At 43.0% G+C, this 130,198-nt stretch overlaps 7 protein-coding genes across 18 annotated transcripts; 5 read left to right on the top strand and 2 right to left on the bottom strand.

Moving 5' to 3' along the window:
• The first annotated feature begins 847 nt into the window (after positions 1-847).
• sowahca (sosondowah ankyrin repeat domain family Ca) lies at positions 848-6,996 on the top strand. Of its 4 annotated transcripts, none has more exons than XM_034286697.1 (4): positions 848-931; positions 1,354-1,475; positions 4,390-4,776; positions 5,139-6,996. In XM_034286697.1, the coding sequence occupies exons 2-4, from the start codon at positions 1,404-1,406 to the stop codon at positions 5,586-5,588; spliced, it is 909 nt and encodes a 302-aa protein (XP_034142588.1). In that variant the 5' UTR covers positions 848-931; positions 1,354-1,403; the 3' UTR covers positions 5,589-6,996. The 4 variants fall into 4 exon arrangements, with proteins under 4 accessions (XP_034142588.1, XP_019910176.2, XP_034142587.1 ...); XM_020054617.2 differs by having other exon boundaries at positions 856-1,101; XM_034286696.1 differs by having other exon boundaries at positions 856-1,475.
• Positions 6,997-8,415: 1,419 nt separating this feature from the next.
• Positions 8,416-15,654, top strand: akap17a (A kinase (PRKA) anchor protein 17A). The gene is made up of 9 exons (XM_010880136.4): positions 8,416-8,556; positions 9,091-9,189; positions 9,921-10,030; positions 10,666-10,795; positions 11,145-11,348; positions 11,454-11,678; positions 12,828-12,976; positions 13,381-13,621; positions 13,720-15,654. The coding sequence occupies exons 2-9, from the start codon at positions 9,100-9,102 to the stop codon at positions 14,698-14,700; spliced, it is 2,130 nt and encodes a 709-aa protein (XP_010878438.2). The 5' UTR covers positions 8,416-8,556; positions 9,091-9,099; the 3' UTR covers positions 14,701-15,654.
• A 1,612-nt stretch (positions 15,655-17,266) lies between these two features.
• Positions 17,267-25,534, top strand: asmt (acetylserotonin O-methyltransferase). The gene is made up of 8 exons (XM_010880135.4): positions 17,267-17,682; positions 17,768-17,942; positions 18,412-18,541; positions 18,675-18,743; positions 19,407-19,525; positions 23,778-23,918; positions 24,388-24,510; positions 25,186-25,534. The coding sequence occupies exons 1-8, from the start codon at positions 17,557-17,559 to the stop codon at positions 25,395-25,397; spliced, it is 1,095 nt and encodes a 364-aa protein (XP_010878437.2). The 5' UTR covers positions 17,267-17,556; the 3' UTR covers positions 25,398-25,534.
• Positions 25,535-37,944: 12,410 nt separating this feature from the next.
• Positions 37,945-60,777, bottom strand: LOC105016359 (dehydrogenase/reductase SDR family member on chromosome X). 4 transcript variants are annotated; one of them, XM_020055094.3, is made up of 8 exons: positions 60,737-60,777; positions 58,969-59,139; positions 47,333-47,440; positions 46,828-46,896; positions 43,750-43,851; positions 43,430-43,637; positions 43,063-43,270; positions 37,945-40,557 (listed from the first exon to the last, which is right to left on the bottom strand). In XM_020055094.3, exons 3-8 carry the CDS (start codon positions 47,361-47,363, stop codon positions 40,366-40,368), a joined length of 810 nt encoding a protein of 269 aa, XP_019910653.1. In that variant the 5' UTR covers positions 47,364-47,440; positions 58,969-59,139; positions 60,737-60,777; the 3' UTR covers positions 37,945-40,365. The 4 variants fall into 4 exon arrangements, with proteins under 4 accessions (XP_019910653.1, XP_010878436.1, XP_012993455.1 ...); XM_010880134.4 differs by lacking the exon at positions 58,969-59,139 and having other exon boundaries at positions 60,737-60,759; XM_013138001.4 differs by lacking the exon at positions 60,737-60,777 and having other exon boundaries at positions 58,969-59,660.
• A 3,369-nt stretch (positions 60,778-64,146) lies between these two features.
• Positions 64,147-82,924, top strand: si:ch211-39i22.1 (CD99 antigen-like protein 2). The gene is made up of 8 exons (XM_010880129.4): positions 64,147-64,422; positions 76,542-77,120; positions 78,878-78,940; positions 79,915-79,935; positions 80,050-80,067; positions 80,718-80,834; positions 80,932-80,985; positions 81,078-82,924. Exons 1-8 carry the CDS (start codon positions 64,362-64,364, stop codon positions 81,107-81,109), a joined length of 945 nt encoding a protein of 314 aa, XP_010878431.3. The 5' UTR covers positions 64,147-64,361; the 3' UTR covers positions 81,110-82,924.
• A 2,268-nt stretch (positions 82,925-85,192) lies between these two features.
• Positions 85,193-99,268, top strand: arsh (arylsulfatase H). Of its 5 annotated transcripts, none has more exons than XM_010880126.4 (12): positions 85,193-85,415; positions 85,920-86,044; positions 91,330-91,470; positions 91,585-91,706; positions 91,956-92,078; positions 95,817-96,019; positions 96,425-96,645; positions 96,802-96,938; positions 97,238-97,372; positions 97,466-97,625; positions 98,261-98,382; positions 98,482-99,268. In XM_010880126.4, exons 2-12 carry the CDS (start codon positions 86,007-86,009, stop codon positions 98,880-98,882), a joined length of 1,803 nt encoding a protein of 600 aa, XP_010878428.1. In that variant the 5' UTR covers positions 85,193-85,415; positions 85,920-86,006; the 3' UTR covers positions 98,883-99,268. The 5 variants fall into 5 exon arrangements, with proteins under 5 accessions (XP_010878428.1, XP_010878429.1, XP_019910624.1 ...); XM_010880127.5 differs by lacking the exon at positions 85,193-85,415 and adding an exon at positions 85,452-85,669; XM_020055065.3 differs by lacking the exon at positions 85,193-85,415 and adding an exon at positions 88,366-89,069 and having other exon boundaries at positions 85,752-86,044.
• A 12,474-nt stretch (positions 99,269-111,742) lies between these two features.
• On the bottom strand, positions 111,743-123,460 carry mxra5b (matrix-remodelling associated 5b). Of its 2 annotated transcripts, none has more exons than XM_029113642.2 (9): positions 123,039-123,460; positions 122,167-122,372; positions 121,448-121,577; positions 121,070-121,308; positions 120,729-120,880; positions 120,169-120,622; positions 116,314-120,074; positions 115,172-116,207; positions 111,743-115,055 (listed from the first exon to the last, which is right to left on the bottom strand). In XM_029113642.2, the coding sequence occupies exons 2-9, from the start codon at positions 122,346-122,348 to the stop codon at positions 112,568-112,570; spliced, it is 8,442 nt and encodes a 2,813-aa protein (XP_028969475.2). In that variant the 5' UTR covers positions 122,349-122,372; positions 123,039-123,460; the 3' UTR covers positions 111,743-112,567. The 2 variants fall into 2 exon arrangements, with proteins under 2 accessions (XP_028969475.2, XP_028969476.2); XM_029113643.2 differs by having other exon boundaries at positions 122,167-122,369.
• Between the last annotated feature and the right edge of the window lie 6,738 nt (positions 123,461-130,198).

Here is a 130,198-nt window from a genome sequence, read left to right as displayed (position 1 = left end):
GGGCATTGTGAAAGTCACCCAGATTCCCCTTCCTACACATAGAGACCCCAGCCCAGCTGCCCACGCACATACTTCAGTTATCGCCTACACACACACCTGGTCCTGCACAAGGGAGACTTGACCTCGTTCTGTCCCTTATTTGTCACAAAACCTCTTCACACAAACACACAGCTGCAACTACAATACTGTATTGATCTAGATTCCACAGCATCACTTGGCTGTGTTCCAAACCTGCGTGTGGCAATGTGCCAGGTTCACAGGCAGACATGCAGCACAGCAGGCTGACAGGAGAAGGTGAAGGGCATCAAGCTTCATGAAGAGAATAGATCATCTCAGTAGGGCGGAAAAACGAACTTTTAATAGTCTACTGGCACACCTGAAACTCTTGAAAAGACAAAGCAGTCAGTATGGACCTGATAAGAGGTTCATTAATATACCTAGTTTCCTTTGTTGTTATTTTGAGTGTACTGTTAAGTGGTGGTTAAGCAGAACTGGTAGGACTCCACAGCTAGCGCTGACATTGCTGATAGCTACTTAAGTACAGTGCTTTCAGAAAGTATTCAGACCCTTCCCCTTTTACATATTTTGATATGTTAGCCTTATTCTCAAATGGACCAAATATTCCAAATCATGGTCTTTCAGGTGTATTGTGTGTAATTGATGAGGGGAAAAAATCTATTTAATCTAAAGTTAGTTATCTTGTGATTTGTAATTCACGTACCGAAAATCGCTGCGGATAAGAGTTCTGCTAAATGAAAAATCTATATGTAAATAACCTAAATCTAATTTACATAATTGATTGAATGATGACATCCTGTAGTTCAGAAGCAGCGGTGGATTTAGTTTTGGGCGACATGGGCAGCAGACAGGATGGCGTCTTGCCGAGGGCAGTACGAGGCACCTGTACAAAAACATTCTGAATGGTGAAATGGTCGGTTGCATAGTCGGTTTTTGTATCGCTCCTTTGCATGTCGCGTAAATTATATTATGTCACCGTGTGGGACTATGGGTCAGTTAACGTTGTGGGAGTAGGTGCCCTGAATCTAGTCTGTGTGCGAGGCAGATGACTGGCAGGGAAGGTCTCCCCAATGGAAACATGAGGTAGGGTGATCGGGGGAATCTATCAAATAGCGCACCTCTAACTCTGTGCAGTACTAATGCAATTAGTAAAATCAGTCAAACTATGAAATGCTAACAAATAAACCAAGATGAATTCATAATACAGTGACTACACAGTTTCACAGACATATTGTTAAATTTTTTTCTGGTTTGTGAAAAGTCGTTAAGAATAATATAAAACCAGTCTGCACACCACCAAAATGAATTGGTTTAGTCTTGACTCTTGGTTGACAGTGCTTGGGGATGGGTAATGTATTGATGCTCGGAGTGCCAAATCAACACAAATGGATAAGAAAAGGTCTAAGCCATCAGGTGCCCAGTTTAGGAAAGAAGAGGACAAACATGCAAAGATAAAGGTAGGCAGCTATGTCATCTCTTTATGGATATATTATTATGCAAGTAATGAAATAGGCTAGTATAACACTTATGTTTGTTAGCCTGTGTTTCTTGCTACGCTAGGCTATTATGCACAGGTCGACAATATACAATTTTCTGTCCAACTAGCTTACCTAACATTGGATATAATTTCAAACAGTATCATCATGATAATGTGAATAGCTTGCAACAAAACTATTACAACCTAACTAGCACATTATTGATTTGGTTAACTTTCATTGAGGTGACATAATAAAGGTTTTCTCTGATCGTATTGACTAGGTCCTGAGCTGTAAGGGGAATTTCCAATGCTGTAGGCAAACTTAAAAGATGTCCATATCATGCAAATACTTTGTGATATAATGACTCTTTTGGGGTGTCTTATGCCCAGAATTAGCCAAGGAGGTTGTATGGTTCATTTGGTTCCTATTCTGAAAGTTTCATAAATTGTGTATAATGACATAATGACGTATATTTAATTGTGCAACAAATGTATTTAGGGTATCAGATTTGTATACTGTATTTCAATGCAAATTCAGGGGCACTTCTGAAAGATTCTGGAGCCCCCTCTGGCACAGGCCAGGATGAAGAGCCATCTAGGCCTTGTGCAGTTTAGTTTTGTGTATTTTATGTTAGCAATAGGGGGATAGTGTTTGAATTTGGTTATTTTTTATTTCTATTTATATACTACAATTGGTTTCTATTTGTCTTTGTTACATCCTTTTGATATTTATGAGTCTTATTTTATATATATTCTTATAGCGCCATGGAGCCATATACAAGCTAGAACCGCCGCTGTAAATCAGAGAACAGAACTGCATAATGGAAGATCAGATTCTCTATATTTTAAAGCAGTTACTTAACGCCCTCTAGTGCCTCAGTGCCATACTGCAGCCTCAGCCAGACTTCCATCAATTCGCAGCGACTAGAAAAATATAACCGTTAATTTGTAACACCGTATGGTAAATCGTTTGTGTAATGAATGAAACTTTCAACGACTTGCCGTGAAAAAAGAAGACAACTGATCAATAATAGTAGTTTTCCTTACACTAGCAGTGCACTTACAAAATGTTTTCACGGGTATTTTATCTAATCAAATCAAAACCTGCCACTACTACTATCATGATGGCTTTTTCAAATTGAATCCCTTATTTTAAATGGAACGTTGGGTCTAAAATGGCCAACCAATGATACCAGTTTCACGTTGCTAGGGGGCGTGGACAAATGTTTTCATGCTACAGCGACCCCTACCTGTCACACACGATGGTTCTCTTGGAGTAAACTACAGAATCCGATTGCAAGGAGGAGGGTAATGATGCTGTCAACGGCTTATTTCCAAGAGCTATCAATTCTGCACGAATTAAACGATGTAGCGCCGGAGAGTAACATTTCAAATCATTGTCTTATTGCATATTACTACCACTGTAGCCTATTCTAAATGGCGACCGATTTGACAGAACAAGCCGTGCTCGAGTTCATAGCAAAGAGAGGAGGGGTGGTCAAACATATGGACCTTATTGATCATTTTGAATCAGTATGGGAAATTGATCCGTCAAAGAAAACACTGTTCCGTGACCGGTTGAATCATCATGTCGACAACCTTGCTTTTGTGAAGATGGAGGGTAGATTGAAGCTCGTGTGCTTGAATGAGAGCAGCACTAAGGGCTCAGTGGTGCGCACAGAACCTGGCGACGAAGATGGAGAGTGTAACCGCAACTGCGTGTGTGACGGGAACAGCACGGGACAACGGGATGAGAACGGCGGTGTTCACCGAGACGATAACGGAATTTCTAGTGCTAAATGTGATTTATCTGAAAAAGACTCAAAAACACCTGATACCATATCTAGTTTTAAAAATGTCTCTGAATCAAACAGTAATAGTCATGACCCATGCAGGCCAGTTGAAGCTGCCCTTACTCACGATAAAGCGAGTGATAGCTTTTCAGGTGGAGAGGTGAAGCTGAGAGACCGGAGGAGGAGAGAGTCAGCACCAGCGCTAGGGACTGACTCAGTTATTTTAGCTGGCCATATTCAAGTAAGGGGAAGTAGGAGGACCTCTCGGGGATCCCAGAGGGCTCTGTTGTCCAGCGCTCTGTCTGAGGACGCAGGGTGGGAGGGGTTGGACCTAGACGCAAATACCCCGAAGGGCAGCCGCAGGAACTTCATAGAGCTGATGATGAGCAGCTCCCCACAGGTAGGCCACTCACATACAACCTAACCCCAATAGTTAACCTTAACAATATCTTTAAACGTAATATTTAACCCAACTTGTCTAACCCTAAATATTAGCCTGATCGTAATTATAATGTTAATCCGAAACCAAACGCCTAAGCCTAAAATAGTCAATCAACCAAATGTATTTATAAAGCCCTTTTTACATCAGCAGTTGTCACAAAGTGCTTTTACAAAAAACCCAGCCTGAAACCCCAAGGAGCAAGCATCAACAATGTTGAAGCGCAGTGGCTAGGAAAAACTCTCTAAGAGGGGCCGAAATTTAGGGATAAACCTACAGAGGAACCATGCTCAGTGGAGTGACCAGTCCTCTTCTGGCTGTGAAAAAAACCGCAAAACCTTTCCCTTTTTCTTGGTTTACTATGCTTATGAGGACTTTTGATGACTTGTGTGTGGTTGCATTTCTTCTGGCGCGTAAGGATTCTGGATTATGTTAAGCAAGCAGCATAATAAGAACCTACGGCAGTGTAGCATAGTGATGAAGAGCATTGAGCTAGTAAGCAAAAGAGGTTTGGTTCTAATCCCTGAGTTGACAAAACAGTTCCAGAGCAAGACAGCTAATACTAATTGACACAACTAGTAGCTGGAAATAACAATGTGTTCATGGCATACTTAACTGATAAAACAACAATAAAAAAAATATATGTAATTTTTTTTATACAGGTACGCCGTTCTCTTATAAACCGCGGCTCTCGTCCCAGAGACTCTGTGAGGAGCGATGGTGACTCCACTTCCCTAGTGTCATCAGCCGATGGGGACTGTGTCTCGATAGCACTGGACCCCCTGGAACATGAGTGGATGCTGTGTGCCTCAGAAGGCCAGTGGGACAGACTGTATCCCCTGCTAATCCTGGAGCCCAGTCTACTGGTGAAGAGGGACTTTGTGACAGGCTTCTCCTGCCTTCACTGGGCTGCCAAGCAGGGGAAGGAGGAGCTGCTGACACAGCTACTGGAGCACGCCAAGCAGACCAACATTCCTGTGGATGTTAACGTGCGCTCCAGTGCGGGGTACACACCCCTTCACCTTGCTGCTATGCATAGACACACACAGGTAGGTCCTGCCTTGCACCCCTGTCCTGCCCTTTTGCATCCATCCCCGTCCTGCTGCTCTGTCCTGTCCCCTTGTTTTATCCTGTCCCCTTGTTTTATCCTGTCCCCTTGTTTTATCCTGTCCTATCCTGCCCTGTCCCCTTGTCCTATCCTGCTTTGTCCTATCCTGCCCTGTCCCCTTGTCCCAACCTGCCTTGTCCTATCCTGCCCTGTCCCCTTGTCCCAACCTGCCCTGTCCTATCCTGCCCTGTCCCCTTGTCCTATCCTGCCTTGTCCTATCCTGCCCTGTCCCCTTGTCCTATCCTGGTCTGTCCTCCTCTGTCCACTGAAACTGTTTCTTGCTGCGTACCTGTGGTGTGTCAGGTGGTGAATGTGCTGGTAGAGGAGTGGTCTGCAGACCCCGAGGCCAGAGACTACAGTGGGAGGAGAGCTGTCCAGTACCTCCCTCCAGGGTTCTCCATTACTGCAGCTCTGGAGCAAGGGGGTGGGTCCAGCCCTATAGGAGGAGGAGACTCAGACACAGAGAACGCCAACAGCAGGGCGCAAGGGGGGCGTTGGAGATTACCCAGAGTTCTTCAGTCCAACCTGAACCCTCTGAAGCTGCTGAACGGACCGGAAGAGCCGGGTGAGAGAGGCGCGGCAGGAAGCAGCAAAGCTTTTCAGAGGAAGTCGTCTTTGAGTCGGATTAATGCACGGCTCAGTCGAGGACGCCACAAGACCCAGATTATCCACAGCACATCCTTCAGAGGAACAGGGGAGGAAGGGGAGGTCAGCCCCGTCAAACCCAGACCAATGTCTAATTTATTTGGATAACTCACTACCCTGATAGAATCCCAGCACATTTGCCCTAGTCCCAACGTAACCGGGTCATCCGGTTACCAGTTATCCTCAACATAGTTTCTCCTTAAAAGCAGATGCTGGAATTCCAATCAGATGTCCCATGAAGAAAAAAAATGTTAATATAGTTTTGGGATGTATTTGACATGTGATATATATATTTTTGCAAAGGATGTACCTTTTTATTAATTTAGAACTGAATAAAAAAAATTGTTTATTAGGAATGCATACATTACATACATAACATTATTTGTCCAATTTTCTATATTTCACATGTATTTTACATATTTTCTCCCAATGGTCTTTCTTTTAGACTATTATGTGAAGAACAATTTCATAAGTGAAGTATGGATTAAGGGCATCATTTGCTAAATCCTGAACCATCCCTTTAATGGTGCTACTTACAATAATGACCTCTGCAATAAGCTAACAATGTGAATACTTTCCTTTTGTATTTACCAATTATTGAATATATTTAATAGAATTATTTATCATCTGATATTATTTAAAGGTAATTTAAACTAACCTCTGAACTTCAACAATTTTGATTGTAACTGCTATTGTCACTTTTAAGGTTCAACTATAAATTATATTTTTATTACATGGAAATATAAAATAGGTAAATGTTTTACATGCAGTAACCTATGAACATTAAAAATGACATTCTATAGATGTGTATAGAACTAAAATGCTCAGGAGTTCAAAAAAGGTAATAGATTCCATAATATAGAAAAAATAGGTCCACTGGTTTTTCTCCGAATGTAAAAAATCCATACCTGCAGTTCTGTAGTTAATGAACAAGGCATATGTCTGCTGCCCGTTCCACAGCCCCTTGTTAATAAAGACACAAATTGTTTCACAACAATACAATCAAGGAAAATCTGTTTGTTTTGACGACCAGCACTCTTAAGTTAATTTACTCACAATAAACTTGTATGACTGTTAAAGTTTCAATAATTTTTTGACACATCCTCAAATTCTCCGGGGGTTGATCATGGTGTTGCACAAAAAGTTCTTCCTTTTTTGCCTTCTCAGATTGATATCCATGCCATTGTTTACCACTGTGCAGTGTATTGTACTGACTAACCTGTTGCTAGACTCTAGCTGTCTGACTTCTGGTCCCCTAATGTCCCTCTTCTTGATTGTAGGGTGAATTTAAAGACGCTGTGCTGTGCACCTCCTGTTTGTTGTTCTCCCTTTTGGTCTATTTTGGTTTTCTCTGTCTGTTACTCTTTTTCTGTTATGGTCTGATGCCACTCCAGTTATGAGTTACTGTATTATACACTTGAATGTTTCTTCTTTCTTGACAGTCTTTTGTGCCTTTCATATTGACCCTCTATCTGATTTTGAATCTTTGGGAAATAAAACATTAACTGTTTTCATATACCGTTTCTGGCGTGTGAATTTATTTCTAATGAGCACTTTACACAGCGGTGTTGCAATATGCAGTGAGCTGAACGCAAATATGAGTCCGATGATGAAACCTAATGATCGGTCTTCTGTGGTGAGGTTAAATTATTGATGCTCTCTGATCGGCTTAGTTGAGCTTCATCTAGAATTCATGACAGCAGGTCTGCATGCTGTTGGATCAAACATCTATACCTGCAACAGTTTTACGGTCAACTCCCAGTTTGCACCTGTTGACATGGATTCATTGTTGAAAGATCCCTCACTCTCTTCTCTTTCCTTATTTCCCATCTCATACCTAACATGTCATATCAGTGCTACACAGAACTGACCAATAAAGGCATCCATGCTCTGAAAACACTAGCTAGGCCTTAATTTACAGTAATCAGGCCTGATGTTGGACCCGCTAGCTGAAGCAAGTACTGGGGGGATTTATTTGCCCTTGCAAATAGGTTTTATCTATTTATTTCGTAAAGAAATCACTGGTGTTCAGTTTATCTGCGGTAATGGCAGAGAGGGCGCAGAGCAGATCACATCGACCAGGGTGAACGCTTCTCTGCCAGGGCCTCATAGCTGTCCGCCTGACCTACATAGACACTGAGGGAAATAATGCCTATTATGTAAATTCCTCCACATCTTTTCAGGGAATCTGTGCCAACATTGCTGCCCGGGGCCCTAGCTCTCTACAGCACCACTGAATCAATGAGAGGGATGCAAAGGGGGGGCACTACCAGGGTGTTTGCTCTTCGCAATGCTCTCACGGCAACTGCAGCAGTAAGTTTCCATTTGCAGATATCTTAGACATGTAAACGTAGTTAATTTGCAGTATTATATTTTGGCAAAATATAATGTTAGGCCTATATTTTGGCAAAGGCTGCTGTCTACACAAATCTGGCACCAGGGCAGGGGGGGTCTTACTCCCTCAGGTTAAGTTTTAGCCCCCTCAGTTAGAGTTTGATGTCCCGATATACACATTGTGAATTTGTTCAAATGATAGTTGCCGCAAGATCTGTTAACACAGTTGAAGGAGCACGCCTTGGGAGTGTGTGTGAGTAGGGGTGCTAGGTATTGACATTTTGGGATTTCCATAAATTTTTTTAAGTGATGTGCAAATTTCAAATGGGGTGATTTTTACTGTTTCACTCAATTCTCTCACGTGTACCACTAAATAGTTAATAGTTAACTTTTGTTAACAATTGTTAGTAAATTGTCATAGCCTGTAAACTAGCTCAAACCAGATTATTTGCCTCAACGGTAAGGACTCTAGCAGTAATTGTACGTATAAATTCAAAATATTTCCATGCAAATTGTCTAAAATCATCGAAAGGGGGCGCTAAATAATATTTTTTCCTTGCAAAATTACATTCGGAATGTCTATGGTAAGTTCAAAGTTCATTCAACTCGGAAGTTTATGCCAGTAACTAGCTAGCTTCATTTGCGGTGTCGAAAACGCCAGTTAACTGACTTTTTTGGATTAAACTGTTGTTTGTACCTATGCAAACAGTTTAGTGAATACATTTAGCAGCTGTTGAAACAGGTTAGTGTATTAGCATCACTTGCTGTAAGTGATTTCAGTGTTTGTTTCAGTGTTTCGGCCGCATTGGTTACCGTCAGCCAGCTAGCTAGCCACCTTTAGCTATCTGGAACCTTTCAGTCGTAGCAGTTTACGTCATTAGTCGGCTAGTTAGATACATTTTGGGTTTTGTTTGTGTGCTTAAGTTAATTCTCGTATGTTTGCCAAAGTTAATTTGCTTGCAGTTGTGTAACATTGTGATGTCCTAGTATTAGAGACTCAAAAATGTACCAAGTCAGAGATATCTAGCTAACTTGCTACTGTAATGTAACTAATCGCCAAATACTGTACTGTGCTGTTTAATCTACAAAAAAAACAACAACTATCGCTAGCGTTAGCTAGATAGCTAGCAAACGTTAGAAAAGACAAATGTATTCATTGGCAGTTTCTGGATGCATGAATTTTCAAGTACTATATGAAAGTCACAGTAGATGTACAAATATTTTGCACACCCACGTATTTCTTATGCCCCCGGTCGTTTACTGTCTGCTGCTCTAGCGCTCTGTCATGATGACTACCATAGTCCATGACACCACTGAGGCAGTGTGCCTGTGTCAGGAGTACAACTTGTTCCTGAAACCCATCGCTAAGGTGACGGTAAGTGATCCATTACCTGGTGACCCAGACTTTGGTCTGGATCTTGCCACACACCGAGACATATTTTCAAATATCAGTCATTTATATTCCATCCTGAACCCCTCTTGAAGGTGAACACAGTTTAATTGATCCGAAAACTTGGTCCACTGCCAAAACACACAAGGTTAAAGCAACAATTTAATTGACAATGATTCAATCACTGATGATTTTGTTTTAACCACAAAGTCTTCCAAGCAACAACTTGACCTGAAGTTTTAGAATGGGCATTTTCAACGCACTCTGTTCATTTTGAACAGTATCATAAGTAAATATTAATCCGTTGCAGAACAGAAATACAGTGTTTACATTGACTCTTTAGCTGTTTTCACAGTCATTATGCAACAAGATCTTGATAAGAATCAATGAATGAGTGAAGTGAAAACAAGTGTTAAGTCCCTGCATCCTGGCAAAAATAAATAAAAAAGGATTAATGCTATAGCTGGTCCTTTTTGTTGTGATCTTTGTTGTTTCCCATGTATTTTTTTCTGACGTTATCAAACCACACAGCTGTCTCCGATGGTAATAACATCGCTCTTTATCATCTTGTTGGTACTCACTGACGTTTACAATGAATTTACAACCATTGTTCAAGTTAAATGCACATATTTGCTTGATGTGTAATGAGTGTAATGATGAGTTATTAGTAGGGACAAGCGGCTGTAAACTAGCTGGTGATTCTAATGGTTTTCCAGGTGAGTGTGGCACTGCCCCAGCTGAAGCTTCCTGGGAAGAGCATATCTAACTGGGAAGTGATGGAGAGGGTAAAAGCCATGGTGGCTCCTGAACAGTTCTCTGCCCTCAGGTATGCCTTGGACCTGTACATAGCAATGTATATATGCATTTTATTATGGTATAAATATACATGCTGTAATAGTATAGATATGAGCATACTCATGCTGTTATAGTGTAGATATGAGCATACTCATGCTGTTATAGTGTAGATATGTACATATTCATGCTGTTATAGTGTAGATGTGTGCATATTTATGCTGTCATAGTGTAGATGTGTGCATATTTATGCTGTCATAGTGTAGATGTGTGCATATTTATGCTGTCATAGTGTAGATGTGTGCATATTTATGCTGTCATAGTTTAGATGTGTGCATATTTATGCTGTCATAGTGTAGATGTGTGCACATTTATGCTGTCATAGTGTAGATGTGTGCATATTTATCCTGTTATAGTGTAGATGTGTGCACATTTATGCTGTCATAGTGTAGATGTGTGCACATTTATGCTGTCATAGTGTAGATGTGTGCACATTTATGCTGTCATAGTGTAGATGTGTGCACATTTATGCTGTCATAGTGTAGATGTGTGCACATTTATGCTGTCATAGTGTAGATGTGTGCACATTCATGCTGTTCCATTTTCTCCTATTGGTATTCTGATAGTGTATGGGAAGTTTAATGTTTAGTATGTCCCACTTTATCCCAGGATCTCTAAGAGCACCATGGACTTCATCCGCTTCGAGGGGGAGGTGGAGAACAAAGGAGTGGTGAAGATCCTGTTGGCCAAACTTGACGGGAAGAGCATCAAGCTCAGTGGCTTCACTGATATACTGAAGGTAGCTGATCTTCAGTTATGTATTACCATTTTGACAAATCTGGGCAATGCAGCCTCCAAAGCACTTTGCTTACCACACAGTTGGTTGTCTTTAAGGGATCACTACAACTTTTTTAAATGCAGAGATGACTAAGATATTTAGTAGAATCAAAACATATAGCACATCAATAAGCAACGTTTATAGTTGTCAGGAAAACAGTACTGAATATTCTATGCCGGAGTAGAATCCACTATCCCTGGTTCTTACTAAACAGAACTCTGTTTCTCCAGACCACGAGAGCTGGTAACCTAGAAGGAAATAATACATATGTAACTGCTAACAATTTGTTCCTGGTCTGTGTTATGTCCAGGTTCGTGCGCTGGAGAATAAAATGGACTTCCCCACACGTTACGACTGGGATTCATTTTTCCGTGATGCGAAGGACATGAATGACACGGTTCCAGGGGAGAGACCAGACACCATCCACCTGGAGGGTCTGCCCTGCCGCTGGTTTACCCAGCCCGAAGGGCCCCCCGACCGGCCCTCCGAAACCGCCCTGCGCGCTGTCTTTCAGGTAGGAAGGGATGCACCAGACGCCATTTTTGTCATGAATCACTCTTCCCCCTGCAGACACAAATTAGCCCTAACACACACACCTTAAACCTGTACCCCCTGCCAGGGCTTTGGGCCAGTGCGTCACGTAGACATTCCAATGCTGGATCCATACAGAGAGGAGACTCTGGATAAGAACTTCAACACCTTCACCTTTGGCGGCCATCTTAACTTTGAGGCGTACGTCCAGTACCAGGAATACGATGGCTTTGCCAAGGCCATGGACACACTGAGAGGCATGAAGCTCATGTACAAAGGAGAGGATGGCAAGGCTGTGGCCTGCAACATTAAGGTAAACAACCACATATGCTCTCCAGGCTAGGGCGCTGTCCACGTTTCCACACATCTACATACACTGTCCAGGCTAGGGCGCTGTCCACGTTTCCACACACCTACATACACTGTCCAGGCTAGGGCGCTGTCCACGTTTCCACACACCTACATACACTGTCCAGGCTAGGGCGCTGTCCACGTTTCCACACACCTACATACACTGTCCAGGCTAGGGTGCTACTGAATTCCCATAGGCGATACCAGAAAAATGCTAATAAGTGCAGTTCAACAAATGTAAATTCTGAAAAAAACTACTTATATAGTTATAGAAGGATCCTAGAGGCGACAACTGATCTATTTTTTAACCAAGAAGCTTTAACTTGTCTTGCAAGCGAGCCCCTATATAGCTAGCGAGCTGGCAAACTAAATGCATAAGTGGAGTGACCTTTTTGTAACTTGCGCCTTTAGATTATTTTGAGTTTTACTTTGAGGGTATTGCAAATTCCACTGTCTGTATTTCAACCCAAGGCCTATTCACATCACAGGCAACACACACGAGGGGGCCAAGGCTTTATTAGATTTGGCTGAGGGGATGGTCCAGCAGTGTTTTAGGTAACTAGAAGCTACATAGAGGGGATGTTAGTGTCAGGACAGGAGGACTTGTATAGTGGGATGTTAGTGTCAGGACAGGAGGACTTGTATAGTGGGATGGTGAGAGTCAGGACAGGAGGACTTGTATAGTGGGATGGTCAGAGTCAGGACAGGAGGACTTGTATAGTGGGATGTTAGTGTCAGGACAGGAGGGATTGTATATGGCTGAAGGTTTAAGGCCTTTTAATGAAATGAAAGTCAGGGCTGTGTTATCATTCCAAGGATCACTGGGCCTAAACAGGGAGTCTGGTCCCTAATCCACAACTAAGCCATTCCAGAGGGGTGGGGGGGGGGGGGGATTGGGAGAGAGAGCTGAGTCTCTAATCCAGAGGTGAAAGCCTCTCAGCCCAAATGAAGAAGGGAGGGGATGAGGAGAGGTTTGGGGGAGATGAGAGCAGTAGTCTTTCTTTTTTTTGGTCATGTGACCTTTGACCTCAAACACCTTTATGTCAGTAGTGCAGCCTGCCGTCCTGCCTTCACTCTAATCAGGTGACCCCCCCCCCCTACTGTCTGTCAGGTGACCTTTGACACCAGTAAGCACCTGAGTGATGTGGCTGTGAAGAAACGCCAGCAGGAACGACTGAAACTCCAGGAGCTGGAGAGACAGAGGGAGGAGCAGAAACGCAAAGAGAAGGAGGAGGAGGAAAAACGCAAGGAGGAAGAGAGGTATACTGGTCTGATAACAACGGTCCCTGCCTGGCTAGTACCTTCGTCTTTACTGTCTGTACCCAGGTCTTAATATGGCTGCCAGTGCATGAACAGCATCCACCTGGGAGAAGTTATGGTTAACTGGCCTGTCAGCTTGGTCTGGCAAACCTTCAGCTATTGCTGAAAGGCTAGTCTGCCTCCCTAAATGTTGTTGATGTGGTTCTGAATCTTATATATATTTTTTGAAATGTATGTTTGTATTTTGATGCTGTTAAATTGCTGTCCTTGAGGTGGGAATGGCAACGAGACCCCAGTCTCAGAGGATTCCTGTGAATAAATCAAGGTTCAAAAAATGGATTACAAATTAATAAAAATGCATGGATTTGACTAGATCGTGAACCATTCTCCTGCTGTGGTTGTAGGAAACAGAAGGAGGCAGAGGAGGAGGAAAAAGAGAGGAAGAGGGAGGAGAGGATACGGAAACGTGAGCAGAAGCTGAGAGAGCGGGAGGAGAGGCGGACTCTGAAGAAGGTGAAGAAGAGGCAGGAGGAAGAGCAGAAGAAGCTGCAGATGAAGATTGCATCAGAGGAGAGAAGGCTGTTGTTGGCTCAGAGAAACCTGGAGTCTATACGTCTAATGGCTGAACTACTGGGCCGGGCCAAGGTAAGCACAGGGCCGCACCCAGCACTCCACGGATCCACTAATACAGTCACATAGACAGGCACTACAACAGTCTCTTTTCTCTCCCTCCCCTTCCTCAGGCTCAGAAACAGCAGCAGCAGGAGAAGGAGAGAGCGGAGAGAGAGAAGCAGGAGAAGGAGGAGTTAGCCAGGCAAAAGGAGGAGTTGGCTCGACTGGAGCGGCTTGAGGCCTGCAGACGGGAGCAGGAGGCGGAGCTGCGACGTGTGGAGTTGGAGAAGGGGCGTGCCTTGGATCTGCAGCGTCGAGAGAGAGAGCTGCGGGAGAGACTGGTTGGTAACCTGCTGAAGAAGGCTGGGGGTGAGGGGGAGAGCCTGACCACCACCACCCAGCCCCCGGCCCCGACGATGCCCAGGGGAGACTGCTCTGACCCGGGAAAGACGGGCAGGGCCCTGGAGGTGAACGGCGTCAGAGAGAGGGGGGAGGAGAGACCCAGAAGTTCCATACGACCGCACGTCGCTGAGATGGGGGAGAGGGAGGAGAGGCGACTAGGCAGGGAAGACAGGAGAAGTGGCATGGAGGAGGTGCGAGGGTACAGGGAGAGAAGCAGAGAGGTGAGGGAGAGGCGTAGAGAGAGGGAGAGGAGTCGTTCCCACAGCCGGGGCACGAGGAGGAACGACCATAGCAGGAGAAGAAGCTCTAGCAGAAGGAGGAGTGAAAGTCGGAGGAGAAGAAGCGAAAGCAGACAGAAGAGAACTTCTAGTTCAAAGAGGAGAGGGAGAAGTGATAGCAGGAGGAGGAGTGGTAGTCGTAGCCACAGGAGACGCAGTCCCAGTGGACGGGGCCACACAAGCAGGAGCTCCAGCCTTGATTGGAGCAGAAGCTCTAGTGGGAGGAGCCACAGCAGAGGAAGGGGGAGGCATAGATATAGTCGACATAGAGACAGCGGGAGCAGATCTGGTAGCAGCAGTTCTAGGAGCAGGAGTGGAGAGAGGAGCAGGGAGAAAGACAAGAGTAGACCCAGGAGTAAAGACTGTAGTAGAGACAGAAACAGGGAGTCCAGGAAGCGTAGCAGCAGTCGTTCTCATTCCAGACGGCACTGAACTGGGAACAGCCAGGTGATGCAGCAGGACCTGGTGACTGTTACTGATGACCAGTCAGGGAGGGCATGATGTCCACTGGTTCTCTGGACCTTTTCTGCTTCCCCCAATTCTCTTCGTTAATCTGCAGTCAGTTGATTCAATGACTATAAGGTTAAATAATGCTTTACTTCTATTAGGTTCTATTTGACCTGTAGTGTCAAATCCATATTTACTGTTGACTGAAAAATGTTTTCCCATGTAAAAAGATGCCCAAAAGAATGTGTGGTTTAATGATCACACTGAATTGCCTGGTTTGTGTTTCAGTACAGTGTTTTTTTCCCGGGAGCAGGTGGGGGAGTGGAATTGGGGTGGGGGGGGGGGGGGGGTTCTGGGTACTGTAGTTCAGTGTTGCTGGGATGCAGGGATCTGTAGTCCTATGTAGACCATAGAGTGGGGTGCAGTAACTGGACAGCTGTAGTTCAAGTTTGTTTTTAACCCAAATACGAAGACCACCGAGCCAAAGACCACCACCAATGAGTTGCCCGGACACATGAATCTGACCAGAAGAGACGGTTTTAGTTTTAACTTAGTTATTATAGAGGTCACTGTAGTTTAAAGACGATTCTGTACGTTTTTTTAAGATGGGTGTTTTGATGACAGAGTTGTTGGGGGATCAGTGAGTTAAACCCACCCCCCACCCCCACGACAGGAGCCTATTTTCAGAGTGTTCGTTAATTGTATGCTGTTTTTTTCAGTTAAATCCAGGAGCCTGTTTGTCTGTGTATGAGACAAATGTCATTGCCTTACTGATATATGCAGAGCGGAGTGTGTGGTACGTTGTATATTATGAGTAGTTTAAACGTTAGGGTTCCAGGAGGCTGTATTGTATATATTCTCATTCTTCTGCTCTGCCGGGCATCTGCATGTCCTCAACACTGTCGTTTTGTTTGTTGAAATAAAGAATCTGAAAAATTATATCTTTTTTTTTTAACTGACAGTATATCTGAATGGGTAGATCACCTGATCTATGTGATTCTTACATTCTCTACATATCCTGATAAAGATGTGGAAGAAGTATGTTGAAAATAAACGCCAATTATGAGGTTGTAGTTTTCCAAAAATATATTGTAAGTTCCATGACAATCAACAGTAAGTGCATGTTTCTGTAGTTATACATTTCCCCAAATTGTGTGAATGACTGGCACCCGGCCCACCTGACTGACCTATAACCCCACCCAGTCCACCTGACAAGACCTACAACCCCACCCAGCCCACCTGACTGACCTGTTGGACACATCTACGACAAGGAAGTTATCTTTTTCTGCTGCCTTACACCTCGTTATTGTTTTTTGGTTTGCCCTGTGAGAACGAGAAGTCCGCAATTCCAAATGTACTAAATCAAGAAAACTCATCTAATTAGACCCATAGAGAGTGTTACGGAGGCTTCCATTTTAAATTCAGCATTTTCTTAGCTGCAATTAAACTAGCTACCCGCATAGTTTTTGTTGTAATGATATTAATGTCATTTGACTATCACAGAACTGTGAAGTGGTAATCCGGGCTAAGTGCTTGCAACAGAGACGCTAATTATTTCCCCAAATGAATTAACCTGAAGCCAGTGACATGCCTAACAGAGACTATTTAGTGAACAGAGAGAGCAATGCAGGGGAACGTGCTAAGAACATTTGATATATTTTGTGTGGAGTAGTCTTAAGTACTATGTATGAAGTTAAACAATTTAGGTTCCATGATGCTCTGAAGATATTATTCCACGCCTATCCCAGTGAATTTCTCCCTGTAAAGCAGGCAAATCATCCAGTTTTCACAGATGTTTCCGTTAATGCCATTTTCATTATACGTTTACTTTTACCCACACAGTAAATAGAAGTTTGCCTTAAACTCCAAGGTATGAAGGGTTTAAAAGCAGCACATAGAAGAAAGTAGAGGGAAAAAAACATGTATGTTCCATTTATTGTGGAGTTCCAAAATTAATGCTTTTTCATTGATCGCCCTCAAAAAAGGTTTTTCTTCAGCAAACCGTTCAAATAGGCTGTTGGGGGGATGTAGTCTAACTGTTGATTTGGAAAATGTGACCCCAGGATGCTAGGAATTTGTAATACTCCCCAGTTTCATGCTTTATCTGACAGTGGGTACACAGCTGACAAAGAAGTGTGCCGGATTTAAAGCCATGTTGGAACATTACACGTGCCCTGAAAGCAACGTCTCAGACTTCCAGACCACCGCGGGACAGACTTGTTACCCGTGGAGTTCATTTCAAACAGTCTTTTTTGCTCAGCCTTGCTAAGGGTGCCAATCATTTTGGTGTTGACTGGTTGTTCTTGCTAAATTCCTGAACAAATCTGTGGTTTCATGACAGATTTAGGTATGGTTGTATATAGTTACTGTGGTATTACAGTGCTGCGGGTCTGAGGCAGAATGAGGTGAGCGTGTGGCATCTGGGGTGCAAGTTGAGGTAATTTAAACAAGGCCCCAGTGTACTGAGATCTCAGCCCCTGGCTGTCAACTGTAATCTGGGTTATCTGACTAATCTGATTAACACTGACTGACTAGGTCTGTACTCTACCACACACACACACACACACACACACACATACAAGACCTAAAGGCTATCCTATTAAACACTGGTGCTCAAACTGAGACGGACAACGGTGGTCTTTTAACATTACTCCCTCTGTCAGTCGACCAAACTATCACACACGAGCGCTATTGGCTGTTAGCAGCACCAGGGACCAACTCACACCGGACTCATTCCTAAAGGACTCGTACAGAACCTTGCAGAAGACTTGCAGTAACTCTGCCATACGCCGCAGACAGATCCACACACGTTGTTCCAGCAGTGGTGTCAGGTTAGAGGCCATGGCAGGGGGACCAGAGAAGAGTTTTCCAATGGAGCCGTCTAGGACTACTGCTGATGCTGCTGCTGCTGTAGTCGCCTACCCCCGTAGGATTCTGGACTACATGGAAGGCTTCCTGGTCTCCAAGGTATCACGCACGCCCAAAAGCACACGCTCTCTGTCACGGTGGGCTGTAAATGTTTGTGTTGGACCCTGTCCCTTCTCTCCAACAGACCCTGTTCACGGCGTGTGAGCTGGGTGTGTTTGACCTGTTGGCTTCGTCACAGCGCCCCCTGTCCCTGGAGGAGGTAGCGCAGGGCATTGGAGCCAGCCGGGACGGCACTGAGAGGCTGCTGGCGGCTTGCACTGGACTGGACCTTCTCAACACACACACACTGGCGGGACAAGGTAACGCGCACACACGCACACGAACGCACACGCACGCACACACACGCGCACGCCGTCCAGTGAAGGTTGGATCAACAAGGATGTTTCATAATAATGTAACGCGATGAATGGATTTGTGTCAAACACACGGAGACTTTGTTTTTGATGTGTTTTACACCATTCTGTGAATTCCTTTTGAGCCATTACTATTAGCCCCCCCTCCCCAGTTAAGGTGCCAGCCACCTCTCTCACCCCCCCCCCCCCCCCCCCCCCCACACACACACACCACACTTCTTTCTATCCTTGTGGGGAATATCCTAAACCTTAACCTCAGTCACCTAATCCTTAACCAGACATGAACTTAACCTTACCCAAATGCCTAAACCTTAACCTCTTGCCCTAATTGGAAGTTTGACCCTAAACCTAACAAGCCAAAATATTTGTTCCCTACATGCCCACACAGACACATATTCCTCTCTGTTTCCCCCAGTGTTGTACAGTAACACAGAACAGTCCAGTGTATATCTGACCCGGTCCAGTCCGGTCTCCCTGACCCAGTCCATCCACTACAGCTCCAGGACCATCTACCTCTGCTGGCACTACTTGACTGATGCTGTAAGGTCAGTCCGCTTACGTCTGGGTGTGTTCAGCACGGAGGAGATGTTGGAATGTCAGGTGAAACAGGGACCTGAATTTGTCCAGTAAGGTTGTGGTTGTTTGTTCGTGTATTGATGTGTCATTAATCCTCCTCAGGGAGGGCAGGAACCAGTATGAGAAGGCATTTGGTGTCAAGTCTCAAGATCTATTTGAAGCCCTGTACAGGTGAGACTTAACTCCTCTCCCCTGTCTCTCTCCCCCGTCTCGGCTGCCTCACCCTTCTCTCTGCCCATCTCACCCCTCCCTCATTCTCTCCCTCTCTGCTCCTCAATCACACTTCTGTCCCCTCCCTCTCTCTCCTCTCCTCTTTCCGTCTCCCCCCTTCTGTTCTCAAGTGAAAAATATCAGGAATTGGGAAGTAGGCTCTGGAAAGGCCTTGAGCTTCACAGTCACAATTTAATGACAGCTCAAGGGTTTCTTTCAGGAAAAAAAACACATTATGTTCCTTATTCTCCCCCATTCCCTGTCAGTCAATCGATAATGTTTATTTCATGAAGCCCTTCTCAGTTGTCACGGAGTGCAGTATTGGCTGCGTGAGAGGAGGGTACAGACGAAAAGGAGAAGGAATCAGACTTGGGCTGTTATTCAGAGAGCAGTTGAGGTCTTTTGGCCCCAGCTGGCTGCTACTGTATGTGTGAAAAGAGGTGCCATGTGTGTAGGGGATGACTGAGGGAAACAGGAGAGACAGACCCAGGCTGCTTGACAGCTGACTGGAGTTCTGCCTTCGTGATGTGTGGCCCCGCAGCACTGTCTTCAAACTGTGTGTGCATGCACGTGCGTGCGCGAATCTGAACATGTGCATGCGTGCGTGTGTGCGTGCGTGTGTAGGTCTGAGGAGGAGATGGTGAAGTTCATGCAGCTGATGAACTCCATCTGGAACATCTGTGGTCGGGATGTGGTGACGGCTTTCAACCTCTCCCCGTTCACCACCATCTACGACCTTGGGGGTAAGGAGGTGTGTGTGTCAGGAGATCGGAATGATTCAAACCTGAATCGCCTCCATTTGCTAAGTTAAAACATATCCATTTTATTTGGTGTAACGGTGCTTCTGGTGGTAGACCAAATATAGGAACAGAATACATACTGTAACATCTACACAAAGTTGAAATCCATTATATCTAATGGGCTGTGAGCCTATAATATTATGGGCCATGAGAAGTGAGTTTATCCTATATATTAATTTACAGTTAATGTACACACATACATTCCCAGTATATGCTTCCGTTTATCTAGATACAGGAAGATGAGATTTAGTTTTATAGCGCAGCTGTTTATTGAACCGTTAGGAGTTGGGTTCATGTGGTGGGCGTAGTCCTGTTGTTCTCTGGGGACAGATGAGGACCACAGCTCAGGGAAAGAAACTGCTCAGGTGGCATGTTTTATTTTGGGGGGGGGGGGGTCCAGATTGTCTTGTACTGTCTTCTCTCTGGAGAACTCTCTGTGGAACGATGGGATGGGAGGGGTCAGCGATGACCTTGGCTGCACGCTTCATTGCCCTGGAGACATGTAGGACCTGGATCCATCGGGCAGGTGGCAGTAGATGACCCTTACAGAGGGACTGTAACATCCTCAGCCGTTTACCTCGGCAGCGGTTCATCCCAACCCAGACAGGGATGGAGGAGGTGACGAGGGACTCTATGATTGGTGTTTAGGGCTGAGGTCAGGGCTGTTCAACTGCCAATGAGGTTGTTTTGACTGTACCAGACCGTCAGATGGTTGACTTCCCGGAGGTACATGGACTCATTGCCTTCAGCAATGAGACCTGCCAGGATGGTGTCACCTGCTAACTTAACTCGTCTGACAGATTCATTGTAGAGGGATCCCTTGTTGGGGCAGTGTGTGTGTAGAGAGGTGAGAGGACCCCGTCACTGTAATTCTTCGGTGCTGAGGGACAAACTGAGAGCAGCAGACAACAAACTGAGAATTCTTTAGAGGTTTTTTGTCCAATACGAACAGATAGAGATGTCTGATTGTCACCTTGATAGAAGGGATCCTGTTTAAAACAAGTGTTTTGCTTTGATCTGTGTCAGGTGTGAGGCAACCTCGGATGTGCGCTCGGTTATTGGGACATAAAAAGGAGACAATGGGGTATCTGTGTGAGCGCTGACAGGCAGGATGAATGCGCTACCTCAGCTAAATTCAAATGTTCAATTTTTTATTAAATAAAAAAAGTCATAGTATGTCCTTATAGAGAGTAAGCTATGTTTATTCCCTTTAAAGCTATTTTGTTATTTTACTTTACTTTTCTCTCCAGCTATCCACTATTTTAACTGTTTTAGGTTGTGTGTGTGGTGTGTGTGTGTGTGGTGTGTGTTTGGTGTGTGTGTGGTGTGTGTTTAAATTGCTTACTTTTCCCCAAAAATATTTGTTTTATTAATCGAATAACTTTTAATCAGTATATAAAATATACAGGATGAACAATAATGACAGCTATGAGACATATAGGGAATAACATTCCAGACTGCCATCCAGTTACTGTTTATTTTGCTTTAGGTAGTAGGGGGTAGCAGACAAAGGATATTAAACAGTAGCAGTGTTTGTGATGAGTGTGATGGGTGAAGTGTGTGTGTATGTATGGCGCTGGTTTGTCTGTAATGCATTGGTATAGAGAATAGGCTGTGGCTTGGATGGCTAGGGTCATTGACTATTTTTAGGGCTTTCCTCTGACACGTGTGGAGGCCATGTGTTGAAGTATTAGATGACAGGAAGCTGTGCCTCTCCACTTCAGCAGTGTCAGCATGGATGGGGAGTTTTTGTCCTTCCATTCCTGTAGTCTACGACCCGATCAATTGAATAAGTTAAGCTAAACCTCACCCAACCTCAGGGCCAGGAACAGATGCAGTGCATCGGTGGTGTGCAGAATGCCATCTTGGAATGCGTGAGTCATTGGTCCGTGTTGCCGCTGTGCTGTTAAAGCCAAATCCAAAAACGATGTCAGAAAGCATGTAATTTCTCAGAAAAGTTCCAGGAACATGACAGTGAGTTCAACTTACTTAAGTAGCATTGCACAGACTCTAGACATAAACACAATAGATCATGTTTTCAAATCCATGTCCTGAACAATATACAGCTAGGTTCAAAATTAATTGAACAAGGACAAGTTTTGTTATTTTGTCTGTTAAAGTGCAGCTTTAATTTGAGGGTATTCACATCCAAATTGGAGGTATGGTTCAGGAATTACAGCTCTTTAATATGTAGCTCCCTCTTTTTCATGGGACCAAATGTAATTGGACAATTTACTCAAAATCTGTTACATGGACATATGTGGGCTATTCCTTTTGTTGTTTCTTCATCAATCAAGCAGGTGAAAGGTCTGGAGTTGATTCCAGGTGTCATTCACATTTGGAAGCCGTTGCTGTGAACTCACAACATGCGATCAAAGGAGTTCTCAGAGTAAGTGAAACAGGCCAAACTTATGCTGCAAAAATAAAGAAACCCATTAGAGAGATAGCAGGAACATTAGGAGTGGCCAAATCAACAGTTGGGTACATTCTGAGAAAAAAAGAACACACTGGTGAGCTCTGCAACACAAAAAGACCTGGATGTCCACGGATGACAACATTGGCGGATAATTGTAGGAACCTTTCCATGGTAAAGAAAATCCCCTTCACATCATCAAATGAATGATATGCCTACCTCCAAGAGGTAGGTATATCATTATCCAAGTCTACCGTAAAGTGAAGACTTCACGAGAGAAAATACAGAAGGTTCACCACAAGGTGCAAACCATTCATAAGTCTCAAGAATAGCAAGGCCACGTTAAATTTAGATTAGATTCTTTGGACAGATGAAACTAAGATCAACCTGTACCAGAATGAAGGGAAGAAAAAGGTATAGAGAAGGCTTGGAATGGCTCATGATCCTAAGCATACCACATCATTTGTAAAACACGGTGGAGGCAGTGTGATGGCATGGGAATGCATGGCTTCCAATAGCATTGGGTCACTAGTGTTTATTAATGATGTGACAGAAGACAGAACCAGCCAGATGAATTCTGAAGTGTATAGGGATATATTGTCTTCACTTTACAGATGGACAATGATCCAAAACATACTACGAAAGCAACCCAGGAGTTTTTTAAGGCAAAGAAGTGGATTATTCTTCAATGGCAGAATCAATCACCTGATCTCAACTCGATTGAGCATGCATTTCATTTGCTGAAGAACAAACTTAAGGCAGAAAGACCCACAAACAAACAACAACTGAAGACAGCTGCAGTAAAGGCAAAGCATCACAAAGGAGGAAACCCAACGTTTGGTGATGTCCATGCGTTCCAGACTTCAAGAAGTCACTGTTTTCAAAGGATTCTCGATAAAGTATAAAAAAAAAAATCTATACTTGTTTTATTTTTTAATAAATGTTATTTATGATTGCGTTAATTTGTGTAAATACATTTGAGCCCCTGAAATAAGGGGACTGTGTATGAAAATGGTTGCAATTCCTGAATGTTTCATACAATGTTTTTCTTCAACCCCTTGAATTAAAGCTGAAAGTCTGCACTTCAACTGCAACTCGGTTGTTTCATTTCAAATCCATTGTGGTGCGTTACAGAGACAAAATTATAAAAATTGTGTCAGTGTCCAAATATTTCTGGACCTAACTACTAAATGTTGTTCTGAAAAAAAGGTGGTGTGAGGTATCCAAAACAGTACTAACCAGTCCAGTAGGGTCATATAGACAGTACTATGTGTTGGAGGTTATGTTGTGGTACTAACCAGTCCAGCAGGGTCATATAGATAGTACAATGTGTTGGAGGTTATGTTGTGGTACTACCCAGTCCTGCAGGGTCATATAGACAGTACTATGTGTTGGAGGTTGTGTTGTGGTACTAACAAGTCCAGCAGGGTGATATAGACAGTACTATGTGTTGGAGGTTATATTGTGGTACTAACCAGTCCAGCAGGGTCATATAGACAGTACTATATGTTGGGTTTATAGTGTGGTACTTACCAGTCCAGCAGGGTCATATAGACAATACTATGTGTTGGGTTTATAGTGTGGTACTTACCAGTCCAGCAGGGTCATATAGACAGTACTATGCGTTGGGTTTATAGTGTGGTACTAACCAGCCCAGCAGTTAATAGAGACTGAGAAATTGTGATGCACCTTCAGGAAACTAACATGTAGTATTATACTAGACAAAATACAACACATATTTACAAGGTGCACTGTAATGTAAATACATTTCTCTTTCTCTAGGTTGTAGTGGAGCATTAGCCAAGCAGTGTGTGTTGGCGTACCCAGAATGCTCTGTGACAATCTTTGACCTGCCAAAGGTGGTGAAGACGTCCAGAGAACACTTTGTATCCAATGATAACCAGAGGATCAACTTCCATGAAGGTACTGTAGACAACGTTCCCACTGGGAGCCAATCATGGCCTCAGAGTGATGGGTAGAGCCTGAAACAGTTACTGGTTCTCAACTGGTGGGTTTTGAATGGGTCACAAAATTATACTGGAGCAAAACAAGTTAACGTCCCGTGCCAGTTATCTTTGCCTGACGGTATTGTGTGTGCCCATGTTTAACTAACCCTGTGGACTACAAATCTCTACAAGGGTAGTGAAACAAGGGAAACGTAATTGTTGGCCTGGACTTAATCCCTTGTTCCCTCAAGGAAAATGTATTTTTGGGGGCAGAAACACACAACAGGGGTTTTTGTTAGAGTTTAGATTTGAGGTAGTTTAGGTATATGGGTTGTTTTTTAAGGGTTATGGTTACGAGTAAGTGTTGAAGAAGATTATAGTGAATGGGAATATCTTTGTGTCCCCACAAGGATATAGGTTCCTGAAATGTGTGTCTGTTTGTGTAGGGGATTTTTTCAAAGATCCACTGCCAGAAGCTGACCTGTACATTCTGGCTAGAATACTTCATGACTGGACAGACGAGCGCAGCGTAGAGCTACTGACCAAAGCCTATAAGGCCTGCAGACCAGGTACCCACATGTACCCACATATCCTCCTTTGACCTCCTCAATTCCCCTCTCTCTCTCTCTTGTTCAATCATTCTCTCTGGTAAGAAAGATCAGATGTGACTTGGCTGTATTTGTGAGTGTGGGACTTTGACTCTATGTGTGTGTGTGTGTGTGTGTGTGTGTGTCTGTCCACAAGCTGCACTGTCTCAAATACCACCCCTCTCCTTTGTCTTCTGCCCCCTGTTTCTTTGCCTCCAGTGACCTGTGTCAACAACAGCATCCTGTCAGACAAGCTCACAAGCAGCTATACACACACACACCCGCACCCATACACACACACACACACACACACACACACACACACTCTTACACAAACACACTCTCTCTCTCTTTGAACTTTCCTAGCTTAATAGATGCCAGAGGCTTGTTACATAACACACACAAACACTTGCAAATATAACACACACACATTGTGCAGAGCTGTAAATAAGATATTGTTTAACCTTGAGCTCAACCTGCTAATAGAAACCAAACGAGCAGCAGCAGTCTGTATCAAACGACAGAGACAGAAACACATTGGCTGACATCATATCACAGCCAGGCCATCTTAGCCCAGAGCCAAAGAACACAATCAACCACTCAGTTCCTTTCTGTGTTTGGTCATGTGTGTGTGTGTGTGTGTGTGTGTGTGTGTAGGAGGAGGTGTGTTAGTGATAGAGGCGTTGCTGTGTGAAGACGGGTCAGGGCCTCTGACAGCCCAGCTGTACTCTCTGAACATGCTGGTTCAGACGGAGGGGAAGGAGCGGACCGGAGCAGAGTACACCACCCTTCTGACAGCCTCAGGCTTTCAAAACATACAGGTGCAGAAGACAGGCAAGATCTATGATGCTGTCCTGGGACGCAAGTAGACGGTATTCTTCATGTTACAAGGATGTACAGTAGACTATTTTCAGCCCTGTGTGTCTTGCAATATAGTCTCTGTATCTTTTCTTGGTTAATTAATACATATTTAATACAAATGAAATAAAACACAAATGTTTGTTCAGTGTTGGTAGCCTGTGTAGTAAATCTGACATTGTTAAAGAATGACTGGTATGACAAACCTTGTTTCTCCTGACTTCTGGATGATAGCATACACTGTACACAGCTTCACCCTTTCTGATTGGGTTTTTTAATAGTTCTCTGCAGAGCTCAAGGGAGAGAGGTGATGATGAGATTGAAGGGGGTTCAGGCTGTCAAGAACATTTATCTTCTTCTTCCCCTCCTCCTTTTCCCCCCTCCTCGTCCTCTTCACCCACTCCACCTCCTTCCCCTGTCTACTACTTCAGCCACCTCCTCCTCATGCCCCCTCCTCTTTCTGCCATTTCTTCCTCCTCTTTCCCTGTCCTCTTCCTCTTTCCCCCTCCTCCTTCTTCTTCTTCCCCCTCTACCACCTCCACCTCTTCCTCCTCTTCACCCTTCTCCTACACTTACCCCTCCTCCTGTTCCTAACACCACCTCCTCTTCCTACATCCACCTCCTCCCCCCCTCCTCTTCCTAACACCTCCTTCTCCTTTTCCTACATCCATCGCCTCCTCTTTCCCTTTCTCCTCCTCCTAACACCTCCTCCTCTTCCCCCCTCTTCCCAACACCTTCATCCTCTTCCTAAATACCTCTCCTCCTCTTTACCCTTATCCTCCTCCTCCTCTTCCTAACAACTCCTTCTCCTCTTCCAACCTACTTCCCCTCCACCAGACTAATTAAGCCTCAGGCTGATTCACACCCCACTAAGTAATGTCGTCACTCTTCTTTACCTAGAGGCCTTTGCATGACGCTGTAGGACAACAGCCCCAAAGCATTCTGGGAGCCCACTCACAGCCACAGACTATGTGAATGTAAGTCTTGGCAACTCTTGAAAAGGAAAATACTTATTGTAGAGGTTATAGCAAGGTGTTACTAATGTTGTTTTTTCTGGAGGCATATTCATGAAAGAATTCACAAGACCTCTGATCAAAAAAAGGCAGCGTTTGATGAGAAGATGATGGTACAATACATGATGGTATTGTAGATGATGGTACAATATGTGATTCTAGTCATTGCAGGTGAGAGCAGAGAGAAATGAGATGATTTGAGCAGATGAAAGAGAGATGAAAGGATGAGAGGGAGGGATGAGACTCACAGCTCAGAGGTCTTTTTATTGCAGCTGCTTCTTGAGCATGCACACACGCATACACATGCACACGCACGCGCACGCAAACACACGCGTGCACTCCCTTCTCACAATTCAATAATACCCATTCTCTGGTGTAAGCCTCCTTTTGTCCTATATAAACATTCCATTCCTGCTGAAGGCTCTGTGACATTTTGTGCTGAGGATAATGCCTTTCTACCCTGTATTCAAGACACATACCCTTATTTTAAGTAGCTGGTTAGGTAGTGGAGTGGAGCTGTGCTGTGGGGTTGGAGTAGATTGTCTTTATTTAAAGTAGTGCTGTGGGGTTGGAGTAGATTGTCTTTATTTAAAGTAGTGCTGTGGGGTTGGAGTAGATTGTCTTTATTTAGAGTAGTGCTGTGGAGTTGGAGTAGATTGTCTTTATTTAGAGTAGTGCTGTGGAGTTGGAGTAGATTGTCTTTATTTAGAGTAGTGCTATGGAGTTGGAGTAGATTGTCTTTATTTAGAGTAGTACTGTGGAGTTGGAGTAGATTGTCTCCAGTTAGAGTAGTGTTGCGGGGTTAAGAAGTTAAAACTGTGGAAGGATGTTTCAGTGAGTCTGATATATTATATCTGTGTTTCTAAGGGCTTATCTTACTAAGTACTAATTCAGGGCTGGGTCTGTCTGTCTCTGTGGACCATCTATCTCAGCCCTGGTAATCCCTAATCCCTTACTCACTTGCTGAGCCTAACCCTTCATGAGCATCTATAATAATAACATAAATTAGACTCTGAGCAACAAGACAGTGAGCAGTGAGACAGTGGTGTTTATAATGTAACATGTCAGTGAGACAGGTATTGACTGGTGAACAGTGAGCAGTGAGACAGTGGTGTTTATAATGAAACATGTCAGTGAGACAGGTAATGACTGGTAAACCGTGAGCAGTGAGACAGTGAGACGGTGGTGTTTATTATATTTAAGGGTAAACGGATGCAGTTGCTGTGAGTGAGTGCTGCCAGGGGAAGTTGGCCTTTAAAAACATTCAACCACAGTTCAACTCATGATAGTTTTCATTAAAGTGGAAATGCCAGGATTCTCCATCTGTCTCTCACTGCATCAAATCATACATACAAGTGCACACGCGCACACGCACATGCACGCACGCACACACACACACACACACACACACATACACACATACAGAAAAACACAATAATGATCAGTTCTGGCATTGGTGATTAAGATGAAGTCATACTGGAGTTATTCAGCGGTGTGTGGTCATGTCTGTCAGGGTAGAATGCTTTTTACTCATTAGATGATGTGGATAATTAGCCAGCTCTACTCTCATTAAGTCTACATGGCCTCATGATGAGCTGAAGCAAGGATGGCAGATATCATTTCAGCCTGTCTGTCTGTCTGTGACATTAATATAAACGTCTGAATATCTCAGCATTGCTGTGTGTTCCTTTACATACTTTCATTATTAAGACATAGATACATTTTAAAATGCAATACATGCATAGGGACCTACTCACCATTTTTAAATGACTGTAGGCTAAATTAAATGTTCTGTAAAAACTTTAGCAGAGAAAGTAATTTCAAAAGACTGCTCGATTAAATTATGCCAAGCTGTCACAGACTCATTATAAGTTATATGGACATGAATGGGTGAAACAAGTTCCAAAGATAATTATAGATTTTAAATGTGTAAAGTTTCTATTTGGATAATATAAATGTGTAATAGATTCAGTATTCTTCTCTCCCGTCACCATCAGTCCTGAGTTATTCAGCCTTTCCGTAGACTGCAGCTATCCAGACTCTGCCTTTTTCCCTGTAATCACGCTGAGACACTTGCAACGCTGCCTTTCTGTCTCTGTAATCTCTTCCAAATTAGCATTAAAGAAAATTCTATCCTCATGCCCATGACTCATGTGAGCTGGATTCAATACGTCCCGCTGAAGTTGTACCGTCAGCCCGCGGAAGAAATGTCATCCTAGGAGTGTGTCATGGATTCATCTTATTCCAGTGCATTAGCAATCAATGGTAAGATGAGTGTCAACTGACACTTCTTGCAATACATTGCCATTAATGGGAAAAGAGGACTGTCAATAATCTGATGCATATGTCCATGCATCAGCAAGAACAAAGTCACATAGTTGTAACTGTAAGTCAATGCATCTAGAAGTAAATGTGGAAAGATGAGTGTCAACCAATCAACAATGTAGTATCAATATGTGGCTTTTAATGGAAATAGATGCTTGTTTTTTGATACATTGCAGGTATTGAAAAAGATGAGCAATTAGTATTATTCATACAGACAGGAAGACAGAACAAAAGGAAGACGGACAGATAGACATACAGACAGGAAGACTATTGGGTAGATATACAGACAGGAAGTCAGAACAACAGGAAGAACAGTTGGGTAGATATACAGACAGGAAGTCAGAACAACAGGAAGAACAGTTGGGTAGATATACAGACAGGAAGTCAGAACAACAGGAAGAACAGTTGGGTAGATATACAGACAGGAAGTCAGAACAACAGGAAGAACAGTTGGTTAGATATACAGACAGGAAGTCAGAACAACAGGAAGAACAGTTGGTTAGATATACAGACAAGAAGTCAGAACAACAGGAAGAACAGTTGGGTAGACATACAGACAGAAAGTCAGAACTACAGGAAGACAGTTGGGTAGACATACAGACAGGAAGTCAGAACTACAGGAAGACAGTTGGGTAGATGTACAGACAGGAAGTCAGAACTACAGGAAGACAGTTGGGTAGACATACAGACAGGAAGTCAGAACTACAGGAAGACAGTTGGGTAGACATACAGACAGGAAGTCAGAACTACAGGAAGACAGTTGGGTAGACATACAGACAGGAAGTCAGAACTTTTAGGATGACAAACGGATAGACATACAGACAAACTATTTACCTTAATTTGGAGAGACTCATGCAGACAGAAGGACAAACAAACATACTGTATACACATAGAATTTACAGAAAAACAGTAACTTTGTGAGACTCATCTTTTCCCATTTAATGCAATGCATTTAGTAAAAACAAAAACCACAATTATGTCTTTTTCTATGATATACTGTTTGTGCTACCAGCTGATTGCGGTGTTAAACTGCTTAGTTTAAATGCTGCACATGTTAGCTTAATATTTTTATTTCCATTGCTAATGCCGAACTCCAGCAGTATGGATTGAATCCATCCCTAAGATGTGTTTTCAACAACAGAGCCGCTGCGCATATGCTCTCAGGCACACACACTCTCACACACTCTTGTGTCAGAATAAGCAGGAGATTATTAGCATGCAGGCACAGCAGCAGGAATGCCCATCTGATAGGTGTCTCATGAATTACCATGATGATTGGTTCTCTCTCTGCTCCATACAGGAAACACCGTCTGAAACATAGAATACTAAGCAGGACTGTCTGTATTACTAAGTCAGGGCCTATGCAGACGTTAGCTCAGAGTCAAGGCTGCTTCTCAAGTCCCAGGCAAGGTTCCTACTCAGCTGACACTAAGTACCTCCATTTGGTACCACTGGTAACAGAAATAACTGTGAGTGGGCAGTGAGGCAGGAAAAGACATGTTTTATGGTAATGCTGTTCGTAGTATTATGGAAGGTGTGAATAGCCTGCTGTAATATATGATATAATATATGATCTGTATTGACCTCAGGCTAACACTCTCCCTCATATCAGATAGACCTTTTTTCCAACACTTTGTCTTTGAGAACCCAAAGGCCATCGAGCACTGAAACACAAGCGCCCGTATATACACACAAGCACGCACACGCACACACACACACACACACACACACACGTGGGCACACCCACGCATATTCACACACTGTCCTGTCTACTCCTTTCCTCTCATCCTCTCATCATCTGCTCTCTTCCTATTTAATCCTCTCCTCTCGCACTCTGCTCTCATCTGCTCGTCTCCTCTTATCCACTCCCCTCGTCTTGTCCTCTTTTTTTCTTACCCTTATTTTACCAGGTGTGTTGACTGGGAGTCTCATTTACAGCAGCAACCTCTCCTCTCATCCTTTCCTCTCAACATGTCCTATCACACTGTCCTCTTATCCTGTCCTCTTCTATATGGTGTTAAATTGAGGGGGGCCCTCCACCCATTATAGTCCAAACGAGAGACAATTACACTGTACCTTTGGTTATGCACATTCCGGCAACAAAAATTTTAATATTTGATGAAAGTCAAATCTGCTAATAAAGAAATGTTAGACGGCATTCTAGATTTTCTCATTAGCGTGTAGTAGGAGACAAATCTGTACGTTTAGTCTTAATCAACAATGCAACTGACAACATGCATAACAAATGTCCAGAAAATTGTAGAACTGCAAATTCAACCTCTTACTTGAGCAAATGACATCCTTAGAACATTCACGGAGCAGATCTACTGTGAAGTATATACCACATGGACAAATACACATGGATATAGTCTTAAATCAATGAAGACATCTCTACGCCTTTATACACATCACCAAAAACTGAAACATGGACACATGACTCTGTAAGTTTTAAGTTGTACACTGGGCTGACTATTCATACGCCGTGGGTCAATATTCCCATCTAGTCTTTCTCCAATGTCTTATTGACATATAGCCAAATAATAAGGCAGATAGACCAATCTGTCTTTAGAGACCCAGTTACTGAAACAGAACTGAAAACAGCATCCCTTGGTGTATGTCAATTCTTCTCTGAACAATTTCAAAATGTGAATAAAATATTGAAAAATCTAAATGGCTGCCTCAAACAAGACCTCTTGAGAAATCCACAGATCACAAGTTGAGATTTTTATCAGCCTCCTTCCTCTCGGGCACAAAGTCATTTCCTGTGGTCAGCAGGCCATTCCTCAAAACCTGTCAAATGATCAGTGAGGGGATGCCTAGGGTTTGTCCATAGCCTTTACAGATCGGTGCATCTGCTGTTTTGTTGTCGGCACATTCACAGATCGTGGGGACTCAATGACTTACTGGGCATCTCTGAATAATTACCTGAAAGTACAGCGTAATAAACTTTTTGATAAATTAATTTGTTTTTGTTTATGAAGTGTAAAATAATTTTTTCTATGCATTTCAACTCTATATCTGACACGGTACAGTTGTCTTCTTCAGTTAAATCCTGTATTCATGTCTGAGAGGGTGTTTACTTTCAGCCTTTTGAAGTGTTTGACTGGAAGATTAAATCATAATGGCTGGTTGTGTTTGAATATGATAAAAGTTATTTGAGTGTTCTTTTGTACTACTACACACAGAGATCACAGACAAATATTTTGACACACAGCCATGGGTCATCCATGACTTCAACTGAATATCATTATCAATGTGCAAGTAAGTGCCTAGAGCCTAGGCCAGTCAAATTAGAGACCTGATGATAGGTTGATTATTTCAATCAAGTGTGTAAGCGGTAGGGGAACATTTGAAACACGTGCGTGAATGCTAGAACCAAAACGTGCACATCTTTGCGTCCCAAGGACCAGGGGAACACCGACCTTGGCTATTGGTCGCATTAACGATGCGTTTATTCTAGTTGGTTCTTTTTTTTTTTTTTCAGGAGCCTGCCCAATTCTGATCCACTAATTGGTCTTACAGCCAATCAGATCCTGTACTTCAAAACACTACGAGGGCCGGACAATGCTGGTTTTCTCTTCTACCTCATTGTTAACTGCACCCATCTGGTGACCCATGTCTAAATAAGTCTCTGATCAGGGGATTGCAATGAAAGAAATGAAGTGGAACTGGCTCCAGGATATCCTTGCTGAATATCCCTGCTGTACTGGCAAAAGAAATTGTAATTAAATCACACACATCATAACAGATAAATCAATCAATTCTACTGCACACACACACACACACACATACACATGCTCCAACACACCTTTCATTCTCTGAAGCCCTGTTCTTTCCCCCAGGTAAACTGTTCTTTCCCCCAGGTCAGGCTGTCTGTCTGCCTTTTGGATCTGACTCATTACTGTGCTACAGGAGGCTGGACACAAACATACAGCTCTCACATCCATCAGGGTGGCAGCTCATGGGCCAGCAGGCTAAAAAGAGCAAAGGCCCAGCCTCTGGGATAAACAGGCTCTTGTTTATCTGAGCTCCTGTGTGTGCGTGTGTTTGTGTGTGTATGTGTGTGCGTGTGTTTGTGTGTGTGTTTGTGCGTGTGTGTGTGTGTGTGTTTGTGTGTCGGGGGGGAGTGTGTCTGAGAGCAGCAGATCCACTGATCCATAGTGACAGTGGAGGGACAGTGGAGCCAGATATAACACAGTAGTGTCACGATGACACATCCATGCTGTTCCTCTAAACCATCTACGGCTTCATAGACTGACATCCATGCGCACGTGTGGGCTTTATTTGTGCGTCCGTAGTGACACGGTGTAGTGCGACGTGACACAAGCCTTATGGGTGAGAAAGACATGAATCGCTCAGCGTTCCAGCAGATACCGCAGACATGTCTGAAGACAATGTAATGGAGGCTTCAATGTAGTGGAGACAGATTACTTTTAAATCCTGAATAGTTAAACTTAGCCGTGTGTAGCTTGTGATACTAACAGGACTGATATGCGATTTTTGAAATTATTCTTTTTCTCCCCAGAAAGATGGAAAGTTCATGGCATTGAATAAACTGGCATCGATCAAACAGAAATATTACATTCTGTTGTACAGATGATGGCCATCTGAAGAGCAAGGACAGTAACAGGCAGGTGCAGTCATCCCTGAATCTATGAGGCAACGACCAGCCTTAGGGCCAAGTCTCTACTCAGACTGTGTTTGCATAGTTCACAAATGGTGTTCTCCATCTTGTGTTGGTATGTTGGCCTTAAGCAGAGGGACTGATAGTGGGGAGTGCTGCATGGAGGACTCTGAGTGTGTGTGTGTCTTTGTGTGTGTGCGTGTGTGTGTGTGTGTGTGTGCATGTGAGCGTGCATGCGAACACGTGTGCATATGTATGCATTTGAGTAGTCTCTTATCTGACCTTTTACTCTCCCAGTCCACTACAAACCCATTACATATCTCCAAGCCCTGCCCCCCACCCGACACACACACACACACACACTCCTCCTCAGCAAGAGTGCCTCTCCATTAGATCTGAAATAGAGTGTTTTGACGGTGTCACAGATGAAAAAAGGTGACGTGTGTGCATGTGTGTATTTGTGCCTCTTCAGGGAGGATGTTTTTGCTCACTGATGTGTTGTAGAGGCTTTGCAGGTATTCCTCTCTGCCACAGGTCTAAATATAGATTTAAAGTCATCACTCTGTAGAAGTGGTGGATGGTGAACAAGTCAGACAAACTAGACACTCTCAGCCATGTCAGATTCTACTCAGTGTTGTCAGCTCCACCTCAGTCACGTCAACTATACCTGTTACCTTAGCTCCACCTCAGTCACCTCAGCTCCACCTCAGTGTTGTGTGTGTGTCTGTGTGTGTGTGTGTGTGTGTGTGTGTGTGTGTGGAGCTGATAACCTCAGTGTTATCAGCTACACCTCAGTGTTATCAGCTCCACATTCAGTGTTATCAGCTCCACCTCAGTGTTATCAGCTACACCTCAGTGTTATCAGCTCCACAATCAGTGTTATCAGCTCCACAATCAGTGTTATCAGCTCCACCTCAGTGTTATCAGCTCCACCTCAGTGTTATCAGCTCCACATTCAGTGTTATCAGCTCCACCTCAGTGTTATCAGCTCCACATTCAGTGTTATCAGCTCCACCTCAGTGTTATCAGCTCCACCTCAGTCGCCTCAGCTCAATCACATTTCAGGGTATGGACAGCAAGTGGATAACCACAGAGTTCCCTTGGCACAACGCCAAATTTGCTCCCTGGACTGACTGTTTTCGACTACGTGGTGACATATTACCACGCCGACTGCAATTCCTCCTGTGATTGGCCTAAAACAACAGCACCACTGCAGAAATGGAAAATATGTCTATTTTCTCTGCCTCACTTCAGCCTAGCTGAGTGGCCTTCACGTGTACCAGCATGCGCCACCCGACTGTGCCGTCCGGATTGAGCTCCGCCCCCCAGCCTAGGCTTCATTGAAAATGAATGGGCTTCCTCATGTGTTGCACCCTTTCTGTGAGCATCAGAAGACTATGGCAGGTGGAAAGGGACTTTGATAAGCTGTTTAAACGACCTAATGTGTTTTCTATACGCATTTCTGTGTTTTTCAATGTAACTTCTCATCTGAAAATTGGATTGGAGTGCAATGATTCCTTGAATCTATTATTATTTTACAAACTAATTTCAGCGCAATGTTCAGAACGCATTTTGTTAATATTTGAGCAATGGTGCATTTTGGAATCCTGTATTGAGAATGTGCAAGGATTCATTGAATCTCCTATACAGATTCAATGAATTGAGCACAATCTTACAGACTACAAAAGATATCTGTGGTGGATGACAGAATAATTATTTCCCAGGTCAATAAAAACACCTTCTTGGGCAGATCAATAAACCCTCCGGGATTTAAAAGAAAGATGGGAAGGGAGGAGTAATGAGAAGGTGAGCAACTGCTTATGATCCAAAGCATACCACCTCTTCTGTGAAGCATGGTTGAGGAAGTGTTATGGCACCTCTTCCAGACTCTACTTCATTTTGTATTTTTGTGCTCTGTTTACTCTGTGTGTAACTGTATGTTGTCCTGCACGTTTGCACTTTGTCTTGGCCAGGTCGCCATTGCAAATGAGAATCTGTCTCAGTCGGCCTACCTGGTTAAATAAATGTTAAACAAAAAATACAAATAAACTCTTCTGTGAAGGAAGTGTTATGGCACGGGCAAGTATGGCTGCCAATGATGTGATTGTAGAAAAAAGCACATGTCAATCATCTGACCTGCATGGACGTTAGGTTGTTTAAATAGCTTATTAAACTTTTCACCTGCCATAATATGACTCTTATAGAGGCAGGTGTGTGTGCGTGTGCGCATAAGCGTTTCTGTGGATGTGTCATTGACAGAGTTTAAGAACTCAGGAGTCATTTCAGCAGGTCTTAAAGATGAGCTAAAGCCCACAGGATCACAGTGCTGGTGAAAGAGAGGATGGAAAGAAAGCTTTGGGAAGGATGTAGAGGATGGTAAGTAAGGAGGAATGTTTGGGAGAGAGGCTGGAGGTATTTAAGGTGGAGTGGTAGGAAAAGAGGATGGAAATATGACAAAGCAGCAATGAGTGGGCAGAAGGAAATGATGTGCCTTTGAGGCTGTCAAGCCTTGTACCTTCTTTTGCGATAACTCTTAGGGCATGTGTGTATAAAATAAAAAGCAGGCATCAACCTTTATTTAAAGGTAATCAAAAATGTGAATGCACTGTACTATTTGAACTTCAAATACATCATTAATTGAAAGTATTTGAAATGCATTATTTTAATAAATATTTTAATTGTTTCACATGTATTTAGAAATCATATGTATAGGTCTAATTTCTTAAATGACAATATGCAGTGTATAATCTACATAAATACATATCAAAGAGGACAAGTTGCCATGTTACATTACAAAAAGACATCAGGGTTTTAAAAAAGGTCCATTAGACATTAGCAATGAGGTCTAAACATACATTCATCAATGCTGAAATGCACAGCTGGGTAAGATGTTTATTTGTCCTGTGTAAGTGATTTCCCTTTTAAAGTCACTGATTGAACATTTGCTTGGAATATCTATTCATAGAATTTTATATAAAGATTTGGCCGTAAAAGCAGCTTATTTTAGGGAATTACATTATTGGGTGAAAATATGTGAAAAGGGTTTAATGGCATTTCAGTTAGGTTTTTTAAAATACATGTACAAGTTGTACTAGTGTATACTTTAGTCTATACTGTACATACTGTGCAGAAGTCATAGGTCATCTGATAATTTGGAGAATTGTTTTTAAAATGACACCATATAGTGTTGAAATTTACACTAAGACATATTCGTACATTGTAGTGTGGCCAAAAATACTTAATATTTTTTGTGGCCTCCCTTTGAATGCCTAACTGAAGAAATCACTTAGGCAGAATGTCATGTATTTCCTTAGGTTAATTCTTCCAAGCATTTTGCAGGATTTGCCATAATCCTTCTTTTGACATGGCTGCTTTTTTTGTTCCCTGCCTAAGTGACCCCATACTTACTGTATGTTGAAGACAGGGCTCCTGAGTTGGCTGATCTATACTGATAGTTTCCCATCTGCAAACTTCAGATCCAAGTGGGTTTTGATCATCTTTGCAGTGTTTCTGGTTTTCTCCATTGAACATGTTCTTTAGTGGACTCTGACAGATGCTAAGTAGGTAGATTTCATTATCCCTCAATGAAGTGACGTTTAAAAACTGTTCATCAGTTGCAGACTGCTTTTGGGTCTTTTTCTTTAAAGCCATCTCACGTGTGTACGCGTGAATCTTTTAATATCTGTCTCCCATTGCTCTGGTGGAATAGCAAAGTCTGATATTGCTCACGTCACTGATGCCCTCAACAACGTATAGCTTGTTCCTTCTCTGCTAAGTATCATTGAGAACCAGAAGGAGTCCCATTGAGAATGAGCAGCTCTTTTGATCCTGAATGAGTTTTGTTTTGTCTCTAACAGCAGAAGGGGAATTGCTGTTAATTACAGCGGATAAGGTAATGACTGTGTGTGCCTGAATTACTAATGTAAATGTAGGGTAATGGCTGCTTTTGCTGCAATACACTGATATGAGAGCAACTCAGGAGATTAACTGTGTGGAAATGAATTCAACTAAAAGCTCTCAATAAGCAGCGAAGTCAGTGAAGATTCTGCTGTTTAGTGCTTCTAGGGCACTTCATCGGTGCTGTCAAAACAGAACTTGAGCAAACTCAGAGTTTTGGGCTCCAGAAAGAGAGTAGTGTAGCCTGATCAGAAACAATAGCAACAAATTATCTGAATAAAACCTGCGACCTACTAGGTTAATTGGATCTGATACCATGGTATTGTTGAATACTTTTGCCAATTGGCTAGAATGAGTTCTAGAATACATACAATTCCTGATATCGTACATAATTTTTTTTGATATAGGGGACACCTAATCATGATGCAAAATGATAAAAAAAATCAATATATTTAGCAATGGTTTATCGAGTAGTTCATCCTGCTAACATCGCAGATGCCAACGAACAACAAGTTGTTTTTGTTCCTCGAGGACCTTTTGACCAGAACATGTCAGTGTGGACATTTTTAGAACCCCGAAACATTCTCTAATGGATCTAGTATTCCTATTCTCTCTTAAGCTATGTATGTTTTTCCATTGTGACACATCAGACATTAGGACAAACATCCAAACACACACACACAGCAGTAAAGAGCTGGCTTGATAGCAGAGTGGCACAACGATATGTTTATTGAGGTTTTGGATGAAAGGGGAGGAGTAGGACAGAATCACAACCACATAAACTCACTTCATATTGACACACACTTAAAACCACACAAACATCAACCACGAGACTCTAGTCAGTCGGGGTGGAGGAGATTCAGCGTTACGGCGTGAATTCAATTTAAAGGCACGGTTCCCGAATTAGTGGAATGGGCATTCCCGTAAAACGCTGAAAATGTGGACTCGCTTGGAAATGACCTTCACATTTTGACTGTGCAATCCGTAAAGCTTCAGCGATACAAATGGAATGAAACGAGTAGTCTCCATATGACTTCATAGTGAACACATCTCTCCTCCTGAGGTATAGGCTCTAGATGTCTTCATATTGCTCAGACAGACAACCATCTCAGTTTATCAAAGGTTTGTACAGAAACGTGACCATAACAAGACAAAACAGTTCACAGTTTTACTAAAGATCAACTCTGTCTGGAAATGTACAGTCATATTACACAACAGAGGTGGTTCAGGCACAGCAAGAGATCACTTTTCAACCAGTTCCATCTCCAGGAACCCTCTATGTTTGGCAGGCTGGTATTCAATCAAACCCATCATAGCAATGTTTGCATCATGTCTTTGTTTACAAACTACTGCCAACACACAATTTATATTGTGACATGTGGGAACTCCACTGCACGCGCACCTGGGAAGGAAGGCTCGATGAAGGGAGTGAGGGTATATTTCCAGAAACCAAAAGCACCTGATTGGACCATGGGAGGTAAAGCTACTGTGTAGGCTAGATGCTGCAAAGTGGGTTTGATTACATTGAGCTTAGTGTGTTCCCTGCAGAACCATTTCATAACCATGCCGTCTCAGGTGTTTTACCAGCACAGTGTTAGCCTATTGAGGTATGTGTAGCCAACCCAAACAGTAACAGTCAGAAGCCTGGTCTCTGGAAAACATGAGCATGGTGCTGAGTTGGAAAATGGCAGGATAAACATACAGTAAGTACAGTTCTGCACAAAAAAAATGTTCTGACTTGTCTCTGTGGGAGTGTCGAAGTTTGATAAGCCTGTGAACCAGAAGGTTTTGATTACAGTGGGTAAGGATGGACTGTGAGACTGCACGTTGATTGTTTACATTAGCTTGTGATTGGATGCACAGTTGATAATATGTGGGTGTATGTTTGTCTTTGTCTTAATTTTATTGCATTTCCCCTGGGAAATCTACCTCCCACAATGCACTGGAGGAATGGCCACACAAGGGAGGAAGAAGAAACACCACAGATGAAAAAAATGACTTAGAAAAACACGCCAAGCTCATAGCACCCGCTGCACAGAAACATTTCCATATTCCATAGTCATTGAACAGTCTCTTCTAAAACTGAATCACTGTAGTGTGTGGTGGCCTTTTCATATATTTTCACCATCCGAAATACTTGTGGCAACAGGACATTTTAAGAGGTGATAAGTGTGTATTGACAAACTGTCTCTCTCCACTAACTGTACCAGAGACTGAGAAAAACCACTAAACTGTAGAGTTAGTGTGTGCATGAGTTTGTCCCACAGCCCAGCAGGTTAAAAAAAACTAAAGACATTCTTGCATTACTTTTGCTCCCCGTGGATGTAGCCGGCAGAACGTTTTATGCTAATCTCAGAGAACTCTACCAAACATATTTTCCTTTCATAAGAACTGGCAGCAATGTTCCATTGCTTGTCCATTCCTGGACTCCACACTCAGATAAGTTGGATATACATAGTTTAGGTTGCTTCTGACAACACACACACAAACACACAAACACACGTACACACACACACACAGGCATGTGTTATTGTCAAGTACAGTTTCTTAATGAAAGGAAGGTTCTTTCTGTTTTGAAAGATGAATGTACCAACAGTCATTAAGGTGGGCATAACAACTCAAAAGAAGACTATGAACTCTCATAGCAGTATTTCAGACATTCATAGGAGCACTAAGAACACCATTATACGGTGCCAAAAGGAGGTTTCTTCATTCCCATCAGCCCATTGGCCTGAACAACATGCAACAGGCCTTAACTCTGACGGATCACAGTCATGGTCCTAATCCACCAGCCTAACTGAGTAGGCATTAAAAAAACACCCCAAACAAAATTTCCAATATACCGGTGAAAGAACAATTTATGCAAAGGTTCTCCCCTGAACTGTTTAACCAGCTGAGTTAATGGATGAGAAAAGACAAAGTGTCACAATGTTTTTGTTTTCAGCTTTCCCAAAAAAACCTGTTGGTTGGTGACCACACAGAGGGTGTTTATTCAATCAATCTGACAGCGGAGAGACTGATAACACTGGACTGACAGATGAAGTGTTGGGCATCAGCCATCCAATCTTCCCTGTTGGGGTACTGGGTCATGGAGTTGGGGCGCTCAGGTGAGCTCAGGGGTCATGGTTGATGATGCTCCTGAAGGCCCACTAGTCTGCAGCTAACATTCCAGAGGCGGAGCTGGAGCTGGGGGTCAAAGGTGTTTGGTGATGTCATCTCCAAGTGTCCGTTGCTCCAGTAGCCCCCTCCGTCCCCCTCCAGAGATGGAGACAGAGCAGTGTAGAGCACCGTGGATGCTCCCTGGGATGGTCTCTGAGGACATAACACAGACGCTCAGACTGTCTCACGAACACACACACACCCACCCACACTAACCTAACTTAACTCATCCCAAACTCGTAACTTGAACCCCTGAACCTAGCATCTACCCAAAACTAGCTCATAACCCAGGGGTCATAACCCTGTTCCTGGACAGAGGCAATGAGCTGGATTTTGCTTTAACAAACTTGGAAACCTGGGCACGCTGAATTAAGTTGACCATCAGAGACTGATAATGATCACTTCAGTGATTTACAAAATATAACACAACTGTTCACAGTTTACTACCCCTGCACTAACCTTAATACTAACCTAGTTCCTCTAAATGTGGTATACATTTTCTTATTCTATAGTACATTAATATCATATTGTTTATTCTAAGTATAATCCAGTCATTTAGTAAGGCCATTATGTGTTTCGACTCAGCTCACTACAACAGATAGCTATAGTTTATGTTAAACTTCTCAAGGGCTGTAAACATCTTGTTATCTTTCTAAGCCAAAGACATGTAGACTAACCATGCAAAGGAGGGCGACACAGTGGGCTGTACTGAATGTATATAGGCCTGAGCACAACCTTTAACGGAGAGCTTTTGACCTGACTCTGTTGAGTGTTGTTAACTGCTCCAGGTTTGCAAACCTTGAATAAAGCTTTACTTGTGAAAATAATCTACAGTCTCTGTGCCTTTCCCATTTAGTAATTTCCACAACACTTACCCTAACCTATCTCACCCCAAACATCTACCTACCTCTAAACCTAACTAAAAAAACATAAACAGTACCGATACCACAATTGTAACTTTTCAATTAAACCTAACCCCTAAACTGGAAAAATACTTTTTTCTTTGTAGGGACCGGTGTGAGGTCTACACAATGTCACAAGTTCCTTGTTTTACGAGTGGGGATTTTAGGTACCCTCCGACCACACAAATTATACACCTGACACACACTAAGATTTTGCAATCTTTGTTAAGACCAGAAAACAATGGAATGCCCGAACAGCCTTGGTTATCCACTTGGAATACTGATATTTTGGAGTCTTGGCCATGTTCACAAGCTGGCCATGTTCACAAGCTGGCCATGTTCACAAGCTGGCCATGTTCACAAGCTGGCCATGTTCACAAGCTGGCCATGTTCACAAGGCCTTCAGATCACCTAAAAGTCAAGGACACATCAGCTAGCAAGGTATCGCTCTGTGTCAGTGGTTTAGTCCTGCCCAACAGTGTGGAGGATGTGCTCAAGCCTTCAGGTGTTCTTAAATAAATAGATCTTTAGATTTGTATTTGTATTCAATGAATTTGTATTCAATGAGAATTCAATCTGCGGGCTCATCAAAGTATTTAAAATGTGGGTGTGTATTCCTTGTGATAACACTGTGATTAATGTCCCATTTGGAGTTGAATGGCAGAGGATTCTAAAGGTCATTTACTAAGGCAACTGCCTGCAGTGATTAAACTCTCATACACACACACATGCACACACACACAGCTGTCTCCTTTCATCCTGTCCCCCAGACATTAACTGAGCCTCAGGCCAAGACTTTTAAAGACATGCAACACATTCTAAAATAACCCCACTGAAAAAACACAGCATATTTAGCAAATGGAGACTGTTTTAAAATTGTTGATCACATGCAGCTGAATGGGTAAGTGTGTCCAAACTTTTGACTGGCACTGTTTATGTTTATGTATCTCCTATCTCTTGTCCATCATTTTATTAATAGATTTTTATTTATCCTTTACAACTTTAATTCTTTAATTTTATAAGCACTTTGAAATATTTGCTGTAAGAAATGTGCTCTATAACAAAAGTTTTAATTTAATGTTTATTGTCCCTTTCTTAAAGGATAACTACATTCAAAGACCTACAAACGGCCTACACTGCATCAATATGAATCAGCAATACATATCATAGTGTCAAAATTGACCACAAAGTGTGAATATGATCACTGAACTTTGTGAGATTAAATGAGGGGTGTTTGGTCCATTTGCCCACTAACACAGGCACCTGCAGAGATATCTGTCAGTCAATGAGAGACCTGCCCAGCAGCTCGCACTTAGTCAACATAAGACATTAAGTCACAGATTGTTTTTTTCCTTGAGAAATTTTGCGCTAAACACATTTATACATAAATGTGCTTGACTAAGACATCCTCTGCTAAAAACATCAATATTTATTTATCTTCATAATCCTCATCATCTTTTTGCATATGGTGTCTCGCAGGAGACTTTTTTTTTTCTTAATGAGGATGTGGAATCAGTGCATTTACATTCTCTTTAAGCTTGACAAGTTTTTCTGCTTCATTTCTCTTTTTTTTTCTATCCATCTTTCTCTCTTTGCCTAAATTTAGACTGAAGTCAGTTTGGCACTGAAATACCACAAGACAGATTCAACTGTAATTAACTTCAGATTTCTTCGGGGAAACTGTGGCAATAGTGTTTGTGACACTCAAGGTAATGTGGATTCTAAATGATGTGTGTGTAGCTGTGTGTGTGTTTACCCTAAATAGCAGCCGCGCAATGGCTATCTGCGCAAGGCGTGCCGGAAGGGTGAGGTGGCGGTAGAGTGATGTGTCCACCATCCAAGGGTCCACTGCATATGAGTTCACTGGGAACCCTCCTCTATCCAGCCTCTCTTGCAGGTGGTACGAAAATAACAGCAGTGCCAGCTTGCTCTGGCAATATGCAGCATGTGGCGAATAACAATGTCTAAAAAGAGAAAGAGAGGGTAGAGGAATGTGCCTGGGAAATGAGGAGAGGTCGATGTGGTGGTGTTTCCATGTGTGTGTTTATATGTCTGGAGAAGAGGGTGTTGAAGTGAAGAACGAGTGTGTGTGGAGAACAGTGTATAGTAGTGTGTGTTTCTACCTGTTTTGTAGGTCGTCTAACCGAATCTCTCCAGCGCGGTGAGCGGATGAGGAGAGGTTCACAACACGTGAGCAGGAACTGCGTTTCCCAGAATGCTTTAGTGTGTCCAGCAGCAACAGTGTCAAAAGGAAGTGACCTAGGTAGTTGACCCCGAAGTGATGCTCAAAGCCGTCTTTTGTACAACTCTCACGGACCAACATGACACCGGCTTTATGTGTGTGCACAAACACACACACACACACGGTTAGACACTGTGGTACATTTCAGTGATATCAAAGTGTTCAAATGGTAGGCTGTTTGGTTGGCAAAGTGTCACTCACCATTGTTAACTAGGATGTCCAGTGGTAAGCCCCGCCTCTTGAAGCTTTGGACGAATTGTCTGACTGACTGCAAAGACGCAAGATCCAACTGTTCAAACTCCACTGAGGTCACAAAACACACACACATACCAGTTACTTAAATACGCTACAGCCTTGTCATACATACATACATACACACGGGTAGACTGTCCATCTGACAACACACACAAACAACAACTCATGCGCACACACACAAAGTATACAGATACAGCAACATCATCAGCCCTCTTGTAAAAGGATTATTTCTGGTAGCTGTGTCCATAGTGGAACATCAAAGCACCATGAATGGATTGAACTCACACTGAGCTCAGCTCTAACGGAAACACACACTGCTGCTCTGCTTCACATACACATCATTCTAATACCCCTCCTAATGACTCACACACAGCAAGCATACTGCAGCACCAGCCCAATATAGCTGTGGTGTGTGTGTTCACGTTTTAATAACCTGAAGGGGACCAAAAATTGCCACAAGGACAATAAAACAAGGATAATTTGACATTTGGCCAGTCCGCTTAAGGAAAGAGTTTTGTCTACATCAGGTTTGGGTTCAGAGTATGGGTTACTAGTTTAGCTTTAGGGTAAGGGTTATGGGTAAGAAAAGCATTTTGTGTGTGTTTGTGTGGGCCAGGTCTATCTATACACATAAAACCCTGTTTCCAAAAAACTGGGGATGCGGCATAAAATGCAAATAAAAACAGAATGCAATGATGTGCAAATCATTTCTCCATATATTTAATTGAAAATAGTACAAACACAACATATCAAATGTTGAGAAATTTTTTTGTTTTTGGAAAAATACATGCCCATTTTGAATTAGATGCCAGCAACACAACCGAATTTCCCCAGAATTTCTGGCCAGTACTCGTTAGGGAAAAATAGAATAAATATGTACAACGAGGGAAAGAATTGTGGAAATTATACTATTATTATATTTTGTCCCCACAAGGATAGTAAAACATGTGTGGTTATACATGAATTTAACCTAGGGCTAAACCTATCCTGGGTGAAAAGTATCCGAGGGCTAGCTTACCCTTGTTTCACCCAAGCCTTAGTTAACCTAGAGTGAGTCCATAACATTCAGTATGAAGAGAGCCTTAAAGTCCTCTGGCTGTGCATTTTTGTGTTTCATTTCAAGTCAGATTTTGATAGTGTATCTAATAACAAATTCGCTCTCTAACCTTGTGTGTTAATATTAGCTTTGACCCTAACAGCCTGCCCACCATCCCTCTGTCCAGTGCTATATTTTAAACAAGGACAATATGTGCCTTGTCTGATTTCTTTGCGTTAGCTACTGTCTATCAACTAGTCTGTACTGTTACTACACTACTGTCTATCAACTAGACTGTACTGTTACTACGCTACTATCTATCAACTAGACTGTATTGTTACTACGCTACTATACATCAACTAGACTGTACTGTTACTACTCTACTATCCATTAACTAGACAGTACTGTTACTACGCTACTTTCTATCAACTAGACTGTACTGTTACTATGCTACTATCCATCAACTAGACTGTACTGTTACTACTCTGCTGTCTATCAGTGTCTCCCAACCTTTTTCAGTTACTGTACCCCCAAAATGTTTTTGCACTGCTTTCAGTACCCCTGAAGTAAGTAAGTCTATGGTGTCATGAGTGTTTTCAAGTACCCCCTGTGGAAAGGCCAAGTACCCCCAGGGGTCCTAGTACCCCTGGTTGGGAACCACTGAACTAGACTGTACTGTTACTACGCTACTATCTATCAACTAGACTGTACTGTTACTACGCTACTATCTATCAACTAGACTGTACTGTTACTACGCTACTATCCATCAACTAGACTGTACTGTTACTACGCTACTATCTATCAATCAACTAGACTGTACTGTTACTACGCTACTATCTATCAATCAACTAGACTGTACTGTTACTACGCTATTATCTATCAACTAAATTACAATATTAATGCGCTACAGGCTATCATATATAATCTAGCTACTGCAGTAATACATGTATTATACAGTTGTGTCTATGAGCATCAACACTTAAGGGGGATAAAGATGTTTACTTGTAATACATTAGTCATTTACATTTTTATTTTCAGTGAATCACTGGTTAATGAACTGATCTGTCTTAAATCCTTTCAAGTATTTCATCTCTGCTTGCTCACAGACACACACACACACACACACATAGGAACCAGAGGACATTTGGTGAGAAGTACCTGCCTCACATACTAATGACTTTCATTACATTGTCATTCAGACACACAAACGCACACTTCTCCCTAACCCCACCTCAACTGCCACGTCTGCACACTGTCATTAAGAGGACCCTGCTACAGGGCCCTCCTCGTCCCCTTCCAACCAGCTGTCACCCTCCCCTCCCTAAACCCCCACTTACTAACACCTTTCAACGCCTGTTAAAGTCTTCATGAAGAAAGTCAATCCAGCCAAAGTCCCAGTCCAGAAATCTACTTCAATAACTCCCTTTCCACTTTCATCCACCCCTTTTTCGCCCTTCCAAATGTCTTCATATTTAATAGTATCCACACCCCCCGTCCCTTTGAGACAACTCCCAACTTGTGTTGAGAATGCGGCAAGCCTCCTTCCAAGGCATAAGCCAACCCCTTCTTTCTTACCCCACAATGTCCTTCCATCCACAAGGTTTCATGGGTCAATGCACGCGAGGGCACACTCGCTCACCAGATGACCTCATTTAGCTTCACAGCAGCCTTAGCTGCCTGAGGGAGATGCTAAAGCATAAGGCCTGGGAATCCCTGCTGATGAGATCTCCCCTTTCCCTGTGCAATGTGGGCGAAATTGCATTGCCTATGGGGCTTCCCAGTCCCTGGTCAGCTACTGTAACAGTACAGTCAAGGTAGGAACTTAGACAGTGGTTGACCCCTTTCTTCCATTAACAGACGTGATGTAGTTGAACAGAGGAGCACAGGTAGGGTTGATTTTGCCGATTACTTAGGAACTATACAGAACTAAATGTACCCTCTCCAGCCATTCAGAAACATCCCGTTCGTGTTGTGTGTCTGTATGTTACCCGTGGCCTCTCTGTTCTCCTCGTAAATCCTCTTTACAGCAGACACACCCTCCACCTCATTCTGTCCAGCTAGAAAGAGAGAAAAAAAAAGAGGAGAGGAGGGGAAGAGATGAGGGCAAAAGAGGAGGGGAAACTGGTGTATTTAATCATCCAAGTAAACACAACCAGTTATCAGTCAGAAAAGGAGAGACAGACTGACAGACCCGCCCCCCACCACTAAACACACACACACACACGCACACACAAACTTCAGGAAAAAAGCTGCCTTTTTGAAAAGATTATTAAAACTTTGCCCTGAGGAAATTATCTGCCTATTAAATATTACTGGCTGCGGACATTCAACAAATAACCTAATTAAAACATGAAAATAACACAGTATCATAATTACATGGTGCTGTTGGAAAATATAACAAACCAGGACAAACGCCACTCAGAAATTAAACCTGACAAGTATTCACACTGATAAGCCTTCAGAGTGCAGTAAGGTGTTTTACTGTCAGCCTACCTATGATAACATGTGCCCCCAGCCTGGCCATGTGTCGTGCGGTCTCATAGCCGATTCCCCTGGTGCCTCCCGTTACTATAGCAACTCTGCCATGTTGTCTGGGCAGCTCTGGAGAAAGGAAATGAATAAGTCAAAATGGAATGGAGAAGGCCTAATAAACATGTTACTTTATTTCCTATAGCCTCAGAGGCAGTGCCATTGCTTCCTTCACTCTTCCCCTCCAATCATGCCCTTGCATAGACAAAGGACACCATGCAGGTTGTTATTTATTAAGAACTTGAACAGAAAAAAAACTAAAAAGAGAACAAATAGGGACTGAACACCCTGACCTAGAGTGCACTTTATTTAGGCCCATTCTGTTCTGGGTAGAATGTTTATTATTATTATGTAGCTGAATGTAATTTATTATTTTACAACTGGATAGTCCGATTATGGTTTAGTTATTGTCATGCCAAGAACAGAGGTGAATTATGGTCAGCAGGTAGTGGTTATGTCAGGTAGTGGTTATGTCATGTTGTATATCCTTTCTAACATGATTGACATCCTACCATCACCACCACTCCACTTTTAGCTCTGGTGTGTGTATGTGTTCGTTTTTATAGAAGTGTGTTTTGAGTTGCTACCATTTCATCACAATGAGTGAACCATTAATTACTCAAATATTAGTTGGGCAGACGTTTACAAGATGATTGAGTATGTCACAGGCTTCAACTCACAGGTGACCATTAATTAGCATTACAATATCTTTCACTCCTGGTCTAAAACACAAGTTCTATGCTTTAAATATATTTTAGTGTTTAGGCTGAGCTCCTACCCCGCTGATCATTAGTGCATGCGCAAGTAGTGCGCAGTTGTAACTCTCTTGAATGCTTGTTAAAGGCGATAGCGATACGCGAGCAGCAAAGGCTTTTGCTTTTTGTTAAAACGGGTAAAAACAACACGGACTCAATCTTTGACAAAGCTATTCTATGATACAGTAAGCATTAACAGCAACGTTGTCATCACTTAGGCCAGCAGTTTATTTCCGTGGCGATGCTGATACTTAGCCTAGCTAGCCTATTACTATTCGCACTAACCTGGCAAGGTGAAGGGTCGGCAGAACAGTTGATTAAGTAGAACTTTTAAACCGAGCCAATACAGCTTAAGAGCAGGTAAAATACAACTTATTCCCCAAAAACCCATCGCCCGGAGTTTCCCGGTCTCTGTATCAAGATAGCAAGTTAACCGATTTTCGCACACCACTACGGTCCTGCGAGTGGCCCCGATAACGAAACCAAATGCCTTAGTGTCATTCCCTCACTAAGCCAATATCGACTGAAATTATATTACGTAGTCACCAAGTCTGGTTTCCATCGAGTCTAGGCTATTTGGGCTTTTGTATCAAACTATGAATAACACTTGGCGTGAGACATCTATATTAATTAAAAATACATATTTTATTTTATTTTATTGGGATTATCTATTATTATGCACTAACAGTTGTTGGAGCATGCGGGATGATGTTGTGCGCGCAACTTGTCTGACAAGTGCATCAACTTCAGATTTAGGTGGCTTTCTATATGTCCGATGATGAGGCCCACGCGTACCATGGCCTATGTTTATATATCCCTTCTTTTCGCACAAGTTGTGTAACATAACGCAAGCGGCTGCAACTGTTGGCGTCCGAACTCTTGGTGAGAATTCGCCATCTGCCTGTGAGGCGTCCAAGCCTGAGCTCCACCTTAACACAGCAGCCTCATAGGGTTAGTTAGCTACAAGTCAGTTGGAATGGAAAAGCACATTGTCCTGTGTTAATGTGCGTATGCTATTAAGAAATTGCGCCTAAAACACTTTCGATAAGTGGATACCGCATTAAATCCCTAGAGAAGCCGTTCCTTTCGTCATTATGCTTTGTCTTACATGGGATTTTAAATCTTCAAATAAGGTCTGTGTAGTTACCACCTCGGCGTTTTCATAGGTGTGTAAATATATTTATGACGAGGTGACGTGTATAAATATCTTTGCCTTTATTTAGCTAGCTCCAATGTTTTTGTCTTGAAGCACTAACAGATTGCCTACCCCATTACTGGATACCAAGTAAGCACCGTATGTTGCTCACTGAAAATATGGTAAAATTCCACAGATAGTTGTCGATACCTACTGTATGGTTAAATACTGATTTGGTCCAGTATCAAAACGTTGATTTATTTAATACAACAAATGGTATACTTTCCCATTGGACTATGATCATTCTCTCGTGTAAAAGGTGGAGGTAAAATCCCTGTATAAAACCCTTATTTTCAAGTGGGTCTGTAGCTGCTCCACTTGCTCTATTGAGTGCCAGTGTGTGTGTCTGTGTGTCTGTGTGTGTTTGTAAGTTGAGGGTTTGTCAGGAAGCCCATCCTTTGTATTGTGTATGGAAATCGCATCTCACGCATGACTGTGGGATTATTTAGGATGATTGGACAGTACTGTAACAGCTTTGTGCACACAAAAACATACACACACACATCAAAACAGAACAATCTCACAGATTCACACAAATCAACACAAATACGTACACTTCTTGATTGTGATTGTGCAGTGTGTCCAAAAAAGATAATTCAACTTTGATCACAACTTTGTGTGCGCATGTGTGTGTGTGCTACAATTGCATAACATGAAGATAAGTATAGCAGACATGGAACATGACAGGACACAAGGGTGTGTATGTGTCTCTGTATGTTTGTTTGTTAACCAGCAAAGAGAATACATTTAGCTGAGCCCAGGGCAAGGATCGTCCCATGACTAAGGGAGCCTCAAAGCCCAGGGCTAAGTGAGGTTTAAAAGTGGAATAACCCTGACCTTAGCTCAGGGCTAAGTTGGTCCATGCTTCAGACAAGGGTTAGTAGTGCAAACTTTTTCCCCAGCCAATATGGCCCTGTGTTTTGGTCTACTGGTTAAAACCTTTAGTTTATGTACAGTATGTCAAACTGAGGTAGTGTTGGATTTCATTCCCATCCTGCCACTATTTCCAAAAACCTCTTACTAATGTCCTTATGATAAAACATTTAAAATGCTTGATAGCTAGGGCTGAAGGGCTGCCTGTTTTTCCCTGGGTTAACATTTTGTCCCAGTGTATAAAGGCTGGGCTAGCCCTGAGACAGTTTTAGCATGGGTTAAAGTAAGGGCTGAAGAGGTGCAGTCTAATAAGCCCTAGGGGCAGAGAGTGGGAAAACCGAGAGGATATAGAGACCACAGCAACAGCCGCGCAGTGCAGCGAGTCTTGCTCAGTAACCCACCGCACTCTAATGAGAAGGTGTGTGTGTGTGATACCTCTGGTTTACGTGTCTCTTTTTCTTGACAGTTCTCTGTGATCTACTGCTTTTCCATTAGTAATTCCAAACAGGAGGAGGACTGCTCTCACACACCAATTACCAATGGCAATTATTATCATCTTGTCGGTCTGTCTTCTTCATACACAATACAGACAGATGAGAGATGGAAAGAAAAGAAGGGAGGGAGGGGGTCGGAAGGAGAGAGGGGAGGATGATATGTCACATTACATTGACCTTGTGGTCATTGCACCGACAAAGAGGACAACGTGGGGTGCCAATTTATATTGGGGGAAAAATCATCGTTGTGAGTCACATAGGATGGGACTCACACAGTACGGAACTCTCCATCACTGAGCGTTTGATAATGAATGAAACGTCGGGAGTATTGAATTAGATGACACAGATATTGCGTGCGTATCCCACTGAGCAAAATAATTTGAAAGACGTCTTTTTAATGTAACATCCTTTGCTCAGTGGTATGTGGTTGTTGGTGTATGGGTGGCTGAGTGGGTGGAGCACAAAACTATATCATTTGCTTAATTCATCACCACTGGAGCAATTTGGCATCACTGGAGAGGAGTGCGATGGAACTGAAAACCCAAGTTCCGCACCCCATGAAAGTGGACAGTGACCTTATCATGTGCAACAAGACCAATTCTGGATGTAGCCACGCCCCAGTACTAAGAATTCCTGAAGATAAATCTTGAAAGGCCTAACCCGAAAGGGAAGACTGCTATAATCTCTTGCTCATTTCATTTAGTCATAATGACATTTTTGGAACAAACATTAGATTTAATTGGCAACTAAAAGAAAAAGATCTCTTCCTCATCAGCAAACATGCAACAGACGTACAGTGAGGGAAAAACATATTTGATCCCCTGCTGATTTTGTATGTTTGCCCACTGAAAAAGAAATGATCAGTCTATAATTTTAATGGTAGGTTTATTTGAACAGTGAGAGACAGAATAACAACAAAGAAAATCCAGAAAAACACACGTCAAAAATTGTATAAATTGATTTTCTTTTTTCTTTTTTTTTTTCTACTTTTATTTGATTTTATTTTGATTTGATTGGGACAGTGCATGTTAATGAACAAAACATGGAGTACATGCATGTAAAAATGCCGGATTATAGCCAAGGGCTAATTTCCATTCGTAGTCCCATGAGCTAAGATCACACAGCTCACAAAAACATTGCAAAATAAAATTTACATCTACACTCAGTTCATAAATTTGCTAAATCCTATATACAATATTCAAACAAAACTACATTCAACTTCACATGAGTGAAAATATGAGTGAAATACGTTTTTGATCCCCAATCAATCAGAAAGATTTCTGTCTCCCAGGTGTGTTTAATACAGGTAACAAGCTGAGATTAGGAGCACACTTAAAGGGAGTGCTCCCAATCTCATCTTGTTACCTGTATAAAAGACACCTGTCCACAGAAGCAATCAATCAATCAGATTCCAAACTCTCCACCATGCACATGACCAAAGAGCTGTCCAAGGATGTCAGGAACAAGATTGTAGACCAACACAAGGCTGGAATGGTCTACTAGACCTAAGCAGCTTTGTTAGAAGGTGACAACAGTTGGTGCGATTATTCGCAAATGGAAGAAACACAAAAGAACTGTCAATCTCCCTCGGTCTGGGGCTCCGTGCAAGATCTCACCTCGTGGAGTTGCAATGATCATGAGAACAGTGTGGATCAGCAAGGTCTCCCTGCCCAAGAAAGCACATGTACAGGCCCGTTTGAAGTTTGCCAATGAGCATCTGAATTATTCAGAGGAGAACTGGGTGAAAGTGTTGTGGTCAGATTAGACCAAAATCAAGCTCTTTGGCATCAACTCAACTTGCTGTGTTTGGAGGAGGAGGGATGCTGGCTATGACCCCAAGAACACCTTCCCCACCGTCAGACATGGAGGTGGAAACATTATGCTTTGTGGATGTTTTTCTGCTAAGGGGACAGGACAACTTCACAGCATCAAAGGGACGAAATGATGGGGCCATGTACAGTCAAATCGTGCGTGAGAACCTCCATCCCTCAGCCAGAGCATTGACCCAAAACACACGGCCAAGGCAACAAAGGAGTGGCTTAAGAAGAAGCACATTAAGGTCCTGGAGTTGCCTAGCCAGTCTCCAGACCTTAATCCCATAGAAAATCTGTGGAGGGAGCTGAAGGTTTGAGTTGCCAAACGTCTTTCTTGAAAAGGACTTGGAGAAGATCTGCTAAAACGAGTGGGACAAAATCCCTCATGAGATTTGTGCAAACCTGGTGGCCAACTACAAGAAACGTCTTCTGTGATTGCCAACAAGGGTTTTGCCACCAAGTACTAAGTCATATTTTGCAGAGGGATCAAATACTTATTTCACTCATTAAAATGCTAATCAATTTATAAAGTTTTTGACATGCGTTTTTCTGGATGTTTTTGTTGTTATTCTGTCTCTCACTGTTCAAATAAACCTACCATTAAAATTATAAACTGATCATTTTTTTGTCAGTGGGCAAATGTACAAAATCAGCAGGGGATCCCAAAAAAAAATCCCTCACTATACACACAACTGACACATGCACATCCCTTTCACATACCTTACATGCCTAACACACACGTGTTACATACTGTTGTAGATTATTGTGCCAAGAGATTTTTTTCCTTTGTAGCTTAAGGGTTGTACATGGTGGATTTCCCTCACAATGCACACGCTTGCACACAATACACACACACTCATTGATCTGGCACAATGTAGTCAAACACACATATTTAAACAGAAGGCCATTTACAGTCATCAGTTAGTCATCGACTGTGCTCTCCCGTTCCTGTCAGAAACTGAATTGTCTATTTTCAGTGAAATAATACACTTAAAATGTCCACTACAGTCTCCTTGTGTCTCCCGATTATTACTCAGGAAAGTGTGTGCTAAAGCTGAATTCAAATACGTATACTGTACACGACTGTTCAAAGGTTTGGGGTCACTTAGAAATCTTCTTGTTTTCCTTGAAAACATACATGAAATGAATTTGAATGGGAAATATAGTAATTGACAAGGTTAGAAATTATGATTTTTAATTGAAATAAAAATTGTGTCCATCAAACTTTGCTTTCATCAAAGAATCCTGCATTTGCAGCAATTGCAGCCTTGCAGACCTTTGGCATTCTAGTTGTCATTTTCTTGAGGAAATCTGAAGCGATTTCACCCCATGCTGCTTCAAACACCTCCCACAAGTTGGATTGGTTTCATGGGCACTTCGAACATACCATACAGGGTCAACCTCATCCCACAACAGCTCCATAGAGTTGGGTTCTGGTGACTGTGCTGGCCACTCCATTATAGACAGAATACCAGCTGACTGCTTCTTCCCTAAATAGTTCTTGCATAGTTTGGAGTTGTGTTAGTTATGGCGTTGCAAAATGGAATGAAAGCCTTCCTTCTTCAAAATTCCTTTCTGCCCTGTACAAGTCTCCCACTCTACCACCACCAAAGCACCCCCAGACCATCACATTGCCTCCACCATGCTTGATAGATGGCATCAAGCACTCCTCCAGCATCTTTTCATCTGGTCTGAGTCTCACGAATGTCAGATTTTTGCCCATTTAAATTTTTTCTTTTTATTGGCCAGTCTGAGATATGTACTTTTCTTTGCAACTCGGTCTAGAGTCGCCTCTTCACTGTTGACATTGAGACATTTGGTTTGAAAACAAGGAAATTTCTAAGTGACCCCAAAAGGTCCTGCAGGCTACAATATTTTATCAGACAACGTCCTGTGAAACACCTTCATTGTGGAATCTATTGAACTAACTACTTGACTTCTAAAAACAACTGATTGCACCACAGCTGAGGTGAATCATTTGAATTATTTTCTGTTTTATATTTGTAATTAATGTAGAATTTTTTTTTCTATATGCACAGAAATAACAACATTTATGGTTTTGTACACCATCACACAGTATAATGAAAAATAAATTGTTACACATTGTATAGAAAAGTATAACCTTAATCAAGTAAGTGGGGATATACAGTGGGGAGAACAAGAATTGTATACACTGCCGAATCAGGTTTTCCTACTTACAAAGCATGTAGAGGTTTGTAATTTTTATTGTATGATTTTTAAATAATTAATTTGCATTTTATTGCATGACATAAGTATTTGATCACCTACCAACCAGTAAGAATTCCGGCTCTCACAGACCTGTTAGTTTTTCTTTAAGAAGCCCTCCTGTTCTCCACTCATTACCTGTATTAACAGCACCTGTTTGAACTCGTTACCTGTATAAAAGACACCTGTCCACACACTCAATGGCCAACCTCTCCACAATGGCCAAGACCAGAGAGCTGTGTAAGGACATCAGGGATAAAATTGTAGACCTACACAAGGCTGGGATGGGCTACAGGACAATAGGCAAGCAGCTTGGTGAGAAGGCAACAACTGTTGGCGCAATTATTAGAAAATGGAAGATGTTCAAGATGACTGTCAATCTCCCTCGGTCTGGGGCTCCATGCAAGATCTCACCTCGTGGGGCATCAATGATCATAAGGAAGGTGAGGGATCAGCCCAGAACTACACGGCAGGACCTGGTCAATGACCTGAAGAGAGCTGGGACCACAGTCTCAAAGAAAACCATTAGTAACTGTTGTGGAAATTCTTGAACTGATGTATACTTGGTCCTAATTTTGTCTCTGTACTTCCTCCTTTAAGAGTTCTGATCGATGGAATTGCCATCACATAACACACTACGCCGTCATGGATTAAAATCCTGCATCTGGATGATCCAGAGGAGGAATGGGAAAAGGTCATTTGGTCTGATGAGACAAAAGGATGAGTACAACCCGAAGAACACCATCCCAACCATGAAGCAAGGAGGTGGAAACATCATTCTTTGGGGATGCTTTTCTGCAAAGGGGACAGGACAACTACACCGTATTGAGGGGAGGATGGATGGGGCCATGTATCGCGAGATCTTGGGCAACAACCTCCTTCCCTCAGTAAGAGCATTGAAGATGGGTCGTGGCTGGGTCTTCCAGCATGACAACGACCCGAAACACACAGCCAGGGCAACTAAGCAGTGGCTCCGTAAGAAGCATCTCAAGGTCCTGGAGTGGCCTAGCCAGTCTCCAGACCTGAACCCAATAGAAAATCTTTGGAGGGAGCTGATTGTCTGTATTGCCCAGTGACAGCCCCGAAACCTGAAGGATCTGGAGAAGGTCTGTATGGAGGAGTGGGCCAAAATCCCTGCTGCAGTGTGTGCAAACCTGGTCAAGAACTACAGGAAACATATGATCTCTGTAATTGCAAACAAAGGTTTCTGTACCAAATATTAAGTTCTGATTTTCTGATCTATCAAATACTTCTGTCATGCAATCAAATGCAAATTAATTACTTAAAAATCATACAATGTGATTATCTGGATTTTTGTTTTAGATTCCGTCACTCACAGTTGAAGAGTACCTATGATAGAAATTACAGACTTCAACATGCTTTGTAAGAGGGAAAACCTGCCAAATCGGCAGTGTATCAAATACTGGTTCTCCCCACTCTATATCTCTCCTTATGGTCTTTATATCCAGTCCAAATCATGTAGACAGTTCTCCTACCACCTTTGGGTGGTATTGATAACTTATTATTATGTCTTCAGATAAACCCAAAAATGCAAAATTTAAATTACACAATTTGTCACACCTTTCGGCTATGACAAAATAATGTGCTTCTATTGGTGGGTTGTTGGTTAAAAGGACGTGTCACTAGGCAGCTTCTTTCTCAGGTCTTAGAAGTAGCCTCCTGTGGAAAACTGTCCTGAGGGAGGTGGGAAAGGGTTGCTGGGCAGGGAGAGAGGGGGAGGAGAAGAGAGGGCGGAGCAGAGGAGAGGATGTTTGGGAGCATTTTACAACATTACGAGAGGAGCATAGTTCTGAAGGGAGTTGTTGGAAACGTGTGTGACAGGAGTCACTTCAGGTCAGGGACACATGTCCTGTTAGTCTACACTCTGTGTCTTGCTTTTCTCTCTTGGTATGTGTGTGGGAATGTGATTGTGTGTGTGTGTGTGTGTGTGTGTGTTTAAGATGGTGTGTTTTTAGGTCCATGTTCAGTGAAGCGGCCCATCTTTGTGTGTGTAGTCTTGTGTGGACATAAATGGTGCTGTAGATCTGTCATAATACAACAGGATAATGTAAGGTAACAAGCAGCATTAGTTTGGTCCTATGGACAAATCATGATTTTCCAGGTGTTAACATTTTGAATATCAGAAGGGGGTGAGAACATTTGGCCCATATAGATTTGCTATAACTTGTAGAGAGAGGAGAGTCACTTTTTGACAACTGAAAAAATGTGATTCATTGATTGATTGATTAGAGCTCTTTGTTCTGCTTCCAATCTTTGTTCCTTCTCATCTGTTCACAATGGTGAACATCATGCGCTACACAGAGCAAGTGTTTCACTTGCTTTCTTGGGCCAAAAAAAATGTATAAGGCTAAGTGGCGTTGATGCCTGATCTGACCACTTGTGTAGAGGTTTATTACTGGGCTTATTTCTGGGTCTCCAAAACACTATTGGGGTTTTGGAGACAGCATGACTCAAATGTGTTTCATATACCGGGAGAAAAAAAATAATAGGGAACAGATTTATTTTCATTAATAATAATATATATATTACTTAAGATTCTGTAAGTGAAATATATTTAATCAAGTCAGCAGGAGAGCTTCCACATAAAATAATCTAGATCTAGATTCTTAGTCTTATTCAACTCCTCACTGCTAATTCTATAAATCTGACTGGGCTAATGTTAGATGTTTAGAAAACGCTTCTCTTGGAGTCTAGCCCGCCAACATTTCACGGTCAACTGTTAGTCTAAACACACATGCACAAACACCCACACACGCACAGAAGGTGGCTTTATGGTGTGTCCTTGGTGTGTCCTTGATTCCCTCACGCTGGTATGTGAATGCTGGTACCGTTGTTTCCTCCAGGCAGGAGAGAAGCTGCGGGTATTCTGACAGTCAACGTCTAAATGTAAAACAGGCCAAAACACATTGGACTGTTGATATATAGATCTGTTTTTCCTTTACGTAGACCTATTAATTAAGTATAGGGAAATAAATTCCAATGGTGTGTGAGTCATTTCAGGCTATTTGAATTAACAATAGATGCATTGCACCATCAAACATTGCCTTGTTGGTAATCCAGAGTTTTTCCTAAGTGGACTTCAGTTTGAAGGGATAGAGAACCAACGGAATTGTCGTGATTAACATTAAATCAACCGCAGTGGTATTGCGGAGACACTCACGCTCGCTTACACAATAACACACACACACACACACACACACACACACATTGTCAATTATTCGATTTGACAAAAGGTGCATTCTGTATTGAACAGACATATTTAGGCTCAGACTGCCAAATGTCAGTTGAAGTAAAAACAAGGCAGCAACATGGACTTGGTATGGATACTGGCATGTCAGGCATTGTGCGTTCATTGCTATTCTTAGTACAAAAGTGTACAGGGTGCAACTGCATGATATAATAAATCAATAGAAATCAGTTTTTCGAATTGAGCAACAGAGGTCACAAAGAAACGCGTTTTGGCAACAGCGATAAACATCAAATTATTCTCGAAAGACAAAAGAAAAACTGAAACTGGCTTAAGGGAAGACTAATTCGGTTTGATTATACCCTTATGAGATAAGATGAACTGAACTTGAACCATGGATCTCATCCGCACATCATTTTCACATTTTACATTTTAGTCGTTTAACCAGACGCTTCTGTCCAGCGCAACTTACAGTTAGACACACCCACGCACACATCCACACACCGCGACGATGATCAGCATTTGCCAACATTTGCAGCTGGTCTCACATCCAAATGTGCCCACTGGGACAGCACCGGTTCCCGCGCAGTGTCATTGCCTGTCCTCGTGCGCGGGTAACGATATAGGCTACCTCTCAGAGTGGAGAAAATAAAAGAACATCCCTCCTGGTGGTGACATTGTGGAAGCTTAGGCTCTGTGAACAAAGCCGCAACATCACTGTTAGTGTTGTATAGGGGTTTGCAAATAAGACTTACGTAAAAACCCACGATAAACTTCTACATTTTGTATAGTGATTGCCCCCCACTCAAAAAAAACAACAATTGCTGACCTTATTGTCAGGTCTTTCCCAAAAATAAGTGCTCAACCTCCAGAAAAATTGTTATGAACGCTATTTCATCAGGGATGTGGGACAGTTTTTTTCAATCAGAATCTTGTTTGAGAAAAACACTTCTTACACTAGAGACACAAACACACACACACACACACACACACACACTGGAGCGCGTATGATGAGCAGAAGAGAAGCTGACTTACCAGGATGACCCTGTCAGACGGTTCTATCCTTCGTAATTCAGCGCTGTTCCCAGTGTTAATCAGATCAGATGCCGTGGTCGCAGTCCACGTCTCGGCAGATGTACCAGAGGATCACATAGAGGATGAGCAGGATGGCGAAGATGAACAGAGCTACCAGAATAGCCTTGGTCACTGGAGAGATGAACGACTGCATGACAGAACTCATCTGCAGACACTGTGGGACAGCACTCTGTTGTATGTGCGTTCAGATTTGCGTGTGTGTGCGTTTGTATATTGTGTGTCTCTGCGCTAACCAACCCACTGATGGACCGCGTCTCAATAACACACTTCTCTGCTCTCTGTTGGCATCAACTATTGAGGTTGACGTTCACTCACACACTCACTTAGGAAATACACGCACTCACACACTCAAACAGCTCGGGGCTTCCCTCAAAATGGAACATAATCAATTCAGGAGAGAATAAATCCATAACACCGGTCTTCTTCACAGTAAAGTCTATGGATCCGCTGTCTCTGGACTATGAAACAAACCAGGACCTCAATCTATGCAATCCATAGTCAATAATACTGCTAAATTCAACATTGCGATCAAGAAAGTATATTTGTAGGAAAATCCACAAAAAGCATGTAAAACGGAGATGAATAGGGGGATCTCCAAGTTGCGCACTGTTGCTGCTTGCTGCGCTCCACGAACCGGTCGCGAGGGAAACCGGTTGATTAAAATTCCTCTCCTCTGCAGTAAGGAGGCGCGTGGTCAACTCCTTTAAAGGAGCCCAAGGGTCACCATTTGTAATAGTGATAATAATATTGCTAATAATAATAATGTAGCCTAATGTTTAGATGTTTTTCACAGTGTCTGTGTTAGTAGTAACATAATATATGGCTTTGTAGCAAGTATTATAACAGAGCAGCCAGTCAGCAGGCGTTTTCATACTAGGCAGTAAAACGATTAGTTAATTTTAAGATTATTAAGCCGTAAACCAGGGGCAGTCCTGGTCCTGTAGTGCAGCTTTGCACTTACTGATTTTGATTTAACCCGGAAGACCTGGAGAGTTGAATTTTGACCACCACTGAATTGATCAATTTGAATATTTAGTCTAGATGGTGCATTTATTTGGGACGAAATCCGACAGTACCTTCGGCACTGTAGGAATAGTGCTATATACTGTTTTCTCTCTCTCTCACTCTCTCTCTCTCTGTATATATATATATACACACACACATATATGCACATATACACACATACATATATATATTATTTGTTGTCTTGATCATTATGACTTCATTGGACCGCAGTAATGGTCTCATATTTGTTACATATAGAATAATTAGTACATTCCTGTCAATAAAACACAATGATCCGTCTTGTGACGGATACATTTATCATAAGAGCGTTGAGCAAATGAAGAACGCGCACCCGTTTTGTAGGCTATATTAATTAATTACAGTACCCTGAACAGTCTCTAGGTGGCGACAATGGCATGTGGTCTACAAAACCGAGTCTCCAATTTTGCGACGTTCTCACTATAGCTGACCAGAGGTATTGTTATTATAAATGGCCTGCTTTACAAGTACGCTGATACCATAGAGATTACCTTTATCAATACTATAAGTAGTACTATATACCACGTTAAATCAAATGTTCAATTACTCATCAACTGGGATAAAAAGTTATCTACAGTCCCCTCTTGTAAGGTTCTGTTCTGTTTGGTTTGGCTTTGGTTTTGAATGTAGCGCCGTTATGATTGATTTTTGTTTGTGTTCTTACCAGCAACCTGTCCTTGTCCTTATTGGTTTCACCTGTGCCTTATTTGCTCCCTCGTTGTGTCCCTATTTAAGTTCCTCCTGTCCCAGTGATTCTTGTTGGTCATTGTCGTTAGTGTGTTTGGTACTCTTGCTTGTTCCTGCCTTTTGTTTTTGTATTTTGAACGTTATCAAACCACCCGTTTGCCATTTTGGACTCATCTGCGCTTGTGTCCTTCTAGTCCTGCCCCAAAGCATGACACCTCAAAGTTTATATGACACGCCTTGCTTCCATCTTCCACGTGTTGTCAACGCCCACGTGTATTCAGGGCATCGTGTGTATTCAACATTATTAAAGGGTCCTGTAAATACAACTAGTAGCACAGACTGAAATTGTGTAATAATAAACATAAAGACTCAACTACTTAGGAAATATTTAGATCCATTCAAATAGACTAAGGTCTGTGTTTGCTGTAAGCTTACACCACCTCAGTTTTCAGAATAGTGTGAATATCTGTAGAACAAGTTGTCTTTTATCAAAATGTGCTAAATGTAAGCAAATATTAAAAAAATTACATTAAAAAAGGACAATAGCCTACATGAGTGTGGGGAGGGGGGTTGGTTATGGGGGCGGATCAGAATTCTTCTGCCACCTACAGTATTTGATACACGGCCGAGGTTTTCCTACTTATAAAGCATGTAGAGGTCTGTAATTTTTATCATAGATACACTTCAACTGTGAGAGACAAAATCTAAAACAAAAATACAGAAAATCACATTGTATAATTTTTTAATAATTAATTTGCATTTTATTGCATGACATAATTATTTGATCACATTCCGGCTCTCACAGACCTGTTTTTTTTTTTTTAAGAAGCCCTCCTATTCTCCACTCATTACCTGTATTAACTGCATCTGTTTGAACTCGTTACCTGTATTAAAGACACCTGTGCACACATTCAATCAAACAGACTCCAACCTCTCCACAATGGACCAGACCAGAGAGTTGTGTAAGGACATCAGGGATAAAATTGTAGACCTGCACAAGGCTGGGATGGGCTACCGGACAACAGGCAAGCAGCTTGGTGAGAAGGCAACAACTGTTGGCGCAATTATTAGAAAATGGAAGATGTTCAAGATGACTGTCAATCTCCCTCGGTTGTGGCTAGGTCTTCCAGCATGACAACGATCCGAAATACACAGCCAGGGCAACTAAGGAGTGACTCCGTAAGAAGCATCTCAAGGTCCTGGAGTGGCCTAGCCAGTCTCCAGACCTGATCCCAACAGAAAATCTTTGGAGGGAGCTGATTGTCTGTATTGCCCAGCGATAGCCCTGAAACTTGAAGGATCTGAAGAAGGTCTGTATGGAGGAGTGGGCAAAATCTCTGCTGCAGTGTGTGCAAACCTGGTCAAGAACTACAGGAAACGTATGATCTCTGTAATTGCAAACAAAGGATTCTGTACCAAATATTAAGTTCTGCTTTTCTGATGTATCAAATACTTCTGTCATGCAATAAAATGCAAATTAATTACTTAAAAATCATGTGATTTTCTGGATGTATTTAAAAAAAAAAATGATTCTATCACTCACAGTTAAAAAGTATCTATGATAAAAATTACGGACTTCTACATGCTTTGTAAGTGGGAAAACCTGCAAAATCGGCAGTTCATCAAATACTTGTTCCCCCTCTGTAGGTCTTAGGAGTGCAAGGTTTGCACACTTTAGAAATATTTGATTACCTCATGTTGACCAATAGTGTGTGCCACATGAAGAATTTCACTCTAGTGACAAAAGGAAATTATCATAATCTATTTTTTGGGGGGGGGGGGGTTAGGAATTTTGGAAATGCCATATTCTTGTTTCTTCTTTTATTGTGGAACCATTATTTTGAAACGTTATTTGAGTTACTGAGATAAAAAATGTTTTAAGTTAATATCAGAAAAAAATTTACATGAACAAAACATGAAAAAATACTTATATTTAATGCCAGAAAGCAAATCATCAAATACTTTTTCTTAACACATGATGTCAGTTGTGATTTAGAAAATAGGATTGACAGAAAATGAATTGTTTTAGCCCTCATTCTTTTTTGTGTCCTTCAAAAGTGTCCTTCAAAAATAGTAGGTTCCTTCATTAGCTCCTTATCGCCATTATGAATGGAAAACTGAGGAAACTCTTGCCTTTTGTATTCATTGTATCACGTCATAGAGCTTAGGGAAACGCATCACCCATCATATTGCCCCTTTAAATAAAACATGCGCTAAATGCACAAGTTTCATTACCATTGAGCAACATGGGCCACAAAACAAAGTACTTAAAACTACAACTATTACATTTTTTCATGAGGCCATAATATTTATTTAGAGGGGGTGGGTGTTTAAAAAAAAAATTTGAAAGAGGAGGGTGGAATAATTGTTTTATTTTGGAGATCAGCCAACCAACCCCAATAAATAACAGTCATCATGATCAGTAAACTCTCATCTAAAAACAAAATAGTTCAATGTTTTTCAGGAATAACCTTGGTCCCTTTCTTACTCTGACCCTAACCGTAACCCCTATTTCTAACCTAACTTGAATCCTATGTTGGGTGCTGTGTTTTTGGAAATGTAAACAGGAACTCAAACTCTGTGTTCATGGGGTCATGTCCAAATTTCCAATCTGACACGCATCTGAACACAATAATCTCCCTGTTAATATTTCCCAGGTCGTTGTTGTAAATTCAGATTGTGTTCTCAGACAACTTACCTGGGAATATAACGGCAAATAAATAATAATATAGCGTCCACAGTTGACCTAGGGCCCTTTTACTCAATAAGGGACAAGGGAGTAGTATACAATTGAAGAGAAATGTTTCCTGTTTTGCATTTCCATGTAATTTGAATGTTCATATGCATGTATGCCAGCTAAGCCGAGAAAGGGTTGAAGGCTCAAAGGGACAAGTGCACGCAGCAACTTGACCAGGCAGGCACTTGACAGTTTCCCCGTTCATACATTTTATAGCCAAATGAGCCGCGTCATTTCGGTGAACTGAGCCACGGAAGACTCACAGAAAGATTTTTCTACATTTTTCATTGAATTCACGCATTTGGTGATGTTTATTTAATTAGCTGTAAATCTTTACTTTCACTACGCGTTGGAATCATCGTTATTCTTGTCTTGCTCTATCTAGAGCATCACCTGTCACTCTGACCTTTTCTCTTTAGATCGGATTCGGAAAACCTGTGTTTTTTTTCTGAAAAGGTAGCCCCAGCAACCTATGAAGGTGGCCGCCTTTGAATAATATCCGCAAATGTGTACAACAAAATAATCGAGCGGCTTGAGTATTAGACGCTTTTTGGAAAATATATTCTAGACAAAAAAGGCAAGATAAAATACACAGCCAGTCAGGGCAACTCTGAGGCGGGTTTGGGAGAAAGACACGCCCCCCTAAAATTGGTCCATGAAGCAGAGACAAAAGAATGCGTGAGAAGATTGGAGCTACAGCAGAGGAACCGAGAGGAACAGGCAACATGAGAATCTTGAGAATATAGTCATTACACACATTGCCATTGAACATTTCCAAAATTGCCACCATTACTACGTCTTCTATTCTAAATAATCAATCAATACGTTTAAACTCCAGTTCTGAAATTCAGCACACTGTGTTCCCATGATGTCATACCTGTGGATTCTCCTGCTGGGTAGTTTAGTGATCGGAGCCAAGACAGAAGGTAAGCGTTTTACAGTTTTATTGTTCTTTATTTTTCTGTTTATACTTGAGACAAATTACCTAAACATTATCTCACCTTTTAACCCATTACTTTTAGCCTACATCCTCAGTGATCCTCGTTGGTTATACTCCAGTCCGCCAAAATTAATAGCCGCTCAACTTCATTGTAATTCGTTGGGTTCAGTGTAATCGGCTAGTCTACAGCATACCTAATGCTCAAAAGCAGAATGAAAACAATTATTATAAAACTTAGATTTATCAGGAAGGCACACACTGTACGTCTAGGCCATGTGCCAGATATCTGTCTTCATTTATGTATGTAAAATGTTATTAAGCTATGTAATGCTGCTGGCCGATGCGTTATCTGTAGGCTAGATATATCTAATAGGGTGTGGCAAGTCGTTTTTGCGAGGAAAAAAAACATTTTGTGACCAGTAATAAAATAAAAAACGTTTCATTGAGTGTCATGTAGATTTTGGCACTGAACATGTGGAGTATGAACCTAAACCCTGTGTGTCTATGTTTTCTTTCTTTCATTCTTTCTCCCTCTGTCTCTCCCTTTCTTTTTTTCTCTTCCTACCCCTATACCCATATCCTGTGCTCCCTCAGCAGTCAGCCAGTGTGTTGTCCCTTGACCAACCTTTGGGCCACTACTAGCAGGGCTACGTGCATCTGGGTTTGGGAATGATTGTGACCAATTAGTTAAAATTGCTGTTGCGACAAGAGTTACTTGGGTCTATGTCAGTTAGTGTAAATGATGTATAGGCCAGGGTGTGTGTGTGTGTGTGTTTGTGTTTGTATATATGTCAGTACCAAAGGGCTGGGCGCTGCCTCAGTAACCCAATCCAACCCAGCTGCGGACTACACCCTACACACTAACCAGTTTCAGCTTCTCTCTTTCCCTGAGGGCTGTGTGTACTGTGTGAGAGTTGGTGGGTGAGTGTGTGTATTAATATGGGTGTTAATACGGTGTTAAAATATATTTGTATGTATGTGTGGGTGTGTGTGTTTATGCAAACATCGATCATTAACTCACCTGCTGGGGTACCTAGTGTCCTAAATCTTCCTTACAGACTGCGTATACTGCATACTGTGTACTATATTTACCCGTAATGAGAATACATCATCTACAGTAATCCATCTAGATAGTTTAGCTACAGCCTGTACCCTTCTTTAATTATCCTCTGGTTGTTAGTTTTTGTCAGACAAGCATTGGTCTGAAAAGATAACTCTCTTCCTCAATATGTGCCCTGATTTCTACAAGATGAAAAACCAAAGTAAAAATGACATCCTGGCATGTAAAAGGATTCTTTGGGATTTGGCATAATATCCTATTTTAGAGTTACTTATGGATTTCATTTCTATGTCTCTGCATGCAGTTAGAAAAAACTTGAAGGTAGCACACAGTTGGCTTTTTGCAACCGCGGAAAGATTTTGGTGGGTAACCCTATTTGTTGGGTACAACATAGCTCTTCTCAAATGCTGACTACTCCAAAACTGTGTTGTTGGTCAAATTTGCTAGTTAAAGCTATAGATTGTAATCAATATATTATTAAGAAATGAATCTTAATGATAATCATAAAATGTGAGACAAACATTTCTGTCAGGCTTTGGTTTGTGTAGCACGACAGGCGCAGAGGAATCAAGAGCAAAAAGGCTTGAAACGACAGGAACATGCACCATCAACAGCAAACAGCACACAATGATCAACAAGAAACACTGGGGCAGGAGGAACTAATATAGGGACACAACGAGGGGCAAACAAGACATAGATGCAAACAATAAGGATAAGGACAGACTGCATGTAAGAACGAAAAAACCCACAAACATTAAGGGCCACGTTCACAGGCTAAACCAAACAGAACTGAACCTCACAATTTCCTTTTCCAAACGATGCAAAGTAATGCATATTTTCTATCTATCCTGTTATTACACTGGTGAGCACCCTGCCTGGGCCACTGATACGGCTGAGCCAATGGGGAAGATTAAGGAAATGTGAAAGAATCGTGTTTTTTAATACTTATCAAATGCCTGGCAATTGGCTGACCATGCCTCTGAAGCAGGTTAATCACCCTGTTATCGTCCCCTATTCCTATAGCCTGCAATTATGACACACCATTCTCATTCGATTGTCTACTTGAAAGGAGATCACATTTGCCAATCATTTCCCACAACCTGCCTTGATTATATTTTTTATGTGTTCACCATGTTTTTTATAATAAGTCTTTGTGTTATTAAATCATACCTCCACCTTTGGGAAAATTGAATTAGACTTGTCATTTAAAGGACTGAATTATCTTTAGATTATAATTGTGACAAAATATATTTGACCCTCATTTTCTACAAAGGTAGTTTCTTGCAGTTGTATAACTACAGGTTGTGACCTTTAAAAGAGTCCTATTATAAAATTAATCCATATTCTATATTTTATACTTAACAACAAAATCTATTAATAGCAATGAGAATATCTGCAATTTTTATAGCAATTTGGACCATTCTCATCAACTATTTTGCCCAATAATTATTTGTAAACACAGAAACGAGTAACCTGACAATTAGATAATTTCTAAAAACACACAAATGTTATTTAATGAATGTCTCATGGCCGCCTTTTATGTTATGCATTTTTGTTCTGTGCTATTACAGTATGAACGGCAGATGTACATTCTTTTAGTTAAAGAGATTTCTCCGAAAACATACATGATGACCTCTAAAACATGACCTCTTCTGTTTCCAATGACATTATTTCTATTTATCAATCTTCTTTTGGTAAAAATTATGGGGTTTGATTTTATTTGATAGAGTTGAGGCAATTGATAATATCTTCGTTTGGACTACATCAGTTGTCAGGAACACAATTTCATTGAAATAAAATAATATGTTAAGTACAGTTTTCGATTCTCACTAGCAAGAAACTCTCCTTGCGCTTGAAGACAGAACATATACAGTGCTTTGGCCAGACCACTGACCTGGAAGGCATATAAACCAACTGATATTGTTTTTTACCTGGTAACTAACGTTGTGTTGTCCATCGAATATGCTTTTTTATTTTTGACACTAGTCAACTAGTCCATTTTGTCTAAGTGAAAAGTAAAATCTGCATATATTTCTAAATGAATTACAAATATAATAATAAAACTGAAAATGATTGATTCCAAAAAGTATTCAGCCGACTTGGTACAGCACACTCGAATGAGCTGTGGTGCAACCAGCAGTCTTAAAAGTCACTTAAATGGTTAAATGGAATCGACCTCTGTGCAGTTTTCTATGATTTCTGGTTGAATACAACTGTCTCTGGGAAGTCCCATAGTGGGTTGTACAATTCCTGACAAAAACAACATGAAGACAAAGGAATAATGAAAGCAGATTCAGAATAAAATTCTTCAAAATCGCCTATCAGGGTCAGGGGGTTCGAGGCCAAGCTTTCCTAACCGTCCTTCCTCTTCCGTTACATACCTGTCTTCGTAGCACCTACTTCCTACTATCCTGTTATAACAATATATATCTTTAAAAAATACAGACTTGTAGACTTTCTTCTGGCTCTCTATTCAGAAATTAAGCACATTCCATTATGCATGACTGTAGCACAGCTGTAGATGTACAGGTTCTGTCAGTAGCTCATAGAATTTTTAAGACCTGTGCTTTTCTGCTATGAGCCAGATTGATTTTATAGTGAACCTCTAGAGATTTAGAAAACAAAAATCTGAAAAGATACCCTATTCCCCACAGTGAGCTATACTATTGGCCATTGTGCTCTTTCTGGCCGAGTGTTGTGCCTTATTCTTCAGGGACAGAAAAAACTGGAAGAAACAGCAGCCACCACATGATAGGAACACCTTAAAACACAATGTTCTGACTTTGCTGAACATATTGCCTGTCAATAACTTCACTCTGTATGAGCTACTAAAGGTTAGATATGCACACACTCACTAGCTAACTCACTCACTCCCAACTTAAACCATCTGAAAATAAAACGTGTGGCTGATCCGAGCGCCACGATGGCAGAGACAGTCTTCAGGCGAGTTTGGTACAATTACATCCTGGTTAAGCAAGCAGCGCAAAACATTGCAGCTGGCCTGGGCAGGTCATGTATTGGAAGACGCGGTCTTTGCCACAATCTTGGCCTCTCCTGAGCAAATTAAGAACTGCTGCATCAGAAGGTGTGATGGCAATTTCTAAAATTCCAAAGTTCTATGAAAATGGTAGGTAAGACAGGAGAAATCAATTGCGCAATAAACGGTTTTAATCTTGCTTGCAAGGAGAAAGTATACAGGTTACAAAGTAACGGTGGATAGTTTCTAAATAAAAACATCATTTCGACAGTATTTATTACATAGGAAGAAGGGGTGTGGTAAGATGCTGCCATCTGTTTCATGTCAATCAAACACCTTTCCCTTTGTTCTATCACAAACGTCAAATGCTATCTTCCCCCACCTTATCCTTCCTGCAATAATGTTTACCCAAAGGGGCAAACTGGCCTTACTCCCCCTGTTGTATATCTTCTCCTATCCTGTCCTAAAACCCATTGATCTGCATCTGGACAGACAATAGATGTCCCCTATGCAAATACCAGGTCCCACACATTCCTGTACCTATCTTAACAGTGCGACTCTATCCTTTATACAATGTATTCTCACTGAGTAAAGAAATTTCCACAACAATCCATCCTCTTGATACCATGTCAAACCTTGGTATCAAACCTTAAACAGTACACTCATTAGGATGTAGACTGCAACAAAACAGTACTCTTTAACAACATGACCCAGTCAATATTATTATCCTTAGTGATTAGAGAACTTAGCAAATCTGAAATGTCTGAATCCTCCTTTACATTCTTCTAGATGATTACCTTCCGTACAAAATCCAAGATCACACATTGTCATCATACAGAATCATAACATAGTACAGCAAAACTTTTATGTTAAAATCATCATAAACACCTATCACTGAATGCATCCTTCAATTTATCACTGTTACAAAGTTCTCTCATGCCAATTGCTCAATTCACTGAAATGTCCTCTCCATGGTTCCATTTGGATGTCCTTCCAAAGTCATCACAACTGTTCTGCTCCTTCAAACGTCAGACAGTCAGTTATGAACCATTTCTTTGACAGGCCAATGTATATTCCAAGGTGTTGTCCTTCATAGCTCAAATGCAGACACAGCTCTTGTTGTCTCCATTCTAGCTGCTTTATCAGCCAGGCCAGGAGAATCTGTGTTCTCCCTTGTGAACTCCAAGATGACCAGTTTTAGCTAAAGGTTCTAGAGCTAAAGGCCATGTAGAAAGTGACTGGTTACTAGCACCCGAAAATTCACCTTCCCTCAGTGACTTCAATTCACTGTGTCTAACCTTCAAACACTGCAATCCTCGTGTAGCGTGTCGTCGACCCCAGGTTCCTCTCTCAGCTACCTGGACAGCAGATGAGATGTACCTGGTATGGACCCAATCAGCGTTGCATGATGTTGTGCAGTAGATCTTTCCTACGCCTTCATCCTCTCGGTCGGAGGTTGCCTTCTCCATCACATTGCAGAACCATCAGGACTCGAGTCAGTCCAGCTCACAGGAACTCAGCATCCTGTAGACGTGCGGCACCTAGACGTGCAGCGAGCCAGAGTCGACTCCTCTCTCAGCTGTAGGACAGTCTGTCTGTGTGTCTGTGAGATCCATCTCACCTCAGCCACCCCACAGTTGTCCTTTTAAGCCAAGCTCAGTCTCTCCCTGGGCTCCAACAAGTCCTCTGTTGCCGAATCGCTTTCAAGTGTTCTGTATCTGAATGTGTGAATTATCCTTGAGAAGATTAGTTCCAACTGCACAGTACATCATCACATATGTCCATCACGTTAGCTTGTTGCATCTCGCTGATACATTAGAACCACATACTATCAAACACTCAAACCCTATATTTCCATTGTCTCTCTACTTCTTTTCTCCAAATAGATTAGAACAGTTGAAATCAATAACAGTATCGTTAAAACATTAACATCTCTGGTGCTTCTGTTCTGCTAGTGTAGCAAACTAACAATTCCACTCTTTTCTATAGTTGGTGTAACAACCAACACAAAGAACAGAAGAACACAATTTCACATTACTGTTCCAAAAACTCATCAGTTAAGATAGTTTGCTACCACTCTCTAAGAGCAGTTCATGAACAATTCTCAGTTCACCTATATGATTTACATCTGATTGTGTTGTATCGGAACTACAATCAAATTCACCCATTGTTTCACATATAGGATCAAATACATCATTTCAAATCAAACATTTCACACCATCTTGAAGGTCAGCTAACATAACTGTTATTTAGCCTAATTTCTCTACAAGATGAAACTTAGTGTGAATGTCTCCAAGTCTCTTCTTATTATCCTAGCACATCAAAAACACTCTGAAATCCTGTCATAAATCATGACCCCCCCTTTTTACTCCTTTACCACCACAGGGCTCTCCCTGGAGTGGGGGGTGGTTTACTAACCTAAGGATAACAGACCCTGGTCTTGGAGGATTGTCACCTTATCACTAAGGGACACTGTTGTTATCTTGAAACACCCTAGGCATTGACAATAGTAAAACAACCTTTTTTCTCTTCATTCACCTCAAAGAAACCTCTGTTAACCATTAACTTTCCAATGATTGCTTACTAGGACAGAACTTAAATTAGAATTAGAATACCCAATTTTGATAATGTCTGTTTCTCTTCTAAAGAGTCCAAACAAGTTAAAATCCATCTCAAACTGTTAGTGAGTGGAGTGCTACAGTGGGTCTGTACCTCTCTTTATGCAATTTAGACTATGTAAGACTTCTCAACTTGTTTACCAGAAATATAACTTGATGCAGAATTATTTTCTCAATATCAATTAAACCATGGCAACATTTTGTAAACATGTAAGAAATAACTAAATGTGCTCCCTGCACGTTTCTACCCACTTATTCCATAGTGCATAAGATTAATATGATTACTTCTAATCAAATATTAACTAACTAAACAGTAACACACCCATCAAATTAGTTATTGCTTAGCTAAACCATTTCAAAATGGCAAGATGTATTCTACTCAACCATAACCATGTTAGATTTCACATAAAACATACATTTCAAAAACCCAATTTGACAAACTAGATTATTCACGTAACTTCTTTAAGTACCTATTTAATTTGCTTTGAACTCTAAGTTCAACTCTTTTTCATTTGAACTCTAAGTTCAACTCTTTTCCACTATAGATAATCATTTCATACAATCCCGGACGAGCCCCCAAATTGTGATGGCAATTTCTAAAATTCCAAAGTTCTATGAAAATGGTAGGTAAGACAGGAGAAATCAATTGCGCAATAAACGGTTTTAATCTTGCTTGCAAGGAGAAAGTATACAGGTTACAAAGTAACGGTGGATAGTTTCTAAATAAAAACATCATTTCGACAGTATTTATTACATAGGAAGAAGGGGTGTGGTAAGATGCTGCCATCTGTTTCATGTCAATCAAACACCTTTCCCTTTGTTCTATCACAAACGTCAAATGCTATCTTCCCCCACCTTATCCTTCCTGCAATAATGTTTACCCAAAGGGGCAAACTGGCCTTACTCCCCCTGTTGTATATCTTCTCCTATCCTGTCCTAAAACCCATTGATCTGCATCTGGACAGACAATAGATGTCCCCTATGCAAATACCAGGTCCCACACATTCCTGTACCTATCTTAACAGTGCGACTCTATCCTTTATACAATGTATTCTCACTGAGTAAAGAAATTTCCACAACAAAGGTAATAACTACAAATGGGATATCACAAAATTAGGAGAAAAGGGGACCTCTAAAATAAAAAATGTATGTAAATTGGCAATATTCTGACCTTAGAAACAATACTTTTTTGAAGATATTCAAATTTGATCTTTTGATGGGTTGCTCCTGTAATATTTGTTTTTCCATATTAGTGATAAAAAAGTATTTGTCTTGCACTACATGGCAAATATTAGTGTCCTGTATTTAAGTACATTATAGCACATGCCAATATGTTACTGACTGTCAGAGCTTCACATTAAGTTCATTTTGGTTATTTACCTTTACTTGAACGGCATCTTTTTTTTATTACAGTGCTGCATATAGCATGGTCTTGGGCAGGGGATGTTCTGCTCTTTCTCATTCTCTTGGTGCTTTTGTGTGTGTAACTGCCAGAGTCAGCCATCCATTTCTATGGATGACGCTCAGCCCTTGCTCTGTAATGTTGCAGAACGCCCAAAAATGAACATTCTGTTCTATTCCCTGCCCTAAGTTCCAAACTTCCTCTTAACGCTCATAACAGGCGGCTGTATTTATTAGGCAAATCCTCACTCACAGAACATAGAGCAACAAAAGTAGATCAATATAAAATCTGCATTGTGGAAATTGCCTCTGGAATCATAGAATTCAGACATTAAACAGAATGCAATAATAACAAAACTGTATTAGATTTTCTAGATTAGCAGTGCTCTGTATTCAACTTTTCAGAAAATGTATATATCTTGCCTGCATTCCCAAAGCTATGTTCAATTTGGATTGACCTGCAACTTTCTGAAATACCACAGGAATGCCCCTGTCTGTCTGTGATGTCTGTGAGTGTGTGTGGCGCTCCCATATTAGATTAGATTAAACTTTATTGTAATTGAAGAAGTACAGTACAACGAAACGCAGTTAGCATTTAACCAGAAGTGCAAATAGAGGAGGGCACAAATAATTACAAGTTTTAAGTATAGTGTATGTTACAAGTGGGATAAATAGTTGTGCGGGTACAAATGCCTATTCTAAATTGCATTCTAAATGTGAGGTTGAGACAAATTGAAGGATAAAGGTAGCATGTTCAACCGAGATATAGAGATAGCACCAATGCAGTTACTGAGGTAGATATGTACAGTGAGGTAAAAAAAAATATTTGATCCCCTGCTGATTTTGTACATTTGCCCACTGACAAAGAAATGTCAAGGTCAACTTTATTTCTAAAGCACATTTAAAACAAATTTCGTTGACCAAAGTGCTGTACAGGACAAAATAACAAAGTGTACAAAATATATGAAATTTTGCAGATACAGCAGCGCAGACATTTAATGCCAACTCAGCTAAGATTAAAAGCCAGAGTAAAAAGGTGTGTCTTTAGCAATGACTTAAAAGTGTGTATAGTCTGGGCATTTCGAATATGCAGTGGTAGGTTATTCCAGAGGATGGGACCACCCACTGCGAAAGCTCGATCCCCTCTAGTTTTTAGCCCGGCTTTTGGGACAACTAGAAGTAACTGGTTAGCTGACCTCAGTGCTCGGGCTGGAGAATGACGATGTAAAAGTTCGGATAGATATAAAGGGGCCAATCCATTTAAAACCTTAAAGACAAGCATTCAAATGAAACGAAAAGGAAGCCAATGGAGGGAGGCCAAAATTGGTGTTGTGCGCTCCCGTTTTCTTATACCGGTTAAAAGTTGAGCGGCGGCATTTTGTACTAACTGGAGTCGATTTAGGGTTTTCTGATCTACCCCCAGGTACAAGGAATTACAGTAATCCAGCCGAGATGTAATAAATGCATGGATAACTTTCTTAAAATCCCTCGGAGGAAGATAGACCTTAACCTTTGCCAAAAGTCTCCAAAAAAATACCTTAACCTTTTCGTTTCCAAAAGTCTTAGCTGAAAGAAGCTAGATTTCGCTACTAGACTAATTTGCTTATTGAGTTTGAAGGAGCTATCAAAGATAAAACCAAGATTCTTAACAAACGGTCTACTATAAGAGGCTAGAGGGTCTAGGGTACCAAGAGGATCACCCAGCAAGTTACCTCGTCCACACATAAGAGTCTCTGTCTTACTTTCATTTAAAGTAAGAAAGTTTAGCTCCAACCAGATTTTGATGTCCTTTAAGCAGTCTGTGATAGGCTGTCTTTAGATGTTGTTTTTATCGGCATGTAAATTTGTACATCGTAGGCAAAGCAATGAAAGGAGATATTGTGTTTCTTAAAAATGGACCCCAAGGGCAACATATATAGTGAAAAAAGGATGGGGCCTCAAATGGAGCCTTGGGGGACCCCACAAGTGAGAGGTGCCGTGGTCAATGAAAATTTGGCTAGGTGGACCGAAAAACTCCTATCAGTCAGGTATGACTTGAACCATTTCAGGACAGTTCCTTTGATGCCAATGGATTGTTCAAGGCGTTTCAAGAGAATCCTATGATCCACCATGTCAAAGGCTGAAGACAGGTCCAGAAGCACCAAAACAGCAGGGCTCTATGAGTCAACAGTTTCAAGGAGATCATTAAAAACTCTTAAGAGTTCTGTTTCAGTACTATGAAGTGGCTTGAAGCCAGACTGAAACTTTTCCTGGATATCTTGATTTTCTAAAAACATTGTCAATTGGTTAAGAACTACTCTCTCTAGTATTTTAGAGAGAAAGGGTAGCTTAGAGATGGGCCTAAAATTTGGAAGAACATTAGGAACCAGGTTTATTTTTTTAATAATAGGTCGTACTACAGCATGTTTAAAAGCATCTGGAACACACCCAGAAATAAGGCAAGTATTAATGAGAATAAGACCCGGCCCCGGATAAGCGGAAGAAGATGAATGAATGAATGAGATTATTGGGCCCAACCGTATCAAAAACATCCTTTAAAAGACAAGAGGGAATGTAATCCAGGGGTCAGTTTGTGGGGTGCATGGTACGAACTACCTTTGTTAATAATGAAAGTGATACAGACAACTGAAGAAGTAGAGGGAGCAGAAGGGTCCTCACACAGTTTGGCTAATGGAACAATACAAGCCGCGCTACTGGAGTTTATCAGAGAGTTAAGAGTGTTGAAGAGAACATGAGGCCTATGATTATTGTTGGAAACAAGGTTTGATATAAATTGTGCTTTTTCAGCTTTTACAGCTCTCTGCTAGTTAGTACAGCAGTCACGTAGCATTCCTTGGGAAACCTGGAGTTTATCCTTCTTCCATTTTCTTTCAGCTCGTCTAAGTGAACGTCTGAGAGTGTGGGTACTGTTGTTTAGCCAATGCTCTAAAGATGACTTTGGGCGTTTAGATTTGAACGGCGCAACAGTGTCTAAGATATCAGTGCAAGTGGAATGCACGAGAGTAGTAAAATCATCAGCGCTAAGAACACAGCTTTCATCTAGATTACACAACATAGACTTGTTAAAATCATTAGAAAAATGCAATGAAGTTTAGGGGTTAATCGCACGCAATTTACGTGCAGTAACACAATTTTCAGCCTTAGAGCAGGGAACTGTGACGGTGAACAAAACAGGCAGGTTATCTGATACACAAATATCACACATTTCAGTGACGTGGACACATGAACCGTAAGACAACACAAGGTCCAGTGTGTGCCCTTTTTCACGTGTCGGACTAGTCACTGACTGAATCTCACTGACTGAAATGATCAGTCTATAATTTTAATGGTAAGTTTATTTGAATCAAGTGAGAGACAGAATAACAACTAAAAAAAATGTATACATCTATTTGAATTTTAATGAGTGAAATAAGTATTCGACCCCTCTGCAAAACATGACTTAGTACTTGGTGGCAAAAACCTTGTTGACAGTCACAGAGGTCAGACGTTTCTTGTGTTTGGCCACCAGGTTTGCACACATCTCATGAGGGATTATATTTAACCATTGCCAGCTCTGTAGGAAATATAATTTTGAAATGAAAAATGTCACCAATATTTGAAAACACCATTTACTCCCTTTTCTTGCCAAAAGTCGTTGAATACTGAAAACACCCATTAGGATGTACCTGTCTGTCTGCTCCTTTGGTAATGTATGATGGATAGTGTGTCAGCCCATTTTAGAATATGTTCTGTAAAAAGGGGATATCCCATCCAATATTGCAGTGTGTGCTTGAGGACTTCTACTAACATGCTATCTAGTCTAGGCCAGTTACATCAGAATATCAGGATCAGGGCCCTCTAGGATTTGCTCGCCATGCCTAGTTCAGAGAAATATAGAGGTTGGAGTGGGAAGTCTACTGTATAGTGCCATCTAACCAAAGATTTAAAAGTGAGGGTACACCAGCCACTTGAAGCTCTAGCCTTATCTCGGTATCTGTTTTTAGTTTCAAATGTGATAAGGGTACCATATCCGCAGCCAGATTACACAAACATGTCCCTTTCTCCTAAAGACCCTGCTGCCGAGCCAGAAGAAAAGGAACCAGTGGAGGCTGCGGAGGAAGAAGCTGCTGAGGGGGACCCAGAACCTCAGGAGATTCCAGAAGAAGATCCAGCAGAAGAGGAGGCTGCTACTGCAGAAGAGGAGGTGCCAACTGCAGAAGAGGGGGCCCCTACTGCAGAAGAGGAGGCCCCTACCGCAAAAGCGGAGGCGCCAAATGCTGAAACAGAGTCTCCCGCTTCAGAGGCGGTGGAGCCAACTGCAGAACAGGAGGGGCCAACTGCAGAACAGGAGGAGCCAACTGCAGAACAGGAGGAGCCAACTGCAGAACAGGAGGAGCCAACTTCACAACAGGAGGAGCCAACTTTTAAACCAGAGGTGAAAACTGTAGAACAGGAGGAGCCAACTGTAGAGCAGGAGGAGCCGACTGTAGAGCAGGAGGGGCCAGTTGCAGAACAGGAGGAACCAACCACAGAGAGAGAGTTGTCGTCTGTACAAGAGGGGGCGCCCACTGAAGAGGGGGAGCGTCTGCCAGAGGACACAGAAGAACCAGTAGTGGGGTCAAAATCCATTGAGGTTGAGACGGAACCAGGTGGGTGAGATATATACCGTACGTATTCACTCTTCACATTTTGTTGCCCTGAAATGTACTACATTCACAGAAATGATAATGTCCCAAATTACTACTTAATGAAAAACAAAAAAGTTAAGTTAACGAAGTAAGGAATGTAGGCTACTTTAACTCACTCACTACACAGCTTGCTTGAAATGTTGCTGATGAGGCTGTCCATTTGGACGGTTTTGTGTGGCTCTAAAGGTTAGGTTGTCAGGGGCAGTCACGTGGGTTGAGAACCAGAGGATCACTGGTTTGTGCCTAGTGTTGGGCAGGCGGACTCAGTGGAGGAAGCTGAACTGTTAGCAGCAACATGTTGAAATATTATTCACTCACTTTTGCTTAGGAGTCATTGACGGACATCACCATTTAATTATTTTAGATTTATAGAAAAAATATATAAAATCTAGCAAATTTGCATTAGTGGCGTGGGTTGTATTTGTTTAGAATTTGATTTTTTCCAGCTGAAAAATAAAACTCAAACCTAGTATCCGTTTTTCAGAGGACTGAGGTTGGTTTTTCTCATATCTTGCACTGGGTTTTGTTTCTTTCATTTTTCTTTTTGACCGTAACATGAATATCAGTGTATACTACCTGTCAGGCCCATGACTTTCTTGCCCAGATGTAAATGTAGTTTACCCATGTAAATACAGCCAGTCTATCTGCTCTCTTTTTTCATGAGACTATTTGTTTTGCCATAGTTTAAGAGCTTTTGGCCATGGTGGTGGCACAGGGCTACTAATTTCTCCTAAGTGGCGATCTTCTCTCTTTTCCCTTACTCGTCTATATATCTAAACCGTCAAGCTCCTCAAATCATCTGAACCACGTTGGGCCACCTACCATTCAACTGTAAATATCACAAAGATCCTTTTATCGTCTACAAAAGGGGTGTCAAACTGATTCCGTTTAGGGCCTAGGGTCTGCTGGTAGTCCTTTAATCCTCGCCTGTGTTCAGCGGGTCATCCTGGCCATTAAAGGGGCAATCCTACAGTATCTGTACAGACATCCTTTTTATGGAGGGTGATATTTGCTGTCAGAAACCAACCTTGCCCATTCTGTTCGTAACATATTTTACTTTCGGTAACTGAGATTCGATTCATCAATGGAAAAAATGTCAGAATGTTGGCCTTCTTTCAATCTCGCTCCAGTGTCTTGCATTGTCATGCTGTGGACTGTCTCTCCCTGTGGAAATGACTACCTGATGTTTCAAATGTATACCTACGGATTGCTAGCTGTGGGGAAACTGTTGACCCAATGCTAGTCTTACTGTTTTTTTTTGTTGATCGAGCAAAGGTGTTGAACGCCAGATCCAGGATCCACTTCCTGGTAATAAAGAAGTCGTAATCCGTGTTCTTCGTGCGTGCAGCTGCAAAGGGCTGTGGCAGTTTCCTCTTTAAGGATTTCAGTTTTATTATACTGTATGGTTGCTAAGGAAGTAGTAAAACAAAAGAGGAATTGTTAAAATGGCCCAACATTTGCTCTGTTAATTTTTCTTATCTTATCCCTGACAACACCTGTCCCACCTGTCCTATCACTTACCTTTTACCAGCAGAGAGCAAGACAGCATGTGCATTTTTGTGTGTCTGTCTTCTTAGGATGGAAGAGATTGTTTGTTTGGCTTCACAAACCATTTAGCACCAGCAGTGTTGGTGCAGCATTGTTATATACTCTTCATGTATTGCTTGTTATTGTTATTTGTATCACTTTGTATATATTCCTTGTGTTACCATTTTAAGACACTGAAGCTGGAAGTGACAAAATCCAACCTGGGTCAAAGAGTAGCAGAGGGGCCTCCATCGGTTAGTACCAAATGTTTTCCTGGTGGTGGTGGCTGAAAGAAGTACAATATTCAATGAATCTGGCTAGAAGATGTAAACAGAAATCTGACTTTGATTTCCTGAATGTAAACATTCCTACACCATTATGCTTGTGTTTTGTTGAATACATTTTAATGTGCAGTTAATGGAGTGTCTTCTGAGTCGTACTGCTGCTTTTGCAAAATCATAAAGGCTCAAGCCTTGTTTTTGGTTTTTTAATGGCTTCTAAAGTCATGAATAAACAGTTATGAGTCACATGTAAGAAGTGCATCATGCTCCAACATGTACAGTAACAGAGCTGGAGAGGCCCTAGACCTTAACAGACTGTAGGGTATAGAGAGCTCCAGCCATTGTTACTCACATTCACTTTAATCCTTATGCCAATACTCACATTATCCAAGTACATGTAAACTACATGTATGCTGGACCAACCGATATGTCAAGACACCACTTTCTGAGGTAGCGTGCGCCACATTTTCGATAGAGCCCATCTGAAGACTTGCAACTGTGATACAGTTCTGTCGGGAATTGTATCAAGTTTCTGTGCGGTGCGCATGCGTACCGCTCAATTTTCCCCTCAGTTGATGACCACAAATTATAAACACCATAATCAAACGCTATGGAAACGATTCCGCAAACTAAGATAAGTCAATCTAGTGTTTTCTTCTCTCTCTCGTAATGTAAACAAGCCCTTAGCTGAATCTTTTTCATTTTAGCATGTTGCATTTATATTTCTGTCTGGTGCGCTGTGTGTGAACAGGTGGGCAGATGGGTTTCTGAATGGGAAAAATGATCTGGGTCCCGACAATGACGGTTCAACTTTACATATTTCTGTGTGTTTTTGCATATAGATGTGTTTCTTTCTGGCCAGTTAGAGTAGAAACTGTTTTGCATTAATACCGTCAAGGCATCATCCACTAAATAACACCGGGTTTAACGTCTCCCCCCCTTTACAGGCAATGTGGGTGGAGCAGCAGGTAAGGCCTCTCTGTGAATTATTCTGGGTGTGGGTTTTTCATTTCTGTGTGTGTGTGTGTGTGTATATGTCAATAATTGTGTGGTTGTTTTTCTTTCTTTGATCTACTGAACAGGCACAGCGGATGCTCAAGGTGTGTCATACTCCGTCGCTTTATGTCTCTTTCCCCTGTGTGGTGTCTTTGTGTCTCCATACTCTGGAATAGTTTTTAGCCTCCATAGTGTTCATAGGGTTTAGTGAAAGTAGTGTGTGTGTCTGTGTGTGCGTGTCTGTGTGTGCGTGTCTGTGTGTGCGTGTCTGTGTGTGCGTGTCTGCAAGCATTTAGCTGTGTATGTGTGAACTCCATCACAGGGACAGTGCTGGGCATGTGCAGACAGTGGGCGTGGTTGGGGTTGGTTACTGTAGCACCTGCCTGAACCACTCACCTGAATGTTCCTCCTGAGACATAACTCTCTCTGCAGTTTGTCAGATTTACTGTATCTACAAAAGAAACACAGAAAGCAAATTCAACTTGCCATCTGCTCTTTATCATCTAGTTATGTCTTGCCTTATCATGCTTTATGTTTGCTGGTCTGTCACTGGTTAATTCCTTCCCTATCTCTGCCCCCCCACCCCACCCCCAACACCCTCTGCTTTATCCCGCTCTCTCTCCCTCCCTTAAACATTTTCAAAACTATACCTCACACTGCACACCCTTTGCCAAATACAGTGCTGCAAATCGTTTGTCCAACATGGCACCTCATGGCAAAGAACGCGTTAGAAACTGATCGTTGTTGTCTCTAGGGGCTGACTCTGGCACAGTGGCCGGGATCCTATGTGCCGTCGGCGTGGCGATCATAGGAGCGGCCACCGGATATTTCACCTATCAGAAAAAGAAGCTCTGTTTCAAGGACAGCAGAGGTGAATTGCGATCAGCCACACGCTGGGTGGTCTGCTAATGTAGCTCCATCCACGTCAGTTGAGATGGAGAGTAATACATTCCGTATCTGTCCAACAGGGGACCTAGAGAGTGCCCGCAAGCAGGAGGCGGAGACCCAGTCGGAACCCCAGGGTATGTGGGGTGTTCAGAAATTGAACGAATCAGAGACGAGTACAAGTGTTGTTGTTCGTTGTTAACCCACCTTGTTCTTTTTTCGGTTGCAGTTCTCAGCAACTTGTTGACTACTTCCTCCTAGATCAGCATCCACTGGAAAATTACCAGGACCAGCTGCCTGTAACGCATCATACACACACACACACACACACACGTGCACGCACATCCACACACACCCACACACATACACGTTGAAACACTGATCCATTCCAATCTGTAGGCCTTAAATTGGTTTTAGATGGTGGTGTAAGACCTCAGCCACCCTTCTGTGTGTGAGACTGTTAAGCAATAGGATCTCTGTCTTCTAAAGATCACATTTTTAATCTGTTAAAAACGGGGTGATATTTTCTATCCACTAAACAGAACCTTTTTTTATGCTAGTACTGAGGCGTGGCCCAATATTGTCAGCAAGAAGGCCAGGTCATTTATATGGAGATCATTTAAACAATGTGTAGCTCATGATAATATGGCCTCTACTTTGTTCACGGTGTTAATGTTGTTTGTTGGGTTTTTTGCAATGATTTAGTCGGTACCATGTTGAATGTGCTGTAGCCAATAGTCAAGCCTGAAACTATAGTGAATGTAGCCAAATTCTCTATCATTGTCAAGCAATACACGTTTTGTGTGACAATGAACTCAGAGAGGAGTTGCCTAAAACACAGACAGACTGGACCACATAGCCAGCAGTGTTCTTCAGTGTGAATGTTGCTTGGAAGACAGAACGGTGTCACCCCTGTCGTGTGCCAGGTATTTGGGAGGCTCGGGGACTTTTACCAGTGGGTCTAGTGTAAGATACAACAAATTATGTGTTAATTTAGCTCTGTCTGTGTTAACGCTCTGTACGTGTCTGACATTAGGTGGTTAACCTGGCCAACCAGATCCTGATTGAATCAGATTACTAGGGAAGGTTATGAAATGGTTCCTTATTCCCACTATGATGCAACACTATAGCTCTGTTACACTCCACAACGTATTTACTTGGACAATTAAGCTAAAATGTACTGTTTTGATTTGATGTCAAATGTTTCATATGACAATACAGAATGTCACCTTTCATTTGAAGTGTATTTCAGAAATGAATGAAATAGCTCGGTAATAAAGAACATTTTGTTATGTGGCTTCATATGAAACATTTTAGATCACATCCAAAATGGTGGAGTGTAGAGCCAAATAAAATGTTTTAGCTTCACTGTCCAAATGGATACACAGGGCAGTGTTTAAATGGAACAGGAGCCATTACGTACACAGCTTCTACACTCAGGCAGCAGTGTCAACAGCTTATCACACTTCACCATGGAGACTGTTAGGGGTTGCTATTGCCCGTCCTGGAAAGTGACTGGGCACACTCTGCTCTTAATGTGGGTCTGTAACAAAAGCCTGCAAATGCAGCAGCTCTCCGGAGTCAGAGTCAGAGAACCCGCTGCCGGCTTCAAAGCACAGGGCCGACCCAAACCGTAAGGCAATGGTCAGCATATTGAGTGATTTTCTCATTGTTTCTTTCAATACGGCTCCGGCACCTGGGTTTTGGTCCAGCCGTGTGAGAAGGGTATGCAGTATAGCTCTCGGCATGAGTCAGTCTGGGAGAATTGACTTCAGTGAAAGACTAGAAGAACCACTGAAGAACCACCTGATTAGATGATCTGTGCACTTCAGCCAACTAACGCCTCCGACTATCGTGTCTTGACAAGACTTCTTTTAAAGAAGCACTTTCCTTTTCCATTGATGTTCAGTAATAATGAAAAGCTGTGCTCTCCTATTTAATGAATCAGTCTGTATTACCTTGTGTTGGAGAATTGTGTGATTTGAATAATTTAGCCCTTGCTTATTTGTCTTTTTAAGTGCTGTAAATAATGTTGCCAACCTGAATAAACGACCTGTTAAGGGGAAAGTACAAGTATGTATGGTGTCGGCTGTGTGTGGTGGGGTTTGACAGACAGTCTTGGGGCATTCAGGCAATCCGGATTCAAACCCAATCAGGAATATGTATGGATACATAGCTGCCGTTCTGAATCAAACATGACCAGAACTGCTTGAAATGCCATTTGTCATCATCACCAGGTTGAGAAACACAGAAAGAAAGGTGTATAGACTCAGTAGTAATTGATAGTGACAGGTCCATAGAGCAGGGCCAGAGGCATCTGTGAAACTATGCCAGGTATATGTGGGAACCTTCCTGGGAATCATCAACAAACCATCACTAATTCAATCAGCAAGTACACACTGGCATAATGGGTGTTGTTGAATATTTGATTGTAAGTTAAACAGACAATATACTTGTGGTCATGGCAGCAGCAGCAACTAATATGTTAAGGCTACAACTGAGACTCACACTTTTTAGTAGTTCACGATTCAAGGCAGAAAAGGTAGGTAATTAACATGAATAAGTGTAGGCTATTGGATTACACCAGTCGATGTGAAGTGGCTCAAAAGTTTTCACCAGCCTTGGACTTTTCTACATTTTATTTTGTCTCAAAATGTAATCAACATGGATTTAATTAGTTTATTTTTTTATTTTTTACAACTGATCGACACAAAGTTGAATTAATTACGAAAGCAAATGACAAAATAATTACAATATACACTCACCTAAAGGATTATTAGAAACACCTGTTCAATTTCTCATTAATGCAATTATCTAATCAACCAATCACATGGCAGTTGCTTCAATGCATTTAGGCGTGTGGTCCTGGTCAAGACAATCTCCTGAACTCCAAACTGAATGTCAGAATGGGAAAGAAAGGTGATTTAAGCAATTTTGAGCGTGGCATGGTTGTTGGTGCCAGACGGGCCGCTCTGAGTATTTCACAATCTGCTCAGTTACTGGGATTTTCACGCACAACCATTTCTAGGGTTTACAAAGAATGGTGTAAAAAGGGAAAAACATCCAGTCCTGTGGGTGAAAATACCTTGTTGATGCTAGAGGTCAGTGGAGAATGGGCCGACTGATTCAAGCTGATAGAAGAGGAACTTTGAAATAACCACTCGTTACAACCGAGGTATGCAGCAAAGCATTTGTGAAGCCACAACACGCACAACCTTGAGGCGGATGGGCTACAACAGCAGAAGACCCCACCGGGTACCACTCATCTCCACTACAAATAGGAAAAAGAGGCTACAATTTGCATGAGCTCACCAAAATTGGAAAGTGGAAGAATGTTGCCTGGTCTGATGAGTCTCGATTTCTGTTGAGACATTCAGATGGTAGAGTCAGAATTTGGCGTAAACAGAATGAGAACATGGATCCATCATGCCTTGCTACCACTGTGCAGGCTGGTGGTGGTGGTGTAATGGTGTGGGGGATGTTTTCTTGGCACACTTTAGGCCCCTTAGTGCCAATTGGGCATCATTTAAATGCCACGGCCTACCTGAGCATTGTTTCTGACCATGTCCATCCCTTTATGACCACCATGTAACCATCCTCTGATGGCTACTTCCAGCAGGATAATGCACCATGTCACAAAGCTCGAATCATTTCAAATTGGTTTCTTGAACATGACAATGAGTTCACTGTACTGAAATGGCCCCCACAGTCACCAGATCTCAACCCAATAGAGCATCTTTGGGAAGTGGTGGAATGGGAGCTTCGTGTCCTGGATGTGTATGCCACATATCTCCATCAACTGCAAGAGGCTATCCTATCAATATGGGCCAACATTTTTAAAGAATGCTTTCAGCACCTTGTTGAATCAATGCCATGTAGAATTAAGGCAGTTCTGAAGGCGAAAGGGGGTCAAACACAATATTAGTATGGTGTTCCTAATAATCCTTTAGGTGAGTGTATAGTATCTCACAAAAGTGAGTACACATTTTTGTAAATATTTGAGTATATATTTTCATGTGACAAAACTGAAGAAATGACACTTAGCTACAATGTAAAGTAGTGAGTATTACAGTGTACATTTTCTGTCCCCTCAAAATAACTCAACACACAGCCATTAATGTCTAAACCGCTTGCAACAAAAGTGGACCACATAGTGCGTGAACCTCTAAGTTATAATGTCCAAATTGGGCCCAATTAGCTATTTTCCCTCCCCGGTGTCATGTGATTCATTAGTGTTACTAGGTTTCAGGTGTGAATGGGGAACAAGTGTGTTAAATTTAGCGTCATCCCTCTCACACATACAGGCCACGCAAACAGTTTGCTGAAGACAAGCAGAATAAGGATATGGATTACTGGAACCATGCCCTGTGGTCTGATGAGACCAAGATAAACTCATTTGGTTCAGATGGTGTCAAGCGAATTTAAACATACTCATAACTAAACATAACAAATTGCCGTTATTATTACTACCGGTTCTAGTTTTACTGGTTTTTACTGCTGTTCGGCGTGTGGTTTGTCCACTTGTTGTTGCCGTACCCCAGCGAAAGTTGTCGATCGATTGCTTTTGGTAGGTACAATCTATGACGAACATAGTACTGTCTTAATACTTTCAAATGTAGTAAAAAGTGGATAATATAATATGGCTGTTACGTATATATTACTGCAGATAGTGATAGTTTTAACATCAACACGTCATTTTGCGCTGAAACTTTAATTGTGGGAATGGATAATAGTTTGCTAAAAAGCGTCAGTAATTGCATGGAGTGTAAACAAAAATGGTGAAAACGGGCCGATTTGCCTAATTAATCAACCATCACAATGGTACTCGTGCGTTTTCAACTAACGTTAATGTCTTACGTAAATGTTTTTTTTTTTTTATAAATGTCAGAAAGCCCACGTGAAGTCTGAGTAAAGTATCAAACATTTATGTTGCGCTGCATGTGTTATTTGTGCAGACATAGTCGTTTTCGTTGAGTGCATATTCGTTTAGTAAACTGTATAGCTGAATTTGCTTATGATATCGAATTATTGGTGTTTGTTTGCATTTTTATTAGTCAGCTTTCATTCACAGTGAGTGTCAACATGAACAAGAGGAAGGGTTGAAGTGACATTCATCAGTTTTTTGGGCAGCCTCAGAAAAGTTGAGAGCAATGAGAAAATGGGGACCAGTCAGATAAGTATGCAGTTGCACAAGAGGTGAGTCAATGTTTTATTTCTATAATCATTGCCATTCAGATCAGAAATGGTTAGTAATCCATTCCTGAACATCATGGCAAGAAACTTGTTTACTGATATTTCTTTCTTGTTCACTCTGGTTCAGAGTAAAGAAAGAGATGGAGGGAGAGGGTATGAGGATGCCAACAGGGCAGGGAGAGTAGTTGACATGGAGGTGAGTGAGAAAAGGAGCAAATATTGACCGATCGGATATTGCCAGGTGTTGTTCCAACAACATCATAATTAATGTTGTCGGTACCACTACCGACAAGGTACCACAGTTACCACTAAGGTTAGGTTTAAGCACAGGTATCTCTGAGGTTAGGGTTAGGTCAAAGGGTAGGGGGTGGGGGAATATTCTGTCTTTGGACTGGGGTAACCAACTAACTGCAGGTCAGTTGATGGTCCTGGAGCAACATTAATGATAATGTTTTAGGAACAATACCAACACAGTGATATCAGATTGTGTAAATATTGATGGTTAAGAGTCAAATATTTTTGAATGTTTTTCTTGGGGGGACCCCCAGAACCTGGCTGATTTGGTCCCCCCCCCATGCATGACAACGGCCTTGGATTACCCACAGCAGTATTTGCCCATTCTTTGCAAAAATTGTGGGATATTCAATGCCTTGGATAGGTTCTTGTATCCTACTCATGATTGGTGGTTTGGAAGAACCTTATTGCAGATTTGCTTTGAATAGTTCTTTGCTCTCAAAGTCATTTTTCTTAGGAGTAGCATTAACAGGGATAAGCAACATAGGTGGTCGCTTAGGGCCCCCAAACATTAGGGGGCCCCAGACTGCCAGTGAGCCCCCTCCCCCCCTCACTAGGGGAGAGGGGGCCCCCAAATCAAATTTGCTTAGGGCTCCCAAAAGGCTAGGGCCAGCACTGGTGGGACCTCTGAGATGTATTTTACCCAAAATCATGTAAAAAACCTGCTTACAATTGGACTCCAAATATTTATGAGTTTTATAGACAATAGCTTGCACCATTCATGTCTGTCTTAGCAAAGTTATTATATATTTATGCACTCAGTTATTTTGTTTTATATTTCGGATTTTTTTCACATTTACATAATATACTTTTTTGTGTTGATCACTGGGAAAAACTCCATTAAATCCATTTTGATTTCATGTGGTAACAGAATAAAATGTGGAAAAGTCCATGGGAGGTGACTACCTTTGAAAGCCTCTATAGTTAAAATGTCAGAATTACAATGGACTTGACTCCAAAATATATTATCTATTTAAGTGTATTGTTGGCAATTCTTAGTCAATGAACAACTATTCTTAAACGAACCCATCTATTAGAATTGTCATTAACTTTGGTACTGTAGGTAGGTCTTCTGACAGTACCAGTGTTTGTTTATGAATGTGTGCCAAACTAATCTTTGAAACTGTGCCAAATGGTTCACTTGCTTTCATCATGTAGTGGCATGAATTTAAGTTTACTTACAAGCACTAAAACAGAATACACAATTCTATAAGAACAGTGTACACTAAATCATTCAACTTTGTTTTTGTGTTTTTATTCTGTAGTTATTCTAAGTATTTTTTACTAACATTAAAATATTAGTTTCCTTTAGCCTACTTTTTTATATAAAATATTTACAATGAAGTAATACTTCTGTTCTGACCTAGAATCCTGACCTAAATAAAGGTAAAATATATTTACTATCACGCTGAAACCTACTACCCCCCCCAAAAAAATTCCACAAATGCAATCATGGAATAAATGGGCCTCTGTGTAACCGTCAGACCCACAGCTGCATATATGTATAATAGCAACACAGTGTGATGTTGCCCATATTCGGTACACACACTCTGGTACTCAGGTTAAGAAAGTACCACATTACTGTTCTGCTAGCAGAAGTATTTTATGCTGGCAGCACTAACTCAGATTTATTTTCAAAATAAAAGCCACATCAGGGGATGCCCTCTCAGTAAATGCCATTCACAGTCGTAGTCACTGGCTTGCTGTTGTCACTCCGTTGCAGCCCTCTAGCAATTGGAGGGAACTCTGCTGGCAATATTCTGCCCTCATTCGAGGTGGTTTTGGTTGGTTGGGCAACAGTGTAACTGGACCCCCCTGTCTCAGCTCCAACGTTTTACGCTGCTATATTATTGTGCCGTCAGAGTAGGGTCAGTTCTCCTTCTCTATTGAAAATCTTAGTAAATCTAAGGAATGCGCTCTCTAAAATGTATCCTGCTCTGTTTCAACTATGATGACATGAGGTCTTGGCCCACACCTCTGGAATATCAGCCTTGAATGACCTGTCCAATGTCCTCCTGGTTGTGTTGCAGATCAAGACGATACCTGACGATTCCAGCTGCCACTCTGCTGACTATCTCACCCCCGGGTTGTCCTTGTCCATCTGGTCATGCTTCTGACCAGGATTAGGGTTTATAGAGTCTAGACACAGCCCACATGCATTTATTAATTATTACAACTTGTATATATTCAAAATAAAAGCCAGCATTAGAACTACACGTTGTAAGGTGGAACATGACATTTGAGAATTACTTACTAGGGTATAAAAGTCTATTTTAAGTGTCAATTTATGGGGAAAATTAGAGGGTATAGCTAGCAGCACTTTCTTAGCCACCTACTCAATTTGCTCCACTGCAAGGCTCTACACAATAATTTGGCCTATGCTAATTGCATAATAACAAAAAAACTAGACAACGTAAGGTGGAACATGCCATTCGAGAGTTACTCACTAGGGTATAAATAAACTATATAAACTGTCAATTCATGGGGGAAATTATAGGGTATAGCTTGCTGCACTTTCTATAATGTATTAACAATATATTGACTTTGGAGCTTTTATTTTGAAGGTTTCCTCATTATAATACCACCATGAAGTTATCGTTAGTGCTGCTGGCAGAATACTGGAACATTTCGAAGCAATCCTCCGAGCCTCTGCTTCATGCGTCCCATCACTACTGTTAACACTACTGTAAAATCTGCAACTTCAGCCTATGCTCTAATTTGGCATCAGAATGAGGTAAGATGTGGTGATGTGGCAGATTGTATGACTTCGTTAAAAAGAACCGTTATGCATATCTTCGTACCGCTGCTATTAGTTATTTAAACTTCTACGTATAGCCATCAGTGTACAGAAAAGTCAAATGTTCAAACTATATAGCTATTCATATAGCCAAACTACGCTATGCGCTGCATTGCTTGTTACCTCCATAGATCTGTAAGTGATGCGCCTCTCTAACTCGAATGTTTTTTTCCTGAAACATTCACTGCGGTGAAGTTAGGTTTATATTCAAGATTCGGACTTTGAACGTCAATACCTCATCAACAAAATCTCCCAGTAAGAAACAAATGACATTTTCCAAATATACTTACAATTGTGAACAAGCAACAACCATTGTTTTTCCATATAGCTTTCAGAGTCGAAAATAACGTGTTTTACTACCATGCGAGGGTTAAGGCACTGTCTTAAAAAATGCACAATTATCTGATCATGTTGATGAAAAGCGACAGTTGCTAATGTAAATTTTAATAGATCGTATTAAATAACCAACCAATATGGCTTAAGAGACAACTGCTCTACCATCAGCATCCTTTAGTTTTACAATTTTCCAATATAGGAAATAATTTAATGTTTTTAAACCGTTTTTCCATAAAACAAATTAAATAACTCAGATCCAATATAACTTTTATCCAAATAACCAGCTGAAATAGCTTCAGGGACTGCTCTACCATCAACATCCTTTAGTTTTACAATTTTTCAATTTTGGAAATGATTGAATAACTGAAATTATTGTTTTAAAAGCATTTTTACATTAACTGTAAACCTAAAGGGTGTTGATGGTAGAGCAGATGTCCCTGAAGAAATATCAGTTGGTTATTTCCACAGACGTTTTATTGGGTCCGAGCTTTTGACATTTCTCTGAAATAAAATTTTTGTAATACTGATTGATATTCATGGTAGGGCAGTTGACCCTGACGCTGTAGCAGATGGTCTGTTACAAAAGTTCCATTGGGTCTGAAGTATTGACCTTTATTTCAATAACAGGGGGTAAAAGTATTTTTACTTTGACTTTGTTAATACTACAAAACGATAATCATGTAAAGGGTAGGGCACCGAATTCAGAGCACTTGTTTTGATTAGTCTACTTTTTTCTTTTTGGTTGCAATGCAATTGGTATTTTCAGTAAAAACCACATTCATTATAGTCTTTTAACACGTTCCCTTGACTGAGAAAAAACAGAGAATCCGCCATATAATGTAATCTTTTGAAAATTGATTGCATCTGAGAAAACAGGTGGTGTTGCTTGGTCGTTATTGCCAGCAGATTCAGAATATGTCATTGCTGTCTTTCTAGCAGGTTTCGTTGATGAGGTATTGACGATCAAAGTCTGAGTCTTCACCACAGTGAAGTTACACTACAGTTACTTAAGTCCTAACTGGTACACGGAATTAAAGTTAATACGTGACTTATCTGACACCAAAGAACTATGTTTTGAACTGTACTGATTTGAAAAAAGGTTACGGTGCACTTCGTGCATGCACAGGGTCAGTTGGTTGGCTGCCAGTCTGTTGGCTGTCTGTGTAGACCGACATACCATCAATGAAAAGTAAAACGATTATACTGATCAGACTACGTGATATTGATCAGCACTTCTCGTCCTTTTCTGTGCCTGGGACTGCTGCATGGCCTCCTTGTGTAAAAAATGTCTTTTTTTAAGATAGTCATGACATGGTCCATGAAGCAGTTTGGAAACAATTTTGATTATGTATATGTGTCGGTTCAAAGTCCAAAATACTAGGAATGGACTGCATTATAGTGAGACTCAAACCTTAAGATATTCTGCAAACCTGGGTTTGCGATGCTGCTATATATCAATACTGTCTTTTTTTTTTGTTGGTAATTTAGCAGGCACACTCATCCAGCGCAACTTATTGTTTTTGCATTCATGGCTAGTTACTCACAATCAAGTTGAAGTAAATATATTTTACTCAGTTACGTAGCCATCTGCACAGTAAATGCTGTAAGTTAGGAAAAAGAGAACATTCCCCAGACTAACAGAAAGGTGATATGTAAATAGAGATGTAATGAAGCACCTAGTCTCTAAGGCATGATCTAGCTCTCCCTCAGGCTGTCAACTTGTGTTCCATGAGAAGAGTTTTTCAGAATTGTTCTAGAAAGAATCACAATTAATTTACCTGGCAGATGGTCATCTATTCTAAAGTATACACTGTCTATAATTTTTTACTAAAACTGAACCACCCTGAACTCTGACTCCCAGGATCTGCCTGCTGGCCCTGCTCCTGGCCACAGGAAGCCATGTCACAGGGTCAGAGGAGGACAGGAAGCCCAACTTTGTCCTCATGATGGTTGACGACCTCGGCATCGGGGACATTGGTTGCTATGGCAATGACACCATTAGGTAACAAAGGCAACCGACTGCAAAGATGCCAAAACACTTGAGTCTACCGTAAGTGAAGACCTGTTTCCTCCCCTTTTCTCTCTGTCTCTTTGTCTCTCACTCGGTCTCAATCAGGACCCCTAATATTGACCATTTAGCAGCAGAGGGAGTTCGGTTAACTCAGCATATAGCTGCTGCTCCTCTCTGTACTCCCAGCAGGGCAGCCTTCCATACAGGACGCTACGCACTGCGCGCAGGTAACACTCTCAAGCAAACAATTAAGACAAACACAGAGACACTCAGATTTAAGAGAATACTGGGATCATTCGAGGGATTTGGGGAATTAAAGGAGACAATATTTATCTTCTCACTCAGGTTATCTTCTCAACATTAAAGCGTGGTAACCAGTTCATTGTTGGGGAAATGTACCATTTAGTATGTGTATCAATGTATTGTGTGTGTGTATGTGTGTGTGTGTGTGTGTGTGTGTGTGTGTGTGTGTGTAGGTCTGGGCAGTATAGGGCGTGTGCAGGTGTTGTTGTTTCTGGGAGGTTCTGGAGGTCTCCCTCCCACAGAGACCACATTCGCTAAGAAACTACAGGAGCAGGGATACACCACAGGACTAGTGGGTAAGGCACACGCTTGCAGACACACACAAGGATGGTTGAGTATGTGGGTCGGGGTGGGGTGTTACTGTTGGACAGACTGACAGAACACTGATTCAGAGCTTTGGGACTTCTTACTGTATTATATATATATAGATTTCAAACATCATGTCTGATCATTCGAGCACTGTCCGACCCAAGCCGCTTCAGAATACCAGGAATGTAATGGGCCTGTAAAACACTGCCTTTCTCTACACCATGTTGCATTTGACAACAACAAGACAGACCCAGCAGTGAGTACTGAGGAAACCTTGCCTTGTCTAAGAAAAGTGAAGAGGGGAAAGCTTACTTGAATATAACCTTTACTATTTATTCTATTGGATAGCTTTTATTGCTAGGCATTGCATAGAATATTATTGCTATAGAATTAATGTTTGTTCTGAATGGATGAATGCAAAAAACAAGCAAACAACTGACTATATTCATAGGGTGTAATAGACAAAGACAAATAAATGAAAGTATCTATACAGAGACTGTTATGACAGGCATCAACAGAAGCAAGTCAGACACTCAAGGTGTCCCAGTCACATAAGTCACATTTACTGTGCAGCAACTATGAACCAAGCGTGACCCAAATACATTATTTAAAATACAGGACCAGCCCATGCCTGTCAGACCCTATCGGGTCCTGTCGGGCTAGGTTTGAAATTGGCAACCCTCACATACGCACACACACAAACATCATGTTTTCATGCCTTTTCTTGCCAGTACACCAAGATGTAAAGATAGCTCCTCCTCCACAAAGCCAGACCAGAAATGGAGCAAACCAGCTGCCTCACACTTCACTTATGTAGGCCTGCAGTCTGAGGTCTCTGACCCCTGTGAACATGTCCAAGACCCTAGTCTATCTGCATGTATGGGGTCGTAGTGTAACCTAGTGGTCAAGAGGGTTGGGCCAGTAAATTAAATGTTGCCGGTTGTAATCCCTGCCAAAAAGGTGACATCTCCTGTCATACTGTCCCTGAGCAAGATAACTCTACATGCTCCGTGGTGATTGCTGTTTTCCCTGTGAAAATACAGTGCCTTGCAAAAGTATTCACCCCCCTGGGCTTTTTATTTTTTTTGTTACATTACAGCCTTTAGTTCAATGGTTTTTTTTTCCTGAATTTTATGTGATGGATCAGAACACAATAGTCTAAGTTGGTGAAGTGAAATGAGAAATATATACATAAAACATTTTTTTGAAATAGAAAACTGAAAATTGGCATGTGCGTATGTATTCACACCCTTTGTTATGAAGCCCATAAAAAGCTCTGGTGCAACCAATTACCTTCAGAAGTCACATAATTAGTAAAATTATGTTCACCTGTGTGCAATCTACACCTAAAGGATTATTAGGAACACCTGTGGGATTTTCACGCGCAACCATTTCTAGGGTTTACAAAGAATGGTGTGAAAAGGGAAAATGTCTTGTTAATGCTCGAGGTCAGAGGAGAATGGGCCGACTGATTCAAGCTGATAGAAGAGCAACTTTGACTGAAATAACCACTCATTACAACCGAGGTATGCAGCAAAGCATTTGTGAAGCCACAACATGCACAACCTTGAGGCAGATGGGCTCCAACAGCAGAAGACCCCGCCGGGTACCACTCATCACCACTACAAATAGGAAAAAGAGGCTACAATTTGCACGAGCTCACCAAAATTGGACAGTTGAAGACTGGAAGAATGTTGCCTGGTCTGATGAGTCTCGATTTCTGTAGAATTTGGCGTAAACAGAATGAGAACATGGATCCATCATGCCTTGTTACCACTGTGCAGGCTGGTGGTGGTAGTGTAATGGTGTGGGGGATGTTTTCTTGGCACACTTTAGGCCCCTTAGTGCCAATTGGGCATCGTTTAAATCTTCAAAGTTGTGGGCATGTTCTGTAAATCCTCAAACAATCCATGTTAATTCCAGGTTGTGAGGCAACAAAACACAAAAAATGCCAAGGAGGGTGAATTCTTTTGCAAGGCACTGTACCTTAAAAGAAAAATTGTAACATGAGAGGATATCTATTCAGCATGTCAGCGTGGGTCTGTTTCACATAGAATTCAAATGAGCAGCCCACTTCCAAAATTAGCACCTCTCTCTGGGGCTCCCTCCAAACAACAACAAAATTGGGCCTATTCGGGAGACTAGAAAACCATCACCATTAAACAACACTTCTTCAGTATGTACCTGTCTCACCTATCAATGTAGTTGTTCTTGTGTAAAGAGCAACCATTCACAGTATGGCTAACAGATTCCATTACATTTGACTCATGCAGGATTCAAAGGGGGTCATGGTTAGCAAGATAACAGTGTCAGATTCATCGTTGGTGGAACCTGTTGCCTAGGTGAAGATGTCTTTGCCAATAGCAGAATTCTGGTAGACCATTCACAGTAGTGAATCCCCCCTGTAGCCTGAAGGCAGCCCACTGCTGCTGTGTTTGTTTCCATCTGATGCCAAGTGTCCCCAGTGTTGGATGATGTCTTCAGTCAAGGGTGACAGGTGCCTCCATGACCACCCAGGGGACAGCCACAGCTGCATCAGAGGCAGGCTTATGGAATCAAATTTGAGCTCAAATGTATTGAGAAATATGTAATTGAAATATTTCATAATATGAAAAAACTAAATTCAATCGTATGAAAAAAATTAATTCAAGTGTGGAAGAAGTGTATGCTAAAATCATTAAAAGGATTTCCGTGTCCGATCTTAAAATGTTTTCTTTCAAACCAAGGGGCAAACTCTGAGGCTGAAAAATGAAAGTCTACCTGGAAGTGCCAAAAAACTGCAATTCATTGAATGGCCACTTGAGGCTGGCTGCAAAAGGGAGCAATCTCCATAGACCTCTATGGCAAAATGCCCTTTTTTTTTGGTGTGTATTGCTTAATTTCCCCAACTGTGACAACTTTTTGACTTTAAATTATATTAAGTCTTGTAATTAGGGGGCATGGCCTATTGAGTGGCAGGTGTGGTGATGGCGCAGTCACTCGTGTCACTCCTAGCGATTTGTGTTGTCTGCTACCGCCTCAGCTAACTCCAGTCATTATAATCAAGTGACATCCAAATAAACGACTCGTAACCATACAGTCTATGCTCATAACTTAAGTTATGTGAAAATCTAGTATATAATCTGCAATTCTCTACCAATTTTTACAACATTTATATATTAAAAAACACTGAAGCATTTAAGTTTTGTTGTATAGTTTCAGGTTAACTTGGCTCAAGTGTAAGCTGGTAACTTTACGGTGACTGGCTACCAACCGCTAGCAACGCAGAGTAACATACTGGTAGCATTTGGACTAGCTTCTAGTTAGGGAGTTTGGACGAGTGACGCTCTGCCAAGATGGCTACAACCATTTCCACCAAAAATGAGCTTCAAATGGGTCTTCAGACACCCATGAGTTACGTCACGGTTACTACGTCCATATTTTTTTTACAGTCTATGGTTCAAACAAGTTTTTTCCACTTTTGCTTCTTCTTACGATTACAATTTCTTCCCACCTTCGTTCGAGTCATGTTTGAGCCTCTATTAGCATGGAGGAGGGGCTTTATCTGGGCATTGAATTCTCGCACCCGAGCTCCTGTCTGCATGTCAGTCTGGGTCCATCTGAGCTCCGGTCTGCCTGACATGTAATTTAAATCTGTCCTGTCTTACCAGATTCAAAACCTCCAAAACGACTGGCACATACACTGACACACACAGACACACTAATACAGTGCTGTGTACCTGTAGGAAAATGGCACCTGGGAGTGAACTGTGAGCATCGAGGGGATCACTGCCACCACCCTAACACCCATGGCTTCAGCTACTTCTATGGCCTCCCCTTCACCCTGTTCAATGACTGCAATCCAGGGGAGGGGACAGACGTACTGGCGGATCTAAAGAACCTACTGTGGCGGCTAACACTGATGGTAGCCCTGGCCCTGCTCAGTCTGGTAGGTTACCATGACTCCCTTCTCCACATGACAGACTGAGGAGCATGTCTCTTCTATATACTTCTATCTGAGAGCTTCACACAGCTCCCTGATCTTGGTACTACTGTAATGAATAAGTTATGAAACAGGAAGGCCATCTAGTGGTGTATTTTGATTGTTTTGTGTGTCTGATGTTGGGGCTTAAGGTGCTTGGAGATCAATTTGTTTTCAGTAAAGGAAAGGGATTTTAATATAATGAATTGGGTGGGATGTCCAAGTTCATTGGCTGATCCCAACTCAAACTGGGTCAACCAATGAATTATACTCAAACTGACCAGAACAACAGAACAGGCATAATAATGTCAAAGATACATAAATGACACCCTCTTTCCATCACTACGGACTAAGCCCTCTCTACGTGCCTAGGTATGCGTGCGAGTATTAGGTCTTCTGGAGGTTAGTGTCTCCTTCATCGTGGCGGTGACCTGTCTGAGCCTGCTGGCATTCAGCGTGTGGTTCATACCCTTTCACTTCTTGAGGACCTGGAACTGCATCATCATGAGGAACCAGGAAGTGGTTGAGCAGCCCATGGTTTTAGACACGTTGCCACAGCGACTCCTAGGAGAGGCCCAGGGCTTCATAGAGCGGTAAGGACAGTCCACGTATAACTCGTAGACACTGCGTTCCGGTTAACGTCCACCACGTTGTACTCATTGATCCGTCTAGTATGTTCAGGTTTGACGCTAGATGTCAGTATGGGGTTGGCCGAGTGTTCAGGTACATTGGTGTGTATGTGTTTGTAGGAATGCCGACAGGCCTTTCCTCCTGTTCCTGTCTCTGGCCCATGTACACACTCCATTGTTCAACTCTCCAGGCTTCGCTGGGAAGAGTCGCCATGGTCTCTATGGGGATAACGTGGAAGAGGTGGACTATATGATCGGTGAGGGGGGGTGGGCATGTGTGTGTTCAACACTGGGGTGGATCAGAATGGGTCCTTTGTGTATTAATGATGTTAATGTGATGACGTGCTCTCAGGTAGTATGATTGAACTGGTGAACAGGCGATGTGTAGCCAACAACGGTTAGCTTGTTTAGAACATGTATTAAAGACCGCACGCAGGCTTTTGACATTTTCAGGTTAATTGTGTGGACGTTCAGAAATCATTTTGAATAGTTTTGCGTACACACAGCTGATCATGCTTCCGAGTGGGCTGTGCCTTGATGATTTATGTTCTGTCAGGTCGTATGACTGAGACTGTTGACAGGTTGGGTCTAGCCAACAACACTATGATGTATTTCACCTCTGACCACGGAGGTTTTATCGAGGACAGAGATCATCGCGGGCAAAAAGGAGGCTGGAATGGAATCTACAAAGGTACCAGCCAGACACAGGCCTCTATGGGGTAAATGCTAGTCATTAGAGCCAATAGGAAACAGGAAACCGATACTCCTCCCTCCTCTCCACCAGGTGGGAAGGCTATGGGTGGATGGGAGGGTGGCATCAGGGTTCCCGGAATATTCCGATGGCCGGGCCGGCTACCAGCAGGCAGGGTGGTTGACACACCCACCAGTCTCATGGACCTGTACCCCACGCTCACACACCTGGCCGGATCAACACACAGCCACAGGTATGGCCAGGGTTCTTTCTGTACTTCGTGTGTGTGATTGTATGTGTGTTAACTGACACCTGATCAATAGACCCACGTTTTTATGCAGAGCAACTGACAGTAGTCATACGGTTTCTTGCTGGGCCTTTCTTGCTGGGCCCCCTCTGCCTACATTTCACCTGTCCTTTGGATACTGTCTTGATATCTCTTATGTTCTACAGCTTCAGACTAATGTGCTGCAGCCGACAATGTAGAGAACTCCATATTTATAGTGCTTCATGTATCAGGGATTTGTGGCTGAATAAATTCTGACCAGTTGCAAAAGTCAGTATTTTCCAGTTCAAAAGGTTCTATGTGTTTACTCATTATTTGTAACAAAAAAAATTCAAACAAAATGTGCAAGTTGGCAGTTGTTTTACTCCACCTTTCAATGAATAACAACACTTTCTAATGGACGGATGCATCTGGCTCCGTCTTGTTTTGTTCTGTTTGGTTCTGTGTGGTTTCTAATAAGAGTATACCCTTTTCCACAATTAAAATCTGTTAGAATTTTTTTTTTTTTACGATTTCTGCACCACTAACCTCAAATATTAGAATACCTGAATAATGAGTTTCCAGAAAATGGTTTGGAAATGCTTAACATGTTTTGGTTGTAGGTTGTTGGATGGATATAATCTGATGCCCGTGTTGGAGGGGAGGACCGATCGTTCACAGCACGAGTTCATGTTCCACTATTGTGGAGCCTACCTAAACGCTGTGCGCTGGCACCCACCTGGAAGTGAGTACACACACACACACACACACAAACACACTCAATCACACTACTATGCCCTATAACACACATCCTTTGTTTCCTTATCTGCGTTTATCTTCCCAGGTGAATCCGTGTACAAAGTCCACTTCTTCACACCCAACTTCTCCCCCCCGGGGGCTGGCGGTTGCTATAAGACCAAGCTTTGTTTCTGTGACGGACATCACGTGACACACCACAACCCGCCACTGATCTATGACCTTTACACTGACCCCTCGGAGTCCCGCAACTTGACCTCTGACACTGAGCCACGCTACCAGGAGGTTCTGCAGCAGACTGCCCGGGCCGTGGAGCTGCACAGAGCCACCTTTACACGCGCACAGCCGGACATGCCCCACCCCCTGTTGGAGCCCGCCCCCAACCAGCTGTCATGGGAGAAGATTCTGTGGCGGCCGTGGCTGCAGCCCTGCTGTGGGACCTTCCCCTTCTGTGGCTGTAAAGAGAACGTTTCATCTACACTGGCCTGACGCACGCACGCACGCGCGCTCGCGCGCGCGCGCAAACACACACACCCACCCCTCAGGATGTCCCCGCAGTGACAGAGCGTTGTGTGGGTGACACGGAGATGTTTGTTCATGGGTTATATAAAGCATTATCAGAATGTGCACAGAGGTAATACAAACATCTTTGATATCTGGGCCAATCTTACTTGTAAATTGCTTTAGAGATTTAAATTTGTCTTAGATTATTTGTATTATTTTCCCACAGCTACCTGTGAATTCTGTGAGAAAGCCGTCTGTGATATTTGCAACTGATGTTTGTGATGCAGTGACTGCTGTATGCTTCTGTTATTTACTACTGTTCACCACAGGATGGAGCCACCTTCCTGGCCTGGAATAAACGGTCCTCTCTGCTGCAGTGTCACTGTGTTCTCATAGTTCATCCGCATCGATGTTGACGCCGGCCTGGATTAGCTCCGAGCTGCCTTGGCTGTGTGACACTTGGGACCAATTTACTGAATGTTACTCAACTGAATGTCACAGTTACTCTGCTAGTAAAGGTCAAGTTTACTGGGTTAGGCATGGTTGAGCTGTTCTCTTAAGATGTAGGCAGTCTTAGCCCCACCAGGGGGCACTGCAGCCGTGTGTATTCAAGAAAGGCCCCGCCGTAGACGTCAATGCACAGGCTGAACCACGCATCCAGGGTCTGTAGCAACTTACCACTTATGGCCTCCCATAGGAATCAAAACCACAACTTGGGCGTTGCCATTGCAGTGCTCTACCAACTGGGCTGCATGGGTTTCATATGGTTCCTTTTGGCTGAGAGGTCTGATATTGTTGTTGTGGTTGACCGTGTGTTTTAGTGTAGTCAGTCCTGGGGATAGGAGGTGAGAGTTACTGGATAGCCTTTATCTGTCAGTGGCACAGAAGAGAGACTGATGAACATCAGCCTGGACTGACATGGACTGGTCTGGACCGAAAGGCTAAAATGCATGAAGAATTCTGCACACATTTATTGTCAGGACCTGCAAATAGACTATATTTGCCCCCTTAATCTTGAATGAGACAGTCATTCATCTTAAGTTTGAGTTATTAGAAGGTCAACATCACTGCGACTTTTAATGTCAGTGTCAGTGGTTCTTGGCAGTGACTGCAATGTGAACTTTCTGAACTAACATTTAACATCCGAATGTTCTGACAGGATTAATACCTTGTCTTTCATTTGTTAATCTTTCAATTTATGTATTTAGGGATTATGTCAGGATTGTTTGAGTATTTTAAATCTCGCTGAATAGCATGAGTACCTCCGTGCCTTAGTCACAGCCCGCGGCTAATCTTCTCTGGATGGACAGATCGCTGTCCTTGTGAAGCTTTTCTAGAAGACAGGTAAAGTTGAGAATGTATACACTTTCCCTTAAAGATTCAGCCAGTGGTTGAAATAATTGTGCATAAGAGGCCTCCAAACATTATGTACTAGGTCATGTATGTGCAGATTTGTGCCCCATGTCATCAACAGCACTTGTTGTCGAACGTGTAATATGGCTTACTGAGGTATGATAGTGATTCTATGATATTGTGCTAGCTCTGGAATAGATATATAAATACATGGAAAGGCTGGGGGTCCCTGAGCAGAGGGTTGGCTAACTAGGGAATAGATACATGAATACATAGAAAGGCTGGGGGTCCCTGAGCAGAGGGTTGGCTACCTAGGGAATAGATACATGAATACATGGACAGGCTGGGGGTCTCTGAGCAGAGGATTGGCTACCTAGGGAATAGATATATAAATACATGGAAAGGCTGGGGGTCCCTGAGCAGAGGGTTGGCTACCTCTGGAATAGATGCATAAATGCATGGAAAAGCTGAGGGTCCCTGAGTAGAGGTTTGGCTACCTCTGGCGTTCTAGAGTGTAGGACACTAGTTTTCACTAGTGTTGTTAGTATTAATGGTATTATTCAATGAAATCATACATACATTTTGACATTGCAGTTAGTTCATAATGATAGTAGACTATTACGTCTTTTAATTTCAGCTGCAAGATATTTTGTAAAAATTAATAATAATACTTTGTTTTCTGCTCTCGCCAGGCTGACAGTTATTGTTCCCTTGTCAGTCATCATCCTTAGTCATTGTGTGTTGTTCATGAATCAGCCCTCATCTCGTGGTCTGGCAGAACAGATCACTGACCACACACAGTTCTTCTCCATTTTTCTCAGGCCTGGACTAGAAGAAGCCCTGTCTGCACCTGCACACCACTCTGTCGCTGTCACTAATGTTACTGGCCCTTTAAACGGGTCAAACAAAGCACTGTCACTGGTGTGTTTTCCAGTTCTAGCTGCTCTATGGATGGAGAAAGTTTGTGCCACAAAATAGAACCACAGGGAGGAAATCACTTCCATACATCCAGCATAGGATGGTTAGGGTTAGTTCCACTGAGAAACAAATGTTTGGCAGCAGAGTTCTCTGTTGCTGAGGCTTCTAAAGGTCAGTCTAACTCCAGTGTTTTATAGTGTAATCAATACATTTGACATTTTAGTCATTTAGCAGATGGTCTTATTCAGAATTATTTACAGTTAGTTCAAATAGCTAGGTGGGACAAGCACCCAACCCAGTAACAGTAATTAGAGAAATAACTTTGTGCAGAGGCAATACTAGAAGGAAGAATATTGTTTTGTTTCAATTTCAGAAATGTGTCCGAATGACAATGAGGGATACAGAGAGGGGGTCTGTTTGCTCACATACAACGGGAAAGCATGTAAAGGAAGCATCTAAAGGATATCGTGTGATTGGTTTTAAAGACATGGCTTTCATCAACCCAGATGTGGGAGTGAGGGAACAAGGCCATGTGTTCTGGAGAGGAATGGAGAGTGGAGGACACTTATGCAGGATAGATCCTTAACCATGACACCTTCTAACCTAAACACATGAATGCAAGCATTTACACTCATGCAAGGGCACAAACATCCACACACACACACACACTACGGTATATGGAACCGTTTGTCCCTGTTTTGGATAATGGTGACGGTTTAAATGAATGTCTGGTATTTCACACCGGGCAGCTTCCATCTGTGTGGATCTCTGTCCCTCGACAGATACGGTGCTTACTCACTCGTCTGGACTCCTCTGGTACCTCCCTGGCATCCCGCATCCCCTATCCTGGCCTTTCCCCCCTGTTCTCCCACTGCCTCCCTCAGTCTGACCTGGCCTCAGGAGTCAAGAGTTCACAAAAATCTGTAGATGACTCCAAGAACTGTGCTGTAAAACAGTAACTAGACTGTCTGCCAAATCCTCACAGATGTCTTTCAGTCAGCGCCTTGGTGTAGCCGTACAGTCATTATGAGTCTCTAATGGACCTCAGAGGTAACTCACTTCAGACAGACTCAGATGAAATCACTGTAGCCAGTCCCCGGTCTCCCAGCTCCAGGTTCCTACTCCCCGTGCAGTGCTGAGCCAACTCCACACTTGTGCCGTTCCCCGTCGGTCCCTTAACCAGAGTGATGAGGGCATGTCTGTGCTCTGCTGAGGATCAGCTGTAGGTCTTGACCTCAGTGAAAATGCTAAAGCCATGTCGTTCTATTACATTGTTCTGAGACAGCTGAGCGTACAGCACTGTCTCCAGGCAGCACTGTCTCCAGGCAGCACTGTCTCCAGGCAGCACTGTCTCCGTGCAGCACTGTCTCCGTGCAGCACTGTCTCCGGGCAGCACTGTCTCCGGGCAGCACTGTCTCCATGCAGCACTGTCTCCATGCAGCACTGTCTCCATGCAGCACTGTCTCCATGCAGCACTGTCTCCATGCAGTACTGTCTCCAGGCAGCACAAGGTAGTCAGTGGTTCATTAAATCCGTCCATTATGATCAAATTCAGGTTACTGCAATAGCAAGCTAGTAATTGAAGGCACCTTGCATTTCATGTTGAATGCTACTATCTGATTAGCTTCTGGGTTATAATTGGAAGTGGCTTGCCCGGGATAAAATGGACACCTTTTTGTTTATATTAGAGGTAGCAGTTTAAATGTAGCCGCCGTGGCCGTGCAGCATTTTGATTGACAAAAATCAAAAGATCACAAATACTTCACTCAGTTAGGCCCCTCCCAGTGGGATCAACTTGTTTGTTGTGTCGGGTTCATATGCACCGTGTGACATAGCCCGGGGGTGGGGTTAATCTTCATACTTTTGCGACCCCCCTGGAGCCATTTCAATAGACGACAGTCCATTCCAGTACATAAGGCTGTGTTGCACTAAATGCATCTGAGCTGTGGTCTGCCAGACATGTCTAATAAATGAACCTCTTCTGTCAATTTATGGTTGTGGGGATGGTGGAGCTTTACAGCTATCTGTGTGGGTCCAGTTTGAATGGTTCCCATGTGAGAACGCCTCAGTGTTTTAACACTGTAAAACTCCCATCCGAAGAGCTTTGATCTGCACCCCCAGTTCACCCCATTATGTGTGTGAGAGAGAGCTTTAGTTTCTAACCCATGATCCCTGTGGTTTTGACAGGTTTATTTTGAGCTTAGAGACATCTCTCTCTCTTCCACTCCCTGCCAGCCCCTTCCCATAATTACCTTCCAGCCTCTCTTGCTTCTCAGTCTTTCAATCTACCTCTCTTTTGTTTTTTCTTCATCCCTTCATCTACCTCCATCTACTTTCATCCATGATTCTCTCTAAGTCTTTCTCAATCCATCTCTGCATTCATTTCTGTGGACCGGTATGTTGCTTTTAGGTATTTAACTTTGTGTGAAGTTCTGAGATTACTTGTGGCCAAATAATGTAATGTGATATGATATGTAGTGATGTGATTAGGTTGTTAGCCGGGGGGGGGTATTCTCTGTTGTGTTGTTGTGTTGGGACAGGCGACCCATCTGTTCAGCATTACCATGCTTCTCACAGGAGACCCAGCCTGTGACAGGCAACATGGCTTCAAGAGAGCGCTCTCTGCTGTGTGGGTGTGTGTGTGTGTGTGTGTGTGTTTGACCCGTCACAGCAGTTTCCCATCTGCTGCTTACCCGTTCCATCTCCCACAGGCATACAGTGACACACACACACACACACACGTTGATGAACTACCATGCTCTTACCCCATGCAGCTCACTGAGCTCATTAGAAACACACAGGAAGTATTTACAGAGGTGGAGCCTGATGAAGGACAGATAAGTACACTGGCTTGGCATTAACATCCACATATGCATAAACAAACACACCGACACTGATTGTCTCTGCATTCCTGAACACCACACCATTAAAAAAATAAATATCCCAATAAAGTGGTTTTTATCCTGAATAAGACCTCTCTTCTGTAGAGTGTATTTTGGTCAAAAAGAGAGTATAGGTGTAACCCCGCAACCCTTGTGGGTCCTCACAGATGCTGTCACTAATTAGCCAGTGACATCAAAGGCCTGCCGTAAACCATGATGTCAACAGGAGTTGTGCCCAATAGGAAACATAGTCGTTGAAACAGTTTCCTGAAGGGTTTCCTGTGGGTCGTGTCCACCTGCATGCACAGACCTGTGTGTGTGTGTGTATGTGTCCAATCATACACTGAGGCAGTATTTTCACATGCTTTGTAAACAACAGGTGTTGACTAACTGCAATGTGAAAACAAACAGTCCCTTTTTCCAACAATACAGTTAAAAGTAAGAGAAACAGGATGAAATGGAGAATTACACATTTACAGAATATGCAAACAATGAATAACACATCAGCAAATAATGGCAACGGTTTGGCTAGCAGTACCAGTTCAGAGTCAGTATTCAGGGATAAGATGTGGTTGAGGTTTATGTACATAGAGGCGGGGATTTGGTGTCTGGGCAACCGGATAGGCAATGAACGGTAGCAGCGTGTGTTTTTGCGAGAGGGTGTGCTGTGTCAGTTAGTGTGTGTTACGTGTGAACGCACATGTGTGTTTGGGGGTAAAGTCCAGTATGTGTGCGTTAGGTCTTCACTAAAGACAGGGGTTTAATTGGGCTCCTGCACATATGGTCGAAGTGAGACCTAGTTGGAGCTGAGCTCCCTTACATCCTCCGGCCAGCAGATTAGCATTTCAGACGCAAGTGGAAAGTAGAAAGCGGGGCTCCCCCACTTCCCTAATCCCAATTGAACCTCTGACTAAAGGGTCAGAGCGGATTGGCTGGGTGTCCATGACTGAATTGCTTTGCAGTCCTGTGCAGCCTTATGTCTTGGGTTTAGTTATGCAGGGTACTTTCAGTTAGATATGAGGCTCTGGTACTGCATGCCGTTCCTGCCATGCGGTAGTATAGATGTTGAAGTGAGTTTCAAAGCGAACATTCAACCATGATTTCCAAGATTTCAAAAGGAAGTGAATGACAAAGTTCTGCAAAGACACTGGTCAGTGGATGAGTCCAAAACATATTTTGGACTTATTTTGGACATATCTTTTGGAGTATAGTGTCTAGACGTGTGTGTGGAAAAAATCTGGTGTAATCCATGAAACTCTGAGGCGCCGATAACAAAACTTAGGGTTTAGACTTTCTATAGGCATTGTATATTGCAACAGCTGGTTGGACTTTCTGAAAACATGTTGGCCTCACATGATCTGACCTTCCCGAGATGAGAACAATCTACTAGTCCTCCTCAATCTCTGCCTTTCCCTTGGCTGCAGGGTGTGACATCATGTACCATGAGGTAACAATGGGATATTCATGACAGGTTTTCTGCAAACCGTAAATCACCAATCACATGCTTATCCCTGTCAAGATGAAAAATCACCCAACAGTGTGGTGGGACTGCTCTGCCTACTAGAGCCTTTTCCAGCCGACTGAGGCAGCCAGCCAGTTGTCACACAATATAACATTCACATAAAAATTCAGGTGGGTGGATAAGATTGAAAAAAGGGGGTAGCGTTGGAGAGGTATGATGGTGTGTCAGTGATGACAGGGACGGTTCTGGTGTTAGCAGAGGAACTAGAATGAGAAGGTGAGGTTCTCCTGAATGCCGCAGCACTCTAAAGTTACTGCCTCCCAATGCAGCTGTCAAAAGTCAAAATCCTGGTCAAAGCATCCTGGGTAGTTCTCGAGTGTATAGCATGGGGCAGTGCAAATTGGCTGTCGGACCAGGATGCTTTTCGTGACTCACAACAGACAACCACTTTTGGTAGATTAGATACTTGCAAGCTTAGTTGCGGTTTTCCAGTGAATGCCATGTCCTCCGACCGTGGTATACAGGTGGGTGCCTACCTGTTGAGCTGTCAGCATGATCAGAAGCTGAGTGGCTCAATGACATTGTGCAATGGAGGACATATCTCGATCTTCAACCCATTCCTCTTTCTGCAGAGTTGCTGCCACGAGTCCGGGCTATAATTCCCAGTTTGGGTTGTGGGATGGGGGAAAAATCTGGACATTTGGAAACAATAAAAATACGATGAGGAGAAGAAGAGGACAGGTGTGTCGAACGAAAGACAGACTGTTGACATCTAGTTCTGGACAAGTCTTGGTCGAAGAGAGGAGAAACAGAGATGAAAAGAGGAATGAGGGAGGCAGAGTGAACTGGAATGAGAATTGTGTTGAGGTCATTGTGTTGCATCCCAGAGGCAGATGCAGGTAACTCCTCCAAACAACAATCCTCCAATCTTCTTCAACTCAACTTTCCCCTCTCTCTTCATTTTAGGCATTCTTTTAGTCCTCCTTTCTTTTAGCCTGTAAATATTTTTCTCATGTTTGTATTCTGTCTGTTTCTTTCTTCTCACTGTCTCTCATGTAATTAAAAATGTTTCTCCATGTCAAATGTCTTCATGTCAAATTCACGGCTCTGCAAATACAAACTCGATTCCAAAAAAGTTGTACAAATTGTGAGTAAAAAAGGAATGGAATAATTTACAAATCTCATAAACTTATATTTAATTCACAATAGAATTAATATATCGAATGTTGAAAGTGAGACATTTTGTAATGTCATGCCAAATATTGGCTCATTTTGGATTTCATGAGAGCTACACATTCCAAAAAAGTTAGGACAGGTAGTAATAAGAGGCCGGAAAAGTTAAATGTACAGATAAGGAACAGCTGGAGGACCAATTTGCAACTTATTATGTCAATTGGCAACATGATTGGGTATAAAAAGAGACTCTCAGAGTGGCAGTGTCTCTCAGAAGTCAAGAAGGGCAGAGGATCAACAATTCCCCCAATGCTGCGGCAAAAAATAGTGGAGCAATATCAGAAAGGAGTTTCTCAGAGAAAAATTTCAAAGAGTTTGAAGTTATCATCATCTACAGTGCATAATATCATCCAAAGATTCAGAGAATCTGGAACAATCTCTGTGCGTAAGGGTCAAGGCCGGAAAACCATACTGGATGCCCATGATCTTCGGGCCCTCAGACGGCACTGCATCACATACAGGAATGATACTGTAATGGAAATCACAACATGGGCTCAGGAATACATCCAGAAAACATTGTCGGTGAACACAATCCACCGTTCGCCGTTGCCGGCTAAAACTCTATAGGTCAAAAAAGAAGCTGTATCTAAACAGGATCCAGAAGCACAGCCGTTTTCTCTGGGCCAAGGATCATTTAAAATGGACTGTGGCAAAGTGGAAAAGTGTTCTGTGGTCAAACGAATCAAAATTTGAAGTTCATTTTGGAAAACTGGGACACCATGTCATCCGGACTAAAGAGGACAAGGACAACCCAAGTTGTTATCAGCGCTCAGTTCAGAAGCCTGCATCTCTGATGGTATGGGACTGCATGAGTGCGTGTGGCATGGGCAGCCTACACATCTGGAAAGGCACCATCAATGCTGACAGATATATATCCAAGTTCTAGAACAACATATGCTCCCATCCAGACGTCGTCTCTTTCAGGGAAGACCTTGCATTTTCCAGCATGGCAATGCCAGACCACATACTGCATCAATTACAATGTCATGGCTGCATAGAAGAAGGATCCGGGTACTGAAATGGCCAGCCTTCAGTCCAGATCTTTCACCCATAGAAAACATTTGGCGCATCATAAAGAGGAAGGTGCGACAAAGAAGACCTAAGACAGTTGAGCAACTAGAATCCTGAAGAATGGGACAATGGGACAACATTCCTATTCATAAACTTGAGCAACTCCTCAGTCCCCAGACTTTTGCAGTCTGTTATAAAAAGAAGAGGGGATGCCACACAGTGGTAAACATGGCCTTGTCCCAACTTTTTTGAGATGTGTTGATGCCATGAAATTTTAAATCAACTTATTTTTCCCTTAAAGTGATACATTTTCTCAGTTTAAACATTTGATATGTCATTTATGTTGTATTCTGGTGTGCGGTCACCGGGATTCGAACTCCTCGCTGCAGCAATGCAGCTGTTCTGCAAGGCGTGTAACTTAAATCACTGCTCCGATCGGGGACCCAGGTTCTCTCTCTGTCTGTGATTTAGGGTTGAAGCACACCTGTTTGGAAGTGATAATGGGACAATTGGAATGTAACTCTAACTCTCCTCTTTTCTAGTTTCGTCTCCGCCCCTCACCACTCCTTCAATCTCCTCTCTCTTCACTTCTGTACTCTCCAGGCAGGTTATAGAGTGAAGACCCTGTCTCTCTCTTGTCCTCTGTCCTAATATTCTTGACGTTGGATGTTCCCTCATGGAATCTGCTTCAGAAACGGTAGATGTATTGAATTTAAGTGGGACATAAACATGACCTGTGAGCAGATTCCACAGGGAATATAACCATGGCTCGGCCCAAGGCCTAAATCTAATCTTTCTGAGAGTGGCAAGGTAACTATAGGTTATTTTCTGTTAGAGTGGAGAGGCTACTGTCTCTGTGAGTCGAGAGGTAACTATGGGTTACACTCTGAGAGGTTAGAGGTGACTTTGAAAGCAGCTGTTCACAGGAAAATTCTAGCATAGATAATGATCTCTTGTTCTAGAATTTGTGGGTTACTCACCAAATCTTTGAACAAATCTGTAGTCATAAATATAATGAATATGAATTGCACATTTAGATCAGTAGATTTTTTAGGTTGCATCCAGTGTCAGAATGTCAGAGATGTGCAAAATATTGCATCTGTAGTTAATCCAGTATCACAGTGTAAATAGCTGCAGGCTGTATCTAGTGACCTCTGCCCTCTCTCTAAGGGGGACCTTTCTCTTCAGTTGTCTCCAGATGTTTCTGAGGAGCAGAGGGGACAACAATGATACAGTAATAACTAGCAGAGACATGAATACACATACACACCACACACATACACACCACACACATACACACACATGCACACCACCCACCTGCACACCACATACATACACACCACACATACAGCACACACACACACCACACATATACACACACACACACTAAGTAATTATACAGTAAGAAGTCCCAGAGACCTGAATCAGTTTTCTGTCAGTCTGTCCAACATTAACACCCCACCCCAGCCTGACCCACATACTCAACCATCCCTGTGTGTGTGTGTGTGTGTTTGTGTGTGTCTGCAGGCGTGTGCGTGTGTGTGTGTGTGTGTTGGCCTTTAATCAATTCCCTGAGTGAACAAATGGAACTCCTTCAATACATCCATCCTTCAGCTGAGTCCTTTAACTTCTTCAATGAATCCCAATTTTTCCCACAAAACCGACAAATCTCCTCCTAACTAACCCATCTCCTTTCCTACTAACCATCTCCTCCTAACTAACCCATCTCCTTTCCTACTAACCAACTCCTCCTAACTAACCCATCTCCTTTCCTACTAACCAACTCCTCCTAACTAACCCATCTCCTTTCCTACTAACCAACTCCTCCTAACTAACCCATCTCCTTTCCTACTAACCAACTCCTCCTAACTAACCCATCTTCTTTCCTACTGACCATCTCCTCCTAACTAACCCATCTCCTTTCCTACTAACCAACTCCTCCTAACTAACCCATCTCCTTTCCTACTAACCAACTCCTCCTAACTAACCCATCTCCTTTCCTACTAACCATCTCCTCCTAACTAACCCATCTTCTTTCCTACTAACCAACTCCTCCTAACTAACCCATCTCCTTTCCTACTAACCATCTCTTCCTAAACCAACGCATCACTTTACTCGTCTTACTCATTTTCTTTCATCTGACTGATCCCATCCAATCTAACCCATCTCATTCCAACTAACCCATCTATGAACCCATCTAACAAATCTCTTGTTTTAATGAAACAAATCTGTAAAAATAAAGGATAAATGAAACAAAAATATCAAACTTATCTACCCTAAAACTAATAAATCTTGACCACAACAATCTTACTTTAGCTAGTTGGCAGGTTGGGATAGCTTCCTCGAACATTGAGAAGCCCGTTTACCATTTTTAAGGGCGTAGTCTTTATTCTTGATGAGGTCATCAGTTTGCTAGATTAGATATGTCAATGACGAAATACGTATCAGGAAAGCAGGGCATTTTTCTTTCTCCCTCTGAGTCACTGGGAAAGTGTGAATGAATAAGCCCTGCCTCCATTTGCAGCTCTGCGTCTCAGTGTTGTCATTCACTCAAATGATAACCAAAGGGCCCAACTTCAAATGGAACGTCTTTCAGGCTCATATTTGCTGTGCGCAATAGCCTGGGAACGAAGCTAGTCATAAACGAACCCATCTCCATGCAACTAACTCATCCCTTACTAACCCACTCATCTCCTCATAACTACCCTATATTCTCAAAAACTAACAAACCTCCTAAACCATCCAATCCGCTAATTAACCCAACAAACCCATCCCTTCCTAAACTGACTGTAAGAGCTTACTAACAGGGCTGTCTCCTTCCGGCCAGCCAGTGAGAACACAGCGTGCATCCCCCGAATCAGAATGACAGCATTACCTTCCCTACGGAAAGGCTCTGCTCGTGTAACATCATGTTCTAATGCATAGTAATGCAACCAGGCTCCCATTTAATTATGCATTCTAGAAATGACATCTCCCTCACACACTCAATAAACCTCCCAGCGTCGGGAGAGAGCAGGGTCAGGGAGGGTGCAGAAACATCTGCCTTCATCAGACACGATGATGAGCAGGACTCGGTCTCACGCGTGTGTGTGTGTGCGTGTGCGTGTGTATGTATGTATGTGATAATCAGTAGGAAGGAAACTGCCCTCAGTGTTTCCCTTTTGCTACCCCATCCCATCAACCCTCCCCTCCTCTGTTTTGGTAACAGTTCTAAATGGGAATAGACTTTGGTGTGTTTGCATCATTTTAGTCATCGTTTTGGTTCCCATGCTGTGTGAGTCATGTCTTGTGGACTGACTGCCAGATTCAACCTGCAGACTGAAATTATCCAGACAAATGAATCATTTTTACCCCCCACAGATTGATTTGGTTACCACTTTATTAGTTATGTCTATGGACCCTTCCCATCAGATATCTGTACACATGTAGTATCTTAAAAAGAGCCAGTTTTCTACCGCTAGAACATAGCCCTGCAGCAAAAGGAGACATTAATTATTTTGGAGTACAATTAAGGGACATTTCTGTAAGGGTTTATACATTTTACGTAAGGGTAAATCAAGTAAGTCTGAATTGTCAAGTCTTTTTAAACGTTAACTGACTCACAGGTTTTGCATTCTTCTGGAAAAGAGTAATCCAATTGGGATTCTGCATCTGTAGATAAGCATGACGTATTTCCATAAATATTGTTACCTGATCGTATTATCATGCAGCAGTCATTTCCTGGTAAAGGAACACAGTTGCTTTGAAAATTACTTGTGCTTTCTGTTTTAAAATTAAGGTATGACCACAATAATACTATTAGTATAAAATGCCTACACATGTCTAATAGTCAAGCTTTGGTGTAATGAAGCCATAATCAGGTCTTATCTCTTCTTAAGAACCATTTCCTGGTTTCTCTGCTGAGACTCATAGCATACAAAGCTTGGTGCTCCCAAATGGATTCTCCTCTTCCCAGGACAAACAAACACACATTTGAAAAACTGTGAGCAGGCTAAATTCCTTTTTATTTATAAAATGAAAAATGTGACAATAAAGCATAATTTATTGAAGGATAACAAAAGATCAGACACCTCTCTCTTTATGACAATAATCACAAAATATCAACTTTACACCATAGTCTTTTACAGGAAAAATAATTTAAACATAGTAAAATCATTAAAGGAGCATTTATATAAAAAAGAATAGTATCAGCATTTGCATGGATATTACACATGCTTGATCTGACACATATATGCCATTGTTTATGAAAAGAAATATGTACCAAATACCATCAAAGACCTTGCAAATGGTTTAGGTTGAGTCCAGTTAATCTGACAGATCTAGGATGTATGTATAACCAGCCTATGGCTGAAGAAGTGATCCAGACTGCAGAGTTTGAGAGCTGCAGGCACAGAGCACTGCAGCCTCCTGTTTCTCCACTGAATTGTTACTGAAGGGGTTTTGTGACCACTAACGAAGATGTATTCTGCTCATCAATACACAACGATTAAGCACAATAAGATAGTTTGGTTGGTAAAAGTTAACATAAACAGGTTGTGATACTTAGCAGAATAAGTTGCATTGCATGAACATAGTAACAGCTGATGTTTTTGTTCCCTGATACAGCCTGTGATGTTGACACTTATTTCTTACAAACGTTCCTGGTACTTCTCAGAGCTGGTCATTTAACAACTGTAAACACCGGCTAGAAGATGTATGTGGCTTTATATTCTCTTTTCACAATCGTTTAACACATCAGTCTTTAGTTGAACAGTATATTCTGCACTCGACTACTGCAGTTTCTTTGGGCATGATGATTCATGTGCGTTCTTTTAAATCACATGTAGGTACGTGGCCTTGGTGTCGGTTCCAATGACGTTCTGTGCGGTACAGCGGTAGAACCCTGTGTCTCTGCTGGTCGGGTTCTGGATCACCAGGGATCCCTGGGGGCTCAGGTACCGGTTTCCATAGAGACGGGCCTGGCCTGTGACCCGGAGCTGGGATTGGTCAGGCATCTCCCAGGTGATGGTTGCCCGCGGGGTTGCTATGGCAAAGCAGGTGAGTTGCACAGCAACCCCGGGCCGGGTGTAGGTGAGCGGAGGGGGGCCGTTGGTGATGCGTGGGGGATAGGCGATGACAATCACTGGAACTGTCAGGATGGACAAGTTGTCCTCACTGGTGGATCGACAGGAGTAGGTCCCCCTGTCAAACACAGACACCTGCTGTATTATCAGGGTCCCATCATCCAGGACTGAGTACCTACCCGTCCCTGCCGTCTGGCCCCGAGACATGACCACCCCACTGGGCAATGTCCAGGTCAGAGACTGAAGCTGCCTGGAGCCCTGAGCCGGGCAGGGTATCTGTAGATTCTCTCCGTTGATGATGCTGACCAGAGAGGCTGATCTGCTGATGACCACAGGCTTCTCCAAGACGACACCCCTCCCTGTCTCTGGCACTGAGCCACTAGTTTGAGATGTGTCACCTCGGGCTGGGATTCCTGACAGAGGTTTCTCTACTGTCACTGAGCCTCCTGAGTGAGGTTTCTCTGTGGTGACTGGGCTCCCTGGTAGAGGTTTCTTTATGGTGACTGGGCTCTTTGGAAGAGGTTTCTCTATGGTGACTGGGCTTCCTGGTAGTGGTTTCTCTATGGTGACTGGGCTCCTTGGTAGTGGTTTCTCTATGGTGACTGGGCTCCTTGGTAGAGGTTTCTCTATGGTGACTGGGCTCCTTGGTAGAGGTTTCTCTATGGTGACTGGGCTCCCTGGTAGAGGTTTCTTTATGGTGACTGGGCTCTTTGGAATAGGTTTCTCTATGGTGACTGGGCTTCCTGGTAGTGGTTTCTCTATGGTGACTGGGCTCCTTGGTAGAGGTTTCTCTATGGTGACTGGGCTCCCTGGTAGAGGTTTCTTTATGGTGACTGGGCTCTTTGGAATAGGTTTCTCTATGGTGACTGGGCTTCCTGAGTGAGGTTGTTCACTTGTGACATGGTGTCTGGATTGGGGTGTCTCCTGGCGAGATTTGATTGTGATGGATAGTCTTTTGGGACCAGGCATCTCCTCTGTGACTGGGTTTTTTGGAAGAGATTCCTCTGTGCTAACTAGGCCTACTGGGTGAGTTTCTTTAGGGGGGACCGGGCCTCTTTCCTGTTTGTCTGAGACCTCCAGATGTACCTTCATACGAATCTCACCCCCCTCGCTGCGAGCAACACACACCAACATGCCGCCATCGCCTGCCCTCAACCCCCTTAGCTCCAGGGTTCCGTTACGGTGCACCGTGAGTCTGCTTCCATAATATGGTGCTGGGAGAACCCCGTTGCCAGGTAACAACCAGTACAGGCGAGGAGGAGGGAATCCCTGGGATGGACAGGGCAGAAAAACGGTCTGGCCTCTTACAGCTGAGACACTCTGGTCCCCTACATGACTGACCCCATTATCACTGACCCCATTACCAGCGCTGACCCTCGGATCTCTCCCTGCAGACTGACTGTTGGAAATCACTGCACCGATCCCACTAAGAACGGCTGTCTGTCGGTCTGCGCCATTAAGTCCCGCCCCCCTGACAGAGAAGGTGGGCTGGTTCACCATCAACTCCACCCCGATGACCCTGCTCCTCTCCCCCACAGAGTTGCGGGCTCTGCAGGTGTAGTTTCCTCCTTCAGCCCCTGTAGCCGCTTGGATCACCAAGGACCCATCTGGCCTCACCACAACCGGCCCTGACCTTCCCACTGGGAGGACACGGTTATTTGGAGAGAGCCATGTGACCGTAGGAGCAGGCTCTCCTTTAGCCCCGCAGTTCAGAGACACCGTTGCCCCATATCGCACCTTGATTGCCTCATATTTGGCCATCGAGAAGATGGGAGGAGAGGCGAGGACTTTGACCGCCACCCTCATGGTGTCCTTCCCCCATGGATTCTCAGCGTGGCAGACATACTCCCCCTCCTCCCCCATCCCCACTGAGGGGAGGAACAGGGTTCCATTATCAAAAACCACCAGTCGCCGGCCACGCCCCTCTCCCTCATCCCCCTGCAACGAAACACTGCGGACAGAGGTTCCGTCCGGCAGGCTCCATCTCACAGCAGGGCGGGGTCGGCCGCTCGCCAGGCAATCCACCCTCAGAGCGGCGCCGTACGACACCCCCCTCTGGCGGAGAGGCTGCTTTAGCTCAATCCTGGCGGGCTTTGTGATCACGGTAACCCGGAGGAGGCGGTAGTCGTCGGCCATCTTGTTTCGTGCAACGCATAAATAGTCCCCCCCGTCTTCCTCCGTCACTGACTGGATCTCCAGGGTTCCATTGCTGTGCACTTTCATCCTTTTGTCAAAACTGGAAACGCAACCCAGAGAGAGAAGCGGGTTAGATACAGCAGCACAAGATATTGTCATTAACCAACAGACAGAGTACACGAAGCGTATCGGTAATCAATATCGACAGATACACACCTGTACTGGGCGTCCACTAGTTTCTTGCCGGGTACCCTCCACACCACTCTGGGCTCTGGATTGCCAGTTGTGGAACAGTGAAGGAGCAGAGAGTCACCATACATGACCAAAGAGCTGGAAGGAGATGTGGAGAGGATCTGAGCCTTACTGAAGAAGGAGGCGGGCAGGAGAGGAGGCTTAAGCACGGCTGAAGAGGGGAAACGATCTGAGTTGCCACTGTCGGAAGAGGAGGTCATTTTATCTGTGGATACGACTACGCCCCCCCCACCTCCTCCATTCACCTCCACCCTCACCGTCCTCTTATCCCCGCCCACCGCATTAGTGGCCAGGCACTCGTAGCTCCCAGAGTCCTTAACGGAAAGCTTGCGTATCAGCAGGGTGGCATTGGGGAGGACAAACAGGTTGCCGTTGAGGAACTGAGAGGGGAGCAGCAGGGTGCCGTCCGGGGTCCTCCAGCGGATGGAGGGGGCAGGGGCTCCGAGGGCGGAGCAGTGGGCATAGACAGGCATGCCAGCGGGCCGGGTCACCCTCTCCTCTCTGGGCTGCTGGATGGCAGGACGGAGGGAGGAGACGTGGAGTCTGACTGACAGACTGCCAGCTCCAGCGGGGTTTGAGGCCATGCAGCGGTACAGCCCTCTGTCTGCTGGGCCGGCCGCTACGATACGCAGGGTACCATTAGGGAATATAGACACCCTGGGGTTCGGGACATGAGTCCGGTTTGGATGAGGATGAGGGGTCAGCACGGACTGGTCCGGTAGCACCCAGGACAGCAGAGGAACCGGCACCCCCTGAGCCCGACACTCCAACCTCACCTCGCCTCCCTGGTGCACAGTGGCCTCTCTGTGACTGGGTGGCTGAATACTTGGCGGGCGGGACCAGACTTCCAGGGTCACCATGGCGCGGTCCAGGCCCACTGGGCTCTGCGCACTGCAGATGTACGTCCCACGGTCCTGGACCTGTACACTCCTGATGAACAGGGTTCCGTTGGGTAGAACCTGGAAACGCTCTGCCTTGGAGTCCAGTGACATCACAGCCCCTGGGACAGAAACAAACACGTAGCGGGTAAGGGTGACAGGGTCGAGTCTACTGTGTTGGCAACGGTGCGTGTGTCTTGTGTCTGGAACCTAGAGAGTGTGTCGTACCTGTGGAGACCTTGGTCCAGGTGATGGCAGGAGGAGGCTGTCCAATGGCCTTGCAGGGCAGGAGGGCGTCACTCTCAGCTGGGACGGACATGGGGCGCACGTGTGGGGGAGCGATACGAGGCCGGACACGCAGAGTGGGGGTCAGAGGGGGATGCTGCATGTTCACACTACGGCCTACAGAGGGGGGAGGGGGGTGCGGGGAGGTGGAGGCGGGGTTGAGCCTGATCTTACTGGGCGTGGGGATTTTGGGGGTGCCGGGGGAATCTCCGGGGGTGGAAATCGCAGGGGTGGGGGTCTCTGAAATGCCCGGGTGAAGACGCTTGGGGATGGCAGAGTTTGGGAGAGAGGGTGCGTGTTTAATGGTGGGCGGGGTTTGCAGAGGAGTTCTGACTGGGTCGGACCTGTGGTAGACATAGGGGTGCCGACTGCTGGGGCGTTGTGGGTAGGTGGGGAAGGATGGGGAGTGGTAGCGACTGTGTGAGCCTGGAATGACGTTTAGCCCAGGGTCCCTCCATACTGTTGCAGTAGGTTTAGTAGTAGTAGTGGGAATTGTAGTTTGAGTTGTTTGAATAGGTGTTGCTGTAGGAAGGGGAGCTGTAGTTGATGTAGTTGTAGTTATAGTCGTCGTAGTTGTAGGATTAGTTGTTGTAGTTGTAGGAGTGGTAGTTGTAGGAATAGTTGTTATAGTTGTAGGACTGGTAGTTGTAGGAATAGTTGTTGTAGTTGTAGGACTGGTAGTTGTAGGATTCGTTGTTGTAGTTGTAGGACTGGTAGTTGTAGGAATGGGATTTGTAGCTGCAGTTGTAGAAATAGTTGTGGGGGAAGTTCTAACAGAAACAATGACTGCAGTGGAAGGTACTGGATCTGATGTGGTTGGGGGCAGGAGTTGTTTTGTAGATAAAAGGGAGCTGTCTATTTTTAAGCCTTGCTGTCTCTCTCCTGGTTCATCAGGCATTACATGGACTAGTTCTATCTCACTTGGTGCTTCCTCAGTCACTGGGAAGACTGCTTCTATCTCAATGGGTTCTTCATCAGGAGCTGGGTAGAGTGGTTCTACCTCAATGGGTTCTTCATCAGGAGCTGGGTAGAGTGGTTCTACCTCAATGGGTTCTTCATCGGGAGCTGGGTAGAGTGGTTCTACCTCAATGGGTTCTTCATCAGGAGCTGGGTAGAGAGGTTCTACCTCAATGGGTTCTTCATCAGGAGCTGGGTAGAGTGGTTCTACCTCAATGGGTTCTTCATCGGGAGCTGGGTAGAGTGGTTCTACCTCAATGGGTTCTTCATCGGGAGCTGGGTAGACTGGTTCTACTTCATTGGATTCATCATCAGTGTCTGGGTAGACTGGTTCCATTTTATTGGGCTCTTCCTCAAGGGCCGGTGGTCTTACCTCCCTGTGTTCTTCATCAGTGGCCAGTGGATGTACCTCATTGGGTTCTATTTCACAGGGTTCTTCATCAGTACCAGTAGGTGTTGTTTCACCTGGTACAGTTCTAGTACGAGGAGGAGATGATTTGACATTATCTGGGTTGCGCTGGTTAAAGACAGACGAGTCCTTCTCATTATTGGTAGCCAAAACCTGACCCTCTCTTTCAGCACACCCCTGTCCCCCTGTGTGACTATGTGTGACTGTGTGTGTGTGTCTGGCACTGTGTGTGTTGCTGTCAGGGAGCCAAGCAGCAGTGTTTGCTGAGTGAGTCATTCTGTCTGTGTGTGTCTGGGGGGCACGAGGGGAGACAGACACCCTTGATGGAGCAGTGATCCTAGTAGAGGACGGAGCAGCGGTTGAAGAGGTTATAGAAGTGGTTATAAAAGTGGTTATAGCAGGTGCTGGCAGTTCCCCTGGTTCTGTAACTGCTGAACTCGTGGCAGTCAGACCTAGTGTATTCAGGCGAGAAGTCGGACCTGGGGTGCCCTGGAGCGGGGTGGGTCGTACCCTGGGTCTGTTGATACGTCTCCTCTGGCCAGGTCTTCTCCTGGCATTCCAGGGGGTTCTGGGCCGTGACGGTACAGAGTTGGGGAACATTACCTGTCTGTGGTTTGCCATTTCAGTCCCCTCCTTCTCACCCACAGCAGTAACACTCTGTCTCCTCTGTTCTGTGATAATGTCATTGATGCTGGAGGACGGCTTTGTGGTTCTAGGAAAACTGCCTATCTCAGTTCCTGTGTTTGTGTTTGACTGTGGGGTCTGGGGGATGTTATTGGTCTGACCCGAAGATTTTGGTGTCTCTGTGTCCACTTTATCCTTTGTTAGAAGGTCTGGGAAAAGTGATGTTTGGACAGTGTTCAATCCCTCTTCCTGTAGACTTGGGTTATCTATGGAGGAACCCTCCACGGCATCAGCATTGGACTCCAATACCGGACGTTGAGAGGGTTTTCTTCCCACTGTTAACTGTGGTGTGGTCTTTGGCAGTGTGCTATCTGGCTGCATGGTGTCTGGCTGTATTCTGTTTGGCTGTTCACTTTCTGGGTGTGTGTAAGACGGGGCTGAGGTGGTGGTAAGCACTGTAGTTGCGGGTGATACATACAGTGAGTCTGAGATTTTAGGGGCCGTCTTTTCACGTATCTTAATCAGGAGGTCGGCCCATTTCTGAGGGTCTATCTTGTGTTTGGCCAGGTTAAATTTACGCCGGCCCTCCAGCCTGTTCCTCCTCTGCTCCACAGGGGAGCCCCTACTCAGTGGCCTATTGCCTTTTCGGAGGGACGCGCCTCCCTCCACCTTCACTGTGTGTGATCTAACAGGAGGCTGCCTTGTCTGGGGGAATTGGCGTTTGGGACCTCGTTTTGGGACCACTGCCCTACTGGGTAGTATGTTCTCTCCCTCCCCCTTGTCATCCCCTGATCCCCAACCTTCAGCCTCCTCGCCCCTCAGATGGGCTGACACCCCGTTGGACACCCTCACCGCCGGCTGAGGCCTCATAGGATATTTGCTTCGTGGTGAGGTGTCAGATAGACGCGAGGTGAGAGTCAGTGTGGTGGAGAGCGAGGTGGCACCGAGCTGGTTCACCGCAACACACCGGTAGATCCCTGCATCGTCCAGCCCAGGGAGGGGGAGGGACAAGGTGCCATTGGCCAGGACAGTCACCCCTGCCTCGCCCCTTCTCCTGCCTTTGTTCCTACACCCAACCACTCCCCCGCTAGGGAGAACCCAATACACCTCAACCCTCGGCGAACCTGACACCTCACACGGCAAACTGACAGGGACTCCAACCAGTCCAGTCACAGCAGGGCCTAGCTCCTCCCCTGGGGGGGGTTTGGATGATTCTACTACTGCCAGACGGACCCGGAGAACATCAACATCTCCCCCCAGTCGTGCCACGCAGTAGTACAGTCCAGCATCAGAGTGATCCACTCTCTGAAGGACCAGACCCTGGGCAGATACCTGGACTCTACCATCTGAGCTGCGGAAAGGGGAGGAGACTGTAGAACCATCCGGCAAAACCCACTGGAGCCTGGGGTCTCCAGAGTTTAGGTCTCCAGTGGAGCTGAGTACAGGGCAAGGTAAGTGGACCTGGCTGCCTTCGGCTGCAGTAAAAGCTGTGCGTGTGTTGCCGGTCTGGATGATGACCCAGGGGTGTGGAAATGGGGGGTCTGGGGGGGCAGACACAAGGGTGGACAGGATCAGTTTAACCTTGTGGGCACTGGACTGCACTCTGTTTAGCTGGAGACTGATATGTGTCTGCAGCAACCAGGCAGGCTTGGCTTGGAGACTGGCTTGGACCCCTGTATGGTAGTAGCCCTCCCTCTCAGCAGTCTGTCTGTACCTGAAGGACACCAAAGGACAGACATGATCTGTGTTTAGAGTTGAGCTAAATTATACAGTCAAAATAACTCAGGAATGTTTCTGGAATTCCGTACCTGTAGGCAAGTCTTGGGGTCTTCCTCAACATGATCTCTCTCTGCAGCCTGACAGGTGTCTCACTGTAGTAGGCCAGCAGCCTCCATAGCCTTTCGTAGCGGGACGTGTCCACCTCGCAGTCCAGAGAGACAGAGAGGGGGAGGGAGATAGGGGTGGAGGAGGAGGCCAGATGTGGTGGGGTGATGTCGGGCGTCTGCGAGGAGTGCGTGATGTTACACTTCAAGTCAACTGAATTCCCCTGTTGGTCGGACATCTCCAGGGAGATGTGGCCTAAAGCCTCTCTGAAAGCTTCTATTTGTTGGATTTCACCATCCTCCTGAGACAAGGCTCTGGGGTTGGTGGCGATTGCAGGCAGGGTGCAGGACAGGTTTTCCTGTTGCAAAAGGCCACGCTCCTTCAGGTGATTGGGAGATGAACAGACCGGGCACTGTGTCCCTATACATTTCAGCACCCCTGAGAAAAAAGAGAAGAATCCGCATTTCCTCACCAAAATAAGCATCCCAATTGCAGTGACTGTAATGGTGACTCAGGTTAGGAGTTAGTGTGGCGTGATAGTCACCTGGGTGAGACATTCTCCAGGCCTGCAGCCAAGCCATGCTGCAGTCGCAGGTCCAGGGGTTAGTCTGCAGAGACAGGGACTCCAGTAGGGGGGCGCCCCTCAGTGTGTCTCTTGGTAGAGCGGTCAGACTGTTGTTTGACACATCCAGGTGCCTGGGAAGAGCAGGGGATAGTCCAGTAAAAAATGACTAAGTGTTAATTGGTGAATAAATGAACAATAGACACCAGTATTGATGTTTCTCTAACTGAAATACATGCCACATAGCTAAGCTGTTTTCAAGCAGATTGTTTTAATGGTGGGGGGGGGGGCTCAGCGTCTTTTTAAAGCTGTAGAAAAGCCACCTGAGGGTGGAGTAGCAGAAGGTCTGCAGCAGGGACAGGGTACAGAAGGCCTGGGGGTGCAGCTGGTGGAGCCGGTTCCCCTGCAGCCGGATCAGCCTGAGGTTAGGGAGCTGTAGCAGGGCTCGGGGGTGGAGGAACTGCAGTCGGTTGTGATCCAGGTGGAGGCGCAACAGAGAGGACAGGCCTGAGAAGTTCTCTGCTGAGATCTCCCTCAGCTTGTTATAGCTCATCTTCAGGACCTGGAAAAAATTTACATTGAAAACACATTGCAGAAACTCCACCAGCTATAAGCAACAACATCATGTAATTGCTGAGCTCAATGAAACAATATATATTCACTTCCAATGAACTTATTACACCCCTATAAAGCCTTGTTACCTGTAGGGAGGACAGATCTCTGAACACTCCGTCTGGAATCTCATGGATATCATTCCCGTGAAGCATCAGCAGCTCCAGCCTCTTCAGACCAGCCAGTGATCTCTCTGGGATCCTGCTGATACTGTTGAACCTAGCAGGGACCAGAGCCAGAGAGCAGCACTAGCCAAAATAATTCATTTGAAATATGTTTGTGTGTGTGTTTGGCCTCATCCCGTCAACAGTAAAAATGGCTAACACTAGGCTCAAACCCGGCAGCCTCTGAGAAACAGAGGGAGTGACTTACTCCACTCAGCCACTGGCTCATTGGCATCAACAACCCCAAAACCTTCACCCTTACCACAGGCTTAAATACATCATGACAAGTCCCCTCTCCCACCAACCATGCCTGTATTCCCGAGCCCGTATCCCACCCCAGCCTTACGGCAAAAAGAAATTCACACCTAATCACCCTGTGGAGCATGGTGATGACAGACATGAGGGGAATGCGGCAAAACACAAATTAAGCCAGATCTTAACACAGTTGGTGCAGACAGGTCTATAGCAAAAACACTAGCAAATCAATCCAAAACAGCATTCACAAATAAATCACCTTAGTATGCCTTGTGACATGTTTTTGTAAAAGTTTTGTAAAAGTCATGAAAACATGTTGTGTGGGTGCATGTGTGTGTGTGTGTGTGTGTGTGTGCGTGTATGTGTGTATTGTTGTGTTCAGGCCTTACCCTAGGTTGATGTGTACTGTGTGTTGTGGTATGGTTTGTGGTATGGTTAGCAGGGATCTGAAGGTGCAGTGTAGCTCTGTGGGCTGGTAGCAGGAGCAGGACCGCGGACACGCAGCACCAGGAGACACCAGGATCAACAAAACCACCACAGCCAAGGGCACACCGCACACACTGGGAACCATCTTCACCGGTAGGGCCGCTCACTGCTGATAAATAAAACACAGTCACTGCAGTTACAGCTAGAACGCGGCTTCAGTTCCTTAACGCTGGGTAAACAATTGTGTTCAATTGGCAAGTGTTCCGCAGAGGCCACGATGATACTGACACACTCTGGGCGCGTGCAGACATTCCCGTGCAAATAAATTATACCGTTCTGACCAGCAGGGCCAACGAGTACGCTGCCTTTGACACTGCTTTGTCATTCCGACGTATGTGGCTGAATGACAACAGTTGTTCGCATAGGAAAATAATGATCTATAAAGTGAGCAAGTAAGAATTTACAGTAGCCGAGCAGCACTGCAGCAGCACCAACTCTTTCCAGTTGTTTTACGCGCGTGTCGGCATTATAGAACCTGCCTTCTAATAATCCACAGGCGAGCGGTTTACGATCGTCCTCTGACTATTAACAATTTAACTATTGACCTCTATAATCTCTCTTTGACTGAAAAACCAGCTGTCACAAGGAGTGATGAAATTGAAGACAAGCATGCTTTTCGGTCGGTGCGTAAATGCGTTACATTACTTCACAACAGATGGATGTACTTAAACAAAGTTAGAGCATCTGCAGGTAATTTTACAGAAGTATTAATATTAGCAATAGCCTATAATCACTTTTGATAAAAGTCAGCTGAGAATTATAATTTTCCGTTTACCTTTCAATCCTCCTTCAAATCGAAGAGATCAAGAGTTTTCATTTCCGTATAGTTCACTTTCCATCAAGTGCAAATTCGTATCCAAAGGACGATTCAGCAACGGAGCAAATTCTAAAACAAAAGCTTTATAATTTATGAACTGCAAAAACTAGGTTGGTTTCATATACTATTGGCGTTCAAAACATTTGTCCTTCAACAGCCTACAACTGTGTCCAGCAAATATTTGGAGAGAAATCTGTATCCTACAAAATACCGTGGCTACTTGAAATAATTGTAAAAAAATTCCTTTCTACCAAATAACGAAAATATGTTTGGTTTTCGTAGTATTCAAACAAAGCACGTCTGCAGCTAGCTGAAAACGATTCTGGATCAGAAAGAATGAATAGTAAAAAAAAAATGGGAAAGCGTCTCCTCTCAGCAGAGGTGGGGGTCTGAGTGGTTGACGCTTGGAGAGGAGAGCAGTAGAGCTGAGGAGGGGCTGTGCTGGAAAACTTAATTATGGAAGGCAAAATTCTAACACAAACTCCTAAATAACTGGAGCCTTGCTGTATTTTTTTGAAACCGTTGAATATGTTTATGTATCTGTTATGTTTATCTGAGTAACAAATGAGATCTTCTATAGTGCAAAACAAATCAGTTTAGTTTAAAAAGAAAAAAAAAGATAACTTCTCCCAGTGGATTATATCTGGAATGGAGAGTGAGACTTCATCCTTGGTCTATATGTAATTAGCTGGCTTGATGCATTGTGCATAGCTAGCATATTGTTCACTAAAACCACAGCCAACTGAGAATGAGAGGTGGCTGGAATGATGGATTGGTAGGTAGTATTGAGCAGTAATGTGTGAGTGCAGTGGCCAGGGTTATATTGTGATAGTTATTCTCTGGGGGTCTGATAGTGGGAAGGTCCTGACAGGTGTGTGTATGTGTGTGTGTGTGTGTGGGGGGGGGGGGTCTATATGTGTTGCTGGGGTGGTCCTATACCCTGCCACCTACACCCTCACACCTCAAGAGCTATAAGGGGAAACTGGCTGAGGGGAAATAGTCAAGAGTTCCCAGCTGTTGTTCTCAGAGTCTGGGAAAGGTGGCTGTGTCCTCTTTTTTTTCTCTGGCCCATCTCTGACTATCTCTCTCTAGCTCTGTCTCTCCCTCTGAGTTCTGTTGGAGATATCAGACATTCTGTCTGATCTGCTGTTCCAGTGTCACCCATCCAGCTAGGCTGGGGAAGCTATTAGGCCCAAACCCATGAGAGATCCACTCTGTCCCGCGCAGTTACATTGCAGCAACACAGAGCCCATAGTCCCACTCAGCTGAACACATTCCCAATGTGAGGTTTGCAACATAATGCTGCTAGAATTTATTTTAGTGTCTGACTGTCTCGCCTGTATCCTGTAATGGAATGATGTCAACAGAGCAGAGCAGTGGCACAGAAAGCTAAAAGTATGGGCTCATTCCCCTCTGAGATGTTTCTGGGCATTGTCTGTGTCGGTAGTTTGTGATACTTCATACTGGGCATGGTCCGAAGCCGTCATTTCTAGGGTAAGCCTATAGAATGTTATTTTATTGCCTGGGGTAAAGTCAGAACCACAACCCTGTTAAGTCATTTTAAAGTCAAAATGGATTTGAATGATGAGCTAAATGTACTGAGATAATGAACCTGGTCACTGGCTTATAACTGGAACTGGATTGGTGGGTCGGGGAGACGGACAACTGGGCCAGCTTCTGAATGGTTCAGTGGGGTCAAGGCTGTCTAATCTGGTCAGGGAAGGGATATGGGTGGGAAGTCTGTGGGTCAGGGGCCAGGTTAGTAGGGGGGTCAGGCTGATCAGGGGTTTCAGTGCCCTGGGACAGGGGGGGGGACATTTTGCCTGGGGTGAAGTCAGTGTGTTGGGACAGGGAAGGAGTAGTGGGATCAAACTAGAGATCTGCCTCGGGGCCTCTGGCTCCATGGGGGTAAGGCTTCATTTGGTCATGGCCTCCTTCTTCACACAGTCTTAAATCAACATGACAAAGCCTAGTTACACATAACAGAACCGAGAGCCTCTGGGCTACAGCCGACACATTGAGTTATACTGACAGTACTAACATGACAATAAAGCCTTGGTCACAGTTATAAAGCAGGTTGAAAATCTTGGGAGTAACTCGGCTCCGTTGTCTATTTTTGTGGGTCTGAGTCTAACTACAGGTGCAGGATCTTAATTTGAGCCAGTCTCCCACAGCAGGAAAAAATCCTGCATCAACGATATGTGAATTATGATGTGGATTCTAGTGAATAGGTGTTTTTTGTAGATGTTGATACTTGTTTTGGTAAGGGAAAACTTAAAAGTAACAATTTTTGTCCTACATTTAAGTCCTTTGAAAGCTAAAATAAACTGCATATTTAATAGTTCTCCTACCAATGGGTGATCGAATTAAGATCCTATTGTAAAAATCGGTCTTTTCAGTTTGACATTTGCCATCGTTAAGAAAATAAACATTTCCCACCGAGTTAGTCAACACTTCACTAGTTGGTTTGAAAAGAATGCTGTTAATAAGGATACTGTAATGTGTGTCATTTAGCGATCTATTCAGTAAAACTATATTCACAGGGACATGTGAGAGAAGTGTGGTCTAAATAGGAAAACAAACCAAGGAGTTTACTGGGCTCTGTTGTGGCCTACAGATGTAGAATATACAACAGATTCAGTCTATAGGACAGAAGTTCAGCAGAAACCAAACCAGCATTTTATTGTTACTGAGATATTGTGCTAAAGTCTTGATCTAATTAAGCAGATTGAAGAGAAAATTTTGAAGTATTTCCTTTATGACATGAAAAGGATTCCAGCTCTATAAAGTAAGTGGAGGCCTGGATATTGTGGCCATATTAACAGAGTATTATGACATTTGGGAATAGAGTCAGAAAAGTCAGAAGTGATTTCCCAGAGGCTGAAACAGCCTTCCATTACTGAAACACTGAAACAGTGTTACAGTGAAACACCGGAAAAAAAACAGAATGACATATGAGGACAGCAACAATAAAAGAGTTACAATTAGAGTTAAAAGAGTTAAACAAGTTCCCCATTCCAATGACATAGCAATGCTTTATTCACTGTTGTTGATGTATCATAGATGATAATATTCAGACAGACATTTTAGCAGTGGGGAACAGTCATGGCCATCTACACCTGCAGTGAAGACCTAATTATTGATATGCATATATCATGCATATTAAAATGTTGTGTTATTAAATTAAACTTTTTTTATTGATTCAGTCTTTTTTCTCTTACATCTAATAGCCTTCCTATTTAATTTTTTTCAGTTTGTGTTGTAAGTAGAAGAAGGATTAATATAAAAAACTGTGGGTTGGGCTGTTTTGCAGGACTCAAATGATGTGCCCAGAAACACATCACTAACTGAGAGCGAATAGCTAGCATTTGCCTTGTTGAAGCTGCTCCAGCAGTTTGTTTTTAACAATTATGTTGGCTAATGTGTTAACATCGGTCTTTCAGAAAATATACTTTTAGCAAGAGGTTACTTTTCAACTCATTATCACCCGGTCAGTACCAGAATAATTTTTTCTTGCTTGCTGGTAGCTGTCAGTGAAAAAATTACAGTGTTCCATTTGAACTTGAGTGTTGAATTTCATCATTTATGTTTGCAATGGCATTTAATATCTGTACATTTTGATTTCAAATTTTTTTTTGCATTGTCATGATTTGGGCTAATAGGCTTTTTACATCCATTGAATTGAATGGAAAGCTTTTTTAATTTGCTCTTTAATTAGTAAGATTTTGTCCAGTCGGCCTGATAGGTCAGTTTTATTAAATGTTTCTAGCCTACATGGAATGGATGTGATTACTGTTACTTTGGGACTCATAATTGGTGGCCATTACTGTTTTGGTTTTGTTAGTACAGGTGTACACTACCTTGGTTTGTGGTCTTGTGGGTGTTACAAGTTCACATTATTCTGAGCTGGTAGGATCCTTCCACTCATCACTCACTGAGCACTCCTCACCAGGCACTTAGCCATCATTTCCCTGCTACACAAATAAATCGTAGTTGTTTATCTGAGAAAATGCTCTAAAAATGTCCTCAGCAAGTTGTATGCTATCCTGTTAATTAGGCAAACTGCTTCAATACTCTGCGCTCCAACCAAACTACGCCTGCTCCAGGCTATCCCCACTGTTCTCATACTCTGGCTAAGGCCTTTTGGAATAATTTCGGGTGTCATCAAACAGCATTTATTCTTGCATTAGAGCTAGAAAGTAAAGTAAATGAGTGATTCTGGGATTTTTCTTGATTATTCAGTGCAAGTGAGCACAGCGGACCCCTGACGAGTCGAATGCAGTGAACTCATTATAAGTCTGTTCCCCAGTCTGGTTGTTTCATCCTGGTCTAGATGCTTGCTTGCTACAGCCCATCCCACAAGACTGGTCAGTTGGGTGAACGAGGTCTGTTCCGTGTAGACGGAGGGCTGTAAAAGCTGGAACACTATGCAGAGGTGGAAGGCAAGATGTCAAATACAGCCACAGCTTTCTCAGGATAGGGATGGGGAGGTTAGGGGGGGGGGGAGTGTGAGAGGTGTGTGGACTTGAGATGCTTTGCTGTGGCCCCAGGACCTGTCAGGTTTGAAAGGTGAAACACAGCAAAAACACACAGAAAACACAGGTAACCGTGTGTTCAGCAACGTTTTAACAGGCAGGGACGATATGTGTTCTGCACATTAACATATGATGCCATGGGACAAACACTCAAACATGCATGGAGGGGCAGAATGCAGCCTCAACCCCCAACCTCCAGCCTCAACCCCTAACCTCCAGCCTTAACCCCCAACCTCCAGCCTCAACCCCTAACCTCCAGCCTTAACCCCTAACCTCCAGCCTTAACCCCTAACCTCCAGCCTTAACCCCTAACCTCCAGCCTCAACCCCTAACCTCCAGCCTTAACCCCTAACCTCCAGCCTTAACCCCTAACCTCCAGCCTTAACCCCCAACCTCCAGCCTCAACCCCCAACCTCCAGCCTCAACCCCTAACCTCCAGCCTTAACCCCCAACCTCCAGCCTTAACCCCCAACCTCCAGCCTCAACCCCCAACCTCCAGCCTCAACCCCTAACCTCCAGCCTTAACCCCCAACCTCCAGCCTTAACCCCCAACCTCCAGCCTTAACCCCCAACCTCCAAGGGAAAAGATGAAGGCAGGAGCAGACACCAAAATAACACCTCATTTCCTTGGCACAGTGAAGTGCGCTACCTTTGGTCAGAGCCACATGTTTCCAACCAGACAAGGCTCAGGTCAACAGCATGTTGCCATCAGGGAAGATATGAAGTGTGTATGTGTGAATGAGCTTTAATCGCAAGGATAAACAGGTGTGTCTTCTCCAACATTTATCCAGCTGGTCCACACAAACAGGAGTTTATGTGTGTGTGTGTGTGTGTGTGTGTGTGTTGTGAGGGAGTGTGTGGGTGGGGCGCCAGGCTTTAGCAGTGCAGCCAGGGGAAATTAGGTCATTATGACTTTTTCACAAGTGTCAAAGAAGGCTGCTGACTGGGCGCCTGTGTGTGTGTGTGTGTTTGTGTGTGACAGAGACTGAGAGAAAGAGAAGCAGGGAGGAGATGAGGATGATGAAAGCAGAGGAGAGGGGGTGAGGACAGATGGGAATGATATTGTCTAATGATGTATTAGTCCAACACATGTTTTTGTGTTCGTATTGAACAGGGATTTCAACACATACTGATGATTTCCCTCCACCACCAGTTCTTGCGCATTGGCCCCAGTAGTTACCAATATCTCATAGATCATTAGTCTACTGAGCTTCACACTCTGCAGAATACATACTGGGCCTTGCTCTGGGAGAGAGGGGGTGGTACATCAACGCATTGAATTTCTGTAAGTGATATACCATCCAGTCACGTGACCGCCGTGCGATCCATGACAGGATGTGCAAAACTGAAATCCATTTTATCCAACCATTAGAAACATGTGAACTGTAACTGGAGATGACAAAACTGCAGATAACCTTTACTCCACGCACGAAAATGGGACTGAACCGCTCGCTCTCCGGTCCTGGACTTCCTGACGGGCGGGCTCCACCCTGGGGGCGGAGCGTAGGCACCAACACATCCAGCACGCCGACTCACAAGGTGGAGGCCCTTCACCTGCCCGCCATTGCTCACACAAGACTGTGTGGCCCAAGGCACAACCCACACGCTGTCACAGTTCAGTCCCACTGTTTGGATACCAAATATGCACACAGAGTCCATGCCAGCAAAGGTTTAAGCATCATTTAATAACAGAATCATCCTCCTGGACACTATCACGATGACACCTCAATCTGCTCACAGTCCACCTCCTTTGTACGACATGTCCGACCACACGTCATTACCGAACAATCCAGTCTTCAGCAGAATAAAGGCAGCATACAGATGAAATGGCACAGTGCCACGTTTTCTCATGAAAGCCATTATATTATGCTGTATCTCTCTTCTTCCAGGCAATGGATAGAACTAACTTGCCCTGTACGACACATGGCAATGACTTGTTACATGTGGCACATGAATAGAACAGCTTTCATTGTACTTACGTGATGATCCTTAGTGCTACCATACGCGATTATGACATTTATAGGACATAATAGTCTCCCAGTGATCATGTCACATATTTATCTCCCGGTAATCAAGAGGTTCTCAATGGACCATTGTTGATGTCCATTGAGAACTTCTTACGGGAACCATTCATAACATGTGGACCAGTACTGTAAAATGTTTACTGATTCACATTGTTCTCTGCGGTTGCTGCCAGTTATTATCTATCCACTATCATATGTTAGCTCAGGAATGGAAATGATCACATGTACGCGGTGTTTCTAAAGGTCAGTGTATTGTAGAAAATATTACAGGATTTGCTAATATTTTATGTAATTTATCAACCATACTGAATGGTTGAGATACTTCGGGAAATGTGTTGTGTTGAGACCATGTTGTGATGCATATTTCACAACGTATTTTAAAATATATTGACATGAATAAATCAATTGAAATATATTAAAATGCACATAAAATGTATGTGATAATAGTTAATTAACTCAGTTCTTAAGCCTCTATCCACAAGAGAGTGATGATTACAAAACCAGTTGGTTATTATATACTTTATGTGAGCAAACAAAATGAAGCACTTTGCTGTTCTAG

Source organism: Esox lucius, chromosome 16, assembly GCF_011004845.1.
Source record: "Esox lucius isolate fEsoLuc1 chromosome 16, fEsoLuc1.pri, whole genome shotgun sequence".
In the NCBI taxonomy this organism is placed as follows: domain Eukaryota; kingdom Metazoa; phylum Chordata; class Actinopteri; order Esociformes; family Esocidae; genus Esox; species Esox lucius.
Note: the sequence above shows the minus strand (reverse complement) of the source record. Positions and strands in the feature narration are given on the sequence as shown.

What these genes read in the sequence shown, in the direction of transcription:
- si:ch211-39i22.1 (XM_010880129.4), top strand. Translation starts at nt 64,362, where the DNA reads ATGATGTCATACCTGTGGATTCTCCTGCTGGGTAGTTTAGTGATCGGA. An exon ending in GATCGGAGCCAAGACAGAAG is followed by an intron (nt 64,423 to 76,541) that starts GTAAGCGTTTTA and finishes TTTCTCCTAAAG; the next exon opens with ACCCTGCTGCCGAGCCAGAA. An exon ending in TGAGGTTGAGACGGAACCAG is followed by an intron (nt 77,121 to 78,877) that starts GTGGGTGAGATA and finishes TACCATTTTAAG; the next exon opens with ACACTGAAGCTGGAAGTGAC.
- akap17a (XM_010880136.4), top strand. Translation starts at nt 9,100, where the DNA reads ATGATGACTACCATAGTCCATGACACCACTGAGGCAGTGTGCCTGTGT. An exon ending in CCCTGCGCGCTGTCTTTCAG is followed by an intron (nt 11,349 to 11,453) that starts GTAGGAAGGGAT and finishes ACCCCCTGCCAG; the next exon opens with GGCTTTGGGCCAGTGCGTCA. An exon ending in AACTACTGGGCCGGGCCAAG is followed by an intron (nt 13,622 to 13,719) that starts GTAAGCACAGGG and finishes CCCCTTCCTCAG; the next exon opens with GCTCAGAAACAGCAGCAGCA.
- arsh (XM_010880126.4), top strand. Translation starts at nt 86,007, where the DNA reads ATGGGGACCAGTCAGATAAGTATGCAGTTGCACAAGAG. An exon ending in CCCTGGCCCTGCTCAGTCTG is followed by an intron (nt 96,020 to 96,424) that starts GTAGGTTACCAT and finishes CTACGTGCCTAG; the next exon opens with GTATGCGTGCGAGTATTAGG. An exon ending in GCGCTGGCACCCACCTGGAA is followed by an intron (nt 98,383 to 98,481) that starts GTGAGTACACAC and finishes TTATCTTCCCAG; the next exon opens with GTGAATCCGTGTACAAAGTC.
- asmt (XM_010880135.4), top strand. Translation starts at nt 17,557, where the DNA reads ATGGCAGGGGGACCAGAGAAGAGTTTTCCAATGGAGCCGTCTAGGACT. An exon ending in TACTTGACTGATGCTGTAAG is followed by an intron (nt 18,542 to 18,674) that starts GTCAGTCCGCTT and finishes AATCCTCCTCAG; the next exon opens with GGAGGGCAGGAACCAGTATG. An exon ending in GAGGATCAACTTCCATGAAG is followed by an intron (nt 23,919 to 24,387) that starts GTACTGTAGACA and finishes CTGTTTGTGTAG; the next exon opens with GGGATTTTTTCAAAGATCCA.
- LOC105016359 (XM_010880133.4), bottom strand. Translation starts at nt 48,514, where the DNA reads ATGGGTTTTTGGGGAATAAGTTGTATTTTACCTGCTCTTAAGCTGTAT. An exon ending in CCGACCCTTCACCTTGCCAG is followed by an intron (nt 47,441 to 48,408) that starts GTTAGTGCGAAT and finishes TCCTTTCTCCAG; the next exon opens with AGCTGCCCAGACAACATGGC. An exon ending in GGAGAACAGAGAGGCCACGG is followed by an intron (nt 43,852 to 46,827) that starts GTAACATACAGA and finishes TTGTGACCTCAG; the next exon opens with TGGAGTTTGAACAGTTGGAT.
- sowahca (XM_013137819.3), top strand. Translation starts at nt 2,933, where the DNA reads ATGGCGACCGATTTGACAGAACAAGCCGTGCTCGAGTTCATAGCAAAG. An exon ending in TGATGAGCAGCTCCCCACAG is followed by an intron (nt 3,689 to 4,389) that starts GTAGGCCACTCA and finishes TTTTTTATACAG; the next exon opens with GTACGCCGTTCTCTTATAAA. An exon ending in CTATGCATAGACACACACAG is followed by an intron (nt 4,777 to 5,138) that starts GTAGGTCCTGCC and finishes GTGGTGTGTCAG; the next exon opens with GTGGTGAATGTGCTGGTAGA.
- mxra5b (XM_029113642.2), bottom strand. Translation starts at nt 122,348, where the DNA reads ATGGTTCCCAGTGTGTGCGGTGTGCCCTTGGCTGTGGTGGTTTTGTTG. An exon ending in ACAGTACACATCAACCTAGG is followed by an intron (nt 121,578 to 122,166) that starts GTAAGGCCTGAA and finishes GGTCCCTGCTAG; the next exon opens with GTTCAACAGTATCAGCAGGA. An exon ending in CTAGTGGACGCCCAGTACAG is followed by an intron (nt 115,056 to 115,171) that starts GTGTGTATCTGT and finishes TTGCGTTTCCAG; the next exon opens with TTTTGACAAAAGGATGAAAG.